The 138,668-nt window shown below is 57.6% G+C and overlaps 2 protein-coding genes across 6 annotated transcripts; both read left to right on the top strand.

Moving 5' to 3' along the window:
* Positions 1-20,969: 20,969 nt before the first annotated feature.
* H6PD (hexose-6-phosphate dehydrogenase/glucose 1-dehydrogenase) lies at positions 20,970-45,632 on the top strand. 2 transcript variants are annotated; one of them, XM_037165651.2, is made up of 5 exons: positions 20,970-21,052; positions 28,537-29,182; positions 30,211-30,328; positions 41,804-42,073; positions 42,823-45,632. In XM_037165651.2, the coding sequence occupies exons 2-5, from the start codon at positions 28,565-28,567 to the stop codon at positions 44,184-44,186; spliced, it is 2,370 nt and encodes a 789-aa protein (XP_037021546.2). In that variant the 5' UTR covers positions 20,970-21,052; positions 28,537-28,564; the 3' UTR covers positions 44,187-45,632. The 2 variants fall into 2 exon arrangements, with proteins under 2 accessions (XP_037021546.2, XP_037021545.2); XM_037165650.2 differs by lacking the exon at positions 20,970-21,052 and adding an exon at positions 24,589-25,559.
* Positions 45,633-61,294: 15,662 nt separating this feature from the next.
* SPSB1 (splA/ryanodine receptor domain and SOCS box containing 1) lies at positions 61,295-118,647 on the top strand. Of its 4 annotated transcripts, none has more exons than XM_037165710.2 (3): positions 61,295-61,492; positions 108,687-109,492; positions 116,709-118,647. In XM_037165710.2, the coding sequence occupies exons 2-3, from the start codon at positions 108,799-108,801 to the stop codon at positions 116,834-116,836; spliced, it is 822 nt and encodes a 273-aa protein (XP_037021605.1). In that variant the 5' UTR covers positions 61,295-61,492; positions 108,687-108,798; the 3' UTR covers positions 116,837-118,647. The 4 variants fall into 4 exon arrangements, with proteins under 4 accessions (XP_037021605.1, XP_053516588.1, XP_053516589.1 ...); XM_053660613.1 differs by lacking the exon at positions 61,295-61,492 and adding an exon at positions 96,604-96,664; XM_053660614.1 differs by lacking the exon at positions 61,295-61,492 and adding an exon at positions 96,764-96,783.
* Positions 118,648-138,668: the final 20,021 nt, after the last annotated feature.

The following is a 138,668-nucleotide window of genomic DNA, read 5'->3' as shown; positions in this document are numbered from 1 at the left end:
CAGTTAACCGGGTTGCCGGACTGCAGCAGGGCTGCAATGGAGAATTATTATTTTTTTTAATCCTAACCAACCCCCACCTCCAATTTCCGCCACAAATTTAGATTCCTTAGTAGCTTAATTCAAATGCAAAGTGCAAACCCACACGACAAAGACACCCATCTGAAAACAAGAATTCGAGCAGCATTTTAGAATTATTTTGAGACATTGGCTCCTGTGAACTGACTCAGCTCTCCGCACCTCGCCGGCTGGAAAGCCAGGCAGGGACGGACCCGGAGGAAGTTCCCCGAGCCCAGAGTTTCTGCAAAGTGCAGGGAGAGGTTTGCAGCCTCTTAGTGGAGAAAGCGGCTTAAAACCCCAAGAAAAACTCGTCCTCCTGTCTGCCTAAGGGGGAGGGGGGACAAGCAGAGGCAGCCTCGGGGAACCCTCGTGCCCCTCCCCGAAAGTTACCTCTCTCCTCCGCTCGGCGGCTGCCGTCCTGCCCCGCTGCCGGCAAGTTGCAGAATGCTGCCGGGAGGCAGCCCCCGAAATCAGAAGTGTCAGCTGGGTGCCTGCACTGAAATGATGCCGGAGTCGACGCGGCAGGCCGGGCGGCGGGATGGTCTCCCCCCTCCCCCCACCCCCGCCGTTTAATGTAAACCCCTGACACTGCAAGATGCCTGCCCCTACTGAGGCACATCTCCGAAGGACCTCCTCCCTCCCCACACTTCCTCACAACCCGGTGCAGGGCTTTGCTCCACCTCCCACACTGGCTCACCTAAGATGCTTTTCTGACACAGAGACCGGGAGAGAGAGGGAGAGAGAGCCAGTGCGCGCGGGACTGCAGAAATTCTCAACTCCTTCCTTTCCGACACCACATTTCAGAGAAGGTGAGACTTCTTCAGAAGTTTGAGGATTGCCGCCCGCCACCCGGGGGACAGGACAGAGGCAATGACCCACTGATTCGCTTCAGACAAATCCATACCATCCATCCCTTTACTAAAAATAAGGGGCAGAGGTACTCCCAGGGTAAAGAGAAGAGGAAAATTCCTCTCTGCCGCTGGCAAATTTTCGACAGTTTGGGAAATCTGTCTTTTGGCTCTCTTTCAAGAAAACCCCACGTCAAAAATGCGGATGCACGTGAAACATACAAGATGGCCACAAAGTGTGGGTTTCGTCCCTGCGTGTCTGCGATTCTCAAAGTTTTTGCACCCGCCTCCATGCCGCTTAATGTCATTTTCGGTGGAGACAGGGGTGCGTAACTGGCAAAATCCCAGGGGAGAGAGAGAGAAGCACTTTAAATGCAGACACGAACGTGAAGTCAGTCAGTCAGCTCAAGCTCAGAGCTGTATGATCTCACTCCCAGGTGGGACATGAAACCGAAATGCACAGACAGAGGCAACAGAGAGGTGGCGACCAGAGGGACGGGACGGGGGAGCCGCACAGGGTAAAAGGGGGCAAATGCACGGCAAGGGGACATGATGTGACGGGGGTGGTGGGCATGACGTGACCCAAAGTACAGGTGAAGCATCGTGTACATGCGCCCTTGAAACCTACATGATCCTATTAACCAATGCCGCCCCAACAGATTTCATGAAAAGTAAGTAAATAAAAATAAATGCAGAGGTGGTTAAAAATAGCGCATCCTAAAACAACACACCAGAGGTAACGCAGAAGAGAGAAACCAAGATGCGGCAGAGGCTGCAGGGAAGAGAAAGAATTCCCAGATTTTTGAATCTAATGCAAACTCCGTGTCTGAGAAAGGACAATAAAGGAGAAAGTGGGGTGGGGGGGGCACAGGGAGAGACAACTGAGACCCCTAAATAAATTATTGAGAAGGACCGATTGCATCAACTGTATGCACATTTCATTACCGAAGTCAGACCTGGTGTGTGACTTGCTTCTAAAGAGACCGGGAGGGAAGGCTCTGGGCCTGCCTGGTTCACACAGCCACGGTGCTGCAGTGCACCAGGGCCAGGCGCCCAACGCCTCACCCCTTCCCCCCTCCTGCGCCCTGGCAGCCAGCCTGTGGGCACCCTCCTCCTCCACGCCGTGCCCCTCGTTGTGGTGGGGGGGAGGGGGTGGCAGCCACGGCCCCGGAGCATGACAGTGAAAGGGACCTCAGACAGCACGCAGCTCAAACCCTCCATTTCACAGACAGAGAAACCAAGACCTAAGAGATGGTGCGGCCCCCACCAAGGTCGCCTGGCCAGGAAGAGGCACAGCTGAGATCAGACTCCAGGTCCCCAGAGTTGTTGTCCTGCCATCCCTTGGGACCTGTCATTGCCCCCTGTGAGACGAGCCACCTGCCTCTGCCACTTTCTCACGTGACCTTGAGGATGACCTCGAGGATGACCTCTCTGCCCTGCGACTCAGTTTCCCCTCCATAGAGGATACGCAGACTGAGGCCAAGGAATTTCAACTCTCTGAAAGCAAGAAAAAGAAACCAAGTGGTCTTCCCATCGGCAAAGATGAGAGCCTGCACGGGCTCAGGGACCCCCCCTCCGATTCGCAGACACAGGTTGTCATTGGCGTGAGTCTCCTGGGGCTGCTGGGATGCACATCCACGGACTTGGTGGCTAAACCCGCAGACACTCATTGTCCCACAGTTCTGGAGGCCAGGAGTCTGCAGTCCCGGCCCTGAGGGAGACTTGTGCCCTGCTGCCTCCTGACTTCAGACGGCTGTCAGCATTCCTGGTGGGGTCTCTTTGGGGTTTGTAGACACATCAGTCTCTGTCTTTGTCATCTTCACAGGGCATTCTCCTTGTTGCATCATCTTCCCTTTTCTTTTTTCTTCTTTTTTTGAGGACACCGGTCATCAGATTTAGGACCCACCCCAATCCAACCTGATCTCATCTGAAGATCCTTAATGACCTCCACGAAGACTTTCTTCTTCCAAATAAGGTTACTTTTCCAGGTTTCGGCTGGACACACCTGTTTTGGGAAGGGCTTCATTCAGCCACCTGCCTACCTTGTCCAGTGAAAGTTTACCTGTGAGAACCAACAGCAATGAGAGGGAATGGCCCCCAGTCCCATCCAAACCTTCAAAGATGCTGCCCCACGGGACCCTCTGGGTAGAAGTTCACAGCGACGTCTATGGACCACTCGGCCTCGTTCTAGGTGCGTTGGTTGCGTTGGCTTATTTGATTCCTGCAACCGCCCTTGGAGGCAGGCGCTGTGTTAGCACCTCCTTTTTACAACCAAGGAAACGAAGAAACACGGAGGGTCAAGTCACACGGGTACCGAGTGCCTGGATTTAGGCCTCCAGCTCCAGAACTGGTGCTCCCAGCCACCCCTCTGCCTCCTTCACTTCTTCTCTCTCTCAACTTGACCCCATTGATTTCCTATCCAACCCACATCTCCGGTCTGTTTTATTCGCAGGTATTTGTTGGACACTTTCGATGTGCGCTCTGTGCTGATCTAACTTCAAGTGTTGCCCTTCAAACACCCAGGAGGGACTCGATGCGGTTAATTGTTTAGGTCGGCGCACAAGGTTGCCCGAAGAATGGGGGGGAGATGTCACTTCGTCACCCATGAGTAACAAAACACCTGCCAGGCCAACAATGGACATGCAACAGGCCTTTATTTTTAAATCAATAAAAAAAAGAAGACACTGCCTGGGCTGGTGTGGCTCAGTGGATTGAGCGCTGGCCTGCAAACTACAAACACTGCTGGTTCAGTTCCCACACAGGGCACATGCCGGGGTTGTGGACGTGTGAGAGGCAGCTCAAAAACGTCAGTGTTTCTCTCCTTCTCTTTCTACTCCCTTCCCCTCCTCTCGAAGAATAGATAAAATCTTTTTTGAAGGAGAAGGAGGAGAAACTAAGGAACAGCGATGGCCTCTGGAACTTCCCATAGGCCTTTGAGTGTTCCCTCCTCTGCCCGTGCCGTTCCAGCAAGCCTGGTGGCTCTCACTCTTTCTTGGAGAACGAGTTCTAACGTCTGTTGGACTTCCTTTGAGCCCCGAGTCCTTGCCACCCTGGCATGCACACGGCCCTGCTGACGGAGACCTCGACAGAAAACACACGCCGTTTAGTTCCCTTCTGGGTCTCCTCCACAGGCAGCGGGCAGTGTACACGCCAGGGTGGAAGGCAGGCACGGCCCGTTCGCGTTTTTGATTTTTTTTTTCCATTGGCGGCCTTATGTGGGGCCAACTTGCAACAATCGGCCAGTTGCATTTATGTTTAGTAACAGCTGTAGAGAACTAGGTTAGACCTCGGGACGGCGTTCTAGCTGGAAGTTGTTCTGAAACATGACTCTAGAGCAGATTTCAAGGTTTTCCGTGTCTAGGATGAGGCCACGGGCTGCACTGCCCGGAGACAAGCAGTGGGTGGCTGTCTGACTCGGGACATTCCCGCCTCCGAAATCAGGTGAGTCCCCGACCTTTCGGTAGCAACACTCAGCTGGGACCAGAGAGTGTGGATGGCACCCCAGGGGCTCTCCTTTCTGGGGGAGGAAAGCCTGCTGGGACGACTTTCACGTGGTTGGTCGGCCTTTGCTCTCCCAACGCAGGGCCACCACCCCCAGGGACGGTCCGAGAGGGCGGCTTTCATCTTCGACGGAAGGTACAGGCTTTTCCCAGCCTGAGTCTCCGAGGCCATCTGCGTTGATTCTCGTGTGGTGCCGAGTCACCCAGCCCAGAGCACAGCCAGCCATGTGAGGCACCGGGAGGGCAAAGCCAAATGCGTTGCATAAGGAGTAAGAACCCTTCCACCCAAAACAGTCATGATGCGTCTCCATCGTCTGCCGAGGGACAGCAACCTCCTGCCCTCACAATCTGCCTCCCGTGTATTTACACAGCACCCTGCACCCTCAAGTGTCCGGCCTGCCGGCTTGCACATGTGCTCTGCGGGTTTTCTCCCCTGCTCGTTTAAAAAGTGTGTATCGAGCCCTGTCTAGTGTGGGGTCAGCGAGCTGAGCGCCGGCCTATGAACTGAAAGGTCGCCAGTTCAATTCCCAGTCAGGGCACATGCCTGGGTTGCGGGCCAGGTCCCCAGTATGGGGGTGGGGGGTACCATGGGCAACCCATTGATGTTTTTCTCCCTCCCTTCTCCTCTCTGCAAACAAATAAATATTTTAAAGAAAAGTGTGTGTTGAGCACCTACTATGTGCAGAGCTGTGGACAGACACAAATTCCGCCCACTCAGGACTAAAGGTGGGCTTCCCCTCCATGGATGGTTCATGTGTCTCTGTAAGATGCTGGAGGTTCGCTGGCTTAAGCTGCAGCTCTTCCTGAGGGTGCCTGTGTTTACAGGCGGATGAAGACCCTAATGCAAGGGACTGATGGAGGCATCGTCCAGCCCTGGCTGCCCGATGAAAAATACTCAGGGCAAGGCAGCCTCCTGTTCGGGGTCCTTGGAATGACCGCATTGGCTGTGGAAGCCACGCCTCTCAGTCTGTGCCCAGGTGTCCCCGATCAGAGTCCTCTCCTTCTTCAGAGCAGCATGCCAGGACCGCCTCGCCCCTCTGCTCCTTCTCCAGCCGCACTGTATGTTAGCACCTGACACTTATTGATGATTTGCCGTTATGTGGCTCCCTGCAGCGAGGTGCCACATCCCCAAAGCAGAGAAGTTGGCCGTTTCATTCACTGCTGGGTCCCCAGCGCCAGAGTGGTGCCCAGCACACAGTAGGGCTCCAGAAGTATTGTGAATGAATGAGCAAATACATTCCCTTTCTTTTCTACCTGTGCCTGTGGAGTTCTCTCTCAGCTCCGGGCACACCTATGACCTCCATTCTAAGGGACTTCTCATTTTCCCCATAAGTGACAGTTGGCTTCCGACAAGCTCATGGTACAACCCTGCAGATCCTGGTCATGGGGGTCACGCCTGCCAGGCCTGGGCGCACAGGCTGGGAGGAGGGGCTGGCCGAGCAGATTGTCCTTCTGCAACTGTGCTCCCTTCAGAGCCGGCCCTTAACTCGGAATAAAATGCCAATGCCAGGCTCCGGAGGTGACAGGGCCCCACCTTCCTTGCCCATCCCCGCCCCTGCCACCTCCCCTCTGTCCTCTCCCTGCTTGGGCCCAGCAGCTCCAGCCTCCTTGGGGGGTCTCTGAAGCACCACTTCCAGTCCCCCCCCCCCGGAAATGCCACCAGGTGGCCCGCTCCCTGGCAGGTGTCAGCCTGGTGCCTCCTCTGACAACTCTTAAAAAATATTTATTTTTAGAGAGAGGAAAGGAGAGAGAGAAAGAGAGAGAAACACCTGGCCTACAACCCAGGCAGGTGCTCCAACTGGGAATCGAACTGATGACCTCTCAGTCTGCAGGCCAGCGTTCAAGCCCCTGAGCCACACCAGCGGGGGGCTGACGGCCTCCTCCGGCAGCTCCCTGTCTGCTTGCCCCACCCCCGTTCCCCGACGGTCCCCCAGCCCGGCCTGTGCACCTCCTCCCATTCTCTGGTTCTTCCATCCTTTCGAGCACATTTCTGTCTCTTCTCAAGACAATGGCGTCCATCACTGAATTCCCTGCGCCCAGAAGAGCCGCTCACATCAGTGACGGCGAGATGACGACCATGTCTGCTGGACAAGGGGATGAACGATGGCTTCCAGACTGTCTTTCCACAGCCTTCTGTTCCGACACCTGCACTAATCTGCCCGGGCTGCGGGACGGAGGACGGCAGACCGACCGCTCCAGCGGCCGGGGTCGGTGGCCTCCCAGTCCCGCTGCCCCAAGTCTGAGGTTGGGGAGTCAGTGGGGCTGTTTCTCCCGAGGCCGCTCCCCCTTCTTGTCTTTTCACAGTGTCCTCACACGGTCACCCCCCGGTGTGTCCTGTCCCCTCTTCTCATCGGGACACCAGTCATGTCGGAATGGGGCCCATCCTAACGACTTTAATCACACTTTCAAAGACCCTGTCTCTGAAAACGGGCTCCTTCTGAGGGGCTGGCATACAGGACTTTGGCATATGAATTTGGGGGACACCCAACAATACCCACGCTGGCCACCAAACCTCCCTACCCACCATCAGCTGGCTGCATGAGCGCCCCCATTCTCCTCTGGCCTCAGCACCCCCTCCCAGGGCCCTCAGCGCCCCTGTGGCGCACGTTTGACTCCTGGAAGCTTTCTTCTCAGGTCCTTGTTTCTCCCGCTTGGTTTTCCGATTGTTAAGCCCTCTGAGTCCCAGCCAGGCCCTGCCCCAGCCTTTCCCACAGTCCAGCTCACAGAACCTTCGGGGTGGCTCAGACCACCCCCCACATCATTATAGGGGGCGAACCAGGCTCTGACAGGTCAAAGGAGTTGCCCGAGGTCCTAGAGCTGATAGTGGGAGGACCTGGAGTGGAACCCAGACTTCCAGCTGCGAAGCAGGCACTCTGAACACTGTGTTTGCCCACAGATGCTGAGGGCACAGCCCCAGCAGGGCGGGGCTGGGGCAGACAGACAGACAGACAAGCATGCTTAGAAAGCAATGGACAGGCTGCTTGTTAGACTGACAACCAAAGGCGACACAGAAACCTTCTTAAATGCAGGAGAAGAAGTGAAAAGCATGGCCGTAGGACTCCAGTCCACAGGTGGGCTAAGCCTTGCCCTCCACCTCGGGGCACCTCATTACGGTTAGCAGCGGGGGCACAGTGTTCGGTCTGGGCTGGCGCAGTCAGCAAATGAAAATGCAGGGCTCCCTGTTCAATCTGAATTTCAGATACACAACAAATTGGTTTTTAATATCAGGATGTCCCTTGCAATATTTGGTACATGCTTTTGCTAAAAATGTATTTGTTGCTTATCTGAAATTCAAATTGACTGGGTGTCATGTTGTATCTAGCAACCCCAGGTTCATTACATGCTTGGTTTGAAAAGGCAACACAGTAAGCGATGTGTTCCCCAGAGGTTCCCTCCCCAAATGAGTAACATAAAAAGATCGGTGCTTAAGTGGTTCTTCATAACAAATGTAACAGGTAAGAATGGGGTAAATGACCTAAGCGATAAATAAAAAGACTTAAGACAGATGTTTATTCTCCATAAAAGAATATTCAGAAGTTAGTTGGGATGTATGAAGTATCAGGGGCCCTGTCTTTCTCCTGTCATTCTTAGTGTATCATTTCCCGTCTCACAGTAGCCTCATGAGCCAATAGAGTTGCTGGAGCCCCACTGTCACGTCAGCATTCCAGGTGAGAAATAAGGAGCAGTTAGGGAAAGAATACGACAGAAGCTCATGCCGGCTGTCTATCCCCCTTTTCATGAATTTTAGCTGACGACTTTTCCTTTCATCTCATTGGCCAGAACTTAGTCATGGGACCACATTTAGCTGCAAGAGAAGCTCAGAAAGGTAGTGTTGTAACAGTGCATTGCCATGTTGAATATACCCAGGGTCCGTTACCAGAAGTCTGCATAAGACGCAGTAGATGTAATTCTTCTTTCCTTGTACAGGAGAACACGGGGCCTTTCCACGGGAGGGTGTGAAGGGCCCAGTTTATAAAAATATAAGCAATTTCAATGTGCCTGCTATTTTGTTTCATAGACTTCACTTGTTACAATTCTAAGCCACCAAGGACCCACTTTAATATAATAAAAGAGTAATAAAATAAAGCAGCAGACTGATTTTTTAAAAATTCCTAAGATCTCATTTAAAAGATTGTTTTGAAGAAGAATAAACTGCTTGAGGGATAAATTCCTGGTCTCTGTGGGTCTCTGCAGAGATTGTAATTCAAGACTGTCATTCAGTCCAGCTTTGTCCCCACCCTGCTCCACGCAGCAGGCACGACGAAGGCCAGGGTTTCAATGATGGGTGGAGGGGGTGCCCAGTGCGGTGCTTGCTCCTGGAGGTGAGCAATGTGCGTAAACGGCCCGAGGAGGCGCCTGGGTTCCCTCATTACGCAGGCGAGAAGCAGGGGAAGTACCGAGGAAGGAGATCGCTGCGGGGAGCTGTCCTGTTCCCCACGAAGCTCACCCAGCGCGAGAGAAACCCGCCGGCGGACGCCCCCTCCCGTGGGCGGTGAAGACCGTCACTCCCGTTAGAGCGCTCACCAGTGACTCGTGTTGGGGGGCACTTTTCTGCTGAAGTCACTCAATGATTCACTCGTGGGTCCCTTGAGTTCTGCCGGGAACATTTTACCTTTTAGATTTAGCAAAAGCAAAGCTCGTCAACGGCGAAAACCAGCAATCCTCGCGTGGCGCTCCATCGCGTCGTCACTAAACGGGACGTTAAACGGGGCTCAGGTCCGTGGTGGGCCCAGCCAGGCGCCAGAGGCCCCGGTCCCAGTTCCGAGGCAAGGTGTGGGCGGCCGAACAGACAGGCAAAGGAAGGGTTAAGTGACTGTTTTTGCATAATTAGCTCAATTACTACTTGGAGGACGAAAGAGAGGCAGCGTGTTTGGGATGGAGGAATGTTGGGGGGGGCCTTGCAGTGTCGCCCCCACGTGGAGAAGCCAGGCCTTGCGTCCCCCTCCCTCCCCCGGCGTGACAGGATCTTTACGCAGAGGATTCAGAGGTCAGGTCCAGATCTGGGGCACGGCTGCCCCAGGCGCAACTCCCACCTGAGAAATCTGAAGGTGGGGAGGGACGCCGGCCTGAAGCAGCCCCTGGCAGTGACTTTCGTTTCCTGACAGCCAAGGTGGGAGACCAGCTGCGGGTCTGGCAGAGTCCTGGAGGGGAAAGGACACCTGAGGGAAGGGCCTGATCTCCAGGGGCTGAGGATGGAATTAAAAATAACAAAAGACCCGCCAGGGCAGGCGTCTTCCCGGGAGTCAAGAGAACCGCAGGGGCGAGCTCTTCCCTACACAAGGCGTCCCCAAAGACCCTTGTAAGCGGCTCTTCTGTGACGAGTGTTAAACACCTGCAGAACACAGGGAGCAGAGAGGTCGGCCCACGGCCTCCCAGCCCTGGGAGACCTCCCCTTTCCCCTTTCGTTGTCTCCTTCCCATCACCCCTCCCCCTGGCCTGCCGCAATCCAGCAGGGGCAACTAACAAGGGATAAACTCAACGTCAGAAAAACAGGATCCCAGCCCCTCCCCAAGCCCTGAGCCCCACCCCAGCTGCAGCTGGGGGTGGGGGCTTTAACTATTAGAGACGAGACTTTTACAATCCTAGCTGGAGGGCAGGGCCAGGCAGGTCCGATTTCATCCTTCCACTTCTTGAAAGGGGGAGGGAAAGCATTCCAGCAGATTTGCAGTGAGCCGTGGAGGGAATTTGAAGTTCTCTTCTGCACCGAATGAGTCCCACCCACTGCACTTAGAAGCTTTAAAAATATGTCAGGGTTAATCTCCCAGTGGCTGGGAAGCGCTATTGGCACCTGCGTTAATTAGGCTCCATTTACACTCCCTGCCTCACCTCTCAACACCCGCTTCTGTGCGGCTCCGTCTGAGGGCTGCGCTCACCAGTGTTGCGTTTGTAACGAGTATTTGTTCTGGTGCCTACATGGGAGCCTCGCGCTATCACTCCTCAGTGTCTGGGAACTTAACACAGATAGACTCATTTGGGGCCTCGTCCCCGTGGCGCTTAATTCTACACAGTTAGGGAAACGCCACTGCCGCATTACCCAGCTGCGTGGGTGCCGGGAAGGAGAGGTACGGAGACTTCGGCGTGCTCCACGTCCTCCCTCACTGGGCCTGTGCTCAAGGCAACTGTCCGACTTAAGCTAACACATAACTGTCCTTCATGATGAAAGTGGGGCTGGACGGGTGTGGCATCGAGAGGGACATGGAGGGAGTGCACATGAGGTCCGGTCCTCGAGGAGGTTTTTGCTGTGTGCACAGCGGCTGCTGTCCCAGATCGGACAAGGGGAAGTGCTGGGGGTAAGTGACTCGCCCTCTCCACACGAACGTAAAAGGATTGGCTTGCCCTGGCTGGTGTAGCTCAGTGGACTGAGCGCCAGCCTGCAAACCAAAGGGTCGCAGGATCAACTCCCAGTCAGGGCACATGCCTGGGTTGTGAGCCAGGTCCCCAGTGGGGGGCGCTCAAGAGGCAACCCCCCCCCACATTGATGTTTCTCTCTCTTTCTCTCTCCCTTCCCTTCTCTCTAAAACATAAATAGATAAAATCTTTTAAAAAGGGGGTGACTGGCTTGTCCTAACCCCAGGATACAGGGGGCACAGGGCGTCCTGGGTTAAATGACCCCAAACGAGTGAAATGTCTCTTAGCTCCTCACCCATGAGACGCTGCCCCAGTGTGACACATTGTTCCTCTTCGGTGACCTTTAAAAATTGCGATGACATAGACACAACACAAGATTTATAATCATTCGTTGCTGTTTGATGCAATGGCATGGAGTGTTCACGACACTGAGCAACCATCTCCACCATCCGTCCCCGGAACTCTGTTCCCCTTTGCAAACAAAAACTCTGTCCCCAGTAAACACCAGCTCTGCCCGCCTCCCCCAGCCCCCAGCCCCCACCGTTCTGCTCTCAGTGTCTCTGGAGGTGCCGGCATCAGGTGGCCGTATTGAGGGACTGTAGGACATCTGTCCTTTCGTGTCTGGCCTCCTTCCCTCAGTGTGACATCTTCAAGGTCCATCCGTGTCGTGCCAAGGATCCGAACTTCCTTCCTTCTGGTGGCGGAATAATATTTCGTTGCGAGGATCTCCCTCTGGTTGCACATCTGTTTACCTGTTGGCGGATAGGTGGGTTGTTTCCACCTTCTGATGGTTGTGAGTAGTGATGCTATGATTCCCGGTGTGCACGTGTCTCAGCCCAGCTTCCGGTTCTGCGTGCATCACCCTGGACGTGCAGCTGCTGGATCCCACTGGAACTGCACATTCGTTTTTCAGGACCCTCTAAGCTGCTTCTTCACAGCAGCTGCTGGTGAAATTCCACATACCCAACGCAAGGCAGGAGGTGACCCCAATGCCTCCACCTCCTCACGCTTTTCCCTTTTTTGGGTAGTTTGTTTGGTCCCCGCCAGCCCAGTGGGCTTGAAGTGATGCCTCACTGTGGTTCTGGTTGGCTTTTCCCTAACGACCAATGATGTTGAGTATCATCATCTCGTGGGCTTGTTGGCCATTGTGTAGCTTCCTTGGGAAAAGCATCTATTCAAGTCCTTGACCATTTTTAATTTGGTTTTCTTGTTGTCAAGTTACAGGATATTAGGTTTTAGTTGTAAGATATTTTAGACATGAAACCCTTATCAGACGTATGATTTTCAAATATTTTCTCCTATGCCGTGGGCTGCTTTTCATGCTCTTGATAGTGTCCCTTGATGCACAACCAAATGTGACTTTTTGCATATGTAAGGAAAAACAGTTGACAAAGATCTGCCAGCTGCCAGCTGCGCTGTAGTAACCAATTGGCCCAGATCCAGCAGGTATGGATTACGGGGAACCTCGTGCTGGGTGTGGGGGCAGAGGGTTCACGTTTATAAGATACAGTGGCTGCCAGACTGCTCACCCTCCAAGCGTCTGCAGTCTAGTTGACAAGACACATAAATCAGAGAGACTGAAAAGAATAACCAAGAATGTCTGCAGGCACCATATGACCATTTCAAACACGTGAACTCCAGTCGATGTGACCACAGAGACCCAGCGTTGGGGGAGGTGGGTCCGGGAAAGCCGCACAGTCCCTTGTCACCTGCCCCAAACCACACGATCGAATTTCTCACCAGCAATCAATACTCCCGTCCTCATAGCACGTGCCGTGTGGCATCTACGTCGGCAAGAACCGGGGAACGTTAACTCGAGGGGCCACAGGGTCGGCAGCTTGGCCAAGGCCGGGTTCTAGGGAGAGAGCTTCTGTGTCATCTTTGTGACAGACGTGACAGTCCACCTTTCGTGGAGGCAATGCCACCAAATCAAGTCCCCGGAACTTGCTCACTGAGCACCTGTGTTACGTCACAGGTGTTCTGTTTTCTCAATCATGACTTTAACAAGAAAAAAGGTTTTTACTGTCATACACCATTGAATTTAATGAAATGAGATCTTACAAAAGCATTAAAAGACAGTTATTAACATGAGCAAAAGAGCATTTTTAGAAAGGCTTCATTGTAAATGCCTACCAGGAAATTTCTGCACCTACAGAAGACAGGTTGGTCAAAGCATGAAATTCCTGGACCCCAGCGGCAGGGACCCTCCACGTGGGGGGTCCTGAGCCCTGGACAGGGCTCAGAAATCAGAAATCACGGTTGCTGAAGTGCATGTAAGTTCATGGGGGGGCATGTGATTTCTTTTTTAAATCCTCATCCAAGGATATGTTTATTAATTTTAGAGAGAGAGGAAGGGAACAAGAGAGAGAAACATTGATGTAAGAGAAACATTGATCGGTTGCCTCCTGCACGTGTCCCCACCGGGGATCAAACCTGCAGCCTTTTGGTGCATGAGACCATGCTCCAACCGACTGAGCCATGGGGCCAGGGAGACATATGGCTTCTAAGTGGTTATTACAATTTTTTGCCTATCTATTGCTAAACCTTTCTGTTGTTTAAGGCAAGGTGCATTCACACTTCAAGGAGCTCCACTGAGCAGCTTTGCCAGCTTCCCCCACTTGATGCTGGGCTCCCCTGTGAGAGTCTAAGCCCCCTGAAAGGAGCTATGTTTCCTGAACCCCGAAGACTTGCTTTGAGAGCGAGGGGACCCCCTTGCTGAAGCTGAAAGCCCAGGCAGCATCCTCGATTCTTCCCCCTGCCTCCTTGTCTAGCCCATCAGCAAACGCTGTCCGTTTCCTTCCCCAGCCTCTCTGCACGGAACGCAGGTGCCTCCTGTGAATTAACCACGTGTTTCTGAGGCTTCGCCATCTGGAGCCTGCCTGACGGTAGAGGAAGCGCCCCTCTCAGGGACGGCCAGGCCCTAGAGATGGTAAATGGTTCACCCTGGAGTGCGCATTTCACACACAAACCCACCCATCCAGGGCCCACCCCTCCAACCTCCTCCTCTAGGGGGTCTCACACTCAGGCCACAAGCCCCTGATCACCCAGTGTAGGTACCAGACAACCTGGGGCAGCCCTTTCGCCCCAGAACCACTGAAAGTATTCAAACCGGCCAGTCCTGAGCCTGCTCACCCAGTCTTCCCTTTCCTCCCCGCCCCCCGGAAACCACAATAAAGGGGCTTGCCCATGCCCCCCAGCTCCCTCTGCCTTCTGACCAACGCTGGTGCTTCCCCACATGGCCAGGTGGATGGCGTGGCCTGCCCCTTTCTCTTGGGGACTGTCACAAACTATCTTTCCCATGGAGGCCATCTCCTGACCTGTTGGCCTTGCTGTGCCTGAAAAACGACACATTTTCAAACACTCTGGAGTTGTGCCTCTTGCTGGCCGGGGCCCTCCAGTAACCCCGACCCACGCAGGGTGCTTGTCCTTGAGGCCTTCCGCCCGGGGGCTTTTCCAAAATGAAAACTGATTATTTACTCTCCCCCAGATCCTTCCACTACATGTTAGAATAAAACCCACATTCCTCGCAGGATCTCCGAGGCCTGCATGTCCAGCTCCTACCTCTTGCTCAATATTCCAGCCACACCAGCTCCCCTTCAGTTCCTCAGAGGTGCCGAGCTCTTTTCTGCCTCAGGGCCTTTGCATGCGCTGTCCTCTCTGCCCGGAGCACTCTTCCCCCAGCTTTGCAGGACTAGCCTATCGCCCTCTAGTCTCAGTCAAATGTCACCTCTTGGAAAGGGCTTCCTTAACTGGACAGTCATTTTTATATCCCACTTTATTTTCCTATTTCCTTCATCACACTTGTCACTCTGTCACCTTCTCTCCTTGTTTGTCCGTCTCCCCACCCCCACCCCCACTGGGAGTCAAACATGAGTTCCTTGAGCACAGGGGCCTAGTTCACAGCTGTGTCCCCCAGGTCTACACAGCCTGGCACGTGGCACTGGAGGAATGAATGAAAGGGACCTTACCTGTATGTCCAGGACTGCAGAGGAGGGAAGTGGCAGGGGCTGCTGAGTGCAGAGCCGTCCCCCTGCTGTGGCCCTGCAGCCACCTGGGAGTGGCTGGCTCACTGGAGGCTCCCGAACTCCTGGCCCCAGACCGGGCTACTGCAGTGCGGGGCTGGAAAAGGCAGACGGTGCCTGCTCGCTGGACAAGCCAACGGGAAGCAGCGTCTGTCTCGTGAGGTCCTGCTGACCATCGCGTTTCCCCTACAAGGGTGCCCTGTCCTTCCCCAGACCCCAGGCTCGTCCGTCGCCTGCTCCACAAGCTGGGCTGTCCCCAGGCTGCATCTCCCCTTGGCCTGAAGGATGCGATGCGGCTTTTGCTGGTGCAGAGATGTCTGGGGAGGCTGCCAGCACTTTTATCTTCACATTTCATCTGCCAGCCAAGAGCTTCTTCCTGCTTTTGCCTCTTAAAGCTTAAAGCAAGAAACGTTGACCTTGAGTCCAGGTGCTTCTTGTTTTGTTGCTCTGGGTCCCCTGTCCTGGTTCACAGCCAGGCCAGCTGCTCCCCAACCTTCTCTCTCTTTTTTTCCCTTGACCCCTTTATCCTACACTTCTCCCCTCCCCGCTGCCCCCAGGCAGCCTTGGAACAATATTTGGGATTTTCCTCCTGAGATCTGGCTCAGGCAGTAGTAGCCTTGCTGGTTTCTCCCCCTTTCGCCAAGGGCACGGTGCACCTTCTCAGGCTGTGGTCACATGACCACCTGCAGAAAACATTCCCAGAGTCCCAGCCACGCGCAGGGCAAAGGGGACTCCAGCACCTGAACTTGGTGGCTCTGGCTCCCCACCTTGAACCACATCCATGTGACAGGCCAGACATCGGTCAGCCAGGGTCTGTCGCATTGCGCCAGGTAGGGACGGTGCGCACGTCCACACCACACTGCTGTCCAAGCAGCTGTGGCAGCCCAACGAAGTGTTCTGGGGCCACCAAATGTCCACACTCAAGAGAGTGAACCCTCTACTTTTCACTTCCTACACAAAAATTAACTAAAAATACAGTGGAAGTCCAGCCTGAGCTTGTGTGGCTCAGTTGTTTGGGTGTTAGCCCGCAAAGTGAAAGGTCGCCAGTTCGATTCCCGGTCAGGGCACATGGCCAAGTTGTGGGTTCGAACCCTGGTCAGGGCGCATAAAAGAGGAAACTGATTGATGTTTCTCTCTCACATCGATGTTTCTCTTCCTCTCTTTCTCCCTTCCTTCCCCTCTCTCTAAAAAAATATTTAAAAAATCAATTCTAAATATAAGAACTAAAACTATTGAACTCTCAGAAGAAAATGCAAGCATAAATTTTCATGGCAATGATTTGTCAAAGCCTCCTTGGATACAACACCAAAAGCTCAAGCAACAAAAGAAAAAAGAGACAAGTTGCACATCAACAGAATTAAAACTCTTGTGTTTCAAAGGACATCATCAGGACAGTAAAAAGACAACCCACAGAGTGGGGGAAATCTTTGCAAGTCACATACCTGAGAAGGGACTAGGTGCAGAACACACAGGAATTCTAATAACTCAGTAATGAAAAGACGCTCCAACTGAGAAACAGACAAAGAATCTGACTCAGTTTCCCCAGAGAATGGCTGATGAGCACATAAAAAGATGCTCAACATCACAAAACATCAGGAAAATGCAAATCAACACCACAATTAGTCGCCACCTCCCACCCACGAGCATGGTTTGAATCACACAGTCAGATCATAACAAGTGTTGGCGAGGGTGTGGAGAAGCAGAGCCCCTCGTGGGTTGTTGGTGGGGACACAGAATGGCGTGGCCACGGTGGAAAAGTCCGGCGATTTCTCAAAAAATTAGACACAGAGTAATCATATGACCCAGCCATTCCAGTCCTCGTAACGAAGACAAATGCCCACACGTGTCCATAGCAGCATTCTCTAAGACGGCTGGGAAGTGGAGAAGTCCGGGAATTAACGAATGGATAAATGGAATGTGGTGTAGCCATACAACCAAAGATTACTTAGCAACAACAAGGAGTGATGAGCTAGTACATGCTATGACATGGATGGCCCTTGAAGACATTATGTAGATACACAGATGTATGTGATTATAGAACATATATGTAGACAAACGGCCACGTATTGTATGATTCCATTTACATGGAAAACCCTGAATAGGCAAATCCACAGGGAGCAAGCAGACCAGTGGCCTCAGGGGGGGGGGTGACTACCCCTAAGGTGGAAGGTCGTATCATTGGGGCGACAAAAGCATAGTGACTTGATCGTGCCAACTGCCACACAACTCTGTGACTGTTCCAGAAACCAGGGACTTGTACACTTTAAATGGATGAATGGCGTAGCCTGCGAATTATATCTCAGTAAAACTGTTATACAAAAAAAAAATCACATGGCCGGGGGATTCTCAAGCCCCCGACTACCCAGAGGGCTTGAGAATCTGCACACTTACAATCTGTGGTGGGCAGAGGACGACTCTGTAAGGTTGGCCGGTCTTCAATGGCCGGACCCCATGTGTCCCCTCACCTGGCAGGCGGGACTTGGCAGATGTGACTAAAGGTGGAGACCCCGACCCGGGGAGACTACCCTGGATTATATGAGTGTGCCCATCCGGTCACACGAGTCCTCAGAAAGAGAGGCCCTTTCCCGGCTGGGCCTGAGAGATGAACCTGACAAGGAAGGACAGCTTCAAAGCACTTGACCTTCTGTTGCTGGCTTTGAAGATGCAGGCTGGAGGGCCACAAGCGGGGGAAATGTGGAAACTTCTGGAAGCTGGGAATGGCCCTCTGCTGACAGCCAGCAAGGAAACAGGGATCTCAGTCCCAAACCACGAGGAACTGAATTCTGCCAACATCCAACTGAGCAGGAGCAGGGCTCTCCTAGGAAGGAACGCGGCCCCGTGATCCCCTGGTTTGAGCCCCAGACCCAGGTGGGACTTTTGACCTACAGGACTGTGAGATAATATGCCGCGGTCCAGCCGCAGCGGGTCTAAGGGTCCCCTCGAGGTGAAGGTAGGAGTCGGCACGGAAATCAGGCAACTACGCAGCTCAAGGCTGGTGATGCTCTGAAGACCTTTATTGAAAGTAAGGCTGAAGCTTTTATACTATTCTAGCTGACAAGTGATTTCAGCTGGCAAGCGATTTCGGATTCGTTGGCTTTTGCAGTTACTGTTACTATGCTCCTTGGTCTGAACAGGAACTTGACTGTCTGCCTTGGTTAGGCTGTCGCAGGGGGCCAATTCTTATTCTGCGTTTTAGATATGTCTAAAATTGACTCGGGGGGGTAAACCTGCCCTCCATGCCACGTCCACCAGGTTGGAAAATGCTTCTTTGAAGTCTTGGACCTTCCCTCCTGACTTTGTCAAGGAAGGGATCCAACTGTGGACGTGGCAATAATAGATTTGTGTTGTTTAAATCACTAAGTGCTGGCCCGTTGTTATGGCAGCAAGAGAAAGCTAGTATACAGCTACTATGTGGAGACCATATGAAGCTGATCTTTAAAAAAAAAAAAGAGCACTGAGCTTTCTCACGTCTGGGGAGGGAAAGAGCCACGCAGTTGGAAACCCACGATGCCTGTTCTCCCCTCCCCACCCTCTGGGAAAAGCAAAGCGTGACCATGCAGAGCGGACTCGGGGAAGGCTGCCTGAAAGGGAAGCCCCACAGACACCTCATCTCCCCGTGAGTCGTTCATTGCTCAGGACTCGCTTTCCATGTCTGTGAAGCAGGCGCTTACCCGGACTGCCGCCTACCCTGCCATTTGGGAAGGCACAGCAAATCTGCTCCCAGATGGCCCCAGGGCGCTCCTGGACAGGCCCAGCTCAGGCCACAGGCCCCTGCGGGAGCTCACTCCTCCCTCTGGCCTCCTTCAAAGCGTTTGGGGCACACCTGGTCCCTGGCAATGTGGCCTGGGGTGTCTGCTGTTGGTTCAGAACTGAGAAAAGCTTTGGGTCAGCTGCGGGGATGGAGCCAATGACCAGGCCCAGATGGATGAGGAGTCCAGACCTTTGGTTTTGGAGGCAGTACTCTCACACTGGAGTGCAGCCGGCTGTCTGCATGACGGAGAGAAAGCAAAGCAATGGTCCAGGTCGGGGGAGAAGGCACCGGGTGGGGAGGGAACAGAGACATACACTCAAGGGAGGGAAGAGACCAGAGAAATAGAGACACCTCAGTGCCACAGGACTGGCAGGAGTTTGGGGGGATGGTGTGACACCCTAGGCTCATTTCCGCCCCTCCTCAGACCCCCACCCACTAACAGGTACATGAGCACACACGTTTTCTTAATGAGTTGGCTACAACGGACTGGCTTGGGGATATTCTTAAAGACGCCTTCGGGGTGCCTGAGCACCACCCTCATGAGGGCTGTACGGGGATCTGGGGAAGGGCCCCTCTGCTCGCCTCGGTCTCTAGGCACCTGCCTTCTCCCTCTGTGCCTCCCTTGGCCTGTGTGGGTTGCATGATGCACCCAGGGTTACAGAGCATGGGAAGGACTCTGGACTGAGAGTCCTGGTGTTGCCCAGGCTGGTCTGGCGGGTCCCCACCCAGGCCCTCCTGCCCACTTCCAGGTGTGGAGGCAGCCGGTGGGTAGCAGGTTCCTCCATCCTCTGAACAGGTCCCACTCAGGATGGCTGAAACCCGTCCTGGGCTGCACTGCCCACTGCAGGCCCTCAGAAGGCCCTGGCCTTGGCGACAGGGGGACCCAGCCCCCCTTGGCTCCCCAGCCTTCCCGGAACCCTCTTGCCCAACATCCTGTGTGGTAATCAAGCCTGTTGCCCCTGTTTAGTCCTGCTGGCCACTGCCAAGTTCCCTCTCCTGGTCCCCGACACTCTACCTCTACAGGAACCTTCCCGAAATGAAAAGCTGCTATGCATTTCCGGGCTCTGGTCAGAATCACTGTCTTGTGGACCCTGCGTCCTTCAGCAGAGATGGGCATGCATCTTCCTGTGTCTGGGGTGGGGAGAGGGTGGGTCTGGGGAAGGGACGAAGTGGGAGCGGGGGATCTATGTCCAGGAGGTGGTCCCAGGTGGTCTGGCTGGCCAGTGTGGTGCTGCCCCTGCCTTAATTAACCCAGGGTCACTGAGGGTCTGCTGAGAAAGAGGAAGGAGCAGCTGCCTCAGTAACTGCTGGGGCCCCGCTAGGCGCACTCAACGCAGTAGGGTGGGGAGAAAAGTGGGCACAGGGCTGCTGCAGCCACAGGGGTGGGGGCGAGGCAGGGCAGGGAGGCAGGTGCTGCAGGAGACTGGTGAGGGGTGGGATGGAGGACAGGCACACCACCCACTGGGTGCACTCACACACCTCACTGACACCCTACAGGGAGGGCTTCTTCCCCATTGCTGCTCTGCACACGAGTGCAGGCTACCATTTACTGAGCACTTGTCCCAGGCCTGACAACGCCCAGGGCAGGCACCCTCTCATTGCCCTCTGGTGCGGATGAAGAATCGGAGCTTCGGGTCTTTCTTTTACCCCCTCGGGAGTAAAAGCAGGGACTTGGAGCCGTCTGGTGAAGCTGTGGCAGTGGCATGCCCTCTGACCCCTGGATCATTACTCTGGGTGTTGCAAATGGGGTGAACTGAACTGCTCCATCAGACCACCCACCCAGATGGAAGAAAGCAAGGACTGGGGAGGGCAGGTAACCTGTTCCCACAGCTCGTGCCAGATTCTGGGGAGGAGCCCGCAACCAGGCTCCCTGACCTCCTCCTCGACACGACCACTTCCCTCGGCCACCCGTGTGTCTCACAAGGTAGCCACTGCGATGCACAGCAGAGCCCAGGGTGGGAGAGACCGGCTACCGTTGGGAGGGAGGACCGGCCACTGGCCCGCCCACTTTGCTCCAGAATCCAGCGGATCTGAAGGAACCAGGAAATCGCTCCGGAGGCCCCGCCTGCTCCTCCCGCTGCTGCCCGGAGCCAGGGGGCGTGGTCTCGTCTCCGTCTCCGCCTCCGCCCGGAGCTCCTGGCTCCGTCCCACTGAGCGCGCGCGCCCCGCTCCCGGGGCCTCCCGGCGCGCGCGCGCCCCGGACCCGGAGACCACTGCACGCGCGCGCGCGGAAGGCGCCTTGGTCTGAGGCCCCGGGCGCCGCGCTTCCGGGGAGGGAGAGGGCGGCCGGGCTGAACCGGGCCTCACGAGCCCCCGCCCCGCCCCCCGCGCGCGGTCCACTGTTCGGCTGGTGAAACCCGAGCGCGCACGAGGCGCGGGGCCGCGTGACGCGCACCTGTCGGGTCAGCCCAGGCCCGCGGAAGACGATGCGCGGGGCCCCGGCCTGAGCCCGGGCAGCAGCGCACCTCTCAGTGCGCCGCCCCGACGTTCCCCGGAGCAGCGGCCGGTTCTGACGGCTAAGACGAAGTAAGCTGCCTCTCCCGCTTTCTCTCTGGCTCCTTTGGCCGCAGGCGTTCTGGCCGGATGGCCGCAGGCGTTCCTTCTGGCCGGATGGCGGCAGCGCGCGCGCGCGGGGCCGAACCAGAGGTCGGTGGGTCGGGCCGCGGGCCCGGGAGGCCGGCCACGCGCGGCTGTTAAACCCTTGGGCATTTTGTCGGGAAGAGTCACCTTCGCTACTACCCGCCAGCCTGCAGCCTCTGGGAGCCAGGCTGGGCCAGAGCCTGCCCGAAATCTCCTCCCACCCTCCTTCTGCAAAATAAATTAATTGTTCACGTCCACCTCGGTCGGATCCCTGGGTACAGCTTCTGTTTGTTGGTGGTTCGGCGGCAGGCAGGCAGGCCCCTGTGAGGCTAGTCCAGAGGGGCCAGTGGGGTCCCTTCCTAGGCTTTCTGGAATTCAGTTAAACGAGAGTAGGGACTCGTTGCTTTTTCATGAGATCTGATTAATCTTTGGTATTAACTCTCAGGTTTCAGTCGGCGTTTCCAACGCACCCAACGAATGGTTTTCCAGAAGCAAACTCGCCCAGAGCTCTGAAAATCAGCTCACTCAAATTTGAAAGTTTTGCCAGAAATGAGAACTGGAAAAATCATAAGCCTGAATGAATTCCTTGCCACGCACAACCCGGTGCGGCTCCCACCCCACCCCCACTAGGCCAATGGCTCACGAAACTTAGTAGATGAGGGGAAACTGGAGGAGAGTGGGCACATTTTACATTGTTTTCTTCATTCTTTGCAGCGATGGGTGACTGATAGAATTTCTGAGCTATATATAAGGTTAATTATTTGGTAAGTTTTAGGAGCACCTGAGGAAAAAAAAATGCTCAGTGTTTGGCGTGAACAGAGCTCGTTTTTCCGAGAGCTTTTTGTGCAACTGTTTCTTCGAGGTACATGACTGCTCAACAAATAACCACCGTAGGCAAACATTCAAGTCAGTTGTATCCCACGTCTGGAGGTTACTAAGTTACTCTTCTGGTCAGGTGGGTTTGAGCCCGTTAGAAGGGAGATAGTTAAATCTGTGGGCAAGAAAAAGGAAACCAAGAGGCACTTCGGTCATCTGTGGCCCGGCCACTTCTCACTTTATTGATGGCATTTGAACAAGACAAATGTCAGCGCAGGTTGGCAGACGTCCCCGGGAGTCTGTCGGGCCCTCACCGGGGCAGAGCAAGAAGTCTGGTTTTGCTTTGCCTGCTGTCCAGCGTTGGGAACCAGGTGGCTTTTTGTCTGTGAGAGCTCTTACCACCATTTCCTCCCAGAGTATTTTCACAGCCATGATCTGGGTTGTCTTTTTTTCAGCCAAGGGTTAACATGAGGCGATGATCCCCACTTTACAGCTGGAGAAAAGGCCCTCAGCAGTGAAGCGAGAGCCTAGGGCTGCAGAGTGAGAGGTTTGCCCTCCTGCTGTGTTCTTTGGGCCAGATTATCAGCCCCTCAAAGGCTGGGTGGGGACCTAACAATCTCAGCATCACAGCCCTTGTGTTTTTCATCGGTGTGGTTGGAAGGTCAGGAAGCTATTCCCGAGCTAGCTGTTCCTTGGCACTTTCTCTGTTGGGAGGTGGTTAATCGGCCTTGCAGCTGTTCCAAGAAGCTAGCAAGAAACGTCCCTTCACTCATGATGCTATTGGTTTCATAATAATTGGAGCTAACATTTCTTGGGTGCTTGCTCTGTGCCAAGCATCGTGCCAAGTCCTTTATATGGAGTGTCTCGTTTTGTTTTTATCGACTTGTTGTCCCACTCTGTGGCCCAGGTACAGAGAGGTTAAATAGCCGGTGTAAGGTCACACAGCTCGGTTCTCCCACTTCACCTGATCGCCAGAAACTGAGTGGCCCTTCCGGGGTTTAACAAAGCAACTCAGGCTTGAACACAATGTTTTTATGACGTCAAAAGGGAGAAGGAGAGTGAGTCACTGTTAGCCGTTTACAGCAGTTAGTGTTCAGGACACCTTGACCTCAGGGTGCAGAGCTGCCTCCCAGCTCCCGGAGCTTATGCAAGAGAAAGAGCCTATTTGTTTATAAACCACGGATGTTCCCATTTGTTAGAGGAGCAGAAGGGGTGGCCGCACTGATACAATGTTATGCATGTCGCTATAGGGGGTCATAGTCAGGCATGTACAGATAGGGGGGAGGTAAGCACAGGAGCCAGTCGGCCTGTCCTCATCCTATCCGCCTACCAACTGCAGTAAGTTAATTCACCTTCTGCGCCTTAGTTTCCCCTCTACTCCTCCTAAAAATAGGGACAATAAAAATACCTACCTCGCAGGCTGTCACACGATGCATGGCGAGCTCTTAGACTAGCATTTCGTGTGCAATGTAGTACTCTGTGAGTATCTCTTTTATTATTAATAATATTGTTACAGGTAGCAAGCGGCTGCTAATAGGTACCGTGTCACGTATTAGTCTCCACTCGAGGTCTGTTCCTCTGTGCTGTCGTCATCCAGGTGCAGAGAGCTCAGACGCAGGTGACAGAGGGCTTGTGCAAATTGGTTTGTTTGTTCACTCAGCAGATGTTTGCGGTACACCCTCTGTGTGCCAGGCTCCTCTTTTGCGTACTGGAGCTACGCAGTGAACAAAACACAAAAACTTCTGTCCTTGTTGGCACCTACATTCTTGAGGGGCGGGATGGCAGACAATAAACAAAATCAGCATCCTTTTCTCACCCAGTTATGTTAGAAAGCGATAGACACTAGGGGAACAAATAAAGCAGGGGAAGACAGGGGGGTGGGAGGGTTACAGTTTTACATAGTCGGCCGAGAAAGCCTCCCTGAGAAGGTGACATTACAGCCAGGACTTGAAGCAGTGAGGGGGTGGCCCTTGTGGACGTCTGTGAGGAAAAGTAGGTCAGGCAGAGAGGACAGCAAGTACAAAGGCCCTGAGGCAGGAGGATGGGCGGCTGCAGCCTAGAGAAGGCCAGAGAGGCAGGGAAAGAAAGAGGTAACAGGTGGGAGGCCAGCACTTGTGGGACCCTGCAGGCCACTGGACAGACCAGTGATGTGATCTGACCCAGGGACTGCTGGGTTCAGGCAGGGACGGAAATGGGAGGCCAGTGGCGGAGGGGTGGTGGTCTGTGCAGCAGTGCATGCAGAGGCCGTGGTGGTGGCCAGGACCAGAGTGCGGGGGCAGAAGGCGGAGAGAAGTGGGTGTTTTCTACAAAAAGGTGGAAGATAGAAACTGTAGGGTTTGTGACGGGCTGGCGATCCCAGGGTTTCTGGCCTGAGTGCTGGGAAGGAGAGATCTGCCTTTTACTGAGAATGGGGGAGTCTGCGCTGGGAGCAGGTTGGGAGATAAGTCAGTTTGATTTTAAACGTGGGAAGCTGTACACATGCAACTGATGGCGTCACAGTAGCAGTTGGTGGTCTGAGTGTGGAGTTCAGGGGGAGAAAGTCCAGACGGGAAACATGGACTTGGCAGATAGGCCGGTTGTGCTGGTAAATGTGTAACAACCAGCTCTGCAGGGGGTAGGAGGTGGAGGTGCTGCATTGTAGCATTTGCCAATAACTGCTGTGTGAACACCACTAGCTGGCCAATTTCAAGCACATGTTACAGAGTATCTTCTTCTTACAGACACAATAGATGAAAATAATGTCAAGAGATTGGATCATAGTAAAATGTAGCAAAATAATTAGTAAGTCATGAGTTTTGAGCCTTTATGACCTGTGCTGTGACTACAATGGGTTTAGTTATAAGTGTGTATAATTCGGTTGTTAATAATGGCTATGCTTAACAACTGGCTGGAAAAAATCCTGAAAATTTAGCGGTTGAATCTTGTGGGCAGGTACAAGGCGGCTTCAGTACACCCTCTGAGTCTTGGGGACCCAAGACTGGAACCTGAACAGGCAGGCGATGGGAATAAGGACTCTCTCAGATTAGGAAGAAGGGCCCTAGCGCTCATCTCACACTGGTCCTCAGTTCAGCCCCGGGCGGTCGTTGATGAGGGTCTGGCCTGCATGTGTGGGGGGCAGGGGGTGGCACAGAGGGGCCCCAGCAGACAGGAGAGAGAGCAGGAGAAAGGAGAGAGCGAGAGAGTAGGTGCGTATAGCGGAGACCCGGCCCAGTCCCTGGTACTTTAGTTGAAGAGGATCTTCAGTTTCCTTTGTTTTAGTCCTACACATTCTTTTAAAAATTCCACAATCCTGGGCTGTGGTTTAAAGAAAACCTCCCTCCTCCCCTCCTGGCAAACCGAAAGCAGAAATGGAGGGAGCGGGGTGGCTGCAGCCACTGACCTTTACCTCCCAGCCCCTCTCCCGCCCCTTGGTTTCTGGGAACAGAGGCCCAGAGCCGATTCCCCGTGGGGCGCGCCAGGAACTGCTGGCGCCCTGGGTCTGCACCCGGCCTGGGCAGGCACGGCTCTGCGGGTGCCCCCCCATAGCTGCCCCTTTCGCTTGGGCGGAGACAGAGACGGGGAACCTGATTCTGACCCACATCCTCTGGCCAGGCAGTGTCCACGGCTTTGTGGATGTGAACAGACCTGAGCCTCAAAGGTGAGTCCCCAGGATGCTGGGCAGGAAGCCCTTGGTCTGCAGTGGGAGCAGGGGTGGGTGCCTGGACCGTGGTCATGTGCCCTGTCAGTCCTGAAGCCAAGAGGAGCCCCGTCAGGGGAACGACTGCCACACCTCCGAGGACGCCCCCGAGGCCCTCACTTGGCAGTGTGGTGCATTTCTGGAAGTGTCTTGAATCATCACTGTTGTGTGTGAATGAAGTGACATCTTCCAAGCACTGACGGTACAGCTTCAGAAAGCTTTGTCTTAACTTCCGAAGGACGCGGTTATCAGCTCCTTGCCTCATTTTTCAGCCCTGCATTTCCCTGGCCCATACTACCTTGGCCTGGGGCTGAAAGCACTGAACTGCCCTTCCGGAAAGGTGGTGGGTGTCTCTCCGATAACAGTTATCTCCTTTCCTGGAAATGTGGGCTGCGGTCCTGCAAGTCCGTCTCTCCCAGGTGGCAGAGAAGGCTGCAAGGTGCAGCCTGGGGAAAAGACACCACGTTCCAGGTGACGAGGTGGTTCAGCGGCAGGACCAGCGAGGACCACCTCGCATTCCAACTCACAGCCCGGTGCGCTGCCCGCCCCGTCCTGTGGCTTCTCGGACTTTCCCCCTGAGGGCCTCCTGTCTATTTGTGAAAAAGAGAAGAGGCTGGTAGCAAGGTCAGCAGTGAGAGCGCCGCTGCCATGCTTTTGGCCAACTGCAAGTTCGTTATTTTAGAAGATTCCTCTCACAGCCCCCTCTTCTCAGAACAGGCCAGGAGGAGGGAGGAAGGGATTCAGGAAAACCCTCCACAGCCGAGCCTTGCCTCGCAGGGGATGTGCTGGAGCCACCTGGTGTCCCCTTTTTTAGATGAGGGAACGTGGACCCAAACCGACTAGGTGACTGAATTAGGTCATAGAGCCCGGAGGTGGCTTTGAGCCCAGGTCCTCTGATCCAAATGCCACGCTGCGGGTACACGGGGACGCGGGCTCTGCGACTCAACAGTTGACCTCACCTGCGGTTTTCTCGTCTGCACGACGAGCGTCACCGCAGCGCCTCCTTCCCGGGGTGGGTCTGAGGAGCGAGGGGGACAGTGCATCTAAGTCCCCTGCACATGCTGCCTGCTAACTGACCACCAGGAATGGCCGTCGAGCTCTCTGTAGTTAGTGGCCAGTTTGCAGGGCGCTGGGCCAGTCGAAACCACTGCAGGGCAGTTTTGAAAGATCCCCTGTTTGCACCCGCCAGAGCCCGAGGCCCTTGGCCTTGGCCTTGGCGAAGGCAGCAGCAGGCAGATGCAGTTGCTGTAGACTCAGTGCGCAGCTCTCCTGCGTCTCGCTGTCCAAAGTGCGCTCTTCGGGCGAGCCTCAGCCTCTCGGGCCCCTCCCTGAACTCTCTGAGTCAGAATCTGCTTTTCAAAAAGACCCTCCAGAGAATCAGATGCACATTAAAGTTTGAGAAACACTGTTTTAAGGTTTTTTAAAAAATGGTAATAAACCAAACACACACACACCACCCACACAGGTTCAGGAAAGACCTGGTCCCTGGAGTTGAGCAACCACGGAGTAAGCAACCTTGTTGCCATCACCAGCGGCTCTGATGTGCTTGTTTGAAGGAGTTCTGGGGACATACACAGGAGACAAGGGGGGCTGACCTGGGAGAGACCGCAGCAAGACCCTCCACGTCAGAGGGGCATTACATAGAGGGCTTTCCGTGGTCCTCTGGTGCGGGGCTAGAGGTCCTGGCCCTCTGGGCTCCCTCAGCTGCCCACCCAGGCCCCCTGAAGCTCTCGAGCTCCTTCTGCTGCCTGTACTAGCCCGTCCAGAGCCCCGCCTGCCACTCTCCGGTCGGGAGCTCTGAGAGGCGCCTGCCAGCTGGCGGCGGCTCCCTCCCCAGGCTCTGCCCTGGGCCGCGCCGTTCTTCCGCACTGACCTTGCAGCGTTGCCTTCCCTCCAACCGGGGTGGTTGCCAGTGGAGAAAGAAATGCTTGAAGGGACAGGGACAGGACTTGGAAGGCAGGAGAAGAAAGTAGAAGGGTCCTGTGGTCGCTCTGGATATGGGGGTGAGCGCCGATAAGGGCAGAGTGGAGGAGGGTCACGGGGTCCACCAGTGAGAAGCTCCATAAGGAGTGTGTCCCGTGTCTGGTAGAGCCGGGCGCCAACGCTGTTGTGGGACCCTCTTCTTGGTTTGGCTACCAACTGGTGCCGTCTCGGGGAGGGGTCTCCAGGGAGATGAGGAGGAAGCAAAGGGCAAAGTGGGGGAGGGGTCAGAGGCAGGAGGCCCGCCTGGGGCCTCCATGCAGGGGGTGATGGAGAACTGCAGGGCCCTCGTCAGTTCCTGGGATTTCTTTTTTTATGAAATATTTTATTTATTTCTTCTTAGAGAGAGGAGAAAGAGGGAGAGAAACGTGCCTGTGTGGCTGCCTCTCCCACACCTCCTCCATGGGGCTATTCCAGGGCCCGTGCATTTCTAATTCCCACACTGTAGCCATGGTCAGCCAGCATGTCGTCTTAGAACCCCGTGGGCGTGGGAGAAGCAAAGAGGTGTGAGAGGAGGTGACCGGCGTCATCTAAGGGCCTGCCACATCCCTGAGCTGCCCTGGTGGCCCAGGCAGCCTGTGTTCAGGGGGAGAGCCTGCCCTTGATCGTGAGGTGCGCAGCTCCCATCCCACAGCAGCCCCGTGGGCTTCCCCCCCGTGGCTTGTGCTGTCTTCCCATGCTCCCGTGGACAAATGTCCCACCTCTTGCAGTGGCCTGCCACCTTCCGGGGCATAGTCCCTGTTTACAGAGCAGGCTCTCTACCCACTGGCTTCCTGGCACAGAAGCAAGCTGCGGGGCAGGGAGGGGGAAGCCATGAGCCTCTTAACATTTTTCCGAGAGACACGTGGCTGTTTCTTGCCAGGCAGGAAGTGTTTGGTAGACTAGACGTATGTTCACCCCACATCGCAGCCACCGGGGCCGTGTCTGACCCTTCCTTGTTCCTTGTGGCTCTTTCCAGGCACCCCAGGCGCCCAGGCTTTCGGAAGATGCTCACGGTGGCCGTGTGGGTGGCCCTGCTGGGCTGCCTGCAGGCCCAGGAGCTCCAGGGACATGTCTCCGTAATCCTGCTGGGAGCTACTGGGGACCTGGCCAAGAAGTACTTGTGGCAGGGACTGTTCCAGCTGTACCTGGATGAGGCGGGGAAGGGCCACCGTTTTAGCTTCCATGGGGCTGCTCTGACGACCCCCGAGCAGGGCCAGGAGATCCTGGCCAAGATCCTGGAGTCCCTCTCCTGCCCCAAGGATGTGGCCCCTGATCGCTGTGCCGAACTCAAGGACCAGTTCCAGCGGCTGAGCCAGTACCGCCAGCTGAAGACAACTGAGGACTATCTGGCCCTGAGCAAGGACATTGAGGCGCTGGTCCAGCGGGAGGGCCTCCGGGAGGCTGGCCGGATTTTCTACTTCTCGGTGCCCCCCTTCGCCTATGCAGACATCGCCCGAAGCATCAACAGCAGCTGCCGGCCAGGCCCCGACGCCTGGCTGCGGGTCGTCCTGGAGAAACCCTTCGGCCACGACTACCTCTCAGCCCAGCAGCTGGCCACGGAACTCGGGAGCTTCTTCCAGGAGGAGGAGATGTACCGGGTGGACCATTACCTGGGCAAGCAGGTGAGCTTCAGCTCAGAGCCCGCCAGGGTTGGAGCAAGCTGGGCTAACCCGTGGGCAGGGCCTCATCACTAATTGTGGAATGAGGCCCAAAGGCATGTGAAATCTGAGCTCCACAGTCATTGTGAAGGTCAGAGGACTAAGGAAAAGCGGTGAGCAGGCCCTCGCACACGTGTCCTGCCCACTGCTGCCCAGCAGGGGCCGGGCTCTGCTCTCTGAGCTCGCCCTGCGTCCCCTCTGGGGGTGGCCCCCCGCCCCCGGGAGCTGGACCCGGCTCCCAGCTGGGGGTGCTGTGGGAATTACAGCAAACCACCTGTTCCAAGCCTCTCTGCCTGCTTTTCAATATCGTTTTCTCCCCGAGTTCTGTTTCGAACCAGAAGGCTGGTGACAAGATTTTAACACCGAATAGGGACCTGCGGTCCGGGCTTCTCGGGCAGGCCCCTGTGGCAGAGCATGGGGCCAACCTGGGTGATACCTGTCAGCTGGCCAGGTCACTCTGAACGTGCCCTCAGAGCCCCTTTAGGACATCTGTCCCCAGATAGGCCGGCAGAGAGCTTTCCCACGCTGAGCAGGTTGAGGGCCCAGCGCCCGGGGGCAGCCCCGCCTCCGGCCCTCTTTGGCGCTGCAGCTGCCCAGAGCGGCCGCACACCCGTGCCTGTCCCAGAGGGACTTTCACTTGTTTATGGGAAAGTGAAAAAAATGATAGATGGCGTGTTTTCAATTTGAAGCTTTTCTTACTCTATTTTTGGTGTTACAACAGCTTTCTGGTATTAAAGGTCCATGGTGACAGATGCTAAATAACCTTAAATATTTTTTTTCCTGGCAAACTAGAAATCTGGTCACCCCGAGGAGGTCCCTTAAAAGTGCTTGAGCCCTTGCGGGGCCGGGAAGCCCTGAAGTCCAGGGACCGACCGTTGCTCCGAGGGCCTTCTCGGAGCGGGGCGAGAGGGCGCGGGGCCCCGCCGGGGCGTCAGGACTCCGACTTGGTGCCGGGAGGAGCGTGCAGCACAACCAGTCTCCTTCCCCGCCAGGCCGTGGCTCAGATCCTGCCTTTCCGGGACCAGAACCGCGAGGCCCTGGACGGCCTCTGGAACCGACACCACGTGGAGCGGGTGGAGATCGTCCTGAAAGAGACGGTGGATGCTGAAGGTGCGTGGGTGGGCCTCCTGCCCTGCGTCAGGTGAGGCCCCGGCTGGCCCTTGCCTCTGCCGCGTTGCTCGCCGGTGTGCGGGCCACGCTGAGCCCCGGGGCGCCAGCAGGCAGACCGGAGGGGTCACGGCTGCCCTCAGGGAGCGGGGTCTGGTTAAGCTCGCTTGGCTCCCGCAGCTGGCCCGCAGTAAATTCGGGCGGCTCACCTCAGTTCTCTGCGGTGGAGGCCCACTGGTGGCAGGCTTCCCACAACTTTTCTACTTGTCCAGGTGACCGGTACATCCCCTCACCTTCTGGGCCCTCCCGTCCTTAACCCTCGGCGTAGCTGTTACTTCCTCCCGGGGCCTCTGCTGAGCGTCCTGGCAGGGTCCACCCTTGAATGGTGCTCAGCGCACCAGGAGTCTCCCTCCACTGCCCCTCCCAGTGTTCTCCTCGTTGTCCCCGTCTGGGGCATCTGTCCCAGCAGGTCGCAGGGCCCTGGCTATCCCCGCTCGGGCACCCGGCTCACGCCCGGGAACGTGCATACTGAGTGTTGACCTGGGCGTCGGAAGACCCGAGTGCCGGGCCGGCTCTGCCTTCGCCCAGGAGACCTTGGCATGTCACCCCTCATCCGTGAGATGAGCCAGGGAAGTTGTGTAGGTGGCAACGGCTAAGGCCCCTGTGAGCTCTGGCATTCGGGGGTTTCATCAGATGTTTTGAGCATGGACTGTCCCTGTTCAAAGCAATAATAAACATGGATTCTTATTGTGTCCTAATCCCCCCAGTAGCCAAATGAGGTGGGTACTATTATTAGCCTCCACCGACAGATGAGGTTTGGTGACGTGCCCAAGGTCAGCCGATAGGAAGTGGTGGGGCCAGGTCCTGGGCAGGCGGCCTGGCTCCAGCGCCAGGCTCTGCACCCGGCGTACAGCTCCCTGCAGGCCGCTCTGCAGCCTGGGAAGGAGGGTCCCGGCCCGTCCGCACCCTGAAGTGTGTGCCTGGGTGGGGTGGGGCCCCAGACCCCGAGGGCCTGGGTGGCGGACTAGGAGGTCTGCCTCCTTCTCTGTGCCTTTTCCTCTTTTTTACTTTTTAAATTAAATAATTTAATTTAAATTCCTTCTTTCTCTTGGTTTCTCTCCAGCTTTCTCTCCCTTCCTCTTTGGGTGTATATTTATTTAGAGCTAGACGCTCTCCAGAGATACGGAGAGCAGGGCAACCCTACCTCTGTGCCCTGATACCGCACCAATTCACTGCGGAGCAGGGGGGGGATGTGTGGGGGCAGGGAGGGGGGCAGGGTGGGCTGGGGCGGTCAGGCAGGACTGGGGGAGCCGGCCGGGAGGGCACCGCTGCCCTGGAGCAGACCTGGGTTTCTCCAGTCTGGAGCCCTTATCAGAAAAGGGGTCCCCACTGCAGTGAGCCTTTGGAGGGGTCTCAGGATGCCCCCAGCCCTTCCAGCTTTCCGCTGCTGTCCTCAGCAGGGGCTCAGGCCGTGGGTCCCCTCCTTGTGCCTGTGTATGTGTGATGTCCTGGCAGCAGTGAGTGCTGGGCCTTGACCTTGCGTTATCTGCAGAGAGATGAGCTGCAGACCCAGGGCTGAGAGCGGGAGGCGGAATGGGAGGAGCCCCGCCACACCTGCTGTGGGCGCCAGCACCTGGCTCTGCTTGGACTTGAACTTGGCCTGGTTACTGGCAGGGCTAGGCCACCAGGATTCCCCCCACCCCCTGTTTCTGCCAGTTCCTTCCCGTGCCCACTATGGGTTAGAGAAGACCCACGATGTCTGGAAACACCAGTGGGCACCATTGCCTCTTATTTCCCCTTGGATCCGCTGCCATTTCTGGGTTTCTCGGCAGGATCCCTGTGGATCCAGGGGCCAGGGAAAGTGTGGCAAAGGTGCTTTCGGATTTTGGAGGAAGGAGAACAGAAGGCAAGACAGGAAGACAGGCAGAGGCCTGGGCATGTCTGGCTGTCAGGGGCCAGCCCGGGGCAGGGAGAATCTCCCCGTGAATGGCAACACCGTGGGGGAGGGCGCCCGGTCCTGCTGCCTGCAGGGGTGCGTTCTGAGGGGAGGCTCCCAGAGCTGCCAAGCCCTAGGGCACAGGGCTGCTTCACTGCAGTGGCACCGTGCCTTCAGCCCAGCAGCCAAAAGACCTGGGGCGGGGCAGGCGCAGGGGGGCCACCAGCCCCCAGGGACTCGTAGCCGGTGAGGGGGCAGGTACAGCCCACTGTCCCCGTCAGAGGTGGCCAGGAGGACTGCAGCCATCCTGGGGACTGGGGCTCCCTAGCTGGCCTGTTTACCTGCCACTTGCATATTCAGGCCCGGAACAGTGTGTAACCAAGGTGACTTCCCACTACTGTGCTCCCTGGGGCCTGGGATACCAGTCCTTTGGCAACAGAGGGAGTTCTCTGTCTGTCTGTCTTTCTGTCTCCTGCTCCTTTTCTCCCTCCACCCCCCACTCTCCCACTGGGACCCAGAGGGACAGGCATTCTTCACATCCCAAGGAGGTGGCCTGGTGCAGCTCTGGTGCCCCAAGCGTTGACCCTTGCTGTCCCCTCTGGGTCTTGCTTTGGAGCCTGGACCGTGGCCAGAAGGCCCCGTGCACAGCACACCAGGGCCTCAGCTGGCCTTCTCCCAGGGTTGGGGACCGGAAGCAGGCAGGAGGAAGGACTGTCCCGCTGGAGGTCCTGGCACCCTCTGCAGTGGGGCTGGGTGTGGCCAGCAGGCAGGTTCGGGGCCCGCATTCTGACCGATAAGCCAAAGGGCAAAGTGTGGCTGCTCTTCTCTCTGCAGCTGTGCCCCCCCTACCCCCAGCCCGGCAGCCAGCTCCGGCTTTCCCTTCCCTCCCGGTGGCAGTTGTGCAGCCCCCACTGGGTCCTGTGCGGGGAGGCAATGCCCGGGTCCTGCTGGCAGCCTGGTCTGCCGCTGGAACGCTGGGAGCAGATGGAGCTGTGAACCAGGCCCGGAAAGGCAGCTCTTCTGCTCCGAGCTGCTGCCCAGCCCTGGGAAGGGGGCCTGGAGCCGCAGGGGCCTTTGGCTGTCCCCATACACTCACGTCCACGGGGCGGAGGCGGCCTCCCTCACAGCTGGCTGAGTGGCTTTTTCCTCCTTTCTGCCACAGCCTCTGGCCCAGGGGATTCGCTGCAGCAGCAAGTTTGCTGCACAGACAGCAGGGAGAGAGGGGAGAGAGACAAACAGACAGACTCAGGAGGGTGGGGAGGAAAGGAAAAAGTAGTCTTCCCTCCAGTCCCCCAGTACGCAGCTCCCCCTGTGTCATCTGGGGCGCCCTCCTGGGCAGTGTCCACCCCATGAGCCTCAGAGAGTCACAGAGACCCCGGGCACCCGGGTCTCCTGAAGCAGCGCCATGGGTCATGCAGGGAGTGACCTTGGCGGGCCACTTGGCTTCTGTGTGCAGTTGGCCCCTGCTGGTCCCTGTCATAGCCCCTGGGAAAGGCTCTGCCGAAAGCAGCCTGGGTCCCTAATTGACAGGTTGGCTTGGGAGGGTCCCTGTTCTGACACTGCAGAAGGAGCGTGACATACGTTCACTTCTGAGGGCTGGAGTGACCGTTCCGTGCCCCCCGCTGAGGGACGAGGCTGCCAGGACCCTCCCAGGTGCACGCCAGCTGCCCTGCCTTCCAGCCCGGCGTCTGAAGGGCCAGGGCTCGCTCAGCAGGGCAGCCCCCCTGCCGGGCTGCGGGCTCTTGCGGGCGGAGCTCCAGGCTTCCCTGCCAGCCGCCAGCTCTCTCCTTAGCCCAGCCCCCTTTTTATTTTTAGTGATCCCAGAAGGTATTGGTGGGGATTGCGGCTAGTTTTCAGTTTTTTGTGTTTTTAAAGCCCCATTTTTGCTGGGGACTTCTGGGTCTCTCATAATGTGGAGGCAATAGCTCAGGGTTTCTGGCCCCAGGTCCAGAGGCCGTGGTCCCCGGCACAGTCTCCATCATACCAGGTCCGTCCAGAAGGGATCCAGCCATGTATCACGAAAAAGACAGACATTTATTGAAGAAGACACAGGATGCAGGAAACACTGTACACAGGACAATGATGCTTCAGCCCCCTTCAAAGCAGGCCCCTTGGGACCTCACTCAGTCCTCCCAGTCACCCTCAGCTGCCCTGTCATATGTTCTTGAAGCTCATCAACGTTCTGAAATCTCTTCCCTTACAAAGCTGATTTTAGTTTTGGGAAAAGCCAGAAGTCGCAGGGCGCCAAATCTGGGCTGTAGAGGGGCTGAGTCACCTGGGTGATTTGATGTTTTGCAAAAAACCGCACGAGACATGATGGGTGAGCAGACACGTTGTTGAGATGAAGCTGCCCATCACCAGCTGCCCGTAGCTGCGGCCTTCTGAATCATCCAAATAGTGTCCGCAGAGGAAAGTTCAAGCTTAACACAAAATTTTTGATGCAGATTTGTAGCTCCACACGCTCAGTCACTTTGAATGTGACGGCTACACAGCGCACGTGCTCACTGAATGGCGGCTGCCACCCCTACCGCCTAGTACGGTGAAGTCGTCATTGTTCACGCATGCACATTCCAGTCCACTCTCCTTGGCTGCCAGGTCACATCGATGTCACAAAAACCGGTCTCGTTACATTAACAGCGGCTGGACTCTTTTCAGGCAGGCCACCTAGAGCGACGATGACCCGTTGCGTCTCTCTTGGGTTGTGGGGGAGGTTAAGTCAGACGACGTACATGGGACGTACGTGGACATCCGTAAATGCTTTACAGATGGACATGCGGTTCTTTCTGCCCGTGGGCAGGGCAGGAGGCAGCCGAGGGCCACCTCCGGGCTCCACGTGACTTATGCGTGACTTGTGAGGGGCTATATAAAGTCCCGCAGCCGGTCTGTGACAGCTTTCGTGACCACTCTTCACTGAGCTTTCTCTCTCTCTCTCTCCCACTTATATACCTATTGACAATCTGCATAATCTCTACCTTTTAGTAGCTTCATATTTCTGTTCAATTCTGTTTACGCCACAGAGTATGAGTTGTTCTGTGCGTCTAGGAGTTTCTAGGTCTTTGCTATTTTAAACGGTACTCTGTGAGCTTTCAAGAAAATTAAGATATAATTCGCATGCCATAAAGTTGACCCTTTTAAAACATACAATTCAGGAGTTTTAAATATATTCACAAACTTGTGCAACCGCGATCTACTTCTAGAACATTTGTGAGTATTACCTTTTTTCCCTTTAAGTCAGGGTGTCAAACTCATTTTCACCGGAGGCCACACCGGCCTCGCAGTTGCCTTCCAAGGGCCAACATGATTTCAGGACTGTATACATGTAATTACTCCTTAACTGTTAAGGAGTTGAAATTACACTCGGCCCTTTGAAGGCAACCTTGAGGCCGATGCGGCCCCTGGTGAAAATGAGCTGGACACTCCTGCTTCTGAAGTGGAATCAGTAGGCCACAGGCTCAGGTCTGCTCTGCAACCGTTAGTGCCTCTCGCCGGACCTCCCTTGCCGTCCGTGGGGTGCCACCCATGAGGGTCCGAGGGACAGCATCGCTGGGGGCCGAAGCCTTGGGTCTCCCCTGCTTGTGGTCTTGGACAAGTTCTGGACGGAAACAGGGGGGCCCAGTGTCCGGGGGCCTTTCTTTCCGACGTCCACCCTGCCTGTGCTTTGTCCCATCCTTGTTCAGACATCGGTGGGTTTTAACCCTCACCTGTCAACCCAGAAAAGGACGTTAGGGGTCAACAGAGATCATTTTTGGGAAAAACAGTCACTCCCCAGTAACTGGTGGTAACCAGAAAAAAAGAGCTTGTTGGGCGTCTTTAAGAGGCCAAGTTGCCTACCCGCCCCCTCACAGGCCTGTGGTGTGGTCCTGCACTTGAACTCTGAAGATACAGAGCCAGGAAAGGATCAAAATCTACCAGTCTGTGGGCTGTGCTGAACACAGTGCACCCCCTGAAGCTTGAAATTAGGGGGAAAGGAAGCTGCCTTTTCCACAGCGGGCAGCAAACCTATGAAACGCTCTCTCCCTGAGGATTGAGGGAGGATAAAAATAGGAAAAGGGCCACTTCGGGATTCGCCAAACTAATGAATAGTAAGCAGATAACAGGGCTTTTAAGGACTCTGCTGTGCTCTCTCCATCAAGAATTCATCTGTTCTCAAAGCTTTATTCTCTATACTCTCGACTCCACTGTGATTCATTGGTTCTGAGACCCACTCCCCCCCATAACTGAACATCCCTGAAACTGGGTTTCCCACTGATGGGGCGACATAGTTGAATGGGCAGCCCAATTCTTCATGGTTATGCAGTAAGGATTCTTCCACCGGCGAAGGCATTTTTGATCTGATGAAACCGGTGTCTCTCCGGCATCCGTTGCCTTTGCCGGTCCCAGCTGACACCTCCAGCCACGTTTTAGACATTTTCACAGAACCACTTCAGACTCAGCACATTCAGGACGAAAACCATCATTGCATTTCCTCATGAAAGACCAGCTGCTCTTTCTAACTTCTCATTGCCAAGCAGTGACCACTCTCCGAATTGCCTAGCTGCTGGCCCCTCTCTTGTAGCCCCTATAGCAATAAAAATGCTGTACACAGGACAGTGACAAGCCAGTGCTGGTTGGTGCTTCCCGTGTGCCAGGCGCTGTTCCATGTATGCATACGTGTTCACTCATAACCCGCAGCAGCCCCGCTGGGAGGTACGCTGACGGTTCCTCTCTTGTGTGGGGGACAGAGTCACTCGCCAGGGGTCACAGGGCTAAGATGTGGCCAAGTAGGCAGCCTGGCTGGAGCCCCCCACTCCAGGTCACAGCTCTGAACCGCCTTTTCCCGAGCCAGCCTGTCTCTACCCAGCCATTGAGTCCTGGCAGCCTGTCATTCCACGTGACTGCGCCCTGCTGGATGTCATCACCACCAGCCCCAGCCCCTCTCTGACGTTCACCTTGCAGATCCTAGACGTCCTGGTCTTCCCCAGCGCCTGCTCTAATATTTTAAAAAGAAACAAGTTTCACTGAGATGTGATTCATCTACCACACAATTCACCCATTCAAAGTACGCAGTTTCGGGGGTAGCTCCCAGAGCTGTGCAGCCGTCACCACCGTCCATTTTATTTTATTATTATTATTATTTTTAAATATTTTATTTATTTATTTTTCGAAAGAAGGGAAGGGAAGGAGAAAGAGTGGGAGAGGAATATCAATGTGTGGTTGCCTCTCATGCGTCCCCTGCTGGGAACTGGCCTGCAACCCAGGCATGTGCCCTGACTGGGAATCGAACCGCAAAACTCTGGTTCGCAGGCCCGCACTCAATCCACTGAGCTACGCCAGCCAGGGCTCCACCGTCCATTTTAGAACATTCCCATCACCCCCAAGGAGACCTGGGCCCCTTAGCTGCCATCCTTGAACTTCCCCGTTCTCCCCAGCCCCTCGCAACCACCAGTCTACTTCCTGTCTCTGTGGATTTGCCTGTCCTGGGCATTTCATGTAGATGGAATCCTGTGGCGTGTGGCCTTTGTGTTTGGCTTCTTTCACTTGGCATGACGTTTCCAAGGTCCATCCGTGTTGTTGCTGGTGCCAGAACATCGTCATTTTTCATTGCTGACTAATATTTCGTTCCACGGACAAACCACATCTTACTGATGCACCGGTTCGTTGCTGGGCGTTTAGGATGCGACTCTTGGCTGTTGTAATGTGGCCGTGAACACAAGTCTTTGCGTGGACACCTGCGTTCTCTTCTCTCCTGTATATGTGGCAGTGGTGTTGCCGAATCACATGGGAACTCCGTAACTGGCCGAGGCCAAGAACTTTGAGTAGCTCCTCCGACTCCTCGTCTCGTTTTCAGGGCCAGGCTTCTCATCTGAACCGAGGGCCCCGGCCCTGCCCTCCAGCTCGTGCCATTCACCCCGAGTAGGACGCGGCCTCTGGCCAGAGTCAGCCCACACACACGTGTCTTTGGGACACACAGGCTTTTTAACAATGTGAACTGTTTGTGCACATTTAAAAATCACGTGACCAGCCCTGGCTGGTGCAACTCGGTTGGTTGGAGCATCATCCTGTAACCGAATGGTTGCAGGTTCAATTCCTGGTCAGGTTCAGTACAGGAGGCAGCTGATCAATGCTTCTCTCTCCCGTCTGTGCCTCTTTCTCTTCCTTCCTCTCTCCCTTTTTCTCTCTCTAAAAAGCAATGAAAAAAAATCCCCAGTGAGGATAATACACACACACATACGTGAAAACTCATGGGATTACACTCAGTGATGCAAGTGTCTATGCCCTTCACCTCCTGGGGGGCACCGCCCAATGGCAGCTGAGGGACATAAGCCCCGCCCCCTCCTCCTCACACTTTTACTGGCCACTGAGGCATGGGGGTCCTGACCTTTGACCTAGTCCCATCCTTCCAAAGCCCAGCCCAGCTTGCGTCTTTGACCCTGTATTCCACTCTGCAAGCCCTGGTGCTCGTGCCACTCGGCGCCACACTGAGCGTGACGCTGTTGCCTGGTTGTTCGGAGGGAGTGGCAGGAAGTTAAAAGAGAGCCGTTCTGGTGGTGGGGATTGCGGGTGCTGAGGCCGACGGTCTGGGTTCGAACCTCAACCAGCTACGTGACCTTGGGCAAGTTACCTAAGCTCTTGGAACCCCAGTTTCCTTATATGTCAGATGGGGGTTACGGCAGGACCGCCCTAGGTGCCACTGCTGTGAGGAGGGGCAAGCAGACGGATGGCACCGCCGTTGGTGCCATTCCCTTCTTTCTGATGCCTCCCCAGCGGTACTGCAGGGGCTCTGAAGACCAGAACCCTGTGGGGCTGGGGAGCTCAGCCGCTATTCTCCCAGTCGGGGGGCGGGGGAGGCACCTCGAGCATCTGGGCGGGATGTTTGGGCTGGGTCGTCCTGTACTCTCAGGGGTGCGCTCTGGTTGGGGGGGTGCGGAGCTCTGGTCGGGAATAGAGGAGTCAGAATTCTACCCTCGAGACGTGGGCGCCTTCCTGCAGGAGGGCTCCTGGCCTCCTTTCTTGCCCCGACAGCAGCACCACCATCGGGCGTGGCATACTAGGCTGACCTCAGGGCAGGTTGTCTGTGGTCCAGGCTCAGTCCTGCCCGCCCTCCGGCCAGCTGGGTTGCTCGGGGGCCTGGCCGGGGCAGGTGGCTCAGGACCGGCGGCCAGGACCCAGGGAGGCCGCTATAAAGCGGTGTGCTGGACCCGGCAGGTCGGAACAAGGGGCCACTTCTTTTTGTTTGAATTAGTGACTAGATGAAAAAAGAATGCTTCCAAAATATGTGTAAGCTCTACAGAACTGAGGTATAACAAATATCATGTACCTACAAACCCATCTTGTAAAAAAAAGACCTTTAGCCCTGGCTGGTGTGGCTCGGTGGATTGAGCACCGGCCTGTGAACCAGAGGGTCGCCAGTTCGATTTCCAGTCAGGGCACATGCCTGGCTTGCAGGGGGGGTCCCTGGTTGGGGGCGTGTGAGAGGCAACTGATGGATGTACCTCTCACACATCGATGTTTCTCTCCCTGTCTTTCTCCCTCCCTTCCTCTCTAAAAATAAATAAAAATCTTTTAAAAAGAACTTTACTGTCTCCTCTGTCCCTCCCCAAATTCTATCCCGTACCCTCACTCACTGTTCCAAATTTCGTGCGGATTATTCTCTTCTCTCTGTCGTTCCCCGTGTGTCTGGCTCACTAACACTGTACCGTGGCCTTCTGAAGAGGCCTCACACTGGGTTGCCTGAGGGGGCTGCGTGGACCCCTTTATCCTGCCTTCAGGATAATCTCTTTGGATCTGGCGTCCGGTAACTGGCTCTTTTCAACTGTTTCTAACACATAAAACCCATCCATTGCATTAACAACGTCCAGTGATATTTTTTCATTTGTCGAAGTCCTGTTTTTTCTGGTCATTTCCCATCCTACTTCCAGAATTTGTTTTATGAAAGAATTCCTGTGTCTTCCTGTCGACTTGGTTTTGCGCCTGGTCCATGGCGTCGTGCACACATCCGTTTGCTGCACGGCGTCGTCACAGGGTTGACTGGCCCTCTGTCAGGGGCCTGGGGTGCAGCGGCCATCAGAGACGCAGACCCTGCTCCAATGGAGCTTGGGGCGTGGTGGGGCAGAGACGAACGGGCACTGAGTCCTTTGGGGGGACTGGTAGGAGGCGGGGGCCCCCAGGAGGGTGGGCCCAAGGTCGTTGGTGTCTCCTGGGAGTGGAAACCTGCAGGATGGCGGGTTGCTGGGTGCAGGGCTGTGGGAGGGGCCAATGCCAGGCTCTGGCCGAGGGGTGTGTCCAACAACCAGCTCCTGGCTCTGCGGGCACCAGCCCCGGGCATCCGACTCTTCCTTCTCACACAGAGCAGGGACCTGCGTGGACCTCGTACCACACAGGATCTGTGAGTGTGACCAGGAGGGGTGTGTGGAATGTCGCAGCCCCGTGCCAGGCCACAGCAGGCATCCGGTTGGCATCGCCGGGCTCTGTGCTCACTCAGTGTCCTGTGGTATGCCCTTTGACCCTCAAGGCGACCTGTCCCCCGGCCAGCTTGACATCTCCACCTGCACGTCCTAAGCTGAAATACACCCGAAACGGAACTCGTGGCTTCCCCTCCATCAAAGTGCCCTGCAGGTGTCCCCACTGCCTGTCCCTCGTTTATGCCCCATTCTAGGAGTTACCTTGGGTTCCTCTGTTTTGCTTGGCCAGCCCGGTCAGCGCCGACTCCAGAGTGAGTCAATCGTCCACCCTCTGCAGCCCCTGCTCTGCCCCTGAAAGCCTCCTCCTTGGTCTCCTCGCTTCAACAGCTGTTCCCCCTCAGCAGGCCGGGAGGGTCTACCCCAAATGCACGTCAGAACTTGTCCTTTCTTGTGTGACACCCTCCAGTGGCTTCCCCTGAACCAAGAAGCAAAAGAAGCTCCTGTCTCCTCCCTCTGGCCTCCCCTGCAGACCCCCGGCCGCAGAGCTCTCCCGGCTTCTGCTTTCCACGTGCTCCCTCCCCGGCTCTTTGCAGGGCCGACTTTCCAGGTCTCGAAGGGACCTTCCCTCTGTTCTGGCACCATCTCAGTTTCTCTACTGACTTGATGTTCTCCTTCTTCCCCACCTCCCTCCCTGTAAGCTCAGGGCAAAGACCTGTCTGTGTCCTTGGTGCCTGCAGGCTTCTTGGCACATTTGTGTACTTGGTAAGGGGTGGCACTTGTCAGCAGGAGGCAGAAACGGAGACTCAGAAGTCACACTAGTAAGGGGCCTTCAGACCCCAGAACCCAGGCCAGTGCCCCAGGCCGGGCCAGAGGCCAGCCACATGCTGTGAGTGCAGGCTGGCCCTTGCTGGGACCAGAGCCCTCCCCACGCTCTTCCTGGAGAAGCCCAGAGGGTTCGGCGTGTCTTAAGTGGCTCCCACGGACGGAGGTGGCCCAGAGACACCGCTGCGTGCTCTGGTGGAGGTTTTCTGCCCGAACGTTTTCCGTAGGCTCTCTGGGCTGGGGAATGCGGGTGCAGGGCAGGGTCCTGCTGCCCCTCGGGAAGTCCAACCCGCTGCCCACACTTCATGGCCCCCTCCTCCCTCTCCTCCTCCCGCTCAGGCCGCACCAGCTTCTATGAGGAGTACGGGGTCATTCGCGACGTCCTGCAGAACCACCTGACCGAGATCCTGACCCTGGTGGCCATGGAGCTGCCCCACAACGCCAGCAGCTCGGCGGCCCTGCTGCAGCACAAGCTGCAGGCCTTCCGGGCGCTGCGGGGCCTCCGGAGGGGCAGCGCCGTCCTGGGCCAGTACCAGGCGTACGGCGAGCAGGTGCGCCGGGAGCTGCACAAGCCAGACGGCTTCCAGAGCCTGACGCCGACCTTCGCAGGTGGGCTCGGGGGCCGGCACGGGCTGTGGCCGCGTCCCCGGGACCATCCCCACTTTGTGGAGCTTTCTGGGAGGGGGTGCTCCCTCAGACTGCAGACAGTGACCCCAGAACACGAGCAGCAGCCACGGGCTGGGCCCCCGCTCTGTGCCAGGCACTTCACATACATCATCTCGTCTAGTTCTTGCAGGCACACACCTACCAGGCAGGTAGGTTGATTATCCTCATTTAAAGGGAAGGAAAGCGAGGCCTGGTACAGTGAAAAACTGCCCGAGGTCCTGCAGAGACAGTACATGGGGAAATGGGCTTGGAACTTGAGTGGGGAGTCTACTTGGTTTCTGGCCATTAGCGCCCCGGGCAGGTGTCCTTGCCTATGCACCACCCCTTCCTTTCTCCTGCACCTGACCTTGCTTTAAGTGTGTCCACAGTCCCCCCCACCCCCAGCGTGAGACTTTTCTTAGAGGCCCCAGGTCGGAGACTCAGCCAGTTCTCCCTTCTTGGAGGCCTGTGGGTCTATAAGAGAGGCTGTGTATGCCATGGTCCTCGAGTGTTTGTCCGGCTCCGCTGGGGAGAGGGTGACGGGAGGGGTGGAGGGTGGGGGTCAGTCTAGCAAGGCCAGGGGGGTCCTGGTGCAGCGGGTGCCCGGAAGAGGGTCTCAGGGAGAGGAAGGTCAGAAGGGAAAGTCGAAGGGGCCGGGAAGTCCCGGTTTCCCTGTGCCGGAGCTTCACCTGGGCTGTCCCCTGTTACTGCAGGCATCCTCGTTCACGTGGACAACCTGCGCTGGGAGGGCGTCCCCTTCATCCTGATGTCGGGCAAAGCCTTGGACGAGAGAGTGGGCTACGTCCGGGTCTTGTTCAAGAACCGGGCGTTTTGCGTCCAGAACGAGCAGCAGTGGGCGGGGGACCGGAGCCGGTGCCTGCCGCGGCAGGTCATCTTCCACATCGGCCACGGTGAGCTGGGCAGCCCTGCCGTGCTGGTCAGCCGGACCCTGTTCAGGCCCGCCCTGCCCTCCGGCAGCTGGAAGGAGCTGGAGGGCCGGCCGGGGCTCCGCCTTTTTGGCTGCCCTCTGTCCGATTTCTATGCCTACAGCCCTGTGCAGGAGCAGGACGCCTACTCCATCCTCATATCGCACATCTTCCATGGCCGCAAGGACTCCTTCATCACCACGGAGAACCTGCTGGCCTCCTGGGTCTTCTGGACGCCCCTGCTGGAGGGCCTGGCCCACGAGGCCCCGCGCCTCTACCCGGGGGGAGCGGAGAACAGGCACCTGCTGGACTTCGAGTTCAGCGGCAGCCAGTTGGCCTTTTCCGTGCAGCAGGCTGAGCAGCTGGTGCCAGGGCCAGGTTCCGCTCCGCTGCCCAGTGACTTCCAGGTCCTCAGGGCCACGTACCGAGACAGCCCCCTGGTCACAGCCTGGCCCGAGGAGCTGATCGCGAAGCTGGCCGACGACATCGAGGCCGTGGCGGCGAAGGCGGTGCAGCGCTTCGGCCAGTTCCACCTGGCGCTCTCGGGCGGCTCCAGCCCCATCGCCCTGTTCCAGCAGCTGGCCTCGGGGCACTACAGCTTCCCCTGGGTCCACACGCACCTGTGGCTGGTGGACGAGCGCTGCGTCCCGCTCTGGGATCCCGAGTCCAACTTCCAGGCCCTGCAGACGCACCTGCTGCGGCACGTCCGGGTGCCCCACTACAACGTCCACCCCATGCCCGTGCACCTGCGCCGGCGCCTGTGTGCCGAGGAGGACCGGGGCGCCCAGGCCTATGCCGAGGACATCTTGGCCCTGGTCACCAACGGCAGCTTTGACCTGGTGCTGCTGGGCATGGGCACCGACGGGCACACGGCCTCCCTCTTCCCACAGTCTCCCACCGGCCTGGACGGCGAGCAGCTGGTCGTGCTGACCGAGAGCCCCTTCAAGCCGCACCACCGCATGAGCCTCAGCCTGCCCCTCATCAACCGCGCCAGGAAGGTGGCGGTCCTGGTCATGGGCAAGCTGAAGCGTGAGATCACCATGCTGGTGAGCCGCGTGGGCCGCCAGCCCAGGAAGTGGCCCATCTCGGGTGTCCTGCCCGATTCCGGCCAGCTCATTTGGTACATGGACTACGAGGCGTTCCTGGGATGACGGTGCCTCCGCCCTCTGCTCCCTCCCGTGCTGTCTTTCACCTGTCCTGTCCCCTCCCCTCCGAGTCCTGCCACCCGCCCGCGTGCTCCGGCTCTCTGGAATCCGATGCCTCGGGGTCAGGCCCTGGGAGAGGCCCTACCCCAACCAGTCCCTCTGACGGCCCCCGTCTAGTTGTGATGGGCAGATACAGAAAGAAGGAAGACACAGAGGCTCGAGCGGCGCTTCAAATCCAAGGCAGGAGAGAAACACCCACCCAAAGACGAGACCTGCGGCGGCTGCACGTGAATGTCACCAGCAGAAAACAGGACAGTGTGAAAGCCCCGGTTCCAGGAGCAGGCATGTGGCCGGCCACCGGGAGCTGTTGGGGAGGGGGGGCCTGCGAACTGGCCACTGTGAAGAGTGGACAGCAGAGAGAAGGGAGCGCCAGCCGAGTAGGCGCTGGGCGCTGTCCGGAGCGCTCGGGCTGCTGCGGCCCTCGCTTCCTTCTGAGCGTCCGACCTTCAGCCTCCTGCCCTGTCCACCTGCTCAGAGCATCCTGTCCCTTTCTCCTCAGTCCCGACGGTGGTGCCACCCCCGTGTCGGCTCTGTGCCTTGGCTGTCCCCCAGACCCTCCACTCACAGACAGGTGGAGGACAATGACAGTAACACAGCCACAAATACCAGGTTGTTACCACAGTGCCAAAAACCTCGTGACTTGTCGGGAGCCCTCCCTCAGCAGTGCACTCTGCGTGGGGGGCCGCCGGTGCCCCAGCTCTTCAGGGAGGACCCCGTCCCCGCTGTCAAACGCGCTGGGCGCAGGTGCTCGGGCCACTCCAGGGAGCCCTTCTTTAAGGGGGGGCCTTTGCATCTCAGGGGACTTACTGGCAGGTGTTCCCACTCTCAGTGCCCTCTCTCGTTTAACCGGGAGACCCAGTCACATCTGTCTTGGGGGCAAAGATGCGTCATCAAGCCCCAGACCGTCCAGACACTGATCCGACCCGACGGGCCAGGCCTTTAGGGGGCAGCCAGGGAGCACAGTAGCGTTGGCTACCGCCCACCTTTCTCGTACTACCTCTCGGTGGCTTCCAGCCTGCTGACCTCCCACCTGCTGACCCCCCCCCCCCCCCCGCCACCTCTCGCTTCACCACTGACGCGTTGCCGGGAGACTTGGGGCACAGACCGGCAGCTTCTCCTTAAGAATAAGTTGGGTGCTCTGCCCTTGAGAAGTACGAGCCAGCACTACCTGTTTTCCTGGAAGCCCCAGGGGGTATCTGAAGTGCTTTTAAAAAATCAAAATGATCAGTTTTTCCTTCAGCTTCCCACAGAGTCATGTCCCCAGGCTGGGACCGTGCCCCGTCCCCTGCCCACACTGTGCACCAGGTAGATGGGATGTGCCCATGTCAGGCTGAGGGCTCTCCTCGGGAGGCAGAGAGTCTCGGAATCTGTGTCTTCACTTCGGACTGTTCGGACTGTTCGGACTGTCTTCAGGGCTGGGGAAGTACGGGAAGTACTGCTCTTGTTTGACGTGTGAGCCTGTGAAACGGGTGCCTGAACTGGGGCACTCTTTGTTAAAATTCTGCCTCCTCTGGCCTCCAGCGGCCAGGCCCAGACAGGGCATCTCTCTGTACACCAGGAGAGCTGACCTTGGCGGAACAGGGTCACAGTACCAGGGTCGGGAAGTCTCCTCCCTTGCTGGAAGTCAGCCGCCCAGCTTTGCCGCTGTCGAGATGCTGCTGGTGGACTCAGGTGGTTGCAGTTCTGGTGCTACATGTGGTCACCTGGGGGCGCTCATGCACCATCCGTGCTGGTGTAGCATCTGACTTCTGAGGAATTCCCCCCGCCCCCTGCTATGTTGTACTTGCATTTTCATAATCTGCCTCCCTGCGCCCTTGGCCCTGAGCACTCCCCCAGCTGTTCTCAGGGAATTTCTTCCTCTGTGGTTGCAACACCAGAGAGAAAGCAGCCTCCACAGGCCTGAGTCTCAGTCCAGGATAAAGGGTGAGCTGCCACCATTTCTGAATAATAGTGAGTCACTGCAGGCCGGAGCCTGGCACGTCCTGCTCTTAGAGTGTTGCCCTGCCTCAGAACGCACCCTCTGTCTGCGGAGAGCTTGCGTCTGGGGGTAGGGATGGGGGAGTAGTGCCAAAGGTTTCCTTCCCAGAATCAACTGCTGTCTGAAAGTCACGTCTGAAAAGACCACGAGAAGACATTGTCAGCCTTTGCTCCCACCCGCTCCCTTGCCCCCTTCCCTCCCGCCCTGCGCCAGGAACCAGAGAGTCTCAGAACCGGAACTGGCCAGCCACGCTGCCGCTTCCCACCCTCTCCGGACCACAATGCACAGCCTGAAACCCTCAGCATCCTGAGTCCCACAGAGATCTGTCCCAAGCACAAGGGTCGAGACATGGGGTACGCTCTCTTTTCTATTTTTCATTAAAAAATGCTGCTTGTAATCTGCTAACTTGAGTTCATACTCAGCTTGAAAAATGCTGCTGGAACCCAGCCCTGCCCTGTTCCACAAGCCGAGGAGGACCCAGGTTTGGAGGGGGCACGGGCCTGGCTCCCACGGGGACACCGCTGACCACTGTGGCACTGGGACCCAGGCCTTGCAGTCCGCCAACCCCATGCCTTGGGCTCACCCAGTCCAGTGAGGCTGCCCAGGCCCCATGGCGAGGGAGGGTGGTGAAGAAGCTCTAATCAGAAGCCTGCGAGTGATTGTGACATAGGGGTTAAGTACCAGGCTGGATACTAAGCATTCTGTCTAGCGTGGCCTTGTCTGAATCTTTCCCACTACCCTGTGAGGTTGGTGGAGGAGGCCTCATTTACTGATGATTTTGAAACTGAAACTGGTCTAAAGACAATAGGCTAGTCTCTCTAAGCCAGGCATGGAAGCTGGGTCTTGAGGATTCTAGACATGCCCTCCTGGCTGCCCTGCGGTGCCACCTCCTTCCCAGGGAGCCCTGGGGTGCTCGCTGCAAATGACCGATACCCAGAGTCTTGTAGAGGCAGAAGGCCCCCCCCCCCCCCCCCCGCAGGAGGCCTTGTCAAACTGGCATCTGTAGAGCAAGCATCATTGCCCCGTGTTTTCGGGAAAGAGGCAAGGGACTTTCCGGGCTGCTGTGAGCTAGAATCTGATTTCGATCTGGGAACGCAGTCTTCTGCTAACCGCAGGCTAACACAGGCTCGTCCTGTCGTTCTTCCCCGCTCCCCTTTCTCTCAGACAATGCTTTATTCCCACTCCCTTGGTTCAGCAGCGTAATGGGCTCTCTGCCTGTGGGCGAAGATTCCCGAATAGCCCTTCGGGGACTGTCATTCCAGAATGACAGGCTGGTCTCCCTGGCCCCTCTGGGAGCTTTGCCTTTCCCCGTGGTCCAGCCAGCCCAGGCAGAGAGAGAGCTGGGGACAGTGTAGCAGAAAGAAGGGAGAAGCTTCCATCCTCAGACCTTTCCTACTATTTCGTTTTCAGAAAGAAGCCCCTCCCCCAGCAGAAATGCACGCACCTCCCACGAGCAGTGTCTGCCTCGTCCTTGCACAGATGCGTTTCTACCTTAAGCAGACAGGGCCCTGCGGCCCTGGGTCCCCTAGGGGAGGAGTTGGCCTGGCAGCGTGTGGGAGAATGAACGAGTCACAGGAAGGGCCAGCGGCGACGTGGCCAGGTGGCTGTGGTGTCCAGCCCACTCCATCTGCACCCGCCCACCCCACAAAAGATGGGGGGCCTTGAGAGGGTGGTCCCCTGGCTGAAGTGAAGGATGTGGGCTGCGGTGCACCCCCCACACACACACACCCCCACAGCCACTCTGCTAGGCACCCCCCTCCCACTGCAGCACCCCCCCCCCCCAGCAGCTCATTTGAGAAGCTACTGGCTTTTTTCAGGTGACATTTCCATGAGAAAGGGTGCTTCCTCCATTCCCCTGGTTTTCATTCTGAAGACCAGGGTGAGGGCAGATACCAGCAGGGCCTCCCCTGGGCCCTGGGGCTGTTGCCGCCCACCTGTGCCTTGTTCCCAGCCAGGAAAGCCACGTTGGCACAGTGCTCAGGGCCAGTTGCCAGCAAGACACCTGGGTGGGTGGGTGGGTGGGTGGGTGGGGGGTCTTGAAGGCAGAATGCCAGGGACCTGCCTCAGGTCCCTGCCTTCTCTGTCCCTTGCTGGGAAACTCCACACTGGGCTTCGGTCAGGCAAGGAGAACGGAGTGGGGGAAACTCCCTGTGCGGTGGGGAGACATTGGGCCGGAGAACCCCCCTCTTCCCAGCAGGCAGTGAGACCATGCCTTTTGGCAGAGAGAGAGAGAGAAACTGCCCCTGGTTTTTTATGGAAATACTGGGCATGTAAAGATGCCTCACACAATGAGACATATTCAGAGTTTTTAAAACGACTTTTTCTATGTCCAACGTCACATTTATTTTTTGAACAATAAACTTGTTTTGCCAAAATCCATGTTTTCCTTCTCTGTCTGGGAGACGGAGGGTAGTGGGTTGCAGGCCTTGGCACGGGGCTGTGTGTGCCCGGAGGAGGGGGGGCCGAGTGAGTCCCGGAGCCAGGCCCTCCGTCTGGGTTCAGTGCAGATCCCGGCTGGGCCGAGCAGCCACATTGCCCGAGGCCCCCGGGGCCTCCTGGGAGGCAGCGGGTCCACAGGGCCGGGAAGGACAGCGCCCGAGGGCGTGTACTGCAGCATCTCGAAGCAGCAGGACCAGGTGTCACAGCCGGTCCCCTCGTGTCCTCTGCCCGTGTCACGCTCCCGGGATGGGAGGGGTGTGGGGCAGCCGAGTGAAACTGCAGGACCACGGGGTGCCGGTGCCACAGCAGCGTCGGGAGGGGCCACAGAGCACTCCCCCTGCCCTTCCTCGCCTCCCTGTCCCCCAGTTCTCGGCCGTGAACAGTTGAGACTTTCTCAGTCTTTGTCAAGTGCCGCTTCAAGGCAAGGAGTATCCAGCTGCCTTTTCTAATCAGATTCCTGCCCCCAAAGCCCTTCCTCCTGGGAACAGGGAGAGGGCCTGTCTCTGGGTGGGGGGAGGGGTGCTTGTCCATCCCTGAGGTGTGCGCCCACCCAGAGGGTCCCTCCTGAAAGGAGAAGGTGCTGCCCCAGAAGGTCAGAGCTTCCAATGGCTCGCTCGGTGCCGGCGGCCCTCAGAAGCTGGGACGTTCTCCTTCACAGAAATGGCAGTTTTGGCAGTTGGCACTTCATGTTCCAGAGAAGGGAACATCCGCCCCAAAGGTCTTCTAATCATCAGATTATCCCAGAAGCCCAGGTTTGGCCGGCAGTCGGCTCTGACACTCACTAGGGTTTGAGAGCGAGGTCAGAAGGGGACGAGCGGGGAGGTGCCCGCGCAGGGTGACCAGGCTCAGGAACCAACACGGACCGAGTGCTTTCCTTGGCTCCCCCACAGCCAGCTGCCATGCTCACTCCCAGCGCCTCCGACACTCCCGGCCCCGCCCCCCCCATCCTCAGCTTCTGCATCCTTAGCCCCAGTTTGATTCCCTGCAAATACTACAACTTAAGGTTGCCGCTCCAAACAAGACCCCTGGAGTGTCTCCATGGCGAGTGTGGTTTAAGGACCAGGGATGGTGGAGGTTGCAGTAGCCCGGGTCTTTTTTGGAGCGGCGTTCCAAGCCAGCTTAACTGCCGATAGGCCGGCGGGGAGCCGTGCAGGCGCTGTGCAGTGGTCACGGAGGCGCAAAGCCCCCTGGGCTTGACCTCCAGTGACCCAGGGCAGCAGTGGGCCCGGGTCTGGCTGCAGTCTCGGCTCCGAGGCTGCGTCTGCCCCCCGTCACACCATTGCCCTCTGCTCCCCAGCCTGGACGGCCCCTCGGTGGAGAGCTTCCCGAGAAGGAATGCTCTGGTGCCTCACAGGCTCCATGTTTCCTAAAACGGGACTGCTTAGTTGCCCTTCCCCAGGCCTCCCCTTCCTCCCCACGGACACCCCAGGACTCACTCTGTGTCTCCCTTTAGGGGTGTCCCCATCTAAGTGCAGTGGCTTTGGGGGCCTCGTCTCGGGGCCGGGTCTCTCCAGCACCATGCCCTGGAGAACAGCGTTTGGGGGACGTGCGGGAGCGCAGTGCTCCCTGACAGGAGGGGCCCCAGGGCGTGTCCCCCAGCTGTCCCCAACATCTAGAGTGGCTCAGCATCGGCGTCTATGCCTAAGACTGGAACCCAACACCCACTCACTGCCCAGGAGGCAACTGAACACAGCTGTGCCAGGTGTGCCCTGCACGCCAGGCCCTGCAGCACCTCGTGCGTCCATCCACCTCCACGCTGACTCATCCGGGTCCAAGCCTGGAGGAGGGGCCACCCCAGGCTCTGACCCTGGGGGCCCAGCATGTGCCTGGTGAGTGTGGGGACTGTGGCGTAGACTCTCCCAGCACCCCATTCCTCCCTCTCGGGTTACTGTTCCCGCCCCTCTCCAGAAGGACAGATGCCATCCGGTCCTCCTCCCTGGCCACAGAGAGGTCCAGGGAGAGAGGGTGACACAGGAAAGTGTCTTCTGTTTGCCCACCCTCCATCTCCTTGCTCCCCTCTCTGTCCTGCCCCCCGAATCTGGGCTGCATCTCCAGCTCCCTTGGCCCCTGGCTCCTGTCGGATCCATCAGTGGGACCAGAATTTGGGGGACAATTTATCACCGCAGCTGGGAAGGGTCGCCCAGACTGGCCTCGTCCCGAAGGAAGGGCCCGATGTTTGTGCACCGCAGCCTCCCTGTGTGTCTCTGTCCCCTGGGGCTCTGGTCCTGTTTCCTCCCATCAGCCCTTCCGCCAGCTCCGCCCACACTGCCCGCTCCTCCGCACTCACAGAGGGGCCCTGCCAGGAGTGATTTCCTTTCAAACCTCAGGCCTGTCCAAACAGCCAGCGGAGCTCCACTCAGCCTGGGGCACATTCTCTGCCCCTCAGTAGGATGTGGGGAGCAAGGACTCGGGGTCCCTGCTGTCGTGGTCCTTGCAAGACAGTGTGTCGTGAGGTTAAGCACTGGGTGCGGGTTGGCTGCGGAGTCTCAGGCCTGACTTGACTGAGCTCCGTTACCGGGTCATGAACCCTGCTGTCTGGCAAGGGACTCAGCGTGGCCCTTGCTGTGGCACCCTCGGTGGCGGGAGACACGGGCCGCCGCAAAAGCAGGGACGTGGGTACATACACTCACCAGGTCTGTTCATCTGACAGTTGCATGTCTCTCATGTCCCAGGGGCTCTGTCTTATGCAAAGGTGACAGGCACTCAGCCCTGCACCCAGGAAGTGATGGTCTAGCAAGAGAACTGAGCACCTGACAAGGTGGGTTCCCAGGTGCCCAACTCGGGTAGGGACAGCGGGGTTCCAGGTGAAGCTGGCCAGGGGCCACAGATCATGTGTTCAGTAACTGCTGCCAACTGATTTCACATCACCCCACAGGATTTATTGAGCACCTACTGTGTGCCAGGCACTGCACTAGGTTTGGGGATAAACGGGGCCCAGGACACAGGGGCACCCCGCCTGGGGCAGCCAGTCTGGTGGGGAAGGGGACAAGGACCCAGGGGACTGTAGGCTGCCTGAGAGTTGTGGGGGCTCCTGCCCACCCTGGGGGGCGCATCACAGACGCTTCCCCATGAAGGGTGCTCCAGCTGGGAGCCACTGAGAGGAAGTGCAGGTTTGGGACATAGGCCAGCCTCAGCCCATCTCTGGGCCCTCAGCGCCCCGACCCAGGAGCTGGAGCTACATGGGATGCAGTCCCCAAGGCGTCCCCGGGCCCAGGGGATCCGCTCCTACTTAGTGACCTGGAAGCCCTTTGGAGGCTCCGCCTTCTCCGAGTGCCCTCTGAGCTGTCAGGTGCTGGCCGCACAGGCAGTTCACCCACAAAGCTGTCCCTCCAGCGTCCCCAGAGGGTGAGGGCCCCCTCCCCTGCACCTGCTTGGCCACGTGCCCTGGTCTCGGCCCAAGTGCCCACTCTACCTCCACCAGCCGAGCCCAGAGCTCGGGGTCCCTAAGGGAGGCAGAGCTTCTTTCTGGATCTTTGCCGCCACCCCTGTGTCCTCCCTGGGAGACAAGGTGACCCCCACACAGGCTGGCGGCAGGATGACCTGGGGCGCCTCCTTGCCACGGGCCCTGCCGAGCACGGAGAAACACGGGTTGACAGATGGCACTGGATTTAGGCATCTGCTACCGTGTCTCCGAGATGCGGCTTCCGGACAGAGCTCGGCCCCCTCCTGCGGAGTGCCCGCCGCCTGGGTGGTCCGGGACCGGAGTGAAATCAGAGGCCAGAAGGAGCCCGGGTTCAAATTGCCACCAATTTCCTGCAAGCTCCTTCTGGAGCTCCAGGCAAACCCACTGGTTGGATGCGGAAAGAGACACAGACCCCTCACTTAAAACCAGGCATCAGCGTCCGCCCTGAGCCGGCCCAGGGACAGCCGCCACCCACCCCACCGCAGGCCAAGACCCTGTGCAGAGGAAGCCACTTCTTAGCTGGCACCTAAAAATATTGACTTGTTTTTTTTCTTTAAATAGAAAGGAAATTCAACTCACTCCACCCCAGACCTCCTCCTCCTGGGTTCACAGTGGGCACTGTGGGGACCTCACCCAGACTCCGCTTCCCCCCCCCACCCCCGACACTGAGCAGCAGAGGTTCCAGGGGGTTTGGAGCAAGGACGACCTGGAGGACAAGGAGGGAGGGGGCCAGACCACCTCTCAGGGGCATTCCCAGGGGAAGGGCTGACCAGCACTGGGCTGGCCCACTGTCCCAGAGCACCATTCATCCAGAGCGGCACTGGGCATCTCTGTGGCACATAGAAATCAGAGGAAAGGGGCAACCTGACGACCCATAATCTGAGAAGGGGCAGGGAGGCTCTGATACCCAGGGCCACCTGGCTTATGACCTTGCCTTCCCCGCGATCCTCCATGGGCCTGTGCCAACAGTGGGCAGTGGCTGGGGCAGGACCTGTCCCTCTGGGGAAGGTGCCAGAGCTCTAAGCTCTTCCTGGGACAAGAGGCCACTGGGCCTGATGGCTCTGCTCCCACGTCTTGGTGACTGGCTCCGCGGGGTCCTCAGACATAGGGGGAAGACCTCTCCTAGAACCCTGCAGCCCGGAGACCTGAGTTGCCCTGAGCCACAGCCATGCGTGGAACACCAGAGAGAGACCACTGTGCCCCGGCAAAAGCCATCGCCAGGACAGACGGTTAAGTGGAGAGAAGCAGAGGGAGGTGGCGTGTGGTGTGTAGCCCCGTGGTAGTGAGCAGAGCAGGTCTGAACCGGAAGCTGGCCAGAGGCTCGCCTCGGGGAGGAGCGATGCCTTCTGAAGTTCTACTCTTTCTTTTCTTTTAATCCTCGCCCGAGGACATGCTTATTAATTTTAGAAAGAGGGAAAGTGAGAGAGAGAGAGAAGCATTGATCAGCTGCCTCCCGCATAACCCCCCCCACTGGAAATCGAACCCACAACACTTTGGGGTTCAGGGGGTGATGCTTCAGCCAACTGAGCCACACTGGCCAGGGCTGAAATTCCTTTTCTTGACCTGATTTGTATTTTAATAAAAGTAATGCATGCAAATAGTTTTTAAAAATAGAGTAAAACACCCCCCCCCCCCGCAACTTCCTGGCCCAGGCGTCCCCACGCCTGGGAGCCGCACCCCAAGGGGTGGCTGCTTCCGGTGCCTGACAGTCGTTCCCCAGATGCCTCCCACCGCACTCCTCCAGGGCCTCCTCCCACTGCCGTCCCATAGCCTTTTCCACTTTTGACCTCTAAACTCCAAGAAGTGGCATAGAACACTGGTTAAGCTGCTGGCTTCTGAGCCAGAAACCCTGGGTTCGGATCCAGACTCTATCTCTTACCAGTGCTGCAACCCGAACAAGTTACTTGTAACTCTTCCTTGGTGTAGAAACCTTAACCCTTCAGGTCTCCTCCCCCTGTCACTGCTTAATGCGGACAGAGCACCTCTCAACACCCCAGGATGATTGACAGGATGTTCCTCCAATCAATGCAGGTTTTCCATGGGTTAGTGATGGTTCTTACTTAAGGGGTGAAAAGTGGCAAATATCGTGTTGGGTATGTGCTGTTGCAACTCCTTCTGAGTCAGCGAGGCAGTGCCTTTACCTTCGGCCACTTCAGCCCCCAACAGGCTGAATTTGATACACTTGTTAAAAAAATCGATTCCCAGTCAGGGCACATGCCTGGGTTGTAGGCCGGTTCCCTGAAGGTCAGTTTCCAGCAGGGGACGCACAAAAGGCAACCATACATTGATGTTTCCCTCCCTTTCTCCTTCCCTTCCCCTCTAAAGATAAATAAATAAAATCTTAAAAAATATATATCTTTAAGTTCTCACCCGAGGATATGTTTATTGATTTGAGAGAGTGAGGAAGTGGGGAGAAAGTGAGAAACGCGATGTGAGAGGAACGCAGACCCTCTGCCTCCCGCGTGCCCCCCACCAGGGCCCGAACCCTCAGTGGTCTGGTGTATGGACGGTGCTCCAACCGTTGGCTGGGCTGCCGGGCCACGGCTGAATTCCACACTCTCACCTGGGCTGGTACTTTAGCCACAGGAGAAACTCCAAACATTTACACCGAAAGCTGGCTTGCCGCTGGGGTAGCCCGTGACTTTGGGATGTGATGGAAACAGTGAGGTTCCTTACCGCTAAAGGGGAAACGGTTTTCCATGGCTCTGACACGCCAAATCCATTAGACTCCAGGGTCCTGCCAGACACCTTGGCTGTTATTGAGACCCCCAGGCACACCACACTCGACTCCCCAGAGGCTAAAGGAAACCACCTCACTGACAGCTCCACACAAACGCCACCCGCAAAGGACCCGATGGCCAGACAGCTGCCGTGGTCCAAAGGAGTGCTCCCCAAGATGACAGCCGAGAAAAACCGACTAGAAATGCCCAACAATTGATCTCAGAAAGGGAAAAACAATATTGGAAATCTAGTAACTGTTGGTTTGATGAAAGAGAGAGAGAGAGGGAGAGAGAGAGAACTCTGATTTGGCCAAGTAACAAATGGGTCCCACCAGAGATTCTAAGATTCCCACTCCTCCTCACCGTACCTGCCTTAAAACGCCGGTCTGCTGGCACAAGGACAGCATTCATGAGCCAGTACCAGTGGGAAAATATTAATAACCCGGCAGAAAGTGCCCACCCCGCTTGTCCTGCGGGTCTGAAACACAGTCCAGGGAAGTCCACGTGCTCTCGGAAGTGTCGAGTGGCCTTATGGGCCTTTGAGATTCTGAAGACGGATTTCCTACACCTTCCCCATCACACGGGTGTAAATGTTTTAGTTGCAGTGTGTACGTTTCCTCCCCGGGCTGAAGCCTTCCCTTGCAGACAGGCCGCTGCCTCTTCTGTGGCTAAAATTCTGTTAGCAATGATTGTCCCCGCGTGGGGAACCCCTCCCCAGCTCCACAGAGATCGGGGAGCCCACCTTACTGGTCGGGTGTTTCAACCACTGTGTACTGGGTGGCAGGTCTTACGTTTTCATTCTGCTCCCTGCCCTCAGCCCTTGGGCTCAAGGGCACACCCTGTGGGCCTCGTTAAAACCCGGGTGGACAAAAGCACTGTGGCTAGGTCCTCTGAATCTACGGTTGGCGCCGCCCGTCACTGGTTGGGCCACGAAGGAAGAGATGCCCCTGGCATCACCCCTCAGGGCTCGTTAACCGACCTGTCGAGATCATTACAGATGTCCATGCCCTTTCGATCCACAGTGGATCGAGGAGGACACACGTCAAGGCTGTAGAAGCCCTACTGCTTCTGTTGGAAATGACCGTGAGCTGGCCGTGTGCTCGGGGACACAACAGCCCCACAGCTTCTGTGTCCTGCACGTTGTTTTACTGGGAGAGACACCCCCAAAAGGACTCCCATCAGCTTCGTACTGTGACGAGGTTGACATCCTTCAGGCTCTGTTGACAAACCCTTGTGCCACCAAACTCTGGGAGTGGCCCCTTGGATCCCAGTGGCACACCTGACGCAGGCACCAAACCCTGAATGGACCTGTGTGACGTCCCAGAAACTAAAGATGTCCAAGAGCTGGAGTAGGCAGCACAGGGAACAAGCTTTCCCCCAAGGGCCGGCCCCGGCCCACGCACCCTGCTCTTACCGTTGCTCCTCACTTTATCTTCCCGCTCTCTGTCTGGGAGGGACAATGCACTTGACCACAGGCTCTGTCATCGGAAGCCTCGATCTGTCCAAGACAGTAATGACCCCTCAGCTCATCCTGCAAGTAATCTTTCTGGAATTCCAAATGCCACCAGACATTTCAGTGGCCCCCAGGTGCCCATCTTGTAAAATGAGGGTATTAAGCCCACCTAACCTCGTTACTTGGCTCAATCTAACCCAACCCTGGCACGGGGAAACGTGGTGTCTTGAAAATCTAGAGTGTAGATGAGACGCCGTGGGACAGCCAAGGGGAATCAGACCGCTCGTCAGCTTGCTGACACTGCCGTGTATTCAGGCAGCCTTCCCACACAGAAAATGCGCGTTGGCTGAATAATGTTAGCACCTGCGTACCAGGGGATGGGTCCGCAGCCGCTGTCCCTTAGTCTGGTGCCGTCTACACGCCTCCTGGCTACACCGGTACACCCGGAGGTTTCGGTGATGGCCTTACTGCCTGGGTGACTTACTACCTCGACAGCGGGGGAATCAGAGGACCACGTGCCCTCGCTACCCTCACTCCCCTATTCCTTCTTCTCAACACAACAGCTGCCTCCCATTGGCTCGTCCCAGGAGATCTCCGACCCCGCCCGAACCGAGGACTCCCAGGAGGCGTGTGTGATTCTGGGTCCGCCTCCGCAGGGAGCATTTTCATTCCCGCCAGAGTGAGTGCCCGTGAGCAGACAACCAGAAATCTCTCCCTAATGTCAGGAGAGTTGGCCGACTCCGCAGCCAAGCAGTTTCAGCTCAGCAAGATGGCTTGACGCGTTGGAGGTGTCCTGCCAGTGCGGCCGCAAACGTCTCCCACTGCACGTGGGTAAATGCCTCTGGGGAAGCAGAAACCCTGTCGCAGAAAATCAGGGAGCAAGCACATTAGCTGGTGCCTTCAGGTCTAAGCTCCCGGTTTAGAGCATCGAACATGTGGACTGAGTTGGTTAAGTTGCTTTTCATTTCACTCAGTGCGCTTCTCGTTGGGCTTCGGACCTGTTGCTTGTTGAACTTGGCCTCAAGTGATTATTCTAGTCTGGGCGCTTCCCCTCTGCTGGGGGACACGACACCCAGCAAAAATCTTTCCTGGCACCAAGGGACAAATGCTACCAAATGTGGAAGACCCTTCGGTCATAAAATAGGAATCGTCCTGGTACCCACCTCACAGGAGGGCCGTGTGAGAGGGTGACTGTGAACAAGGACAGCGCGCAGTGCCTGGCACGGAGCCAGCCTTCGATGAAGGTCATGGCCCCAGCCCTCTCTCTGCCTAAAGGAAAGGCAGGCCACAGAGCACATCTGTGCAAAACGATTCCTCAGCATCACTCGGTGCTGCCTGACCCGACCCGGCTACTGGTGTGGTCTGTCTCTCCAACGTCAGCGGAGGCTCTGCTGCAGCCGGGAGCCCGGTCTGTTCCCATTACCACTTGCTCTCCAGCACGCAGACCAATGCTGTGCCATGTTCACCCTCTCAGTGTTTAGTGAAAATAAATAAATACTGGAGGACCGAAAGGCTGAATACTTGTGTGTGGGGGGTATTGCATTATTTTAATGGAGCTTTACCGTAATGTTGCAGGCACCCTGGGGTGGATGAAGGCCCGGAGGGGCTGCTGGAAATGTCCGGTGAAGAGTTAAAATGGGCATCAAGCTCACCAAAAGTGTTGCTTTCATTGAAAGTGTTTTTGGAGAACTCCGTGATTATTACTGCCACAAGTCCAGATTCACTCATTTATTCATTTCTTTTCAGAGTTGTAGGGACTTTCCTTGAGCCTCGTTATCACCCCGTGTCTCGTTTAGTTAGAGCCGTGGACACTTTGCCTGGTCACTTCATTCTGACGACTGAGGAGAGACAATGTCTGATAGAGCTACACTGCAATATCCCACTTGGCCAGCAGGTGTCACTGTCTAATATGGGATCTTGCATGAAACTCACACAAGTTTTAAGGCCAAATTGCCTATGAAACAAAGCCGCGTCCGAATTCCTTTCTGTAACATAAGGGCTACTCTGCTTCAGTTTCACTCCATGAGATAAGAAAACCTTACGTGAGAGATGCAGGCTGGGCCTAAATTTTATTGATACTCTTCAGTGTTTTTTTCTGTCCTGGTGGATCTTGCCACACTTCTGGGTTAACAGATCCCATGCTTCTCTAGGAAACCTCTTTTTATTATTATCTATAATAACAAATAAAATGTGTCTATGATCTTGAAATTCCTCAAAACCCTCTGATTTCATTCTCACACAATCCCCTGCATGTGGCGTACTCAATACTTGTTGAATGATTGCCCCCTTATCACGACCACCCCCCCCCCCCCCAAAATTCTGGGAAATAAGTAGAGCTACTCTCCAGAGGAGGAAGCGGAGTCTCAGAGAGGTTAAGCAACTTGCTCAAGGTCACACAGCTGGTGAATGGCAGAGCTGGGGTTTGGGTTAGGCTTGTCTAGTTCCAAATCCCTTGCTCATTCACTCCAATCGACAAAGGGACTTGGGGAAGATGGAGTCCCTGACACTGAGGAAGGAAGCAGGCTTCTGCTCCACGGGCCCGGAGGGTGCCCAGGACATCTCTGGACAGACTTTTCAACACCAGGAAAAGCAGCTCATGTTCATGGGCTCTCTTCTCATTTCTCCCTGTCATTTTCCTGAGGCAGATTAGAGACCCGAGCAAACTGTACTGATGTAAGTAATGAAATGTGTGTGGGGGCGGGGGGTGGGGGTGAGGGGGGGTTGCACCACCAGGATCCAAGAGTCACCCTGCTTCGCCCTCACCCCTGTGGAACAGAGACACTGTACTTAGTTGAAGACTTGAGTCAGCTTGCACATTCCTGGATGGTGTTTATCAGCTGATGTCACCATATTGTAAGATTATATATCTTTTAAACAAACAATAGTATCAGCACTGATAGGATGAGGGCTCAGGGACACAGTCTGGTCCTCGCTATTGCTCAATGCTGCTCCAGGCCACCGGGGTCTCTACTGCAGGACTGGCTTCCTGCATTATCCGGCCCACCTGCCCGGTGTCCTGAAGGAGGAAAGGAAGGCCCACTCCCCAGGGCTTCCTCTGGGAAATTTAGGTCAGCGGGACCTAATTACCCGAGTGGAGCAGAGCTGGGATTTCAAGATTAATGCTGCAGGGGGGTGAGGTGGGAGCACTAAGGACCTCAAACTGGGAGCCGTCTGTCATGGTTCCCATCAAAGGTGGGACCTCTGGACCCAAAGGAACAGACTCTGCCCCTTGAATCACGTCTGTGCAGCCTGCTCCCATCTGTCCTGTGATGTGTCCCCAGGATAAGAAGAGAAGCCACCCCACGCGAGGACAGCACCCAGTGAGGGGCACGCACTCCATGCATAGCAACACAGGGAGCATGGTTACCCCTTCCAGGGTGAGAAATGAAGCACAGAGGGCCTGGTGCTTCCTCAAGACTAGACTCTGGGATGTAGCAAGCAACCTGGGAAGAATGGCCCCCAACCGCTGTCCTGGGCTTCCACAGCGCTCCACCGCTCCACCGTGCCAGAAGGCCCTGGGATGAGGCACCCTTCTCAAATTACACAGTGACTGCAGGGAGGCACCCCTGGGTTGCTGACAGTGGCTGCCCACCTGACTAGCCCAGAACACCTGAACCAGGTGTGTCAGCTGAGCAGCCAGAATGACTGCTCAGGCCCCTCTCCCCATGGCAGCCAGTTGAGCCACAGTCTTTTAAAAATATTTTTTATTTATTTTAAGAGAGGGAACGGGATGGAGAAAGAGAGGGAGAGAAACATCAATGTGTGGTTGCCTCTCAAGCGCCCCCTACTGGGGGCCTGGGCCCACAACCCAGGTATGTGCCCTGACTGGGAATAGAACTAGCCACCCCTTGGTTCCAAGTCCAGTGCTCCATCCATTGAGACACACCAGCCAGGGCATTTTTTTTAAAAATTCAATTAAAGCAAGACTGATTTACAGCACAGTGAGGTGAGAAAACTTTGAACTTGGGAAACTGACAGAGTCCAGTTGGGTTCCAAGCTCTGCTAGGGAAGGGCCTCTGGCCATTTACTGCTTCCTCCTCTTTACAATGAGTTAAACAGTCCTGCCCTTACAGGTGCTGTTGAAGATGAAGTAACTAGAAGCCACATTGTTTATAGCAACTTCTCCAATAATGCTAATGCCCCATTCCTTTCAATGGGCCCTACACACAGCGAGGGGCGGAGGAATGTTCGATTTTGTTCTTAAAACAGTAATTTCTTCAAAACCTTCCCCGTTCTAGGGTATGAAGTGGCTGCTATGCAGGGGGTTTGGGGAGGGAAGTTCCTTTCATGAGCCAGAGCCACAGCACGCTGTATGAAAGAAGTCCTCAGGGAGGGGACATCCACTCAGGCATTCATTCATCCGCGGCCGACTTGCCGTACGCCTACAGCCATCAGGCGCTGGGCCCTGGGGTCTGAGACTCCGGAGACCCTCGCCCCTTGTGGGTACCGACGCGGAAATGTGTGGGGAAGTGGGGGTGGGGGCGCCGAAGCAGGGCTCGAGAGTCCCTGGCTTATCGGCCGGCCCGCAGGCTCCTCTCCTGTGCCCGAGAATTACGGAACTTTAAACTGCTGGGAATTTCAGACGAGGCAAGGAAGGCCTTGCTCCGGGATTTCTGAAACAACCCTCTCCCAAGAGATTTTAAAAATTATTATTAGTAAGCCCCTCACCCCCTTCTCCCGGGGCCTGGCACTGCCGCGGCGGCCCTGCGGGTGTCGCAACCCGGGTCTCTGGCCCAGCGGAGGCCGCCGCGCGTTTCCCAAAGACGCTCCCGGAGGACCGACGCCTCGGCGCCGCCCCGCGCGCCCGCTCAGCCATGGCCTCCAGCGGCCCGGAGGGAGGCCTTCGGGGGGGGCGAACTGGGGACCGCGGCGGGGGGCGGCCGGGCGGGCGCGGGATGCACGGGGCGCTGTCGGGTCGGGGCTGGGGCCGCCCCGCGTCCGGAGACCCCCCGAGCGCCCCAACCGTGCGCAGCTGCCCGCGCGCTCGAGCCCCGGGGCGGGGCGGGGCGGGGCTAGGGCGGGATCTCGTCCGTCCGGCCCGGCCCCCGGCGCTTTTCTCGTTTTTCACTTTAAATCCTTGGGTTGCTTTTCTTCTTTGCACAGAAGTCGCGCTCGGGCAGCCCGCGCGCTTGCAGCAGGAACCAGGCTCCAGGCGCTGGCGCCGGGGCCGCGAGGAGGAGGCGACTTCGCTCCCTGCGGCGGGCGCCCCGAGCCTCTCGGCCCCGGAGAGCGGGCGGCGGCAGCGGCCTCCCTGGCGCGGTAGGCAGGGCCGGGCGCGGGAACCGGGTGGCTGCGGGGCCGGGCGGGGTGGGCGCGAGGGTCGCGGCACCCGGGGACCGAGCGGTTGGGAGCGGGGCTGGCGCTGGGGACCGGTGGGGTCCCGACTGGGGACCGTAGGGGGCGCGAGGCGCTTTCTCTCGCCGCGGGTCCCGGGAGATGGGGTCGGGCGCCGCCCAGCGCCGCCGCCGCTTCTGCGGTTGCAAGTGCGGGCTGCTCGCGGCGTCCATCGGCCCCACCTGCGGGGGCGGACGGGGCAGGGGTCCCAGCGCCGCGACAGCCTTTGCGCCCGAGGTTGAGGCTCCGCAGCTGCAGATCAAGCGAAGGCGCCTGGGGCGCGCGGCGGCCCGCGCCGACTTCTAACTGTCGGGGTGCCCCAGGGCCTCCGGTCCCGGGACGCGACAGTCCCCGCGGCAGAGGCGGGAGCCCCGACCAGCCCCTCCCGCTCCGCGAAGTTAGTTTCGCTTTTCCCGCCAGTCGGGGCCCGCAGTTGCAACACGGCCGGTCTGGCCCCCTCGGTGTTGCCCCGCCCGGCCGGTAGCGCCTCCCCCGGGGAGCCCGCCGGGCGACACCCGAGCGGCGCCACCCTTCCCTCCTCCCCGGAGCCACTGCGGCTTCTCCCGGCAACCAAGGGAGAGCCGAGTGTTATGTCAGGAAATCAATCAAAACGGAAAAACCTGAGCAGCCTGGTCGGTCGGTGGAACCGTGGGATCCCTCTGCCCCCGAGTGTGTGCAGGGACTTGGTAATGGTGCTGTTCAAGTTCACGGCAAAGTCTCCTCGGAATGTTAACGCCGTCACTCTACGAGTGGTGTATATGAGTGAGGGTGGTGTGTGCCTGAGTGTGTGATGTCTGTGTGAATGTGTCTCTTGCACCTGTCTGTGTGGGTGTGTGAATAGGTGTGTAAATGTGCGTGAGAGTGCATATGTGTGTCTGAGGCATGAGTGTTTCTGTGTGCCTGAATGCATCCGTGTCTGTGTGAGTGTGTCTGTGCATTTGTGTGCATGTGTCTGTGGGTGTCCGAGTGCATCTGTGTGGGGTGACAGTGTGCCGTCTACGGTCACCTTGCAGTGGCACCTCTGGTTCCTGACTTCGGGCTGTGCCAGGTCCCACGCTCTGGGCCGGGGGAGCCCCGCTGGTGCCGGCCGGGGAGGGTGCAGGCAGTTCTCCCTCCCTCTCTCTCTTTCTCTGAAAATGAACTAAACTGTGTGGTGTAGGGGTGAGTTGGCAGGGGCTGCTTCCTGAGTGAGTAATATTTAATTAAACACTCCAGCCGGTAGCATCAGAAACTGATCATGAGTGTGCTTTAACAGGTGTTGCTGGTGAAAGTGCCATCCCAGTGACTAGAGCTTGGTGTCCTGGGAAGAGCACACTCTCCTGGGGTGGGGGAGGGGAACAGCAATCGAGGAAGGGGGCGGCTGCCCCTCCCTTCCCTGCCCCTTCCCTTCCTGGCACTCCTACTCTGGATGGTCGGAGAGCTGGATTCAGCTTCAGGGGCACAGGCTGGTTTCTTCCCTGGGAAAAGTCAAGCAGCCGAGGGAGCCCCACCTCACTTCCAGGGTGTCTTTCCCAACAAAGGCCCAGAGAGGGGCGCTGACCTACCCGAAGTGCACAGCCAGGGCTCCAGAACGCCAGCTGTTGTCAGTGGCTCCTGCCCCTGGTGTCGAGGTCACGGGCCAGGCACTCGGGCGGCCACAGCTGTAGAGCGATGGGCTGGATTGGATCATGTTAAGCACGTCTCTCGTTTCCTCCCTGCTTTTTCTTCCGCAGGGAGTGCTTTACCCAGTAGACGGAGGGAGAGAGGGGGAGAGAGGACCTGAGTGTGCACGGATCTGTCTCTAACTTGAGACAGATCTTCCTTTTCTTTCCCAGGGAAGCAGAGGCAAAAAGACAGTGACACATCAACTGCAGTGGCTCTGACAGCCATGAGCAGGGACACACGTGGCTTCAGGGAGGTTGGGGGTCGGGGTCCCAACGCTCTTAGGAAAGAGAGGTCCTGCCAGGGGCTCCCAGGGATGTCACTGTGGAGCTGGGTGAGGCTGCGGTCCTCAGGCCGCTGGAGCAAGGCTGAAGCCACCCTGCCCTGGGCTCTCCAGGGCCACTGCTAATGCTCGAACGCCCCTTGGGGGGTCAGCACCAATGCCAATTTCTCCTGTGATCAGCGGTAGGAGGATCGCAGTCCACTGGGTGGAGGCCAGCGCTGGCCGCTGCTCACCAAGGATGATGGACGCTCTCCTTCCTTTGCACTGCCGGGTCCCTGGCCTCTACCCTGGCTTCTGGGTGTGCAAAGGTGTGCCTGCTGATCCATTTTCACAGTGAGCCAAACCTCTGATCCCTGTGGTGTTCACAAGTTTAGTTTGGGAATTTCACACCAGTTCTTCTCAAGAAATAGGTTGTGGTATGTGTGACTCAATTTATCTTTTGTTCCTGAAAAGTTGGAGAATGAGCATCTTTATCGTGCCAAAGTACAGGGTAGGGCAGGTGTGTCTGTGTCTGCCTTGGGCACTTAACCCTGTCCTTCCCCACGAGCCCAGCCAACAAAATACGGCCTTAAAGGTAGGCACTTCTAGCTTGGACTTTCAACCGCCCCAGTTACCTGATAGTGTCCCTCCCACCTCTGGGTGAAAGTCCACTCCTAGCCAGGTGCCAGACACTGTGTGGCCAAGAGCTTCCTGGCCGTGACCTCGTTTGAGGATGAAGATGGTGATGGTGGTGGTGGTGGTGGTGATAATGATGGCAGGACTAGTTACAGCTTGTACTACTAGTACCGGGCTGTGAAATGAGTCCTCGACCCATTCAGCCTTGTTTTCTACAAAGAGCCCCGAGCACCAGTGGCCTCTCCCGCCGTCCACCTGCCTCTGAGGCTGGAACAGCCCATGACTCGGCCACAGTCCCGCCTCCACTCCCCAGGGGTGGAGCGGAACTCTCCGATCCTGGCGCCCAAGTGCTTGACTGGCACAGTGAGTGTGCCACTGCCGTTGGCTTCGCCTTTTTTTGAAAGAAGCACATAATTTTTTAAATGAAAAATATTATTATGGACAGTTTTAAGTTGAGAGAAGAATATATAAGGTTCTCTTGTCAACTTCAAGTGTCTGTGCACACATGGGTGCACACTCAGGCACACACATGCACCCAGACACGTGTGTGCACACAGGCATACACACATGTGCACCAAGGCACATGTGCATGCACACTCAGGCACACATGTGTACACACTCAGACTGTGTTGTTAGGAAGCCGATCGCCCACTGGTGTCCAGCCATCTGTAACAACCCCCTGAGAAGCATTTAAGGGGAGCGTCGAGTCTCAGAGAGGGGCCTGTGACCCCCTGGGTGGCATATCAGGATAAGCGCACTCTTCCCGACACGGAGTTGAGGGACCTGGCTTTGAGGAGGGAAGGCCCGTTGGGCATCTGTCTTGTTGCCCCTCTGCATCCCCCTTGCCTGATAGCCTTTGAAAAGCTTCTCACTTGTTTCATATTTTAAAAGTCCCGTCGGTTACTTGACAAATGGTGGCGTCTGCTGGTCACAGCACACACCGGGTCAGCCACAGGCCCCCACGTTCGTCGGGGCACAACCTGGCTTTGCCCCCGCTCTGCTGATGTGGGTCAGGGCTGGGTGGCAAGGGACGTGGAAATGGCTTGTCACAGGCTCTGGGCCCGACTGACCTAAACTCCAGCTTCACTGGCTTGAATTCGCCGTCGGGGCAATGGGTGGAGGAGCATGGGAGCGTCCACAGCTTGGGGGCACTCTGGGAAAGCGAGGGAGGCAGGGTCAAGGGCGCATGGGATGGAAACAGCACTCTGAGTGGTCATCTAGGGTCTGCCTGGGTCTGGACGGCTGCTGGGCCTGTGTTTGGGCCTCTGATCATTGACACATTTCCTCGTGTTACTTCGAGTGTCTCCTGCCGGCTGGGACAGACTGGTGCTGCTTGCAAGGTGGGTTCAGCAGGTGTGGCTGGTAATCAGTTGGATGTGGGTGTGAAGAAGGGTGACCAAGTGAGGATGTCCTTACGTTCCCTGCTAGGGTGGGGGGTCACAGTGGATGGTGACCCCCTAGAGAGGGGTGGGACAAGGGGCACGGCGGTGCCCTGAACCTGTCCAGGTGGAAATGGTTTATGTGATGCGTCCGGACCACAGTGAGGCCTGGGCCTCGGGGAGAGAGGCCTGGGCTGGAGACAGGGACCTGCTTTCACAGCGGGCTATCGCCATCAGCCGCAGAGCCTTTGGCACGAGGTGTGCTGTGCCCAGGGGAGGGCCCCTCATTCCCACCACTGTCACCGGGAGACTTCTGCTCCAGTGTCCTCAGGCCGAGTGCTGCGGCCCGGCCTGCCTGTTTGGGGACAGTAGACCTCTGATGAGAGGGGTGTGTGCAGGGGGTCTCCATGGCGGGCACCAAGGTGTCCGAGAGCCACCTGGGAAGGTTCTCTGGTTTAGGGGTCTTGTACTCCCCTCTCTCTAAGATTGCAGTACCACAGTTACCATTGTAACCATTTGTAAGCATGTAGTTCGGGGGCCTGAAGTACATTCGCAGGGCAGAGCATCGCCACCGTCCGTCTCCAGGATGCCTCATCTTGAGAAACAGAGTCTCTGACCCCCACTCTGCACCCCCAGCCCCTGGCATCCACCTCTGTGTCCTTTCTGTGTCTGTGCATGGGACGACTTGAGGTCCCCGGGAGAAGCGGCATCACACAGGTTTGCTTCCGTGACTGGCGTGGTTCCCTCCGCACGGCACCGCCATCGGGTTGTCGAGGGCACCAGGACGTCCTTCCTTGTTAAGCCTGGGTGACATTCCACGGTGTGGGTGGACCGCGTGGAGGTCCTCCGTTCCTCCACCCGTGGGCACTTGGTCTCTGGTTTTTTATCACGGTCCCTCAGTTACGGGCCCCCGGGACAGGCCTCAGCTTGTGCTTTGGGGTGTTTGTGGGGCTGAAGGGGCTCTGATGGTGGACTTTGTGGGCCCCTGCACTGCCCTGCGGTGACCGGCCCAGCCTCACAGGCTGCTGCTCCTCCAGCTGCTCAGAGATGTGCTGAGGCTGCTGGGGGAAGCTGGGGGACAGGGGGACTGGGAACCAGGGCTCAGGTGAGGGGACCCAGGGGTCTGGCTTCAAGGGGCTCCTGAGCCCCTGGTGCTGCTGTCGGAGTGGGAGGAGCGGCCCCTGGAGCCAAAGCCCAGTCTCATTCCCAGGGCAGGACACCTGGTGTCCACTCCCTCACTTCCTGGCGCCTCCAGGCCTTTGCAGCAGCCTCTGGAGGCCACCATCCTGGCCGCCAGCACACACAGCACTTTTCAGCTGGCGTCTGCCCCCCAGCCCCCCACCCCACCCTCCAGCTTTCTGCTTAGAGAGCGCTCCCAGCCCCCCCCCTCCTCTGCTGAGCCTCCTGGCCCTACCTGCTCTGTCTCCCGTCCCCTCCTTACCGCCCTCTTGGCTTGGCAGCCTCCTCTCCCCATGGCCCCCTGCTAGCTGTGGTCCCCGAGGTCTAGATCCCGAGACCCTCAACTCTATCCCCTGCAGATTCCCTGCCCCACACAGCTCATGCCGAGCAGACCCGCACATGCCTGTCTCCACAGCCTGCAAGCCCCTCTCAATCGACTTTTAAAAGCCAAGTTCCTGTCCTGGCCGGTGGGGCTCAGTGGATTGAGTGCCGGCCTGCAGACTAAAGGGTTGCCGGTTCGATTCTCAGTCAGGGCACACGCCTGGGTTTTGGGCCAGGTCCCCAATGAGGGGTGCACGAGAGGCAACCACACACTGATGTTTTCCTCTCTCTCTCCCTCCCTTCCCCTCTGTCTAAAAATAAATAAAATCTTTAAAAAACAAACCAACAAAAAACCCTAAGCTCCTCATGCCTCCCCTCTTCCCAGACCCGCCTGCTCCCGTGATTCTGTCTCACGCCGACAGTCTCCCAAGCCAGGCACACACTGACCCCCGAGAGGCCCCATGGGCAGCTGGCCGTTGTCCCATGGACTGTGGGCTCCAGGAGAGCAGGACCAGGACACGTGGACCTTGCTCATCACTGCATCCCCAGTGCTCGGTGCACACAGTAGGCTCCTGCTGGACACTCACTGGATGGAGGAGTGCAGCCACGGCCGGTGTGTGCTGGCTCTGAGCAGGGCGTGGAGAGGCCTGGGCCTGGGATTGGAGGACACGCCAGTGCTCTCCGGTCGGGCCACCCAGTCAGGAGCCTCCCTTGGTAGCCTCGGCCTGCTTGACCGTGCAGGGTGGGTGCCACCTCACGGGGTGACGGTGAGGTCACGTGCCCGGCCCACGGCGTGCTGGGGGGTGGGGTGGGGCAGGGTGGGAGGCGGCACCTCCCTCACAGAACCTGACTGCCAGGTTTTCCTTCCCCAGACCAGAGTCCCCCGTGGCCCCGCGGGAGGTCAGGAACTGCAAGGTGAGGTTCCTCTTGTGTGCTAGTGTTAGGCCGCTTGTTATTCATTCTTCCACTCGCACATGTATTAAGCACTTACTGTGTGCGGCCAGTCTGCTGGGGCTGAGGATGCAAAGGATGGAGGGGGACCCTTCCTTCTCTGTGTGTCTGGGGAGACACAGTCCTCAAGGCATTCTGGCGACGGTGGCAGGGGGAAGGTGAGGACAGAGGCCGGTGGGCGTTCCTGGGGGGAGGACGGTGATGTGGAAAGTGAGCAGGGGCTGGGGTGGGCCCGAGTGAGGGCAGAGGAGCAGGAGGGCGGGCCGGGACCCAGGGGCTGCTCCTGGCGGGGTCCTCTGACCGGGACTTCTCAGGCACCGGCTGAGGGCCACTGGGGCGGCTCCTCTTTCCCGTGGACTGTCTCACCTCCTCGGCCGTGGGTGCCCTGGGCTCCCCCGTGGCGATGCTGCTCCCTGCAGTGTTGGCTATAAATAGCCAGGTGTCGACCTGGGGGAGCACTCTGGGCAGAGCAGAGTGGGGTTGGGGTGTGGGGAGAACCCGTCCTCCTGCAGGATTAATGGGGACACATGGGACCAAGGACACCGAGGACAGTGAGACGTGGCCCCAGGTTTGTGAGGAAATGGTGGCGCCCCGGCCGAAATGGCATCCATGGCTCCAAGGAGACTCTGAGCTCCGGGAGGTCTCAGCATTCTTCATGTGCCGGGTGCCCGGTGACATTGGCTAATGGTGGTGTGTGTTTTTGTTTTTTTATTGAGGCGAATGCCGCATCACAGCAGAAGAGTTGTTTTAAAGTGAACAATTCAGTGACCTCCAGTACAGTCGGCCCTCTGTGTCCCTGGGTTCTGTGCCCGCGGAATCAACCAACCACAGAGGGGACGGGTCTGGAAGACAGTCACGTGACACAGTGTATCAACTACTTACAGAGCTCTTACGTTGTGTTGGGCATGACAGTCACCTGGAGGAGATTTACATACGTAGGCGGGAGAATGTGCTGAGGTGACATGCGAGCACTGCGTCTTTTATATGAGGGACTGGAGCACCTGTGGACTTGGGTTTCCACAGGGGAACTGAACCAGTCCTCCACGGGTGCAGAGGGACGGCTGGACATTCACCGTGTCCTGCAGCCACTCCTGTCTTGTTCCAAAACATTTGTGTCACCCCAAAAGGAAACCCTGTACCCGCTCAGCAGTCATTCCCCAGGTCCCCTCCTCAGCCCCTGCGACCAGCAATCAGCTTTCAGTCGTGGGTCTGCCTGCTCTGGACATCGTCCTGTGAATGGAACCACCCGCTTTGTGACCCTTGGAGTCTGGCTTTAGGTCCCGGTGTCTCCGGGAGGGAAGCTGGGTTCCCTTCCCAGTTTGCGGCAGGGCTACCTACACAGCTGGGTCTAGAGCTATCTAAAACGGTCACCTTGAACTGCAGACACCACCTTTCTGTCACTGTTATCGCCGCCAAAGACTCAGCCCCTGTCATCTTGCAGTTAGCCATCCTTCTCATTGTTTTAAATTTTTCCCAGCGATCTTTTAAAAATGAACACTTGGCAATGTCATCTCTCCTTAGAACTCATCAGTAGCGACCACTGCTCTTCAGGTAAATTCCCGAACCCGTGACATGACCTTCCGGGCGCGACATCGTCCCAAGCTCACTTGGCAGGACATCCCCACGAATCACCCCCACCATCTCCAGCGAGGTCGCCAGCCATGAGCCCGGGGTCTGTACTTGTGGAGCTCCTCCCCCAGGCCACCCAGGGTGGGGCCGTTTCCAGGTCCGCTCTCTGACGGCTGTGCCCTGTGGCCCGTCTGGGACCGCAGCTTTGGCGCTCGCCAGTCCTGGTCTCTTTTCTCCCAGTGTTTTGAGACCGGTCAGGCCCTGAAGGGTGTGGACCATCTCTGTGTCATTTGAGGTGTGACCCAGAGCTTCCTGCCTCTCCAAGGCAGTGGTGCCATCTGCTCTCTGCCTGCCCTTGACGTCATCAGCATTCAAGCAGTGAGGGGTGCTGGCCCGGGCACCCCCAGAGCCGTGGTGCCGTGACTGTGGGTGGGGGCACAGCTCGTATAAAGGAGACTGCTGGGTAGTCCCAGGCCCGGGAGCAGACTGGAGCTGCCACCCCCTGAGAAGCATTGGCCCCTTGGTCGTTGGAGTCCCTGACATTCTTTTCCTGCCTTTCCCCTCCCACTCTCGACCGAACACTGGGTTCAGGGTGTCTCCACCCCCAACTGGTCTGAGTGTGACTCTGCCAGAAATAGTCTTAACTTTTCGAATGAATGCCCACCACACGCCAGGACCAGCGCTCACACCGTCAGTGGACTTCTCACCGTTCCGACCACCCTGTGAGTCAGGTCTGACCTTGCCATTCATGCACAAGAAACATGCCCTTCAAGGGCATTTTCTGAGCTGCCGGGAGTGACATGGCTACCGCATGATGTGTCGCTGGCCCAGTCCCACGGTCTGTGTTCTTTCTACTGTCAGTGTGCAACGTGGTGGCATTGATTACTGGGCACATGCTGCTCACCAGCGGTGACTCCGGAGGTGTGTGTGGAGGCCTAGGCCCCCGGAGTCAGTGGAAGAGCAGGTGGAAGCGGCAGGTGTGTGTGGGATTTGCAAGCTCACTGCCAGGTGTGCTGGTGGGCCGGGGAGTAGGGGGGCGGCTCGGGTAACTCTTCCGGGGGTTTGTTCTAGACTGGGGGTCTTCACTGTGGCAGTGACCCCAGGGAGGAGGGACTGGCCATGGTGAGAAGGGTCACAGGGAGGCTGCTGTATGGTAGGGGACCTTGAATGCCAGGCCCAGAAGTTGTCAGTGGGTGCAGAGTACCCTCGTACCCCTCTCCCGCTCCATTCTCTCACCCCAAAAGTTGCTCCTAAGAGGCATGGAGAAACTAGAAATCTTTGTTTCCATCTGTTGATGCCTCCTTGGTTAAACACTCTGGCTGTTTCCCTTTGCAGCTCCAGTTCAACTCCCCGGACCTTTTGCTTGGACACCCTGGGGTCCTTCCTGGCTGGTCATTAACCGTCCACTGGGCGATTCAGCTGAGTCTGACTGAGGCTGGGGTTTCTGGCTGGGGCGGGGCCGCCTTGTGGCTCTGAATCTTTCCAGGGGCAGGGGGAGCTGGAGACTTCCCCCGACGGCCCTGCACCCACTTCTGGCAGGCCATGCGGGACATGCTGGTGGGTACGCCTCTCAGGTAGATTCCAGGGAGTCTCCAGCGACCCCGAGGTTACACAGGATTCAGAGCATGGCAGCTTTTGTGCAAGGCGAGTTCTTGAGGGCACTGCCGTGGATTTCTGAGGGATGAGCCCCTGGGTAGGTCAGGAAGACCTGGGAATTGAAAAGTCACTGCTTAATTACTTTGAAAATGGATGGGGGTGCCCGGGAGGGTTCTTGCTTCTCTGATGGTCTTCTCAGTTTGACAGTTTTAACAAGCTATAATGAGGAAAGTCACCCAGCATTTGCGAAGCTTGGAAAATCATCCTAAGGAGCGACCCTAGTGTGAAATGTGTTCTAATTGTGTTCAATTACATGTAAATGTCAGTCCCTTTCACAAAACTTCCTGTCTCTGGAGAGAGGTGATATTCAAAAGGCAGGGTTTCCCCTCCTTCAAGCTGTATCCTTCCTCTTTGGCCGGTTTTTAACCATTTGTGCCAGCAGGTCCCTCTTCCCCCCGCCTGCCCCCTGGGGTCCCTGAAAGCCTGTTGCCCTGACTGTCGAGTCACACTCGGGGCGTCTAGACAGCTCAGGGTAGAGGTGTGTGTGTTTTTTTTAATTCCTTCATCATCCAGCCAGTATTCCGTGAATGCCCACTCTGTTTGGGCCGTCTCGGTGCCCGCGCCGAGACACCCAGACAGCCCCGGCCCGGGAGGCCACCATGTCTGAGCTGAGTCCTGAGCCACGACGGGGGTTCCTCCCCCCGCGCCAGAGGGTGTCTCACCACCACAGAGGTTTTGCTTTGCTGTAGTGTTTACGGGTGTTTTTTTAATGGAAAATTTTGAGCGTGTGCAGGAGCTGAGACTGGCGTGGGGAGGCCCCCTTCTTCATCGCCCTGCTTCTTAATCGCCCTGTGCCATGGGTACCAGTCCTCGGCCGTCTCGTCCAGGTGCACGGACCGTCTCCGTTGCAGAAAGATCGGGCTTAGGGAAGGCACCGAAGTCCAAGAAACGGTCAGTTGGGGCTCTTGTGCTCTGGGGGTTCAAACCACGTCTGGTTACCTAGTCAGCTCTGACCAGGGGCAGTGAGCTTTGCGGGAACCCCAGAAGTTGGGTCAGGCTCGGGGGGGAGCAGGCGTGTGGACGCCACCTCCGCAGCCCGGCCAGAGGGGCAAGACAGGCCATCTGAACCAGAGCAGTCTGACTGTGAGCTTCATATTTTTTTAGGGGGTAGAATTCTGTATAAGGCTTAATTTAATGGAGAAATCATTTGAACTGCTGAAAGCAAGCTTTGGGGGCCACTCTCCTGGAGGCAGACTGGGGGTTGTCTTCCCCTGCCTGCTCCTGCCTCAGCCTTCTCCCCAAAATGCTTCAGTAGCTGGCAGGAATAGATACAGGTCAAAAGCAGGGTAAACCAGCAGCATCCATGATGGGTCTCCCAGAGCCGCTTGGTGTCAGGCACCATGTGGCTTTAGGCGCCATGTGGCTTTAGCCACCAGATTTTGGGGTGTGGGTTGTGATCCATGTTTTCTTCCTGCGAAGGTGGGTTTGGAGCATCCATGGGGAATGTCCTGTTGCAGCTGAACCTCACTTCAATCCCTGCCAGATGAAATAGCTGTGTTTAGACCAAGCAGAACCTCCCGAGGCCAGAGAGGGCTTGTCTCGGTGTTACTGTTTCCCCCGTATTTTTTAGAACAAAGCAGGTAGTACCCGGCCTTTATGAATGAGTGGGGGAGCAGTGGTTTGCTCTCTTGGAGGTTCAGAGTAGAAACAGCAGGAATGAAGGTAGGATTTATTTCTAGCAGAATAAGTCGCCTGCCGCCCATGGCAAATGTCCACTTGGATGGGTTTTTGTCACCATGCACAGCCGGGCAGCCCACTGCGCCATCCTAGGCTACATTTCTTCTCAGCCCTGAAGCCTGCTGTCTGTGTGGGCGGGGCCCTGGGGGCGGGGCGGGGCCCTGGGGGCGGGGCAGGCAGTGGCCCTAGTCCCATCAGTGCGGGAGCCATGCAGGCAGGGGTGGTCATGGGGGTTTCTGGGGGAGCAGCTCCCAGGCTGCATTCGTGAGGACTGCACCGTCTCGCATTTTGTCTGCCTCACGGTGAAGCAGAGCACTTTGGGAAAGCACCTGCTGAAGGGCAGTGCAGGTGGAGGGTGTAAAGTTAAGGCGGCCAGTGACCATGCATGCTGGTTGTCCCAAGCTAGGCCCAAGGCCATTGTGTCCCTGGAGGACCTGTGCACATGGGCCACCTTTTCCTTCTGGGTTTAGACCTGTTCACTTAAGATTCATTGAGCCCTCTCTGTGTGCCGGGCCCTGTTCCTGGCACTTCCCACGCATGAGCTTTTTCATCCCTGCTGAGAGTTCTGCTGGGTGTGGCTCAGTATGCCCATTTTACAGATGGGAAAACCGAAGCACGAAAATCAAATAGCTGGGCTGGGATCACCCAGCCGAGAAGTCAAGCTGGACACAGACCCAGCCTGTGCTCTGAGTTACCACACTGCATGGCCTCTGAGCCCAGATCATGGCTCGTGATCTGGGGAGGATAGGGTGGGTCAGAAGGTAGCAGCCACAGGGCTACCGCACAGGTCGGCTCTGTCATACAGGTGTGATGGATCGCACCGGGTGCTCTGGGCGCGTGTGCCCCTGTCATGTCTCGGCGGCCAGCCCTGAGCAGGCCTGCAGTGGAGGCTGGACGAACCATATGTCACTGCAGAGGCAATGGGACTGGAGGCTCCGAATCCTGTGTTTCTCCCTTCAGGAGTGACCAGGACAGCTTGAACATGCTCTCCCATGTCCACTTGACATTTTCTGTATCTCTGGCGGGCTGTGAGTAGATCTGGCTGTGTCCTCTGGACCCTGCCTCCCCGGCCCCCCAGTAAACCAAACGGAGGGCCGAGCTGCGGGAGCTGGGGGCGTCTCGTGCTGTGGGCAGCTGTCCTGGACCCTCCTGAAGGGGGCATCTCGACGCCCACTGCCCATCTTCCGTGTGTCCAGAGGGAAAGACCCAGAGAAGGCGGAGGACGGAGGCTGGAGAAATGAAGGGCAGCACCCCCGACACCTGCTTGGTCTTTGTCTAGTGAACCACAGGAAGAATCAGAAAATGACTGCCTTATCACCGGGTCTCCCTCGGCCAGACCGGGGCGTAGGTCTGCTCACACTGCCTTGTTTTTCTGCAAGAAGAATCAGTCTGAAGTGTCAGACTTTAATTACCTCCCCGAGGGACACTTCCTGTGAATTATTTCGAGGGAAAAGTGGCTAATGTTATGTTCCTACATAAAATTAGGGTTTTAAACTGGGTCACAAACTCAAATGCCTCGAGGTGTCCGGAAGAAGGTGCAAAATGAGCAGCTGGTGGGGAGCTGTGGGGTGTGGGGGCCAGTGGGGGGACTGTGCCAAAGTGGAACCGTGTGTCCTGTGCGAGGCAGTGGCTTCTCCTACCTGGAGGAGTAGCGCCCAGGACACGAATAGCGTCCATTTCTTTCTCCCCCTGAGAGAAACCGGGAATCCGGAATTTTAAAAAATGGTGATGAATAACTTCGTTGGTTTTTTTCTTGTTTGTTTTAAAGTAAACAACACATTATTAAATATCTGTGCCCTCCGAGTACAGATGAGAAGGACAAGGTCAAGGACCTCAGTGGGGTCACTTAGCTTGGGGCTCAGGGCACTGCTGGGACTAGAGCTGTGCTCACTGATGCCTGGCTGGGGCTGCTCCCCACCTGACCTCGCGGTGTCCTAGGGACAGCGGGAGGGTGGAAGCCAACTCAGCAAATTCCGCTCACTGCCCCCTGGGGTCAGAGCTCTGCAGCACCGGCCCTAAGACAGCCCCACGCGCCTGGCTCCCCTGCAGACGTCGGTGTCCATGGCTGCCTGTTGGGTGCCGGGCACGCAGTGCTTCAGGTGGGTGTCTGGTGATCCCGATGAGGCACCTGGTAGGTTCTGGTGTCCCCATCTTCCAGCTGAGGAACCGAGGCTCAGAGAGGATCAACTCAGAGGATGGTGTGGATTTCTTTGAATGAGGGTCAGATTCCCGAGCTGGGCTTTTGAACCATCACCTGTGGTGACCCGGGCACCACATCTCACCCTTAACCTGATGCAGGCGAACTTGCCCATGGGACGGGCGAGGCCTCTCCTTGCGATCCGTGCCCAGGCGTCCCCTGCAGTGTGGTGGAGGCCATGCTCCCCTCCTGCACGGGAACCTCCAGTGCTGGGGCCGCTCCACCTACCGAGGGGGCCGAGGGGCCGCACCTCTGCTCACGATGTTGCTGACTAATTCTCTTTGCCAACGGTTCAGTTTCACATGCTCGAGTTTCCAGTAACTACGTGGGTGGATTTGTTTCATTTAAGGGGAAAACAAAACAAAACAAAACATGGAGGGGGTTTTCTTTCCCAAGAAGAGGACTCACCAATTATGGGTTTTAGTGCTTGCGACTCCGTGCATCCTGGTGCAGAGTTCTGCAGCCAGCGGGGCCTCTTGGCAGGCAGGCTCCGAGGTGGAAATCGCTTAGTCATTTATAAGTGGGGACCGGGTGCGGAAGGTTAGGGAGGTGCAGCGGCCACCGGGTCCTGCAGAGGGAACCGTGGCCCTGTGTTCTTCCCGACTCAGCCTCGCCCAGCAGGGCAGGGGAGGGGGATCTTGGGGGAAAGAGGAAGGTACCAGGTGAGACAGCCCCTCCCAGGGGAACTGAACTGGGAAGGAGACACTTTCCTGCTGCCCCACCAGCCGGGCTGCCTGCTTTAGGTGAGTTGAAGACAGTGGTGCCCTCAGGCACCTTCAATTCTGGGGGGGAAGTGAGAGGCAGGCAGTCGCCAGGGGACAATGGGGGGCTGAGTGTGTGTGTGTGCGTGCACATGTATGTCTCCCCTCATAGGCTCAGCCAGGTGATGTGCGCAGGCTGCTGGTTTGGGTGGGCACTGGCCCAGCAGAGCAGGGCTGGGTGTTAGCGTTGAGCAGGGTCCTGGGGTCTCCACGATGCCCATTGTGGGGGCGCAGGCGCTGGGGGGCTTGGGGCCGTCACTGGGCGTACGTGGGCATCTTAGAGCCCACGCACCATTCAGAGCACAGCAGGCGGTCTGTCCTGCGCAGCATCTGGTTCGTGGGTTTATCCTCCGGAGGAGGCTGCCCCAGAAGCCGTGTGGGGTCTGCGTGTGGCGGCTGGAGCAGCGAGGGGCCTGGCTAGGGAGGTGGCTGGAGTGTAACTCTGGTACTTCCTACCTCCGAGACCCGGGCACAGTCTCCCAACTGTGTACTGGGGGTGGGCAAGGAGTACTTCATGAATGGAAGGGGTTGATGTCGGTGAGCTATCTGGGGCAGTCCCTCCCAGAACTGGGATCGAGAGGGGCCTCACCTTCTGTTTTCCTTCCTGCTCTGGGGAGGGAACATGCCTTGGAATTTGTCATCCTTAATCCTGGCCTTGGAGAGCTTGCTTCCTGTGCTTTCTAGAAGGGAAGAGAGCACATAGACAGGAAAATCTCAAACAAGATCATTTTAGGCGGAGGGTAATAGGATGAAAGATAATTGGAGTTCTGGAGGATTTTAATGAGGATAAGGGTTTATGGCCAGCAGGTGAATCCAGGAAGGCTTCCTGGAAGAGGTGACATTGAAGCTGGACCTTCAGATATGTAAGAACTGGGGGTGGGGAGGAAGGGAAGAGCCCTGTCACTGGTGGCAGGGCACATGTATGTGCAGAACCTCCAGGTACTTAGATGGTACCTGGCGTGTAGTAAGCCCTTAATAAACATCATGGTAAAAATCAGTATGACTCCAGGATTTTCCGTTTAGGTATCTGGGAGAAGAGTGTGGGGGTGGGACGTGGGAGGGATTTTTAGGCCACTAGGTGGGAAAAGATTGTTTCGAAGTTCTGTGCAACAGATTTCCTGTGGCCAGGGAACCAGTTTATTTTCTTTTTTCTGAGCTCCGCAGGTCCTCAAGCTCCTTGGGTGGCACTTTTCCTTCTCTGACCTTCCATTTGTTCCACGTGTTTGCTAGAACCTCTGTGTGCCGGGCTGCGTCCTGCTCTGGTGGCCTTGTGGGGCACACAGACAGGAAACCAGGAGATGGGCAAAGACCCGGGGGGAGCCCCGGTCCTACCACTGCCTCAGGGGGGTTGAAAGACCAGGCTCTTCTGGAAGTGCCCAGAGCCTGGGGCCGGCCCCGGAGTGGCCAGGATCCCTGCGGGCTCTGACTCTAGTCCCCTGGGGGCCAGGGGAAGTGTCTGGACAGTCTGGGCTCCTTGGCCAGACAGGTGCGGACCACAGGAAACAGCTGTGCTCACTGTCCCTTGCCAGGCAGGTCGGGGAAGCAAGGCTTAGGTTCTGGAAGCTCCAGTCTGGGAGGGATGGCATTTCCTGTGGCCTGATGAGGGGGGCAGGGTGCGGGGTCTGGGCCGACAGTGGGTGAGGGATGAGGGGTGAGGGTGGACCTGGGCAGCCAGAGACACGGATGCACCCCTACCTCCTCGACTGGGGGTACCCTCGGACCTCAGCTGCCACCCCCACTCTGGTCCCTCCTGGGTCTGCGCTGTTTCTGCCATCTGTCCCCTCTGGCCTCTGCCCCTTTGCTTTTTCCCCCTGACCCTGTAGGCCTTGCCTGAGGCCGAGGGAGCAGGAGGGGGACCAAGGCAGCACCCTTCACCTGTGGCCCACAAGGCCTTCCTGTCGTGCTCTTCTTTGTCCCCCAAGGGCCCCCACCTCTATCAGACTCCAATGTCCTGGGAGGGCCATGAGTTTTGGTTAGAGCTTCTGACCTGGACCCCGGACAATCGCTGGGGCTCTTTGAGCCTCAGTTTCCACATCTATAAAAATGGGCACAAGACTCACATGGTAGGGCAGGAGGAGAGGCCAGGTCCTGGGGGCCTGCCGCTCTGCCCCCACCCCTTCAGGACACGGGACCGCTACTGTTCCCCTCTGAAGCCCAGTTGAGGAAACGGGGGGGATGGTGTTGGGTCAGGGGCTGCGTGAAGCACAGCCGTTGTTGAGAGAGGAGGGGCCTTACCAGGGAGCAGCCCCAGGTGTCCTCCTGGCTCGGGGAGGGGCAGCCACAGGGGCCAGGAAGGGGCCGGTGGGAGTTGGATTGGGGTGGCCAGTGTGGTGTGGGTGGGAGGTGGTATTGGTAAGGCCACGTCTTGAAGGGTAGAGTTTCAAAGTACCGTCCAGCCCGGTGGCTAGCGACAGGACAGCGCTCTGAGTGAGCTCCCGAGTCCACACCCACTGGTCCCTGGGTGGGAAGCTGCTCCCTGCCTTTCCTGTCTGCAAGCAGCCAGCCCTAAACCTTCCGGAAGGACCCTGGCTGGGCCTGGCCCTGGGCCGGCCAGCCACCTGCCTTCCTGGTCCTGGGGTCAGAGGCAGGACGCTGTCCTCAGAAGGGAGGAAGGGCTCCATACATTCGAGCCCATTGAACACAGTGACTTTGATTGTGGCAGCCAGATGTACCTGCTCAGGGGACAGGGCCAGAGTCCCCTGTTCCAGGCTGGTGTCTGCTTCCCTCTGTTTCTGGTCCCCACCCCCACCTTAGGTTTCTCTTTGCCTTCCTCTTAAATGTTCCCAGCAGAACTTCCTCCTGCAAACGCTTCCTGAGCACCTATGAGGTGCCAGCATTGTTCTGGGGAGGGAGGTTGCAGCAAGAACAAGACAGGCTGGGGTGAGAACAGGCCACTGTCATCTCTGGGCAGAACCTCCCTCTGCAGTGGCAGGTGTGTCTCTGTCTTTATTCCACCCGCAGTACCCCTCCACCCCGGCCCGATGGCTTGAATCTCCTCTGGCCTTTCCTCCCCTGGCGCTGCCTCAGGTATATGCAGATGTGGGGGGTCCCTGCTCCCTCGTTGGGTTGGGGGTCCTGGAGAGCCCGTTCACCCCGGCATTCTGGAGCGCGTAATTGCTGGGGTGATGTATACACAGTGGGCTTGCTTGGTGTTTTATCCTTGGTACTTGGGGGAAGCACGCACCCACCTGTTCTGTTTGGCAAGCATTTCAGGCAGTAGAGCAGGAGAAGTGGATGCACCCTGCGGCACTGAGGGAGGTAGAGACCCGGAGCTGGGGCTGGTCCCCGGGCTCGGTGCCTGCTGCGGGTGTGTAAGGGATCAGTGGCCCCGTGGAAGACCTGTAGCTTTTGCTGGGGTCACTGAGACACCCTCCAGGGCAGAGACCTTGGTTGTCACTGTTGGGCCCCGGTGCCTGTGTAGCAGAGTGGCCAGGACATGTGGGGGCTTGGTGGGAACTTGTTGAATGAATGAATGAATGAATGAGGTAGCCAGCCTCTTCGTGACAATGGAAAAGTTAGCATCTTTGACCCAGCTCATAGCTGGTCAAAGCTCGTAGCCCGTGGCTGTCTGTTGACTGTCTGTCTCCATGAGGCAGGGGCTCCGTCTCCCTCGTCCAGCAGCCCCTGAGCCTAGGACAGTGCCTGACCCACAGAAGGACCGGAGTAGCCGGGAGTTCCTCAGCCACCACTTTATCCCGGCTTTAGGGTCTGACCGCACTCCCGGGGGTCTGCCTCCCGTGGAGGCTGACCAGGACCTCCCTTCCGAAGGTGACTTGGAGGCTGGACTCTGTATCTCTTGTTTCCTTGTGGGGGACTTTTCATTTTCATCGCTGCTATTTTGGAGGCTAGTTTTAGTGGGACGGGATTATGGGAAAAGTTAGTGTGACCAGGAGGGGTCTCCCCCAGGCTCTAGTGGAAGGCCTCCCGCCCCCTTTTACGATGGGCATCTGGCTTCTCTGCTGCTCTGATCCTGTCTCCGAACCCCTGCGGGTCTGAGCCACTGGCCAGGCCAAGGCCATGGACTGCAACCGCAACAGGTGGCTGTGGAGGTACAGTGCTGGAGACAGCTTGTCTCCCTCTGCACCTCCTCCCCCCAGGCCTCCCCCCCCCCACCAAAATGACAAAGGCTCTGGAACCTTAGTTTAGTCTGCAGAGCATGGCGGCAGGGGCCTTCAGCATTTACATTCCTTGGGCTCCGCCGATTCTTTTGTGTCGCGTTTCTGGGCTAGTGGTGCGTGCAAGGGGAGGCTGGGACCTGTTACAAGGGAGCGTGCGTGTGAAAGCCCACACATCCTGCGTGGCTCTGGTGGCCTCCACCACGGGGCCCCTTCTTGGGAGAGGGCAGACCCCGTGCCACCTTATCCAAACTTGCCCTGACCTGCCCGTCATCACCGTGGGACCCACAGAGAGGTGTTTCAGCAGGCCACCTGCGCAGACCTTCAGCGAACACATGATGTGCAGCCAAAAAAGTGATAGAGCTGTTTGAGAAGCCGACGACCCAGGGAGGGACGCAGGCCCGGCAGCCGGTGGAGGCTGCATTTCTTCACATCTGAGACCCGTTGTGGGAAAGAAGGGTCACCGTTTTTTAGTAACTTGTCCCGATTGTCGCCGTAACCTGCCGTTGACTCCAGGAAGTAAAGATGTGACTCAAGCTGAGTCACGAGAGACAGGACGGGAGCATGAGACTGGCCCCCGGGCATCGCTGAGTTTGAGGGAGGGGCTCGTTCGGCTTCAGCGGGTGCCTGGGGGGCAGTGTTTGGGCAGAGTGGGGCTGGGGCGAGCAGCTGCAGCAGCGAGATCAGTGCCGCTGGGCACCGTTGACTGAGGGCCTGCCATGTGCAGCCCCCTCGGGGCTCTGCCGTCCATTTACTGGCTACGGCCTCTCATCCCGGAAGGTGAGGGGCGGCCACCATGTGTCTGTTGTAGGTCCCTCACACGGGGAACAGCACTGGGTGGGGGTTCAAGGCCTGCTTCCCCCAATCCCCCACACGGGAAGGGCCCGGATAGGCTCTTTATTAAGGATCCAGATCCCTGGGGCTGAGTCCCTCTTCTCTGTCTCAGGCTTGCCTCTGTAGCTTCTCTGATGCACACTCAGCGTGAACCAGACACTGAGATGCGTGTGCACCAGCATCGTCTCCCCTTAAAACCACATGTGGATTTACCTCTGTGACACAGATGTGGTCATTGTCCTCGTTTTGCAGATGGGGAAACTGAGGCCCCCCAGAAAATCTCAGGTCATAGCCAGGGACGGGTCAGAGCTGGGATTAGAGCCCAGGGCCGCCCATTCCAAAGCCCATGCCTGCCACCAATGCTCACAGGTTTTCAACGGAGTCTTGATGGCGAGTCTGCCCGGTGTGTGTCGTCAAGAAGGATTCAACAGTTCTGGCTTGCGGGCTGACCGAGAAGGGGGTCGGAGTGCAGCCCCGTGTGCCGAGGGTGCCTCAGAGCCGTATGAGAAACGGCACGTTTGCTGGGGAGATGTCGTGGGCTTGCGGGGTCCTGGGCTGGGAGGCTGGAAACACCTCTGGGTCCACCAGGCTGGAAATTGGCAGAACATTCTGGAGGGTCAGGGAAGCCAGTGCAAGGTGTAAATGGCAGAGTACGCTCGGCCCCTCCGTGGCCACCCTGATGGTCGGCGGAGGGCCCCCGTGATGGAGGGGAGCGCCCTGCCGGACATGCAGACACCTCGGCCCACCCAGCTCCCCTTCCCTTTGTTGTCTGGCTGCGTCAGACGTCTGGGCTTGCAGGGAGGTTCCTGAATGGGCCCTGGAAAGAGGTCACTCCCTTCCCGTGCCGGCGGCACTGACCGACATGTGACCTTCCCCGTGGTGACAGTGTCTGGCCGTCACTCTTTGATGCTGACTGTGGAGGGGCAGTCAGTGTCTGGCAGCAGGGCGGCCGCCCCTCCCCGGCTCTGGCCTCCAGCGACTGGTCCTGCCGGCCGCCCCTCCTTCTGCGTGCCATCTTTGAACGGGGAAATCCACACTCCTGACCCTCTGTCTGAGCATCCGACCTTTTCCTCTCTGTGGAGCACCCTGGCTGGGCTGGCAGCTTTAGCTGTCTGCAGGGGACAGACTGGCCCAGCACCGAGGGGGGCTGGCAGCTGGACTTGGCCCCTCTCCGCCCCCCACCCCAGATGTTTCTTCCACAGAATTGCTGGGGTTTTCCGTTTCTTCCCTGGCTGGTTTTGGGGACCTGTCCCCTCGGGGCCTGTTGGCAGAGAGCACAGTGGATTTCGCAAGACACTGTGTATCCTAGGCGCCGAGGTTGGCCCCAAAGGTCCACGCTGCCACCTTGCTGGTGCCCGGAATTCAGTGCTGGGCTGCGTTGCCCCTCACTTGGGCCAGGATCCCTGTCTGCAACGGGGGGCTTAATTTGGGCTTCATCTTCAGTCTTCAGGGAATGCGCAGGTGCATGAAGCAGAGAAGGGAGAACACCTGATCTGTCTTCGTCCGGGGGGGTGGTTTCGGCTGCCCCCGTGTCTCAGGTGCCGAGAGCCCAGGCTGGGCAGAATCTGGGGAAGGGGCCCTTGCAGACCTCTAAGGCCTCCTGGGCTGCAGGGAGACAGTGTCCGGTCCACACTGCTGACACCCTCTCTGCAGCCGGGCTCTCTGGGAGCCGAGGAATTGGTTTCTGCTGAGACGCTCACAGATGGCAGGGGCCAAGCCCCATGGGACCGCGGGCCTCCTCCCTCCCTCCCTCCCTCCCTCCCTCCCTCCCTCCCTCCCAGACCCTTCCCCTGGAGGCCAGTGGGAAATCAGGGGGACTTTTCTTGCAAGAAGAAGAACTAGGAGACAGACTCCACAGAGGGGGTCACATGCAGGCTTGTCACTGTCTCCCTTTGGCCGCCTGGACTCGAGCTCCGAACCTTTAATGGGGCATCCTGGTTACTCCATTTGGTCCCAATTCCTGTTTGTTTTGTTTTGTTTTTTCATTTCTTTTTTTCCTAGGTTTTTTTAGGCCATATCTGTTTTGTGTGCCAAAGTAAAGGGACCAAATTCCTGACGATCAATCACACGTTGATGCTTTTCTCAACCAGTGGACATGTCTGATGCAGCTGCAAAGGGCTCAGGGGGGCAGCACTTTGTTCTCCCCACGGCAGGCGCACAGTGGGGCTCCCAGTGACTCGTTGCATCAGTGAATTGTACCCTGAGTAGCTGTCGTCACATGGGTCACCCACCCCTACAGCAGGTTCCATGTCGATTCCATTGCTCAACACGTAGTAGGACTTGCCTCTGTGAGGTTTTGGTGGGAAACATGGGCTGCATTCAGTGTGGGGTGCATGTCCCTCGCTGTCCTCCGTGGTATCTCTTTGTGCCCAGCCTCGGAAGGGATGGTTGGAGGGGCTTAAGTCCTGGATGCTGCGTGCTCCACAGGGAGCCCAGCCCACATGGTGGGGACCGGCAAAGCGAAAACAAAGGCCCGGTTGTGCCCGAGGAGAGAACCCAAACCTGCGTTTCCCTGAGGCTGAAACTGCCTGTGCCTGGCTGCCTCCTTCCCATAAAGGGAACCTTGTGTGGCTCCCGTGGGGGGAGGGGCCCAGGCTCTCCCTGGGAACAGGCCCGACTGCCTCGGAGCCACGGCTCACAGCGATGATAACTCCTGTGACCCCTGACCTCTTAGATAGAGCTGACACCCGGCCAGACGGTCATGTTTGGGACAAGTCTGCAGTGTGTGTCTCGGGGCCAGCATTGTCTGATCCAGACCAGACACATTGTTTCTTGGAAAACTGAGTGGGCGGGGCGGCAGGGAGGGGCTGTGATGGGAGGGGCCTCCTGAACAGGTCTGTGCCAGGCGGGCAGTGGGGGGCAGTTGGGACCCCAGAGTGCAGCTTCTAGCCGCTGACTCGGGGTTTTCCAGGAACAAGCAGCCAGCTCCAATGGAGGGAAGGGGCTGGCTGTCCCCTGCTGTCTAGACACTGGCCGGCCTGACACACTAGGGACAGTTTGGGGTATGTAGGAGTGAACTGTGGCCACACTCCAGGACTGAGTTTTCAAGGAATGAGGGGCCCCGCAGACCTGGGAAAGCACCCACAGGTGTTGAAAGGACACAGCATGGAGGCATCTAAATGGTACTGTGGGGAGGTCAGGACAGCTGCCCAGAGGGAGCCCGAGCCCAGGGTCAGAGTCTCCCTGGGAAGGCGCCTAAGAAGGGAGCCAGAAGTTCCACGTGGGAGAAACAGCAGCAGCAAAAAAGCGAAGTCTTTAAAAGCTTGGCTGTGAGTCAGGTAGGACATTTCCAGTTGTCAGGGACAGAAAGCCCCATCTAGACGGCCTTACCCATGTGATGGGTATGCTGAGCTGCACGCAGCTAAAAAGGGGCTGCAGGCACAGCTGGATCCAGAGGCTCAAACCCTGGCGTTGGCAATGGCCTCTCTCTCTATTTGAGCATCTGCTTTCCTTGTTTTGGCCTCCTCAGAAGGCCAGTGAAACGGACGTCCAGGATGGGCTCTGGCCTGCATTCTCACTCTCCGGAGGGGGTGGGGGGGCACTGTGGACTGAGGTGTGTCCCCACTGCCCCCAGAGCCAGGAGAGAATAGGGCCACGGCCCAGGGCCGGGAGTGGGAAGAAGGAGGCCCCCACGTCCGAATCGAGGTACATCACCAGAACAGGAGGAGCCAGGTGCTGGCAGAGCAGCCGGATGCCGGCCCCCGCTTGTCGGGGACGGTGCATTGCCTTCCCGGCTTTTGCGTGTTGTGCCAGGGAGGGCGGTGGGGGGTGAGGCCAGAAAGGTAGTCAGAACCAGGCCACAAAACGCTTTTCTGTGAGAGATTCCATCACCGTGTTCCCGCACAGGGGCCCGGCCCTGCATGGCGCTGCCTCGAGCCGGCTGCCACCTGTGAGCGCTTGACTTCGTGTAGGGCAGATCTCACAACACGCGTCCAGGTGACTGTGACATTTATGAAAGCTGGGGACAGTGACAGAAAGGAGGGCTCAGCATCGAAGAAGCAACAGGAGAGCCCAGGCTACACTGCCTTTGCTCACCGGGAAGTGGGAAAAGGGGGCTTTGGGGGCAGGTTCAGGGGGTCAGCCAGGACAAGCTGCCAGCAGCCTTTTGCCTTAAAGTTTAGGAGACGAGTGTCTGTGAGGAAGAAGAGGGAGAAGGAGAGGGGGAAGGGGACTGTCCCGAGGTTTTCACCTCTCTCCTGCAGGCAGGAATCTTAGGGGAGGTCTCGGGGGAGGGTTCAGTGGAACACCTGTCAGTTCTTCAGGTGTGGCCTTGCAGGGTCCTGGTCTCTACTGACTGGTCAGTGCCAGCGTAGGGGGTCTTCAGTCATTGCGTCTGGTCCTGGCGTCTCCCACCTGATTTTTGCTGCTTCGCTGGGCCTGCGGCTGAACTGCAGCCGAGGCCTGGACGTTGTCTCTGGGGAGGAAAGGCCACCCTGGGGGTGACGTCCTTGTTTTCTGAGTTTACCCTATTGACCCCCGCCCCCCATGACTGTCTGCTCCTGGCTGCTCAGCCACTGTGTGCAGCCCTCTGCCTCAGTTTCCCTATTCCACTCACCAAGGAATATTTCTGGCTTCTTACTGTCCTGTCTCAGTTGTCCCTGAGGGGGCCCTCTGACACTGGCCTGTAGTGGGCACTCAGTGAGCTTCTAGGGTCACCTGTGTGTTTCATGAGCAGCCATCAGACAGTTTTAGGCAGCCACCATTTTGGGGGGGCTCTGGGTGGAGGCCAGTGGGGAGGGTGGGGACACTCAGGACCCCAGGACAGCTGGGCACAGAGCCTGGCACCTCCCCCCGCTCCCTCCTGCAAGGCCCCTTGAGCGTTTCGCGATGCCCTGCTCCTCAGAGGGCCGTCTGGACAAATTTGGGTGGCGGAGTCAAAGTCTGTCATTAGCCTTGCCCCCGGCATCCTCTCTCTTGTCTTCTCCAGAGAGTTGTTTCGTTCACTTCCTTCTTTTAGCCGCCGGCTAAGGCTTGTGGCGGCCAAGCAGGGTATGTTTCTAAAAGCAGCCTGTCTGCCGTCTCCCAGGAGGCTGCCTTTTCACTTGGGTGGCCCTGCTTCCCGGGCTGGCACCAAGTTCCCCGCGGTCAAATTTGTTTTCTCCATAAACATTCGAGGGGAGCTGTATTTGGGTCCTCCTGTCTGACCTGACTCGGCTGGGGAGCAGAGAAGATGCTAGGAGGAGTCTGGGGTCCGTGAGGTCACCGTCAGCCCCCGAGGGTGTGGCTGGGTGGCCCGGCATGGGAGGGGTCAGGTGGAGTGCTCTCCCGCTCTCCGTGGGGCCGAAGTTACCCTTCCCTGCCCTGGTTGGCTGGGACGGCTGGGACGTGGGTGAGGATGAGGTGCCTCGGGCAATGAAGCCCCTCCCCACGGTGAGTCCCGGCACTGCTCACGTCACTTTTCGGGGCCCGTCCCTCTACCCCAGGCTGTGAGGCCACCAGACTTCACCTGTGGAGCACTCAGAGCTGCCTGATGGGCCCCCAGGAAGTCAGTGGGTGGTGCCCGAGCAGTTACCCCAAACCACCCCTGGAACAGTGTGGCCACAGGCCACCGGATGGCTGGGAAGGCGAGATGGCACCTTGATCCCCCGGGGTCACTGACGGCCCATGGCCCGGGTGGGTGGGCTGCCTGGGAGGACGGGGCCAGAGGGCCCAGTGTGAGAACTGGGGGGTGGCCTGGGAACCCCTGGGCGGCACCCACTGGCCAGGGGCACCCTGCCCTCCTGTCCTCTCCCCCGCCACCAGCCGGTCCTCAGCCCTCTTCCCTCCCCCTCCCCTGGCAGAAGCCATTGCCCCGCCCACTGTTTCCAAGGGGCTTTCCTCATGACTGCCCCGTAGCCTGTGTTGGTTTAATTTGAAAGACTATTGCTCTGAGTCAAAACACAGAAATCCCCCTGCGTGGCCCTGGTATCTGCTGCTGGGGAAGCAACTGGCGCCTTCTCTGGGGGGGGGGGGGGGGGTGTCCCTAATTCTTCCCTTCCTGCTTGCTGCCAGGTGGGGGGTGGCTCCTGGCTCCTGGGTCGCCAGCCTCCCCCAGCCTCCTCCAGCCCCTGGAGCTTTCTGGGGCCTTGCTCAGGGCCGGGCACTGGGAGGGTTCCTAGCCTTTATAGCTCCCCTGCCGGTCATTGGAGAAGAGACGGGCACGGTGCCCATGTCTGGCGTGTGTTTCCAAGACGGGGGGCCGCTGCACAATGTAGGACTTTAGGGGGTACCCATTTGAAAGTTTGCTAATTGGGTACATAATCAAAAGAGACTGGAAGCTGCTGTAAACGAGGCTGTGGTTTGTGAAGGGAGGGGGCTGCACAGGGGGTCCAGGGAAGTCCGGGCGCAGGCGTGGTACAGGTGTGGCGGAAGGAAGGCAGGCTTGGGTGTGCGAGGACAGACAGCAGGATCCTGACACCCCCTGTGTCACCCAGTGGTCATGGGCATGGGGGCCTGAGCCTGGTGAACGGGTCCTGGGGAGTTTGGGAGAGGGGTTTGGCCCTGTTTCTTCAGGGGCTGACAAAACTTTCTAAGGTTTGGACCAAAGGTCAGCCAACTCTAAGGGCCAGAGAGCACGTGTTTAGGCTTTCTGGCCCATATGATCTCTGTGGAGACTACTGGACTGCTGGTAGGGCCAGTGTGTGAGAATGCCAGAGACGGTAATTGAACAACAGGGCAGGGCTGAGTGCCAATAAAACTTTATTGACAAAAACAGGCAGGGGGCCAGATTTGTGCATATGTCATTGATTGCCAACCCCTGGTCTAGATTCAGAGGATGGGCCCCACAGGGCTCAGAACCAGCAAAATTACTCGCTGAAAAGCAAGCCCCTGACCCCGGACTCATGCTTATGCCGGTCAGACCTACTCTGGGGGGTCTTGGGGACGCGATGTGGACCCCACAGAGCATCTGCACAGCTGGAGCAGGTAAACAGCCTCTCATGTCACAGTGCAGTGCACTCGACTCCACCTCCTTAAGAACCAGGTTAGCAGGGCCGTGGGAAGAGGCAGGGCCTGGCCCAGCACAGAATCGAGAGGTAGTGGAGCTGCGAGAATCGGGGGCCCTCCAGGCCTGTGTCCCCTGGGATGTGGGGCGACGTGCTGTGAGAACGGCCCCTCTCTCCCAATGTGGGAGCCTCGAGTCAAACGAAACCTGCCAAGCCCGGTTCTGCAGGACTTCTCAGGGCCTTGGGGATGCTGGTGGGTGCCGTGGCTCTCTGGGAGGGGATATATTCCCCCAAACTTGGGGGCTTTCCAGGGCATGAGAACCTGTCTGGACCACTCTGAAGAAGAGCCAATCTCCTTCGGCCCTTTGTTTCCTGGACGTGGAAACTGAGGGCCCAGGAAGGTCGAGCATCCCGCCCAGGGGCAGGTGACCATGTTGGGACAGTCACTGAGTGCTTCCCGTCTGGCGGGCAGACCCTGGCATTGAGGTGCCCCTGCCCGGTCTGTCCTGATGCAGAGTCGCAGATGTGGGTGCCCTGGACTGTGCTCCTGGCCACACGACGCCGACGTTGTCCCGGGGGGCACTGCGTCCTTAGAGGCTCCCTCTGGCTCAGGGTTTCTCGACGGAGGCGCAGCTGACATTTGGCAGGATACATCCTTGCTGTGGGGGCTGTCCTCGTACTGCTGGATACTTAGTGGCACCCTGGGCCTCCAGACGCCACCAGCACCCCCACCTTCATTTACAAACACCCAAAACGTCTCCGGACCTGGTCAAGTGCCCCCTGAGGGAGAAATTACCCCATCGAGAACCACTGGCCTGCCCTCAGCAGGTGGGGAGCCGTATTTGCTGGGGTTCCCTGATGAACAGCAGAAGGGTTTCTCTGAGCTCTGACAGGGTGGGCAACGTCCCTGGGGGAAGGGGGGCGGGGGGGTATCAGGGAAGGCATCCGGAGCAGGTCTCTGCAAGATGCCTGCAGGTATGAAACCGTACAGGGGGTGGCAGCGGCTCCGTTCTGCATTCAGGACAGGTGCCCGTGGTTGAGGGGGTCAGGGTGGGGAGCACAGTAGAGAGGGAGGCGGAGGCAAGACCCCAAATGGATAGAGGATGCATGTGCCCCAGTCAGAGGACTTCACACCAGGGCAGGAGGGGACCTTGCAGGGGGAAGTGATAGAATGTTCTGGAAAGGCGGTGTGAGGGGGTGGGTGAGACAGGTGCAGAGGGCAGTGAGGGTGGAAAGTGTTTCAGGAGCTGAGCCCAACATTTGGCCAGAAATCTGGGCTGGAGTCCAGGAAACATCTCGAATCTCAGCCTCGGACGGACGGCCGGGAGCACCGTGGGCTTGCGTGTGGCTGTGGGCAGTGGCAGGCACGTGGGGGCCATCTGTGGGTAGTGTCCCTCTGCGGACATTTCATCCTCCAGACTTGGACGCTAGGAAGCTTCTGGAGTCTTTTCCGGGGCTCACTCCCAGAGTCGCGGGAGGAACATTCCGCTGGGTGACAGGCGGCTGGTCCTGCAGCCAGGAGCAGGTGGCCGCACGTGTGTGCCAACAAAGAGGAAGCTGACGGTCTGCACGGGGCCCACACCACCGTGGTGGGGACCCAGGACGTCCGCTCTCACCAAAGGCCGTTGGGGACCGCAGGGCCTGAGGACAGCAGGCAGACACTGAGGTTTGGCGTCCCAGTCCACCATGAGGTCATGGGAAGGAGAGCTGTGGCTGCTGAGTCAGCCAGTCAGCTGTGGTTGACAGTGGTGCCGGTCTCACGGGGGTTCTGGGGGTCTGTGTGGTTCTGGGGCGACGGCTTCTAGGTGCATAGACGAGGTGAACAAGCATAAGCATGTGTGGGAGCTGAACGGGGCGGGGGGGGCAGGAATAGCTGTTAGAGCAGATGAAGGGTTCGAGAAAGTCTTTCTGGGGCAATGTGGGTTGAAGCCAGTGTGGGAGCAGAAGTTCGGACTCACCTGCCAGGCAGGAGGAAGCCGCGGACGGCGTCAGAGCAGGAGCGCCCCGAGGGAAATTGCACACGTGGAAAGCAGAATGCGTGCACGTTCTGGGGGCTTTTCCGCCCGATGCTCCCAGGAGACACACTCGGTCTGAATCAGCAATGTTAACAGTTGTCAGTTCTGCGTGGGAAAAATCTAGGGTTGGTTGCTTTCTGTAGGTAATTTTTTCCGCAATGAAAATAGCTTCACTGTTCCTGATGCTGTTGCACACCCGTTGTGAAGAAGCTGCCTGAGGCACACGCGTGAACATCAGCGAGGGCAGATCGCCTGAAATCCTCAGGTGCACGCGCTGACATCCTGATGCTGCCCTTGGCCATGCCCATGGTTCGCACACATTCGTGGCTTCACGTGTGCGCGGCTGGGGCCCTGCTTCATGTTGCCAACCACCCCTCCTGCCTCCTTCCCCTTCCGTCTCCCTCCCTCCCGGCCCAAACTGATGTTAACCTTAAGCATGTCTTTCTCTTCTTTTTTTTAAAAAAAAACTGTGGTAATACACGTAACAAAATTTACCATTGGTCTTAGTCATCTGGTGCTGCTATGACAGGATACTGTAGACAAGGCGGCTTGAACAGCAGACATTTGTTTCTCACAGTTCTGGAGGCTGGGCAAGCTAAGGTCAAGGTGCCGGCTGACCTGCTGTCTGGTGAGAGCCCCGTCTGGGTCGTGCACAGCCGTCTCAGTGTCTGTCCCCTGCCGGGAGAGCCGTGACCTCCCTGGTATTCCCTCTGGCAGTCCTGTGCCCGAGGGCCCCGGCCTCCGGGCTCCTCACACCGGCACGCCGGGGGCTCAGATTTCGGTGTAGGTAGGACTTTCGGTGGGGACACAGATGTCCAGGCTGTAACGACATCGTAGCTGTTTCCGCGGGAACCGTTCAGCAGTGTTGAGCACGGTCACAGTGTCACGCAGCCGCTGCCGCCACCACCGCCCGTCCCCCGAACTCGTTTCATCTTGTAAAACTGAAACTGTCCCCATTAAACCATAACTCTCCGTTTCCCTCTCCTCCTCAGCCCTCGGTAGCCACCTCTCCGCTTTCTGTCTCTGCACATTTGACCGCTCTTGGTGCCTCGTACAAGCGGGACCCTGCCGCGTGCGTCTTTGGGTGACTGGGCCATTGCACTCAGCATAATGTCCTCCAGGTCCCTCCACATCCTGGCGTGTGTCGGGCTGGCCTTCCTTTTTAAAGCCGAATCCTATTCTGCTGCAGGAAGGGCACATGCCGTTTATCCCTTCACCCATCACCGAGCACACGGGTTGCTTCTGGCTTTTGGCTGTTGTGTGAGCGAGCATCTGTCTGGGACCCTGCTTCCAGTTCTTTCGGAAATATGCCCAGAAGTGGAATTGCTGGGTCATAAGGTTGTTCTGTTTTTCATTTTTGAGGACCCCAGCCACTGCCCCATTTTACATTCCCACCGACGGTGCACACCGGTTCGGTTTCCCTGCATCCCTGCCAGCACCTAGAATTGTCTAGGTTTCTTTTGAACATCAGTCTTTTACTGAAGAGCGAGACATCGCCACAGTTCCGTGCCTTCCTTCTTGCCCAGGCATGCAGATCTGTGCTTCTTGGGAGACACCATTAATTTGCGAAAATGGGCTCACCCTTCATATTGTTCCCTGCTCTTCTCTGTGAATGCACGTGGAAATGCCCCGCTCCACTGTGGTTCCGCCTTTGTTTTTTTTTGCCTGCTGTGTAAGAGTTCATGGTGCCGAGAGACGTATCCGAGTTGTCCACCTGATGAGCTTCCGCCGAGGGCAATGCACTTAATTTGGAGCAGCAGAGCATGGCAGCGACTCTGTAATAAACACTCTGTCCTTAGTCCAGGTGCTTCTAGACCTGTGGGCCCAAGCCCAGGAGCGGAATTGCTGGGTCGGTTGCTGTGTGTTTCCCCAAACCTGCATCAGTTCGGAGCCTCGTGGGCACACACTACCTCCCCTCCCTGCCTGCAGCAGGTTAATACACCATCTTTGTATTAACTTTGGGTGACTGCGGGGGTGCAAGTGGCAACTTATCGTCACTGAATTCTGTGTTTGTCTCCTGGGGAGGTTGGGCATCTTTTCATTTGCCGACTGTTCTTCTGAACTGCCGTTCGAGTGCTCTGGCCATTGGACAATTGTGCAATAAAAGGACCACCAGCAAATGTAACAAACTGTTGACAGCTGTTCCATTTTAGGCGTTGAAAATATGAGTCTCTTTTGTGCCTCTTCGAATTGTAGATTTTCAAAGCGAAAAAGTGTGTCTCAGTGAGAGTGTTTTAGGAAGATTGGTTGAGGTCCGAGAGATGCTCTGGGCCGGCTGGACCAATTCGGAGACTTGCAGCATTAGCCTTGCAGGTGACAAAGACTGAACGGTGAGGATGGGGACAGGTTTGGGCAATTTTGCAGGAATTGCTACCTTTTGCTAATAATGTGAGAAGCCAAGAGGAGGAGGAATCCAGGGAGATGAGGGGGTTGAGTCTGACCAACCAGACATGGCACAGATGCAGAGGCTGGGAGGGGGCCGTGTTTGAACCTGTGGGGGAGTGCTCAGTGTGCCTGGGGGGCGGGGCTGCCATAAGCATGATGCTGGCTGCAGTGGCTGAATGGACTGAGCCCCGGCCTGCAAACTGACAGGTCGCCAGTTCGATTCCCAGTCAGGGCACATGCCCAAGTTGTGGGCCCAATCCCCAGTTGGGGCTGTGCGAGAGGTAACCGAGCAATGTTTCTCTCTCACGTCGGTGTTTCCCTCTCTCTAAAAATAAATAAATAAAATCTTTAAAAAATGAGAGTGCTGCCGTGGGGCCGCTCTGCAAAGAACATGAGTGTCCAGCCATGGCCATGCGTCTGACACTAATACAGGATAATACTGAACATAAGCTGTAGTTAGGGAAAAAGGAGATGCTGGTGGTAGATGTGTCAAGTTCAAGAGGAAATGCTCCCCAGAGCCACGAGAGCAGAGGAACTGTGGAGGGAGGGCCCCTGAAGAACATCTGTGTTTAGGGGCAGGAGGGAGAACTGGCGAAGGAGCTGGGGGAGGGGGGAGCCTTGCGGAGCAGGGAGGGCAGCGCTCCAGAGACCGAGTTTCAAGGTCAGAGACGTGGCCAGGAGTTTCAAACGCGGCTGGGAAGTCAAGAAGATGCTTCTCTCCGCCGTTCAATGTATCGATTAGGAGGCTGGGACTCGGAAGAGTACTTTCCCTGAAGTGCTGGGACGTGAAGTGAGCTCGCTGTGTTCCGCAGCCTGAGTGTGTGCAAGGTGCTGGAGGCCCCAGGAAGTGTGGGTGGCTGCAGGAGAGGGTGTTGGGTACACGGGGCGGTCTTGGCACCCGGGGCTCTGTGGCACTGCACCCCAGGTTCTCGGCCCCTCACCAGCCAGCGTGGATCGAGCTGCCCTCGTGGGCCGTGCTAGGCACCAGCCGCCCCAGGTGTCCAGAACAGGCCCGTCAGGTTCACGGGCGGCTGGGGGAATCCGCCAGACGCGGCCTTCTTCTTGAGAACCACGGTCTCCCCTGTGCAGTGTCTGTTCCCAGCGCGGCCCCGAGGGACCCGTGGAGACATGAGTCATTTCCTGGACAGCGACCTGTCCCAGCTTCTTAGCCATTTTGGGCTTGGCCTTTTATAAACGTACCTTCTTTTTCAAGGCTGCTTCTATTTCCTGCCAGTCTCCTTGTCAGGTCTGTGAAGGCAAAGAGGCCTCAGGAGCCCAGGAGCCAAGTGAAGGGTGACTTTCTGCCTCTGTGTAGGCCAGCTCGCCACTCCGGCACAGCTCTCGGGAGAGCCACTCCGGGTGTGGGCAAGCTCGGCCACCAGCGGCTTAAAGATGTGGGTGGGTCTTCTGCCTTTAATTTTTGGAGGGTCTGCCATACTGTCCCCCCCAGCAGCTGCACCATTTTACAAACAAAGCATTTTCATGAGGTGACATTTAAGGTTTCTCTGCGCTTTAAAAGAAAGTGGTAGTCCTCTGGTTCCGTGGTCAGTGGCTGGAGGTGGTCTTTGGCGTTGAGATGGAGCCCGGAGCACAGGGCACAGTGATGATGACAGCCAGCACCTAACGCACTGACACGTGTCAAGGGCAAAGCGTCTGATGTGCCCCAGTGTCGTCAGGGCCTTGTAAGCATCCAGTGTCGTTTGAGGGCCTACCGCGTGCTGGGACCTGCTCGCCTCTTTGTGTGTATTCATGATCGCCTGGGATTCTCTCGGCCCGCCTGCAGAGCCGGGACCCACTCTTCTTCTTGCTTCTGCAGGGAGAACTGACTGTGTTCTTGGGCGGTCAGTTCACAGTGGCGTTTCTTGGGTTGTTGACATGCTTCCCATTTTCTCTTTATCTAAAAGAAATTTTCTAAGTCTTTCTTCTCGGCCCTTAACCTACCTCCCCCAAGTGAAAGAACAGAGGGAGGGGGGAGGCATCCAAGGAAGTGTTTGGGGCGTGGTAACGGGAGGCCACCCCCTCTGCCACGGTCCCCTCACCTGGAGACAATAAGAGGGCACCTGTCCCGTGTTTGTGGAGCCCCTCACCTCTCTGGCACCTGCCATTAAGCCAGGCAAGTGTAACCGCTCGGTGGAAAGAGGGGACCTTAGCTCTCCTTTCAGAGTGCTTCTGGCTCTGCAGGGAGACCTGGGGGCTGGGGCCGGGGGGCGGTGCTCACGTGCCTGAGTCCCGACTCCCTGTCGTGGCCCTTGAAGGCCCTTGCCACCTGGCTCCAACTCTGTTCCCTGCCCCCTCTCTCTCCCTAATTATTGACCACCCTCCGCTACCCAAATACCCCTCCCCAGCGCTGATGGCCGGGTGTCTCCCCTTCCTCCCTTCGCGCATCTCTGCTGCTGAGATCTCAGCCCCTGGTAAGGGTCCCCGAGGGGCACGTCCTCCACCCACACCCTGCCCGGCCTGCCGCCCGCCCCCATACCCCACCCACCCAGGCTCTGCCCTGCCTGGCAGGCCGGCCGTTGCATCTGCTGAACAGGGCCCTGAGAGTTAAACACGGGCCAGGCTGTGTCGGGGGGCTTTTTTTTTTTAAACGGGAAACTCCTCTGTGTGAGTTCTTCCCAGCTGGGCTCTTGCTGGGCGAGTGGCAAGGGGTGCCTTGCCCAGGGGGTGGTCTTCAAAGGGAGGAAGGGGAAGGGGGCTCCAAGGAGGGTCGTCGTGTGGTCCAGTGCTGCTTGGCCCTTCCACTCCTCCTCCAAGATCAAGGTCCACACCTGAAAGTCTGGAAGAAACATCACCGTTGAGTCAAATTTGAGGGGTGGGGGGGGCCTTTCTGGCAGTTTCTGTCTGGTGGTTCTAAAAATACTCCATTTCATTCCCAGCACGTCAGAGTTGGGGTCTGAGACCAACTCTGTTATAACTCCCACGGCTCAGCCCCCACCTGCCTAGGAGCAGCTGTGTGAGGCGGGGCAGGGTGGGGTGCGGGACTGGCCCCCGCGTCCCTCTGAGACAAGCAGGAGACTGGGAGGTTGCCCCCTGATTCTCAGGTGAGCCAGACCTTTGCCCCCAAAGGACCTGATTTGTTTTTTAAAGAAGGAGGCCCCTTCAGGTGCCCTGGCCGTGCGCACGGGCCCTCCCGGTGGGGATGCTCCGGTCACCCGGAGTCCCAGCTGACACTTGTCAAGGGCCTCTACCCTGCTGCCCGGCCTCCACCTTGCTGCCTCCTCTCCCTTCTGCTTCCTTGCCAGGCTCACCATGTGTCTCTCTGTCTCTCTCTTTGCGTGTGTTTGTTTGTACCTCTCTCTGTCCCCTGGGAGGCCCTCAAAGCCAGGGCGGACTCTTCCAGCCTGGAAGGCCGGCCTGACTTCATCAGGACTGGGGAGAGCTGACCAGTGTGCCTCGTGGGGTGGGGTCGGGTGGGGGTAACTCAAGCAGGTGAGACAGGTGTTCTGGTGGCTCCTCTTGTTTGTTGGGAGTTTGCACCTGCTGCCACATTCCCCAGCCAAGGTCAGGAGTCTGTCCCCAGAAAAGGCGATAAGGGGGAGGGGCACGTGCCCCACTGCCACCTGGGGGGCCCAGGGCGGTGTCGCTGGTCTCTTCCTCTGCCCCATTCCACTCAGGACCTCCACTGGTTTTTGCTCATAGAGACCTGGGACCCAGCCAGGGCCCAGGCCATGGGCTTCCCCTGCGTGGGGGGCACCCTGTTCCCTGGGAGGAAGTATGTCACTGTGTTGGGGTCTCTGCCAGGAGACAGTGGAGGTCAGTGGCCAGGCTGTGCCCCAGGGGGGTGGCCATGGTCCTGGCAGTCACCCACCAGCACCATCTGGAACCTGGTGAGCAGGGCATCCTACGTTCGCTGGCGGATTTTCTGTTTGTTTTGTGACAAGTGGCTTGGGGACAGGCAAGCTGGCTGTTGCTGGAAAGGGGTCTCGAAGGAAGCTCAGGGCACAGTGCACCCCTGAGTCCACCCTGCAGACTGGGCTGGGCTCAGTGGGGACGGCCCCTGTCCACCAGTTCACCTGCCAGGGGCCCACCTGTCCTTTTGAAAATGTGACTTAGTGGTCATGCAGTTGGGTGCTGTGTTTTGCCCTGCTTCTGCGTGGGCCCGGCCTCCTCCGGAACTTCCAGCCTGGCTCCTCTCAGTGTCCCTGAGTGGAGCAGAGGGAGGGTCCCTGGGTCCTGGGACTGCAGCAGCAGGGGACAGTGCTTGGTCACGAAAGGCCTCCCGTCAGCCTGCAGCCTGCCTGCGGGAGGGCTTTGAAGAACTGGCCGATTACCTTGCCGTTGCTCCCAGCAGCGAGGAGCCAGCCCGAGAAGCAGGAGCGGCTCCAGGGTTTGTTTGGCCTTCTGTGTTGTCCGGACCGGTGGTAACCAAGGGCCGCTTCCCCTTGGTGACGGAGGAGCTCTGCAGGCCAGGGCTGATCCGGCCCCAGTGAAGGAGGTTAGGGGACCCAGCAGGGCCTGTCAGCCAGCAGAGAGGACGCCAGGTGCTGCCTTCCTCCTCTCAGACCCCCCCCACCCCCCCGTCTGAGGACTTAGGGCTTCTCTCCTGGCACTTTCCCCAGGCACTGGCCCGAAACATTCCAGAACTCCAGATCCCTGGTAGGTGTCCGGGAGACTGTGTGGCTCCTGGCCGGCGGGCCGTGTGGGGTGGGTTTCGGCAGGGCTGTGGACCTCAGCCAGGATGTGACCTGCAGCTACGAGGGCCCTTCTAGATTCTGGTGAGACCCGGGGTCCTGGAGTAATTCGGGGGAGGTCTGGGGGGAGGAGGAGCCAAGCCGGGAAGGAGCCTCTGTTGTGGAGCAGGGAAGGCACTGCGGCCGAGAGGAGCAGGACAGGTCATGGGGGCTGGTCCGGTGGGGTCGTTGACGTGAAATGACAGGTGTGGCCACGAGAAAGCTGGAGGCTCCTGGGAATGGCAAGGCTGGCTCGGCTAGGTGGCAGGTCGGGAATACTAGAGGAGCAGAGTGGAGGGGGGCTTATAAGGAGCTTGGGGGGGGCAGAGGGGAGCCCCTACCAAACTGTGAGCCCAGGAGGGGCCTGGATGTGGCGTTTGCCATAACCTTGGTCTTTCCAACCCTGAGCACCAAAGGCCTTCTAGAAAGGAGGGAGTTCATAGTGTCCCCCTCACAGGTCTGGCAGAAGGACGGGGACCTGATAGGCTCTGTTGGTCACTTGTGTTCGATTTGTCAGCTTCCAGGTTTCGTTTGTTGTGAGTCTGTTATGTTTCAGGACTGGCTTCCTGGAGAGGGATGGACACTCTTCGTGTCTTTCTTTCTGGTGCGCGTTCCTCCAGGCCTGTACCTTGGCGAGAACCCACACTACAGCCCTCCCCCCGGGCACACACGGCACCTGGGCATCTGGCTTCAGTGCCATTCTGAGGCCGTTGGTGGGGGAGGGGGCTGAGACTCCGCATCTCCGATGCCTGAGCTGGGTCTGGGGGCCACCCTGGGTGGAACCAGATTCGGGGTCCCTGGCGCTCCCGGCCCTAAAGTGACTGCTTCTCAGGGAAGCAATCAGACTGCTCCACATGCAGGATCTCAAGTCGTGTCTGGTTTTCCATTTGGGGGCCTGGGGAGGGGGTGCTGTCCATCAAGAGAGGTGGGATATCTGGGTGGGGGCCTGGGACAGGGCGCGTGGGGACCGCCCGAGCTCCGCTGTCCGACTTTCACACGGATTCCTTCCATCAGCCCAGCTGCCGAAACTATTAAACCTCAGTGATTCATTGTAGCGCGTTTCAAGGGAAGGCGTTGTGTTACGAAAACGTGGGTCCCAGCGGCTTGTTTTGTTGGCAGGTCTTGCTGCCTCAGCAGAAAAGAGGCGCTTTTGATATGGGAACGGAAACTTGGGACAGCGTTAGAAATACTCCGTGTGCTCGGCGGAGAGGGCCTGTGGTCTTCCTCCAGCTATGGAAACCCACTGCCCTGGGCCAGCCTCTGCACGGGGGGCTGGGAGGGGTCTCCACGCCTGGGTCTGTGGTCTTCGCTGCCCTTGGCTGGAATAGAGCAGGCCTTCTTTGCCGTTGAGGAGTGTGGGTCACAGCCTCTGCTCCACATTTCGCCTGTGAAGGTAGCACGGTTTTGTGTTACGGGGAAGGCCAGCTTGCAGAGGAAATACCTTTGCAGCACAGCCTGCTTGGTGTCACGGTGCAGCCCCGCAGAGGCGGACGCTGGAAGTGTGCGTTTGTAGGCCCTGTGTGTCCCTAGGACCTGGTGGGGGGACCTGGTCTGGCTCGAATGGCCGGTCCTGGGCAAGGAGGCGCCTTCACTCACGCCTCTTCTCCTCTTAACCCTGGTTACCACCCTGGACTAGTCCATTAAATAGAGACGAGTCCAGTTGTTTTATTTCCCACCTACTCTTTCTTCCTTTTGTGTTCTTCCAAGTGACAAGTGGGACGGAACCACCCCAGATCAAAGTTGCTTTCCTGAGAAACTTCCTGGCCATCTCGCCTCGGGGAGCACAGAGCCGTGGCAGCCCCCTCCCGCCCTGGGACCCACAGACCCCCCTGCTGCGGCTGCCACCCTTTCCTGGGGCAGGCACGAGGGCGGGGGGTGGGGCATGTGGGAGGCAAAACTGCTGCTGTGGAGGGCTTCCCATGGGGACCTCTCTGTCACCATTAATGGGCTTCAGATGAGGAGCGCCGGGGACACACCTGTTCTTTGTGGAGATCGCTGCATGTGGGCTGGGGAACTGGTGGCTGGGTGTGCAGGACCACGGTCCACCGAGGAGGAGGCAGAGACCTCCTTCGGAGGAACCGACCCCTCCCTCCCCACTCCCTGTCCCTCAGACTGCTGAATGGCAGCATGTCACTGGTGCTGGCTCTCTGTGAGGTGCTGAGCTTTCCATGGGCTTCTCATTTAACCCCAAAGCCAACCAGCAAGGCAAGCAGTCATCACCCCTACGTCCATGGGTGAGCAACCTGAGGCTCAGTGAAATTAGAGGATTTGCCCAAGGCCGCTCAGCTTGGGAAGTTTAAGCCCAGGAGGCCTGACTCCAGACTGCACGAGTCCTCCCCAGCTTTGTAGGCCCGTAACGAGTCGCCCTTGATTGACCCTGTTCCAGTTTCAAAAAGTCTTGGGTAGAGGCAGCAAAGGTACTCAGATGAGGGTCCCAAGGGGTGGGCTGGGCCCTTGGGGTCAGTATAGCTCAGCCACATTTTGCAGGCTCAGCAACTGGATTTCCTCCCAGGGCACTCAGCATTGATATCGTTGGGAGACTTCTGCCAGGCTCACTGGAGACAGATGTGCAAACCTGGTGGCCCCAGTTCACACTCAGTAAGGGCTGGACAGTCGGGTGTGCTAAAGACTTGAGTTTGCCTCTTAAAGCAGCAAATAGGAGCTACCAGTCCTGAGTCAGGGGACCAACAAGTGGCCCTCATGACTTGTGCCTCTAACTTTGTAGCCCGATATCTCTGTTGTCACCACAGGGGTAGACCTAACAAGAGCCGGGGTCCATGGATTAGGCCCCCATATTTCTGGATCCTGGCTGCCACCCCCAGCCCACCCCTAGGTGCACCCCAGCACTGACTCCCTAGCTGGTCACACCTCTTCTCAACGCAACGGCCTGGAGGGATTCTGTTGTCACAGAAGTCAAACTGCGTCTCCACCTGCCAAAGCCCTCAGCCGGTTTCTCATCACACTGAAGACAAAGTCCAACCCTTTCTGGCCCCCAGCACCTGGTGTGCCTGCCCTCCACATCTCTCATCCTGTCTCCCCCCTACAGCCTCTCCATCCTCTGTTCCAGCCACTTGGCCTCCATGCGCCCGCCTCAGGGCATTTGCACGTTCTGGTTTTTCTGCCCAGGATGCTCCTCTCCTTGAACAGTCCGGTGCTTTTCTTCCTGCCTTCATCCGGGTCTCTGTTCGCATATCACAGAATTAGAGAAGCCTTCCCTTGCCCTCTACCCTCATCACTTGCTTTGCCCTTACTACTTGGCATCATTTTTCTTTGACACTTAACTACCTGACCCTATATTAGCCATTCATTCATTTGTTCATTCATTGCTTGTTTATTGAGCACCTACTCTGTTCCAGGTACTGTTCTAGGCTCTGGGGCCACCACAGTGAACACAACAGATAAAAACCTCTGCCCTGGAAGCTTGCATTAATTATTCCAGTGGTTGTTATCTGTGTCCCAGTAGCCTGCAAGCCCCAGGAGGGCAACGCATTGTCCCTGGGTGTGCATGATAGGCACCTGGCAAATGTCTGTGGACCAGTTTCCATCCCTAAGTCACCACATTCAGACCCAGGTGTTTCTCAAGCGCTTATCAGACCACCTCAGGTGGGATCACTTCTGCAGGTGACCACCTTATCGATTTTGTCAGTTCCTACCAGTTTCCAGTGCAGGCAGGATGTGTGGGGCCACAGTTCGGAGCCTTCGCTCTGTTGAGATATTCAGGGACTAAGGAACACAGAAGGGGTCTTGGGAACCCGTGCTAGCCCACTGGGGCTCAGCAGGTGCTTGTGGGATGGGTGAGCAGGCACCTGAGATTTGTTTGGTGCCTATTATAGACACCTAGGCCCTCAGCACAGATAACTCTGTGTGTTTCGCGTGAGGGGGTCTGCCAGAAGGGGACTGTGGGAGTTGGTGGCGCCTGGCGTGAGAAGCATGGTTAGCTCTGGGTCTGTGAGGAGCAGGCGTGGTGAAAACGCAGAAACTCAACCCCGTTAAACAGGGTTCCGTGCGGCAACAGGTGTAGGCAAAACATGCATTAGCCTGGCCAAAGCCCCACGCCGTGGTATCACCGGTGACAGGGGCAGAGGGACCAGTGGGATCCGAGGGCTGTGATGGCTTCCTGACAGCAGCAGGTAGGGCCTCTGCACTTGGAGGTGGCCTCAGGGTGTTGACCTGCTCTACGGACAGGCAGGGCCTGGGAAGCCGAGCCCGTCCCTCTCCTCGTCCCGCCTCGTTCCTGGAGTGGGGAGTGCGAGTACACATGACACGCCGTGGCAGCGGTTCTTCCATGTCCTCATACCCCGGCCGGCGGCTCTGGTGCGTGTCAACCAGCCCCTCCTAGACCACATTTCGGGTGCAAGCGCGGGGATACAGGCACGCATTCCAGATTCCTCCAGAGAAATGCGATCTACAGGTGCCGTCTCAAGGCCGTGGGGCTGCCAAACCGCAGCTCTGCACTTTTCTCCTGGAGGAAGGGAAAGGGGGCGGGGAGCGGGGAACTGGGTTGCAGCGATGCGGCTCTGGAAGGCTTTCTCCCCACATACGAATCTCGTTAGCCGGTCCCTGCGTGTAACCCTGGTGACAGGCCTGCCACCGCCGCCCACCGGGTCCTGGTAACCTGGGTGCGTCTCTCTGCACTGTGGCCCCTTCCCACCTCACCTCCTGCCAGGCGGGGTTTGTGGAGCTGGACATTTTTCACTTCTTTGTGATTTTTTTACTGGTTGGGGTGAAGTTCACACAAGGCAGCGTTAACCTTTTTAAAGAGTTCCATTCTGTGGCATTTAGTAGTCACCAAGTTGTGTGGCCACCGCCTCTATTGAGTTCCAGAACGTTTTTGTTCCCCCCAAAAGAGGCCCTGACCCCATCAGCCCTCGCTCACCGGTTTGTAGCCCCTCCCCTCCCCCTTGATTCCTGGCAACCACTCATCTGCTTCCCATCTCTATGGATTTACCTCTTCTGGTTACTTCGTATAAATAATACAATAGGTGACCTTTTCCATCGGGCCTTTGTCACTCAGCATCAAGTTTTGGAGATTCGCCTGCACTGTAGCAGGTATCAGCACTCCGTTCCTCTTTGTGGCTGAATCGTATTCCACCCTAATGTGTTCTGCAGTTCGTTTACCTGTTTATGCATGCATGGATGGACATTTGAGTTCATCCATTTATGCTTTTTGCAATGATAGTAAAGTGATGCTAAGGAAAGTTGAAAGAAGGGGAAACTCAAACGTATCACCCTAAATGCAGACATTTTCATTTTTCTGGTTCCTCTTCATCTTCTAGATTTTACCCTGGGGGCAGATACAGTTGTGTCCTTCTTTTCTTTTGACGTAGCCAACCTGTTCGGCCCGGGTACAGGGGTCCTTCTGGCCAGCACCTTTAGGGGCTGCGTTCTAGTTCACAGACATGTCAGCTGGGGAGGCCTCTTCCCGTGTCCTTGCTGTGTGCCCCTGTGGGACCAGCCGGTGCCACAGGAGCCTGGCACCGAGACCCTTCTGCTCGCTTAGAAGTTGGGGATCATTTATCTGCCACCTTTAGACTCACTGAGGTCACCCCTTGCCGAGCTGGCGGCCCAGGTGTGCAGGACGGTCAAGGTGGACTGGGTCAAAGGGGGAGGGCAGCCACACGGCAGAGGGAGCTCCTGCAGGTCAGGTGGCGTCCGGATCTGAGTCCTCTCTGCGTCGACTGGCCTCTAGGCCCGGGGTTTGCCTCGCCCTTGGCATCCCGTCCAGTTCTGAAAACCCCGCAGGGAGTGGTGATCAGGTTGCACTAGGAGACACAGTGCCCAAGTCCTCTTAGAACCCTTTCCAAGTTCATTGGCTGCGGTCCCTTCCAGGCCCAGTGGACAAACCTGCAGTCCAGCTAGCTGTGCAGAGGCTCCCCAGCGCCGTCAGCCCGCCACGGTGGGTTCAAAGACCAGGCCTGGACACTTGATGTCTTCTGTTAAAAATGGACAGTGGGGTACAGGAGAGGGGGGTTGCTGAGGTCCAAGATTTTAAGGGGGATGAGAGGAGAGGTGGCCGTGAACTACATGAAAGAAACTGTTCTAGGGCCTTCTCGTTATGGAGAAATTCTCAACTCTGCATCATTACCGTCAAACAACCTAGGTGTCCATCTGTAGGGGAAAGGCACAAAAACTCTGATGGTGGAATGCTGTGCATGCAATCAACCTAGGTGCTGATGTATCACCCCTGGGGAAAGCAGACCGGGGAGTATGTTGGGTGGTGGACCCTTTGCTGTACGTGGGCTGCCTTGTACACACACCAGAGTGGAACGCAGACACTTCAACTTACACTTTGTCCACTTCTGGATCGAGCTTTTATAGGAGCATATGTAACATGTGAAATATTTCAAATCAAGAGAGAACAAGAAGTTGTAAAAATTGTGGTTATCCACCCAAGCCTGACTGTTCTTACTTAACATGGATTCACAATTCCCAATGTCGAGCTGGCATCCTTTCCTCCTTTCAACCAGCCGCAGCCGCGCCCCAAGCCTCCCAGAGGGCTCATCGGGATGCGGCCTGCAGGGCCCCCTGGAGTCTGCGATGCATAGGTCGGGGCGGGGCCAGAGCAATTGCAGCTCTAGCAGGTGTTGCTGCTTGGCTGGTCCTGGGGACCTCACTTTGAGAACCACTCCTGTGAACCTGACTGCAGAATATCCCTACAGCCTCTCCCCTCCCTCCCCCCATAGAAAGTGTATGGGATTTCGGCCCCTGCTGTGGATCTAGGGGCTTATCTAATATGGGGGCTCTGAAGTTGTGTACCCTCAGGCAGCTTTGTTGTAGCTGTGGCCTCACAGGGGACTTCCTGCCTCCCCACCCTCTTCCCTGCCAGGTGCAAGGATATGCATAGGTCCCTCTCCTCCCAAAATGCCCCTCCAAGGTGGGGCTGGGCTCCCCAGGCCGCTGTGTGAGGCCTTAACCTGTGCCTTCTTGGCCCTCCCCCCAGCTGAGCACTTTTCTGCCCTTGACATTCAAGATTGCATCCTTTCAGGTATCCTCCAGGGTTAGGGAGAGGCAGGAGGGGGCGGGAGCTTCCGGTAACAGGCACCTGGAGTGAGCTCGCTGAGGCTGCCCAGTCCACCTGGGGGACTGAGGCCTTCTGTCCCCAGCCAGAAAGGGGCGAGGAGGGACCATTGTCCCTCAGCCTTCCCCCTTGGGCTCCCGTGGAGGTGGCCATGGCACTGCTCCCTGCCCTGTCTTCCTGCCCCCTTTCTGTAGGGTGGACCACAAAGGCCCAATGAGGTAGACACCCAACCCCAGGCTGGGTGATGTCAGGGGCCTGCAGCCGAGCTCCCTTCCCCCTGCCACCCACAGGTGTGTCTGCCACTGCCCGGGTAACCCCTCTGGAAGGTCTCTGTGGGTCACTGTGTACCGCCAAAGGCCTCCAAGGACAGGGTAGCTGGTTTGGAGGAGGCACAGGCCATGGCCATCACAAGCCTGGCCCGGCCGCAGCCGTGGCTTTTTGTTTTAATTTTCAGTCTCTGTATGAATGTCAGGCTGGTTTCCCAGGGGCGCCGCTCAACCGACTGGAGCCCTTTCTGAAAGTGCCGTATGAGTAATCTGGGTCCTTTCGTAGGTGTTTACGGCAGGTGCGTTTTTGGTCTTTTGAGGTCAGAGGCTAGAGCTCTGGACCGGCCGTGTGGGATTTTTCTCTCCAGAATCAGTTGTCAGAACTTTCCGGAAGGGTCCAAGACTTTTTGTCGATTCTAGGGGCAGACACTTTTGTGTCCCTGCCTGGGCAAGCACACAGCTCAGTGGACAGGTGGGCCAGGGCAGGGAACTGTAAGTGCAGGGCACTCACCACACCGTGGGCACCTTCGCTGGGGCCCCACGGCCTGGCCCGGCTGGCAGGGAACATACCCTGGGCCCTCCCACTCCGAAGCCTGCTGATGAGCCATGGTTCCCAGGAGGCCGGAACCCTAACCAGCAGGCAGAGCCAGCGGCACCGGGCTGCAGAGGTCGGTTCTGCTATAATCACAGATCACTCGGGGCAGCTTCTCTTGCAAAATCCTGGGCTGCCACCACCCGTGAGGGAGGCGGGGCAGCAGAGGGAGGGAACGTGTTTGATCTTCAGGTGAAAGGCGGCTTTATAAATAGGTCACCTTGTTCCACATCCTGAATTTCATTCTTTCCCCATCTTGAGTCAAAACAATGGTTTTACTGTTCTGGGGTCAGTCGCCCTGAGGGGGAACTGAGCCCGAAAGGAGGTGATTGGGTGTCTGCCTCCTCCCTGTGTCTCCTGCCCCCACCCCTACTCCGTCCATCTGTCACCTGTCACCTAGGCTGCATGGTCGCCAATACCCACGCAGAGCACTGCTGGTTTAGTGAACTTTCTCTTCAACGACAGAACAAAGGGACCAGTTCTAATAGGGGTGGGGCTCCGGGCGAATTGATCTGAAGAGGTGTTTTTTTGGAAGGCGAACTGCAGAGCTGGGGTTTCATCGAAGGGACAGCACAGAGTTTCGGGCAGGCGCTGAGCCTGCCGTCCTACCTGAGCCCAGGGTGGGGATTCTTGCTCCTCTTCTGTCACTGCCGTCCCTCCTGTTCCGGGCTCCCCTGCGTGCCCTGTTCTCGTGTGGGGCTGGGAGGGACAGACAGCTTCCCATTTCTATTGGGCAAATTAAAACTTGTCACTTAGAAAGCAGTGTAATTGGGATGTCCTGGGAGAAATCGCTGTAGAAAGAATGTCTCTCTTTCGGACGGTCTCAGAGCTCCAGCTGGGAATTCCGACCTTTCAGTTTAAATGTCCTCCTCAACTCTGGATTCAGTGTGTATCTTGGTGGGCAAATGAAACCTGTATCGAGTGTCTGACGAAAAGAAGGGAACGTACAGGGCAGCCTGTAGGAATTGCTCTGGGGACAACTTGTTTTTGTGGATGTAGTGTGTTAACTTGGTATTTCTCAGCCTTGCATTCTTTTTTGTGTACTTAAAAATCATTATCATTACAATGAGCTTAACGTATGCATTTTTGGAAAGTTTTGGTTCAAAAAGTATTCGAAGTGAATTGCCTCCCTCCCACCCCCACCGCCCCGGGCTCTGCAGGATTAACCACTGTGCGAGTTCAGGGATTATGCTTCTAGCCCTCAACCTGAGCCTACGAGAAGAAAAAGGCTCACAGAGAGAAGCCTTGTAAACCCCGTTCTTACAGAAATGGGGTCACGCTCTGCGTATTGTTCTCCGAGTTGCTTTTTAACACATAACAGCATCACATTCCATTTTGTGTTAATTCATTACATCCAAAGGGCTGCCCCCTCCTCTCCGAGTCTGCTGGAGTGCACATTTCTGTGCCTGTCTTTGTCCACATGTCCCTGGGCGAGGCTATGAGGTTTCATAGACCCTGGAAAAGCGGGTGGTGGGCGATTGTTGGATGTTTTATACCCGAATGGCACCTGCAAGCTGAGAAGCATGCCCCAGTCTGGGGGTCTGTCTGTGTGTCTTGGACACGCACCCTGCATCCTCTCGTGTCCCTCAACCTTTTTTAACCCTGTGGACCCCACATGGCTCGTCCCCTCTCACTGATAGCTCTCAGCCAGCACCCCACTTCTGCATGGCTTGTGTGTGAAAACAGTGGGTGTATCCAATAGGTGTCTCCACCCCCATGTGCCAGGGAACATGGCGGTGGGTGTGCCCATCCCCTACCCCTTTAGGCCATTAAAGGCTCCACCCGGGTCTCAGCCCCCCACACAATGCACTCAGGGATGCCTTTGACTCCTCCCCACCTAGGGATTGGCATCCAGTTCTGGGCCTCCTTCATGCCTCCACTAATTCCACCCGAGGGCGCAGAGGGCCCCCCTGGAGGAGCACAAGAAACAAGAGGGAGGATGGTTTTGGGGGCTCTGCCAATGCCTGGCTTAGAAGTGACCTTAAACTTGATCTGTTCTAGCTCAGCATTCGAAGCACTTGGGTCTTGGCCCAAAGGCGGAATCCATCTGTAGAACCAGGTGCAGTGACCCAGAGAGGGATAACAGTGAGCTTTGTTCAGTGTGTGGAGCACATGTTAGAGGAAAGTGACCTTGCCAGTTGTCCCGGTCTCGCTGGAACACTGTCTCTGTGATGCCTGGGCCAAGCGTGGGACACCCATCTCACAGAGGAGCAAGCAGAAGCTGGGGCAAGCTACGGGGCGTCCTGGGCTATGTCCCCAGCCTCTGTCTCCCCCAGGATTAGGAGCCTGGGGGAGGAGCCTGGGGGGGAGGCATCCTGCTAGAGAGCAGTCCCCTAGAAGGGGCAATGGGAGCTCCTGGGGGACATGCAGAAGAACAGGTCACATTTAAAAAGCGATGGAAAGAGGAAGGCGGCCGGATGGCTTCAGGGGCCTTGTGGGGCTGTGGCCGGGTGTGGACAACAGGAAGGCGGTGAGAACGGAGCGGTGGCTCTAACCAGGGTTGGACACTGGGTGGAGACTGGCAGGTGACAGGTGAGTCATGAGTGGCCCCAGGGTTGCCACAGTGATTGATCGCCTAGGAGATGACTCAGATGGCAAGATGACCCAGAAGTGGCAGATCCCACATCTCTCCCAGCTAGGCCCTGAGCTGCCCTTGTGCGGAGCCACCGGGTGATGCTGTATGTGCCCTCCCGCCTCTACCTCCCAGAGGCTCCCTTCGCTCAAGGTTGTGTGGTCCAGGGGCAGGAAGGGGCCCTCCCCACTGGAAGGTTCCTAACACGGGGATCCGGGAGGGTAGGAGCTTAGCACAAGGACCGGTTACATAGACTTGCCTGGCAACCGGCCTTGAAGGCGGCGGATTCTCAGAACGGGAAGAGCTTGTGGAGCCGACCTGGACAGACAGAGGGCCCGCCCCTGTGAGGTGACGCTGCCTTTCTCTGTCACTTGTTCTAAGGTTGGACTGACTTGGCTGCTTCAAGATTCCTCCTCGTACGCGTCTTGTGCTTTCCTACTGCCGCCATCGCGCAGCCGTCGTGTGCGGGGGCTGGGTCAGGGGAACCTTCATCTAGCTCGGGGCTTGGCTGGTGCACCGCCTGTTCTTGTCCGTAAAGTTTTATTGGAACTCAGCCGTGCTCATTTACTGACACACTACAGTGGCTGTTTTCTTGCTACAAGCAGAGTTGGGTAGTTGCATGGAGACTGTCCAGTCCACGAAGCCTAAAACATCTGGTGCTATACAGACGAAGCAGATCCCTGCTCCAGCCCAAGCAGGAGTTACAGGTGTGACCAGGCCCAGGCTTAATGGCCTGAGAGCTCCCTCCCTCTCGCCCTTTCTCACCCTGCACCCTGTCATCTCTTCCCTCTCTCCACCCATCATGCTCCCTGTTACGATCCTTCTCTACTCCCACCCATTTCTGTACACGTGTTTTAATTAATGTGTTAGAAGGACTCTCCCCCGACCTGCACACAGAAGAGTGTCACTGGCGCCACTGTCCAGGCCAACGCAGTGGGACGTGGGACCTTCTGGGGAGGTTGCTGCAGTCTCGGGGCCTTCCAGCCGAGCCCACTTGCCGCCCTCAAGTTAAACTTGCTGCCTACTCCAGGGTTCTCCTCCCTGGTGAGAGCCAAGGGGCCTGTGGGAGGTGGCATCTCAAAGAGTTTCTGCTGCCTCCTGAAGCAGCAGGACGTCGGCTCCCCTGCTAGGACCAGGGGAGATGCCCACGGCACGGGCTGACTCCAGCATCTGTGCCAACGCAGCCTTCTGCCCTGAAGAGCCGCGATCAGGTACACGGTGCACTCTACACAGTGGAGCACAACGCCAGCCCCCACGCCTCCCTCCCTCCTCTCGGACTGCCAGGGGGCAGCCCCTCTCCCTTAGGACGACACAGCTGCAGGGACAGAGCAGGGTTTCCAAATGTGCCAAGGCTCAGGCCTGCCCCGTGTCGGGTGTGCCGAGAGCCCAGACTGCTGGGACGTGACAGCAGTCGGCCTGTTTGTACGTACTAGTTAACTCCCTCTCCACGTCCCCGCACCCCTGCTCACCCCGCCTCCTGTTTTTCTTTCCACCCATTAGGCCATACTGACCGCTCCGCAACTCGCAGAGGTGCCTAGTGGCCTTCAGGAGAAGAGGCTCCGCGATTGATGAGTTGGCCTTGGGAGTCGGTGACTAGGTGAAGCAGGCCAACATGGGTCAGAAGGTCACCGGAGGGATCAAGACTGTGGACATGAGGGACCCCACATACCGGCCCTTGAAGCAGGCTCTCCAGGGCCTGGACTATTGCAAGCCCACCCGCCTGGACCTGCTGCTGGACATGCCCCCTGTGTCCTACGATGTCCAGCTGCTCCACTCGTGGAACAACAATGACCGCTCACTCAATGTCTTCGTGAAGGAGGATGACAAGCTGATCTTTCACCGGCATCCGGTGGCTCAGAGCACGGACGCCATCAGGGGCAAAGTCGGGTACACGCGGGGGCTGCACGTGTGGCAGATCACGTGGGCCATGAGGCAGCGGGGCACGCATGCCGTGGTGGGGGTGGCGACAGCCGACGCCCCCCTGCACTCTGTCGGGTACACGACCCTCGTGGGGAACAACCACGAGTCCTGGGGCTGGGACTTGGGGCGCAACCGGCTCTACCATGACGGCAAAAACCAACCGAGCAAAACATACCCGGCCTTTCTGGAGCCGGACGAGACGTTCATTGTCCCCGACTCTTTCCTTGTGGCCCTGGACATGGACGACGGGACCCTGAGCTTCATTGTGGACGGACAGTACATGGGAGTGGCTTTTCGGGGACTCAAGGGCAAAAAACTGTATCCTGTTGTGAGTGCCGTCTGGGGCCACTGTGAGATCCGCATGCGCTACTTGAATGGACTCGACCGTAAGTGTCTTCCGCAGTGTCCCCAGGTTGCCTGTGTCCCTGGGGTCCCAAGGGCCTGGCCAGAAATTTGTGTGGTCATTGTAATGAAAACGTCTTTGAGTAGCTATCCCAGCATATTCAGATCCTTAGAGGTGATTCTTGCCAGCTGCTGGTTAAATGAAAAATTCTAGCTGGAGCCTGCCAGCACCTGGCAGCACCTCATGGGTGGCCGGACAGAGATGGGTAGAAGGTTTGGTGGGTAGACGGTTGGTTGGGTGGGCGGGTAGATGAATGAGTAGATGGGTGGGTGGGTAGGTGGATGGGAGGGTATATGAATGAATTAATAGATGAAAGACAGATCAGTGGGTGGGCGGGTAGGTGGATAGACGGACAGATGGTGAATAAAGCAATAAATAAATGATAGACGGTCTTTAATAGATGTGGTTTGTTTCCAGTTGACCTATTGCTTCTTAGCCTTTTGGCTAAGATCAGGTGTTTCTGGTTGACCAGTCTTTAGCTTTGATCTGCAGTTGGCCAAGTTCCAGCACAGTAGCCAGTGTCATGGAGCAGGGGTTGCAGCCTTGGCAGTTCTCGGTCCTCCCATGAAACTGAGCCCGTGGCTTCTCCCTCTCATTGGACAGGTGGAGGGCCTTTCTCCCCTGGCGTGGAGGCTTCTGCCTAGGCTCCCTTGGGGCACAGCTCCCTGGGAGGGGCTTGTTCGGTCGTGGCGTCAGGAGGCTTTCTGAGAGGAGAACGTGGGTTACAAACAGGCTGAGTCAGCAGCCCTTCCCGCCTGTCCCTTTGCAGAGACGAGTGGCCTTTGTTAGGCCATGTGCGAAAAGAACTCTCACGTGACAGTACTGTCCTTGTTCGGGAGGCGGAGGGCTTTGTGGCCACCTGGCTGGGAGCCCGTGGCGGCAGGTGGTCCTGGGACTCTGGAGCTGTCCTCCACTACGCTTGACCCTCCCTCTTGGGTCCCTCCTGGCACCTGCAGACCTCGCCTTGCAAAGGGGGTGGCTAGAAAGCTTCGCCCACCCGTGTACTGACTGTCGTTGAACATCAGGCTTGGCCCGGTGCCCCCAGATCTAACCCCCGCTGCAGGACAGGTGGGGGGGGGAGGCCCCCTGGTGTCAGGAGCACAGATGCTTAGCCTGGTCTTGCAGTCTCCAGGCCTTCGGGTTTGAGGGGAGGGCTTGCGTTGGGAGGGGGCTGTCGAAAACTTCTCCATTATGAGCTGGCCCCTGGGGGGATGCTGGGAATGCCCGTGGCCTGGACCCACCTCCGGTTTTCATGGGCAATGCTGAGGACTCCCCTCCTCAGCACCAGAATCCTAACGCCAGACGTGGCTTCTCCCCTTCCCCAGTCTGGGCCCCACTCTGCACCATGTTAACTTTGGAGGATCCAGATGGGAAAACCCATGAGGCGTGGCAGTGTCCTCGACCCACTGCACATGTGGGGAGTAGGGTGAGGGGCCGCTTCCTGACACACCTCGGCTCTCTGCTGAGAGGGCACTCCGTATCCTAGAAGGGTCAGGCTGCTGCTATTCAGAAATGGACATTAGGGGAAGACTGGCCACTGGGAGGCCGGGGAGGAGCTATGGCAGCTGCCCAGGGGAGAGGTGACAGGGGCTAGTTCTCACTTGACATGTCCAGATGGCTCTGTAAGTCTGGAGACAGGGTCTGGGACAGTGTCAGTAGGGAGGCATCTATGGCCAGATGGTGTTTAGAAGTGTGCCCCCTGGATGAGATCACCTAGGGGTGACGGGAGAGGGCTCAGGCCACGCCCTGGGGTGCGTCAGTGCTTTGAGGTCAGATGGACGAGGAGGAGGGGAGGCAGAGTGGCCGTGGGGCTGGAGGGGAGATTGGTGTCCTGGACACCAAGCAAAGAAGGACTTCAAGAAGGACAAGGTGATGCCAGGTGGAGTGTGTTGATGGCTGAGAACTGTCCATGGACTCTGGGGACGAGGCGGTCACTAGAAACCTCGATGAGAGTCACGTGGGCGGGTAGGGCGGGGTCAAACGCCTGACTCAGTGGCGGTTTAGAGGAGCGGGAAGGGTGGAGTGCTATTTCAGGGGCCGTGGGAACAAATGACCACCCGCTGGGCGGCTGAGAACAGCAGCATTCTCTCACCGTTCTGCAGGCCGGAGTCTGACACCAGGGTGTCAGTCTGAGACCAGGGTGTCGGCAGGGTCAGCTCCTTCTGAGGGCTCCCAGGAGACTCCCTCCTGCGCCTCCTCCTGCCTTCTGGTTGCCAGCAGTCCTTGGCTTGCAGGCGCATCGCACTCATCTCCACCTCCTCCGTCGTGCGGTCTTCCCCTCTGTGCTTCCCCACCTCTTCTAAGGACACCAGCCATTGGGTTCAGGGCCACCCTACTCCAGTGAGACCTCATCTTACCCAATGACACCTGCCAAGAACCTATTTTAATGGCGTCACATTCAGAGGTTCCAGATGGTCCTGAATTTGGGTGAGGGGCAGATAGTAGTCCACCCTCTACAGATGTGCAGACAGCAAATAGAGCCCATGCCCATGAGACCTGCCCCTCCTCTTGCCACTGCTGTGGGGGGAGACCAGACAGCCCAGCACTAGGATGGTGGGGTCCCGTCAGATGGTGGGGTCTCGTCAGATGAGGTCAAACCCTTCTGCCCAGAAGGGTTTGCTTTACCTTCCAAGGCAGGTGAGGACGGAGGAATGTCGCAGCTAGACTGGGTCTGGGGTCCAGCCAGGGAGTGAGGCGTGGCAGGTGGAAGCTCTGGCCAGGTTTTCTGGGAGGCCTGGAGTGGGCTTTGTTGTCAAAGCCTTGGAGGTCATTCTGATCCATTATTGCTCCCTGGGACACCCAGGGGAACTCATCTGCACCCTCCTTCCTCACCCCCCCCAACCCCGGCCACCAGGTCCTCACCTCAGCAGGAAGCAGCTGTCTGCGGAGCAGGCCAGCTAAAGCCGCCCCTGAGTGCACCCTGCCTGGGACTGCAGTGGGCATGTGGTTCCCCCAGCCCACCTTCCCCTGCACACCAGGCAGACGTTCCCCCCAACAGAGCCGCTGCCCCATGCTGGGGACCCTCTCCCGCCCCTTCCCCCCCTGACCACAGGCCACTTGTTCTGACTCCTCCTTGGGGGCTTGAGGCCTCTGGGGCTGAGGCTGCCACCAGACAGGTTGCTATGTCATTTTGCTCTTTCCTGGGGGGAAAGGCAGGGGATGGCTCTGGGGTGGGGACACAGAGCCCAGCTGGGGCCCCAGGACCGCCTGCCACCCTCCCTAGAGATGCAGAGGGGAAAGGCCTATTTGCAAGCAGCAGACCACTGTCACCCAAGGGAGAGTCCCTGACCCGGGAGTCCCCCCGTCTGCCCCTGCGGGGAGCAGGCGTCCTCTCCACGGAGGCATTTTCGCTGAGTTGGACACTCTCAAGTTCTCCCTTTCAGGCGCCCAGATAAGTCTGGTGCAGTCTGTCGTGATTGTGGGCTCCGTCAAGGCTCGGCTCACTTCCTCAGGAGCCTTTCAACTTGGTGACCTCCTCCCAGTGTCCGCCTGGGGCGCCTCGCTCCATGTCAGCCCCTCCCTGCACCCCTAGTCCCGCCGGGTCTAGGGAGGGTCCTGTCTGGGGAGACTGACCGCTTCACCCTGCAGTGGCTTCTCTCTGGGGGCAAAGGCCGTGGAGGGGGACAAGGTTGTTCTAGACCCCACGCCTCCCAAAAGGATGGTCATACAGGGACAGTGGGCTCTCAGAGTTGAAGGCCAGGGACCAAGGGTACCCACATTACCCAGCTGGGTGTCAGGCAGTCTTTCCTAGTTGGCAAAAGCAAGGTTAATGTTTCATTTCACTGCTTTCCACTGCAGTTCACTGTAAGAACTGCTTATTTCTAAAGGGAAGTGCACACATATCCTGGGGTGGCTGCCCCATAGCAACTTTCTAGACTCCATCTCCAGGAGCATTTTCACTGCTGCTGCTCACAGGAGTAAGCACAATGCCAGTGACCAGAGTGGAGAAGGTGAGGGTGGGGCCGTCGCTGAATTCGAGGCACTTCCTGACGTGAGACATTGGTCTTTGACTCTACCCATCCCCCCAAAGCTCATTCATCTAGCCAAGAACTAGACAGGTGGTTGGGCTCTGGAGTTCAAGCTGTGTCATGGTCTCAGGCAACTTCAAGAGCCATGAGTTGCGGTCCTGGGGCCTCCAGGTCACCATTTCTGCCAGACACATAGAAGCTGGCACATGGACTGGCCGGTTCCCCAACCTCCTGCTCCCAGAAGTAGCCCCTGACTCACTTCCTGATTTCTGCGCTGCACGCTGGGCACCTCCCCCTCTCGCTCACTTGAACTACGTATATGAGCTTCGGGAGACGGCCGAGCAGCCAGGAGTCATCAGATCAGCTCCGCCCTCTGTTTGGAAACCCTCAGTGGAATCTCAGTGAGCACCCAGCTTTGAGGATGGAGCTGGATACAGAGGCTGCAGCCCCCAGTTAGAAGTATTGAGGGGGCAGGGGGGACTTCTTGGGTCCTGTTAGTGACCGACCAAAACCCATGGGACAGGCATGCTCCGTGGCACGGTGCCCACATCTGCTTCTGTGGCCGAGTGTTCTCGGCCTGACTGGCCTTTGAAAAGCAGTCAGGCCATGGCCTGGACATCACCGATTGGCTCCTACAAGGTTGGTGGAGGAGGGGGGTGACCTCTTTGTCCTTGAGGCCCCTGAGCATAGACCCACACTGGGCATGCTTGTGTGACTGGTCACATTTCTGGCTCGTAACATCAGTGTGGCTGTCAGCTGCCACCCCTGTAGCCCATTGTGCAAGACCTGGCGTGTCTGAAGGACATGTCCCTTCCAGTTGCACAGACCCCCCCCCCCAGAACTGGCTATTTAGGGTGGTCTAAAGGTGCTCAGGCTGTGGAAGCCCCCCTCACACAGCTGCTTTCAGAGGGGCAGGAGTGGTGGGTGGCTGTAGGTCCTTGCCCCTTTGGGTAAACTGCAAAGGGCTGCTGGGAGCTTCGTCATGCTGGCGTGGAAATAGCGGCACTTGAGAATTTCATGGACTAATGTCCATCTTCTAGCTCTTGGCTCTCGGGCCTTGGACCCTGACTCTCCCATCCCCGAGCCTGCTTCCCCATCTGCAGGTTGGGGACCACAGTCCCCAGCAGGCACACAGTAGGTGCTCCACAAGCCACAGCTGTCACCGATGCTTCGATGCAAACCAGCTAAGGGTAAGGGCGGGATGCTGGCTGCGGAGGCCTCTGCTGTTGGAGGTGTTTCTCCGTAAGGCTGTGCGTGAGTTGACCAGAAACCCCGCAAGCCAGGAGGGCATGATGGGAACTACCTCTTAGCCCTCACTCCACAGCCTGGCAGGGTTCTCAGGCATGTTCAATGGGCTCTTGATGCTTTCTCAAGTACCTGTGGCCACCAGGGAAAGCCCTTCTGCCTCCCAGTGGGGGCTGAGCTGTATCCTTGGGGAGGGAGGGGCTGGGGGAAGATGGGAAAGAGCCCCTGAGTGGAGGAGAGGAAGCACCTCCCAACTTCCCCACGTGGTCCAGTGCGGGGGCTGCTCCTCAACTGTAGGTCCAGGCCAAGAGCTGCTGTTTCTGGCCTCCAGGATCGCAGCTGGATGGGACTTGGGAGACCAGCTACACATCTTAACAGATGGGAAAACTGAGACCCAGGGAGAGGAGTCATCCTCTGTGTGGAGCAGAAGCGAGGATCCAGATCCAGGGTCACCCAGGAAAGGATGCTCTATGGTGAGGAAGGCCCAGGGCTCTGCAAGCAGGCAGGGGGAGAAACCCAGCTCCACTCATCTGGAGCCTGTGGGACCCTTGTCTTGAAGGACGCAGGGTCATTTCATTCATCCTCCTGCCTCCAGCAACGGCCCCAGTTCAAAGCTCTCCATGAAAAAAAAAACTTACTACTTCAGTTCCTTCCCACGATGACCCTTGAGAGATGAAAAGCAGTTGTCTTCTTCTAAAGCCTAGAATTCAGCAACTGTGTGATCAATTCTAAGATTTTTTTAAACATCTCAAGTTAGTGCATTTTAAATGACATCTCAAGATTTGTCGAGATGTAATTGGCACACCACACCTTCGCCCATTTAAAATGCATGGCTCAGGGGCCCCCAGTATGTTCCCAGCTGCACAGCCGTCGCTACAGTCAACTCGAGAACACGCTCACCACCCCGAAGAAACCCAGACTCGTTCATGGCCACTCCCGGTTTCCCCACCACCCCAGCCATAGGATTCGGTCTTCAGTACTTCGGTCTTTAACAATATTAAATGTTACTTTTAATATTCTGAGACGTGGTGTTGATATTAAAGAACTTTTATCCACTTTTTGTTGGTGGAATGGGCTCTCTAGGGAAACGCTGGTGTTTTTCTCTTTTTTTTTTTTTTTAAATTTTGGGTGGGGTGGTGGGGTTTGGTCTGATCTTTGTGTTGTTCACAAAGGAGACTCAGAGTCAGGGGAGACCACGGGTGAAGACACAGGTCCGTCCATGTCCAGAACACGGTGGGTTGGCCCCAAGCAGCTCCCGATGCGCTCACCTGTACCAGGCTTTAGAGAAGAGGTCAAGGAAAAGTCAGCGGTGGGAGGAAGGGGGAGCAGAGCCTCCGGGCCTTGGAGGGCATGACTTCCACATTCTTTCTGAGGAGGAAAGTTGACCTGAGACTCGGGCTGCACAGCACTTCAGGGACACAGGACACTGGTGCCTTGGCAGGCTGCAGTTAGAAGCTTCCTTCAAACCCAGGTGCCTGGCACGTCAGGTCCCCTTTGTGCCTACGTGACGTCCACTGTAAAATGAAGATGACAACAGTACCCACACACGCAGCTGGGTTGACACAAGAGGAGTCCCCACCTGAGAGCTGGCGTGGGGTCTGATGGCGTGGGGTGCTGGGCGTCCTGAGTGGAAAAGCAGGGACGGCCTGGGTTGGGTCCTGGCTTCATCTCCTCCTTGCAGTGGGGCCCTGGGCCTCGTTTGGACCCTCCGGCCCTCTGTTTCCTCCTCTGCTGCGATTCTGCCATCATCATAAACCACTGGGAGGATTAAATGAGTTAAATTAGTGCTTGCTGAGAGCTTACCGAGGTGCCTGGCCCAGAACGGGATCTGTGTTGGCTATTAATAATTCATCTAAAATGAAAAGTATCAAATGACCAACTGTGCCCTAAAGCTACCATTAGTGATGCTCCCCTGCCGGTAGTATTCCTTGCAGACCCGTCCAGAGATGCGCTAACCGACACCCTCTCTCTCCTCCACTTCCGCAGCCGAGCCCATGCCGCTCATGGACCTCTGCCGCCGCGCCGTGCGCCTGGCCCTGGGGAAGGAGCGGCTGGGGGACATCCATGCGCTGCCGCTGCCCGCCTCCCTCAAGGCCTACCTCCTCTACCAGTGACCCTCCGCCAGGACCGCAGCACGACAGCCACCTGGTGCCAACTCACCGAGCCGCCTCTGCCGCACCCCGCGCCTTGGACGGGCATCCGCAGCCATGTGAGGAAGGCCCTGCTCCTCCTCTTCATCTTCCTGGCTGCCCTCCAGGACACAGACACTGACAGCTCTGGACACAGGCTCCTCCACTTCCCTGTCCCACCTTGGCAGAAGGCCCCTGCTTGCCGCACCACTGCCCCTCCTTGGGGAAGGACACAGTGGACTCCGAGGGAGCTGGCGCTGAATGTCCATCTGCTCCTGGGGGTGCACGGGCAGCCTCCACCTGCCGGGTCCCAGGGCAGAGCCAACAGGAGGGGCCCGGCATGGAGAGTAGACCCCAGGGGTGCTAAGTGGTGCTTCGACGAGGGGTCGTGTCCCGGCAACCAAGCTCAGGGCGTCAGAAACTAACAGAACACCAGGCGCAACCCGAAGTGGACCTTCCCGCGGGCCGCGCACTCAGCGTCAGCCCCCGCTGCCGGCGCCCCTGGACCCCGTATTTATTCTTTTAACAATAAGAAAAGCCATTTATTTATTCCATTTAGAAAGGGACCTTGTCGTGGTCACCTCTCTGGAGTGTTCTCTTGCTTTTTTTCCACCTGCTACTCCCCCCACATGCGTGTGCCTCACCTGCCCTCGCTGGGCTGTGCATCTATGGCGTGTCCGCAGGTGGGCACGGGTGTCTTCGTTTGGGTCCCTTGACCTACAGTTTCCAGGGGGCTCCGCTCCGAGTCCCCAAGTTGGCCGCTCAGGGAGCGTCAGCCTCAAGTGCAGTGGGAGTGCCTTTGGGGTCAGCTCCACAGCTGGGCAGCCCCCATGTCTCTGCCCACTCACTCACACGTCGGGTCATCCATCGTGGCACGTGGTTTTATTTCCATGGTCTTGTGTGGCTGCAGGGGGGGGTGAGGTTTTGCTTCCCTGCTGAGATTTCCCACTTGCCCCATAGAACTGCCGAACCAAGAAGGGAAGTGTGGGTGTCTGCCTCCTGAGTAGCCAAGAGCAGGGCAAGGTGGGGGAGGCCCTGGTGGAGGTGCGCCTCACGGGGAGCCCACGCAGTCCCTGCTTAGTGCCCCCCTTTCATCACATGCCGGAAAGGTGGGCTGTCCGCAGGAGAGGGACACCCCCTCCGGGCCGCAGCCCCCCTACTAGCAGGCCCCTGCCACTGCATTTCTGTATCTCAAGGTCAACTCCATCTGAGAGTCTGACTTCAGCTCACTTCTGTACAGGTACAATAGATAACTTTATTTGTTTAAAATGTTTAATATATATGCATATATATTTGTCCGTAAGAATTATGTTTTAAACAGCTGCTGTAGGGTACCTTTAAAAAAAAAGTCTTCCAGTGGAATATATTTTTTAAAGCACAAAATTGGTGCCAGGACTGGGTGAGGAATGTAAATTACCCCCTTATTATTGTGAGGGTTTCGGCTTTTTTTTTTTTTCCAGGCATGGAGACCTTACCTGTAAGACTTGTAAAGGTTTTCCTCGCTCCCGTTCCCGGGTGGGTCCTGTTCTGCTGAATGTTGCACGCGAGAGAGTTTCACTCAGCAGATCCGGCCTTGTTGCCCCGACCCAGCACCTCCCGCAGCCGCCGGCCGCATCGCAGGGCGCTCGGCCATCTCTCTGCACTCCCACCCCCCAGCGCCCCACCCTCAAGCCCACCCTTCTCCCTTCTCAGCCCAGAGCCCTGTGGTCTGTACAGTTTTGAAACTCCCATTCTATTTTATGATGGTTGATCATAGTCAGTACCATAATAAAGGAACGTTTACTAAAATACAAAGCCACCTTTGAGTCCTCCTTTGTGCCTTGGGGGAAGGGAAAGAGGCAGAGCCCACCCCTCCTGGGTCCAGCCAGCTCCGCTGCCCATGGTTTTCAACAGATGATGAGGTGATCACCTGTCCCCAGCCCCACCCCTTGGCAGAAGGTGTGATGCCAGCCAGAGTCCCAGAGGATCAGGAAGAACCTGGAGAGGTGGGTCCTGGAATGTCCCCATCCCTTTTCAGAACTCTGTGAGCCAGCCCCCCAGACCATGAGACTTGTGACCTGATAGAAAGGATGACCCATATCCACAGGGGCCTCAGGCTTGTCCAGGTGTTAGAAACTTGGGTGGGCGTGTAGAAACCGGCATGGGGGTCCGTGGTGGAGCCCAGGCTGTGGTCAGTGGGTGAGAGGAGCTGGTCATGCACCTTGGTGTCTGTCCCCTGTGCCAAGCACAGCGATGCTGAGGAGGTGCCGGGTCCCCACACCCACCCCTCAGCAGTGAAAACAGAAACTTCTGGCTTATTTAGAGAACTGGTAAGTGATAAAGAGAAGGGTGACCAGAAATGCACTGGGTAGGATCACATGACATGACTTGTTTCCAAAGAATTAACAAGAGTGCATCCAGCTCCCTCTGGGCATTTTTAATTCTAAAGGCCTATCAGGGTCTAGTGGTGCTGGGGAGAGTGTCCTGGCTCCAGAGGCCAAGACCCCCGGGACCAAAGTCCTGTGTCCCTTTCTCTGAGGGCCTCCTGGCCAGCTTCTCTCCTACCACCTGCACCGGCACCACCTGGGAAGCGTCTGTTTAAATGCAGGTTTCCAGGCCCTGCCTCAGACAGGGCTCATCGGTGTTGCTGGGGCCAGGCCCAAGAATGTGCTGTTTTCTCAAACTCCCCGAGCGGCCTTGCCTGAGACGGTCTGAAGACCACTGGGTCTGCATCAGCGCTCTCTCTCCAAAAGTTGCTGGGTGAAGGGAAATTCCTTCTGTGTGGTGGTGGGTTGGCCCAGCGACTAGCACATGGCCTCCTGAGTCAGACCTGGGTTCAAATGCTGGCTCCGACCCTCACTAGCTGTTTGATCTTGGACGAGCCTCCCTGAACGGCTGTCAGAATGGGCCCATCTCCCGGGTGGGTGGCAAGGGTGAAATGAGGTTTTAGAACTGGCCAGGCATACTAGCGAGTGTGCAAACAAACGCTTTAAAAGCACTGCTTTCTGTTCTGGAAAATGGCAGTCTCTAGGCTGGAACTGATCTGTGAGAATGGACCAAACAATCCTAAAACGAACTTTCTGGTGAATGTTCTTTCCTCCTGGGTACCGTCTCCAAAGATCAAGGTGGGTGTTGGGAGATGGACCCCCAGATGCCTTCCCGAGACATGCTTGGAGGAAAAGGGTGGTCTGAAATTATTTTTAGATTGGAGTTCGTCTCTGGGTTGTAGTTGGAACTCCAACTTGCTTTGAAGGCGGCTGCCAAGAGAGGGATGGGGGTCAGGTGGTGGGGGTAGGGAGGGCGTAGGAAGCACATGGAAAATGAGGGCCTTTGTGCGGCCTGGAGACTTTTGGGGGAGCAGGGTTTCGTGGTGAAGGGAGCAGTCTTCATAAAACCATCTTGCAGACTGGCCCATGTGGATGCAATTAATGCCCTGCCTTCAAGCAGGTAGCAGCTCTCAGGCTTGGCCATAGATGGGAAGAGCCCCCTACACCCCGCCGTCCATCTCCTGCACACGGCTGCCCTCCTGCCCTTCCTCCCACTCCCTCGGTGAGATGAGGAGTGTGGACTTTACTGAACCATAAAGTATGCCGGGGGAGCTGGGGAGAGGGCTGAAGACAGAGCAATTAGTTCATGCTCTAGTCCAGACACCCAGGCATGGTTGGAGTCCAGCTGCAAGGAATATTTGAAATAAATGAGCTGCCCGGGGCCAGGCGTTTGCTGTGTTTTCTGTACGGGGCCATGGCAACCGGGGAGGAAATCATGAGCTAGGGACTGGGCTCTAGAATCAACAAATGATGTCCTGGCCCTGCGAGCTCAGAGGAAGCCACTCACGGCCCTCCCGGGGCTTTGCAGGGCCCAGCGGCTGGCGGGCAGCCCTGGTCTGACTGTCCTCCTGATGTCCTAGCAAAATCCTGTTCCAGCTTCGACCTCCTGTGTCCTCAGCAGGGCTCTGATTTTTACTTTTCTTTTTCTTTCTTTTTTTCTTTTGTTTTTGTAAGAGAGCTAACACTTCTCTGAACCCTTCTTCCCAGGCTGGAGAGGCAGCTGCTGCCAGCCTGCCTGATAATGAGTTTCCTGGGCAGAGGTTGTTCCCGGTGGAAAAGCCCAGACCGAGGGCACCTGGCTGAATAAAGGCGGCACTGCCTTGCCCCGGGTCTGTCTTTCCCCCCTCGCCCAGCTGCTCCCTCTTCCTGGTCGACTTTATAGGCAGGAAAAGCAGAGGCCTCGTTTGGCCCTTCCCTGACTCTCCTGAGGATAGACCTTACAGCTGTCCCTTACAGCCTTCTAAGGAAGGTGTCTTAGAGAAGCACATGAGTACCAGGACTTAGGTTGGGGCCTTAACTTGAACTTCAAAAGTACCTCCCGCATCTGAGTCACCAAGAGACCTTGGGGGAAAAGCCAAATCCCAGAAACTTTGATGCAGCGGTGGGGTGGGAACTGATTCTGACACTTTACCCTGGGGGTCCCTGGGGCCCCAGAATTGTATGCAGAGCTGTGCCCACACAGACCCCCTGCAGGTTCCCACTTCCTTCAGAGGCCTGCAGGGGTTCGGGGCCCAGAGAAGCCTGGAGCCCACCGGGGTGGCAGTCAGCTCTGTCTGCACTGGGTTTCAGACAGGTGAGGGCCCAGAGAACGGGGGCTGTGCCACCGGCGTCTCCCCAGGCACTGAAGGGCTTGTCAGAGGAATGAGCAAGGTGAATTTAAGGGGGGCTACTGGAGGGGGAGTAGGGAACCTCTGCTCTGAGCTCTTCCCCCGGTCCTTGGTTTCCCCGAGGAAATGAGTCCTGGAAAGCGGACCCGGGAGCCCGGAGACCCCATGCCGGCCTCAGAGCCACTGCCCAGGTGCCGTCCAGCAGGGCTGTCCACCCAGAAACTGCTCAGCACCCACCCAGGACCGTGTCTCCCTGCAACTGTGTCCTCACAGACATTCCATCCTCCCTCCCACCTGCACCCCTGAGCCCCACCTTCTGAAAGACTTTTCGACCAAAGTGCATTCGTGAAGGTCCTTCCCAATGGCCTGTTAAGCAAAGCTGCTGTCAGGGTTGCCGATGACCACAGGTGGAATGAATTTCTGCCAAAAAGCAAAGAACTTCACCTTCTAGCTGGTCCCTGCGTGGGGGCTGCATTCGGGGGGAAGGGCCTGGGCTTCACTCACAGACCCTCCCCACTGCCCTGTGCATGGAGACTGGGGGGTCGTTGTGGCCCTGCCCGGTCCAGGCTCTCTGACTCCCGCTTTCCACCTGGCGTTAGCTTCCGCTGGCTGCCCCAATTACGTGCCAACACTGGGTGGCTTCGTAAGCCACAAGTCCTACAGTTCTGGAGGCCAGATGTCCAAACTCCAGGTGTGGGCAGAGCCGTGCTCCCTTGGGAGGCTCCAGGGAAAATCCTTCCTGCCCCTTCCAGCTGCTGGTGGCTCCCCCTCGGCTTGTGGCCGCGTCACTCCAACCTTGGCTGAGTGGTCTTCTCCCCTCAGGGTCTCCCTATCACAGAAGGACCATTGCCACTGATTAGGGCCCCCCTGGATTATCCAGGATGAAGTCATCTCGAGATCCCTAACTCAGTGTCATCGGCTAACACCCTCTTCCAAAAGAGGTCATGGTCACGGGTACTGGGGTTAGCCCTTAGACATGCCTCCGCACACCTTTAGAACCAAGATCCAAACAGTCCCCACCATGGGGTGACCGAGAGGATTTATGAAACTGAGAGGGTGGGAAGCAGCCTGTGGCCAGGCCTCTCAGGGGCGCTGCCCAAAAGGCCAGTCTCCCCATCGTTACCACCTTCCTCCTGCCCCCGCCTCAGACCACTGGGCCCAGGAGAGCAGGTCTGCTGTAGAAGTGATGGATGGACGCTCCTCTTCGGGGCGGGCGCCAGGGCTGTACATGGGATCCACAGGGTCAGTGTCCAGCCAGGTGTGGAGTGAACGTGACACTTGTGCGAGGACAGAGGACGTGGCACCTCTCTCTCTCTCTCTAGGTGACCCTCTGACCAGCTCCAGTAACTGGGAAGACTCGGGCATTGCTCAGGAGTCATCAGAAGGAGCCTGAGCCAGGGACATGATGTCCCGCATGCCAAGTTCCCGGTGGAGACTCAGTGCCCGTCTCCCCCCACCTTGCTTTGGGACAGAGGGAGGCAGCCCGCAACCCTGCAGCTGCCCCAGCTGGGCCCACTCGGAATTGATCCTACAAGGAAATGGAATGTGAACCCCAGGCTATTTAAAGAGCAAGGGAGACTGGAGGCAGGGCTGGGCCCGGGCCGAGCAGGGTGCCTGGGGTCGGCCCAGGGCTCCTCTCTGCACATGGTTTGATTTACTGGAGGGCCGCGAGCAGCTCCAACTTCAGACAGAGAAGTATTTGAAGCAGCTGCCAGATGTTGTGTCTGAGTTGGGTTTTTACAACTTGCTTACTGGTTAGCAGCCTGCCTCCCGCCGGAGTTCAGCTTGCCCCAGCGGGTTCAGGGCCCTGGCACTGGCCCATGGGCCTTTGCTCAGCGCCCTTACCGCTCCCTCCCCCACCACCCAAGTCTGTTCTGCCCGAGAGGAGCCAAGGGTGGGAGCTCAATTTCCAAAGCCTCCAACCTTCATGGGGAGGCAGCTGGCCTGACTTCAGGGCGTCTTGCAGGCACCCTGAGTCTGTGGAATGTTCTGACTGCTGGACCTTCCGGGACAGGCAGGGTCTAAAACAAGCCGTGAGACCCCACAGACAGCGTTGCAATGAGGCACCTGTCAGAGCCGTCCCTACTCGCCAGTGCTGTCCGTGGGGAGGCAGTCCCACCCATTTCTTCCACTTTGGTCACCTGGTATGGCCTCTTTAAATGGGGCACAGGAGGCCACAGCGGACCAGGGCTGAGACCAGTTCATCCAGTGGGTTCTGGAAGGTTCCCAAACCTCTGGAAATCCCTGCGAACCAGGGAATTTCCAGGGAGGCACCAGTAGGTCCAATCTTTGGATCGAGGCCATTGTGTCAGACCAGAGATATCCCCAGTGTGAGGCTGCTGGGGTTCCCAGGATTCGGCGTTGGGGGTGTGTCTCAGCCCTTCCCCCCACCGAGGAGGCCTGCGACAAGAGGCATATGACTCAAGTGTCCACTTCCTGAGGCCACTTGGAATGGCCTTCTCAGATGTTTGCTCTGGAGCCAGTGGGTGACCAGGGAAAAGGGGTAGGGACGAGGGTGGGGTGGGCGGGGCGCCTGTGTAATTAGCCCCATTGCATGTGAAAGCACACTTGTATCCGTCCAGGAATCCTGAACACCGCCCAAGTGGACACAGTGTTCAGTCCCCTCCTGAAAGCACCAGAGCTGTTTTGTCCACTGGACAGGAAAACATCCTCTGCTAAGGAACGTGCTGGCGTTTGGCTCTGCCTCGGAAGGGACAAGCTCTAGGGCTGAGCTCGGAGGCGCAGGGCCTGGAGGCTGCAGGGCTGGGGGCTCCACACAGGTCCCCGGAGACCTGCCCCCCCCACGCCCCGCCCCCTCTTCCACTTCGGAATCCGTTGGAGAATCAGAAAGAGAAAGCACAGCAGGGCACCCTCTCCCAGGAGCCCGGGTTCTCGGCAATGGTGGCGGGATTTAGGAAGCTCCCAGGTCGGCCCACTGCAGGGTGAAGCCCACAGCACCCTGAGGATGTACAAAGAGACCCAGGCGAGGGGACAGGGGGGTGCTAGGGTTTGGACTCAGACTGTGAGTCACTGATCCCGTGACTCAGGACACGGCCTTTGGGAGCCTCAGTTTCCGCTTCCATAAAATGGGAATAACGACAGCTTCTGGCCCAGCTGGTGGTGTCGCCGAGATCAAACGGGGCCTGGGTGTGGGGCAATGCCTTCGAAAGCTGCAAGGCCCGCACATGCCCAAGGTTTTATTATTATAATATCTGTTTATGGGAAGGGGAGAAGATAAGCACTGAGATGCACCTGCCCCTCCCAGAGAGCACCTCCCTCGGGGCCTGTGGCTGGTCCTCGTGCACCCCACAGCCACCCCTGGAGGCTGGGGCTCCCTCTGAGTATCCCCCACCCCTAGCCTCCTGGAAGGGTGCGCTGGGGAGGAGCTGAGGCAACAGCCCAGGCCAGATTCCCCTCGGAGGGCCTCGGCCATCCTGGAGTCACCCTGGCCACTGGTGAGGGAAACAGGCCACCTTCTCCTGCAAAAGGCCCTGTGGGAGCAGGGAGAAAAGTTGCCACAGCCTCCGTTGCACCATTTGGCAAACACTTCTCAACCCCTTGTCTCTGCCAGACACATGGGGATACCAGGGATTTCGACTCAGGAAAAGCAAGCTTTCGGGCAAAGGCCTCGGGGGTGGGCACAGGTTAACAGACATGGGAGGTGGGACTCGAGGGACGTAGGAGATGCGATGGCCCTACTGGGTGGTGAGGATGGAATGCCCTCGAGGAGTTTTGAAGGGTGGATAGGAGTTTTCCAGGCAGCGGGAGCTGAGCCCACTGGTGCAGGCTCCTCTATAAAACGAAGCCGGTTACAGCCCTGCCTCACTGAGCAGCTCTCTGCCAGGTGCTGGGAACTGTGTCTGGCACACAGTGGGAGCTTGTGTAATGGGGGTGCATACAGTGACTCTACTTCTGATAACAAGAACAATGCTGTCTATGCATGCAGCCTCCCTGCCTCCCACGGGCAGCCGCTCGAAGGAGCCTTATACTCAGAACGTCTGGGTCATTTATTCTACTTCCACACAGTTCTTCCATCTGCAGGCCCAGGAATTCCTCTTGGTGCTCCGGTCTCCACTCCAGAGACCAGCCTGGGCCTATCTGTGCAGCTTCATGAGCCCCACTTTTTTGGGGGGGAGCAGTCACAGTGGCCACTCAGAGCCCACTCAGCACAGTGCAGTGTCCTGGGAAGGGGATCTGTGCTCCCGGACCTCTTCTGTACATGGAGACCAGCCCCCCAGGTGCTCTGGGGGTGTGGGTGGGTCAGCCCAGCGATGCTGCCATGGTGCCATGGGGAGCAGGGCAGGGACAAGGCCCAACACCCCTGGGTAAATTGAAGCTATACACAGGCAGGCCAGAGGCTGGGACTGGCAAGAGATGAGGCTGCCAGCAAGGAAGTCTGGGCTGGGGTGCCAGCCTGTTCCTCACAGGCCCAGGTACCCCTTTAAGTAAGGGAGAGATAAGGTCAGATCATCTGCCAGTCCCCAGCATGTCACTCCAGGACCTGAGTCTGTTTTTTCACATCTGTCTCCCCCCATGACCCTCTGAAAGTGTGTTGAAGACAAGACCTGAGTCATGAGTCACTACCTGGATGTTGTAAATGCTCAATACATATTTGTGGGTAAACTGAGGGGATGAACAAAGGAACTGATGAATGAATGAGTGAATGGATGAATGAATGAATGAATGAATGAACAAATGAATGAGTGAATGACGTGCTGGATGTGTGCCCAGAACACATGGCCTTGACCCATTCCCAGAGCCTGGCTCTCCCTCGAAGCCTAGATACCGAGGCTGACCAGCAATGGCCGCTGTGCTGGTTTCTGCAGACGGTCTCAGCTGCTCCCCACGGCCTGTCCCAGGCGAGGCAGCACCCCCTTCACCTCTTCCTGCCACCTCACCAGCGAGGGAGGGACCCCGGAGCTCCCACACTCATCTCTGCTGAGGAATACCAGCAGGACGTGCTGGCTTCCCCGGGGCCACGTCACCCCTTGTTTTCTCTGAAAACACCCCCCTGTCCAAGACAGCTGACCTAGCCGGGTTACCTTGGGCTCCCCAGCCCAGCGTTGTCCCCAGCTTATTTTTATGAGCTGCTTAATCTGCACACTGTCTTCTGTTCTCAATAAACGGGGCTGTGCATTCCAGGATGGCCTCGAATGATAACACCAGCTGTCTAGACAGAGGCCAGCCCACTGACACTATCATAAATAAAAATAGCTTTGTGTTCCAGTCTCCCGCCAGAGCCTGGGGAGGGGCGAGCAGACTCCCTGCAGGCACTCCGGGGCAAGGCTGCTCATCTCCCTGTCGGCCTCTGCCCCTGCCCCCAAGGCCCCAGCCCCAAACCTGGGGGGCCCCGACAAGCCCACACAGCCTGTGGGAGGAAGGAGGTCAGGCATTTCTGGAGGCGTTAACTGGGACCCCAGTAAAGCACCCACCGCCCCCTCCTTGGCACTTCCCCCTCCATGTAGCCAGTGGTGGCCACTGGGGCAGCGGACACCCAGGTGGCCAATGGGGCTTTAACTTTGAACCCCCAAATCAGCACTCCACCCACGGGTCCCTGGACTAGGAAGCCTGCAGACGCTGGACCAGAACCACGTGGGTGAAAGGGAGAAACAAGGGAGCTCCCTCCACCCAGCACAGGCCCAAAGCTGGCCAGAGCCCTGGGCTCTGCTCAACCCAGGAAGTCAAGGCAGACTTGTCAGCCTCTCGTCCACTCCTTCTGTCGCCCATTTGCCCCCTGTGTGCCTTGCCTCACCTTCATTCGTTCACTTATATGGCTTCCACTTGTTCCTTAAGCCCTGCCCAGTGACGGTGGAGATTGGTGCTGAGAGCAGCAGGCTGACGGAGGGACCTCGGGGTGTCCCCGAGCACAGCTGTGCCCGCGTGAGCCAGGAGTGTGCAGGGGCCTCCCCGAATGTGTCCAGGCCGTGCAGAGCAGGCTCGCCGCAGCGCCCAGCGCTCAGGCCCGACTTCTCACGTCCACCCGCATGTCCACACCGAGGGCAGGGCCTTCACAGAAGAGCTTCCGTGTGCCGTGCAGAACCTGAACACCGTACACAGCAGCCACCCCTCCCCCTCCTCCAGGCCCGGCTAGATCGGGTCTCTAGAACAGAAAACTGGCTCTTTCTTGGCCAGGGGTCTTCATTTCACCCTCCGATGTGGGATCGGGGAGGCCCAGGGGCCGCTGGGTGAGCAGGAGAAGGAGATTTGCGCAGAACCAAGAGGTGGACGCTTTGAGATAGACCCTGGCTATGGGGAAGCCGTGGGCTGGATTCACCAGGGACACCTGAGTGAGTGGGGACTCCTAGTCCAGTGCCCCAGGTCCCCAGTGAGGCCAGGGCTTCCCAGGAGGAACCACTTGCTCCTCTGTCCACAGAGGGCAGAGCCCCTGGGAGCCAAGACAGAGGCAATAGGCTGGACGGGTGTGCCCGGGCCCTCCCCTGGCTCCCCAGAGACAGCCAGGGGTGTGCCTGCATCTTTCTAGGGGTCCCTGCTGGCCTATGGCATCTTGAAGCCAGAGGTACAGTGAGGAATTCCCCAATGAGCAGCCCGTGTGGGGGGCAGGGGAACTATCCCACCGGTGCCTGTGCCTCAGACCAGCCTCGGCCCGGACCACCTCAGACCCGGCCAGGCCTTCGGGGAAGGGACTGCGAGCTTCTGGGATTTTTTCTTTCTCTTTTCCCCTTCCCTCCCCGCTCCCATCAACAGCAGCAAAAAGAGAGGGTTTGTCCCAAGCACTCAATAGTAATGACCATGTTACAAGGGAAGAGTGAGCGAGACGCTTCCTGCACCCCAGATTATTCCCATCTCAGTGACACAGAGACATTCTGGGGGCCACTGTCTCTCTCCTTACCAGGCGGCCGGCCACCCCCAGGCATCTCCCTCCCCTGACCTCAAGGAAAGCGGTCGGGGAAGTGCCGAAAAGGAGCAAGAAGTCGCCTGTCTTCTGGGATGATTCCCACACCTCCCAATTGTCCATGCCTGTGGCCGAAGCAGAAGGGACATCAGAGAGATGGCGAGCAGGGGGACAAACAAAAGCTGCAGGGAGCAACAGGCCGTCAGCCTTATTATGCGCCCAGGGAGGAGCCAGGGTGAGGGTGGACATTGGCAGGGACAGCAGCTGAGGGGAAAGGGAGACCACTGCCCTCCCGCTGGCTCCAGAGAGGACAGACAGCAAGGACTAGGGCAGATGAGGCCACACACGTCATGCCTTGTCCCCCTCCCCCTCCCCCAGTCCAGCTCACAGGAGGAGCTACACAGAAGCAGAGGGGAAAAGCGTAACAGGAGCCTCCACTTTTTAAAATAAAAGTGATTGAAGACCTGTGAGTCCAGAGCCAGCAAGGATAGTCGACTGAGCACAGCAGGGGGCAGCGACCCACAGTTAGGCCCTCGGAGCTGCTCCACAAACCACCCACGAAGCCCACAACTTGGCGAGGCCCCGGGCAGGGCGCCGGAAGGTCAGCCTCGGTTAGCCCTCCAGCACGTCCGTGAGGTCGGCTGTCCCTTTTTGTTTTACAGAGAAGGAAACTGAGACACAGTCGGGGGGCAGATCTGTCCACAAGGCAAGTCACTGGGAGGAGGCAGCGTCTGAGTCCACAGAGCGCCCGCCCTCTCTGATTCCGAGCTGGTCTGGCCCCTCCGCCTCTCCGTGTCCCAGGCCGCCTGGCACCGCATGGGCACAAAGTATGTTTATTCAACACATGACCGGGAGAGAACAGAGCCCTCCCTGCTTTGCTCCCGAGTCTCTAGCATTTACTGAGGATGCTGAGGGAGGCAATGACATCATAGGACCAGTGGCCCGGACTTCATGGTGACTACAGAGGACACAAAGGAGACAGAGAGACACGGGACCCACTTCAATGTGGCTGGGTACCAGGCCTGGCGCCAGGACTCAGAGGCTGGGACCTTAGATTTGGGCAGGGTGCTGTTCAGTGTCTGCTGGGGCCCGGGCCACCTGCTCACACCCAAACTCCCATGCGGTCCTTTCCACAAAGAACAGCAAAGGACCCTGATGTCCAAAGGGTGGAGAGGCTGGTTCAAGGTCACACAGGAGGATGCAGCAGACAGGTCTCCAGCCTGCCCATTCACTGCTCTGGAGCCTTTGTGGGGAGCAGCTGGGCCGACTGAAGGGCAGCCCCAGACCTTGGGAGGTTTATGGTGCCACAGTCCTGGGGCCAGGTCGCTGTCCATCTGCACCCAGCACCCGAGCGCCGGATCCCCTCCCAGACAGGCTGCCCGCCGCCTTCTCCCCAGCCCTCTGCACAGAGGACCTCGTGCTGAGGAGGACGAAGCCCCAGCTCCATATCCGCCTGTCCCCTCTCACGCTCATGGCTGCAGCCGACTATCAAACCCTCTGCCCACTCTTGCCCACCACCCCGGACCCTGCCCTACCTGCTTTTTCCAGAAGTCTCCTTTATGCCCTGATTCCTTTGTGGGGGCCACCGACCTGGCCCAGGACCCCACCCAGTGTCTTCCCTGGGATTTCGCAGCCCCGGTTGGGAATGATACTTCTTTCTGCCGGGAGCACAGAGCTGAGGTCGAGAGCCCGCCTGGCGGCCACCAGAGCAAAAAACCAGCCTAGGCCCCGCAGAGCCGACAGACCAGAGGGCACACGGCTGCTTTGGGCCATCTTTTACACACCGGAATCCAGAGATACCTCAGGCCAGGTGCTCCCAGGACTCTTAAGGCACTTGAGCCAATAACTTTTGTCTTTTTCTGAAGCCAGTGGAGCTGGGTTTCTGTCCCCTGCAGGGACTAGAATCTGGCATGGTCCGTGTGGTCAGTCTCCCCGAGTCCCCACACCCTAGAGGACTCCTCTAAGAGGTAACTCCTCTGGGGACTCTGCCTCAGAGGACACAGAGGTCCCAGGGGGTCTAGTGGTTCTCATGTCAGAAAGTTCAGGATGGGGTGGCTCAGGACTTGACTGGTGGTCAGGAGGCACCTGGGACCCCTCCCAGTTCTGGGTTCCTGATTTCCTGCTGGGCTCCATCTCCAGACAGGTCCTCACTCCGCAGTGGCCAGATGGCTACCAGCCGCTCCAGGCTTACGTTCATCCTCAGCCACCTCAGTCGGGAGAGTGATTCTCTCTTCCCCGGCTTCAGACCACGTCCCAGAAGGAAGCCTTGCGGATCCAGGCCACCGGCAGGTGGCCGGGAAGATGCACTCTTCTGACGTTTTTACTTTCTGGTCACCTACTCTACCCCGGGCCGGGGTATGGGGACGGGAGGTTCCCGGAGGAAGGTCCAGGAGCTGCTGCCAGGGACAGGGGAAGGCAGGCCAGACAGGGCAGGCAGACCTCGCGTGGCTGCTGCAACAAACTACCAAAAAAATGGCTTAAAACAACACACACTTATTATCTTACAGTTTGGAGCCCAGAAGTCCTAAAATCGAGGTGCCAGGGCTCTGTTCCTTCTGGAGGCTCCAGGGAAGAAGCCCTTTCCCTGCCTTTTCCAGCTCCCGAGACAGCCTGCATCCCCTGGCTCCTGGCCCCCTCCTCCAGCCCTCCATCCTCACGCTCTCTCCCCCTCCCTCTCTCCATCTCTGCTCCGGTTGCCATGCAAAATCCCATTGGCTGGAAGACTTACACCATAGATTTATTTTTCACAGTACTGGAAGCTGGGACGTCCAAGATCAAGTTGCTGGTGGATTCAATTTCTGGTAAAACCCTCTTTCTGGCTTGCAGATGGCCGCCTTCTTACATGTCCTCACGTGGCCTGTCCTCTGGGCATGAACACAGAGCGGGGGAGAGAGAGAAAGAGAGGCTTCACGCACACATGTGACCTCTGTAATGTCTCTTCTTGTAATGGCGCCAATCCTATCGGATCAGGGCCCCTCGCTGATAACCTCTAAACCAGGTTCCTGTACCCAATTCCCCCGCAGGGTGGGGCTGGGGGATGTCCTCCCCCACCAACAGGCAATGCTCAGAGAGCAGCAGGGTGTCTGAGAATTCAGCCCCGTTTTAATACTACCTGCCCGGAACATGCATCAGATCCCACAGGTTAGGACTCAGTCTACAAGGCTACTCCCTCCCCCTACAAACACACATCCACACTCTTCAGATGCCAGACACAAGCCCAGCTTACCACTGGCTGAAGGTTGGAGGATCCAATGACCAACTCCCAACTCAGAATGCCAATCACAAGTCCAGGTTGTCACCTGGACTTCTGACCTGCTGGCTGTGAATCAGAGGTTCCCATGACCCCTTCCTTGGGTTCAATGAATTTCCTAGAGTGGCTCACAGAACTCAGAGGAACCTGCTCCTTTCTGGATCACTGGTCTGTCCCCTCTCCAGACCGCTGCTCTCCCTGCATTGCCCCACGTCCACCAGCCTGGAAGTTCCTGGAACTTCCTCCTCTTAGGGTTTTATGGAGACTTCATGACACAGGTATTGTTGATTAAATCAATGGCCATTGGTAACCAGTCCCTTCCCCAGAAGTCAAGGGCGGGACTGAGACTTCTAATCCTCTAACTGCCTGGCTGGCCCACTGGCAGCCAGCGCCACCGTCCTCAAGCACTTTCCAAAAGTCACCTCCTTAAACAACAAGACACCTTTTTTTCCACTGTCATTGCTTAGGAAATTCCAAGAGTGACCAAAGCTGTGAGCCAGGGACTGTGAAGGAAAACCAAATATACCAAATGACAAATGCATATTTGGTCATCTGAATGACCACATATACATCTCGTATAAATCACAGCACCGCACCTCATTTAACCTTATTTACTTCCTCAGAGGCTCCATCTCCAAACTTAGCCAGACTAGGTGGGGGCGGAGGGGTTACACAGGCTTCAGCATATGGATCTGGGGACTGAAAACATCAGTCCAGGAGTCTCTCTCTCTCTCTCTGACCCTCCTGCCTTCCTCTCGTAAAGACCCCTCTGATGATGCTGGGCCCCCTGGGTAATCCGGCATGATCTCCCATCTCAAGGACCTTGACTTAGTTCCACCTGTAAACCCCCTTTTGCCTGCCATCCATGCAAAGTAGCAGAGGCACAGGCTCTGGCTAACAGGACATAGCCATCTCTAGCCAGTTGTTACTCTGCCTAGCACGGCCCCTACGTGGATTTGCCTCAGATCCACCCTAATGCACTTACGATTAAGACCTGACTCTTCCCGGTGGCCACGTACTGGACCCTGCCTCAAAGAACCATCCAGCCTGTCAGATCCTGCCCCGCAGAATGCTGCTCCTGACCTCTGACCTATGCAAACGGAGCCCACACTCAGTCCAGTGGCGGACAGAGAGTCTTCTCTAAAAAGCACCCAGGGAAGAAGAACAGAGGCCGGGTGGCTGGTGAAAGCCAAGGGGACTCTGCCCTCATGTGGAACTGTCCCCGCTCTCCAGGAAGTCACAGGAAGGCAGCGCCAGGGAGAAGGCAGCACTGAAAAGGCAGAAAGAGCCCGGCCGCTTCGACACCCTCTCAGGTCCACCTGCGTGGACTCTCGGGGAAGCGTTCCAGACACAATGAAGAGCTTGAAGATTTTTTTTTAGAAAAAGGGAAGTGATTTATGGGAGGAGAGGAGGGCTGGGTTCCGACAGTCACCCTTCCCTGAGTTGGCACCTCCGGGATTGTTCACACATTCAGCAGATTCCTGGCAGCCTCCCCTGGCCTGGGGGGTGGGTGGCCGCAGGGCTGTTTGTGGACCAGGGACTGAGCCCTGCTGAGCATGTCCTGGGATGGTCTCTGTGGTCCCCAGGAAGAAGGACAGGACAGCGCTGCCCAAGGAGGGTCCGGCAGAGGTGGGTACTGGGCCCGCTGTCATGCTACCTGCTGCCATCGAAGGGCCACTCCATGAAAGCCCAGGGCCTCCCTGAGTCCCACCAACCTGGCCCCCAGGGGCCTGAGGCCCCACAAGCTTAGTCACCAGGCTCAGATGGGACCCCTGCTGTTTCTTTCCTGGAAAAGCAGTAAGTCCTGTGAGACTGGGAGTGGAGGCCACCACCTGGTCCCTGTGGACGGGTCCCCGGAGATGGATTCCAGAGCCTGGAATCCTCTGTCCAGGCCTCAGTGACCCAGCAACTGGAGAGATTTAAAAGGATTCTTCGGGGAAGTCAGTGAGGCTGCGAGGTGGCCCTCGCACGGGGCCTGCAAGCCCGGGCACGGCGGTGGCTGCTCAGTTGGCACGGGGCCCCTGGCCAAGGCCAACTGGCCACACCCTTGGGCAGACCAGGTTTTTCCTGAGTGGGATGTACCAGGTTTTTCCTGAGTGGAAGCAGGGTTCAAATCCCATGTGCCCTACAGGACCGAGCAAGCTGGCAGGCCGTTCGGGCCCCATAGGAAAGGTGGGGAACCCTGGCCCGTGGCCAGGGAGGTCATGGGAGAGGAGGCCGAGACACATCCAGGCGGCTTCTCCACCCTCCTGAGTCACATGGGAACCGCAGGCAGGTGGCTGGGGGAGGGCTGGGACCTTTTCAAAGCCTCTGCTGGAATCACAGTGGGGACAGAGGCAAGGGGGCCTGGAGCCAGCGAGGGGAAGCTGGAAAGAGGCTGGGAGGAGGGGACAGCTGCAGGCTCAGCCCAGACTGCGCCTCCTCGCCCCACCCCGCTCCTTTCCAGGGATGTGGCCCCCCAAAGACCTCATCCTCTGGACACACTGTTGGGCCCCACCCACAGGGACAGGGCGGTGGGGGGGGGGGTGAGGGGAGTAGCCCTCTCACTCTCTCCCACCCTCCGGAGCTGCTCTCCTTCATTGGTCCCCAATACCCAGCGCCAAGCCAGGCAGGCATACAGTTGGTGCTTGAAAAGAGCGAATTTCCCCACCTCCTTAGCATCTTGACACAGAGGACATCTAATCCCCACTTTATCCCTGGAGGATCACTCACAAATTAGTAACTAAACAATCAGCAAGAGCCGGGTTGCATGTCCCTGGAACAGGTGGCTGTGAATGAGCCAGGGCCATCTATACCGAGGGTCTCAGGGAGTCCCCGTCCCACCCTGCCCACAGGAGATGTTGACACGGACCTGCCTCTGCCAGCAACCTGCCGCCACCCTCAAAGCCCAGTCCCTGGGAGCACCCCGCCCTCCCGCTGATGTGCAAGCTGCCTTGGGCACCATCCTTGTTTGTTGTTCAGAGCTTCAAGCAGGCAGAGCCATGTTTTGCCAGCTGCCAGGCTGGCGGCTCAGCCCCTCCTGCAGCTGGAGGCCCGAGTGGGGAGCCCAGAGGAGCCCTCTGAAGTCTGGTCTCGCTGACAACCCTCCCCTCCAGCCTCCCTCCAGGGACTCTCACTGCCTCTTGAGTGGACAAGCACCCCCAGAGCTCGGGAACAAGTAGCACTCTTCCTGAGAAACACGCAGCCAGGCTCTGCTCTGCTGGAAGCCACTGCACAGCCAACAGCAGTTTCTGGGAGCTGGGGCCCTGGCTCTCTGCACAATGACATGGGCTTTGGGTTGCAAAGGGGGACCAGGAGAGCTCGGGGTGCCAGGCCAAACCAGGTCCCGGCCACCCAGCCTCCTCTCACCCAGGCTGAGCTGAGGAAGACCTGGGGAAGGGCACTGAGTGCCAGCTGCTCCTTTGCACAGGGGAGAGGAGGTCGGACAGCTGGGATCGGTCAGAGATTCCGAGCTGGGTCCTCAGCCAGTCCAACCATGGGGACCTTCTCCAAGTGGAAACCTCGGCCTGGGCTTGAACAGAGGTTGGCTTAGGAGCTGGAATCAGTCCGGTCCACCTGGCTGGAGACACCACTGGCCAGGCCACACCAGCCTCTGGGATATGCAAGGAGAAGGATTTTGCCTTTGATATCTCCAGCCCCTGGGGGAGAGGGAGGAGGGGGTGAGCTTCTCCTGCCTAAGCCGGGGGACCCAAGAGAGGTTTCGACACCATCACCTGAGCCTCTAATTCAGCCAACCAACAAACATCCCTGAAGCCCACCCTGTGCCAAACCCCGGGGTGGGTGCTGGGGTGCAGAGAGAGACCTTGGTCCCTGCCCTAGAAGAATTCCAGGCCAGACGAGTGTGCACAGATGCCCGGAAGCCCTGAGAAGCAGGGGACACCGGGCATGTGCCCCCAGGCTCGGCCTTGCAGGATGGGGAGTCAGCTGGGGCAGACTGGGTCAGCAGGAAGGGGTGCAGATGCAGGAGAGAGGCACGGGGGGGGGGCTTTGGTTCAGCAGTCCCTTCCCAGCGCCCAGAGCGTGCCAGGCCCTGGGAGGCATGAGCAAGAGCGCCAGCCCCGCAGCAGGGGAAGTGACTCGCCTCCGAGGCTCCTGCAGGCTGCATCCCTGGAGAGCACACAAGAAAGACTTTGCAAGTTTTATGGCCACTGAAGTCAGCTCAGGCCTGAGGAGGGCCCGAGCCAAGCCGGCCGGTTCTAATTAGGGGATTGGGCTCCTTGCAGTGGCCCTCGGGGCCAGGGGCGACGCCAGGTTTGCAGAACAACCAGCACTGTTTTGCACGGTGTCTCCCAGCAACGGGGCCACTCTGATGGGGGCGTACCCTGGAGTAGGTGAGAGCCACAGCCAGCCTGGCTGAACGGCTTGTGAGTAGCCAGGCCTGGACACCCAGCCGGGGCTGGAACTGGATCGCCCAGTTTTGCCCCCTCGAGGGGCTGCCCCTCTACCGGGCTGACCTCAAAACCCCAGGGGAGTAGGGGCAGGGCCTGGCTCTGGGATTCACTGTACTGCCCTGGGTTGCCCTGGCTGAGCATTCTACCGCCCTGCCTGGCACACACACACACAGTACATGCTAAAAAAAAATGAAGGACAGATAACTGGAACCCAGTATCTAGACAAAGCCTAGCGCACAGTAGGCATTCAAAAAATGTAGACCCAACAACCACATTCAGTGCTTAGAACTCTGCCTGGCACACAGTAGGCACTCGATACACTCATATGTGTTGGACACATGGAGGAATGGAGTTTGTCTTCAGCGGGGTGTATTCAGCCATAGGAGCAGGTGCCCTGGGGGGCAGAGGTGATGGAGGGACACCAGCAGGCGGCTGGTCAGACAGTGTGAGTCTGGCCTTTAAGTTCTATTCCCGGCAGTTCCTCTGATTCACAGCTGTCCCAGGAACAGTCATGGCTGTGTCAGTAAATATCGGTGACTCGGAATGACCTCTCCCTCTCCCTCTCCCTCTCCCAAGGCCGTTTGGGCCTTCCTGCCCTCCAGAGACCCTTCCTGGGCCATTGTTACTCCAGCCAGTGCTTGAAGGAGTGTTAATCCTTGCCAGCCCGGGGGACCTCGGAGAAAGAAGGGCCCCCATGAGTGGATGACCCAGGAAGTGCCTGCCAGCTGCGTCCTGGCTTTGTATCATCCTCACCTCGAACTGCTCAGGCCTCCCAGGAACCTACCCGAGAGCCTGGGTACAGAGGGACGGGCAACAGTGGGAGCTGAGACTCGGGAAGAGCCAGAAAGATGCTCCACTGGGACCCTGCCCCTCCTCCCACGCCCCTGCCTGGGCGGCCCTTTGCCTCTGTTCATGTTATAAAAGGACAGTCTCAAGCCTCAGATGGATGGGACAGGTGGGGACAAGCTGCTCTTGCTCTTGCTGTGACTGTCACTTTCTAGGTTCAGACCGAGTGAGAGTTTAAAGTACGTCCTCAGCTTTGTCCCATTCACAGGGTGACAGGTTTTATTGAGGAAGGAAAATGTAGTTGTGAGCACACGGAACTGTGTTGTCTCCTCAATTCAAGTTCAGAAAACACGCCAGGAACTCTGGGGAGTTAGGGGATACCACAAGCCCAAGACAGGCTTGGCCCTGGCTCTGCAGAGCAGGATCAGGGCTGCGGTGGGCAAGTTCAAGTGCTGCAGAGGGATTGTGAAGACAAAGGGGACGTGCAACCAGACACCATGTGTCGTTCTTGGTTGGATTCTGAATTAAAGCAAAATAAGGACAGTACCCAACTTTGGGGACTATTAGAGAATTAAATGATGCATTGCCTATTATATAATCCTTCTGCATCACAGTTAAATTCCTGGGTATAAACATGGAATTGTTCACACAGGAGGCTGCCCTTGATCTTAGAAGATACTGTGTCAACACTCAGGAGTGAAATGTTGTTGTGTGTGCAAGCGACACAGATATTCGGGTGTTCACGAGGAGCAGGCGCCTGCAGGCTGCTGTGCAGGAAGGAGCAGGGAGAAGGCGCAGCGGGCGGAGGGCCACCTGGCCGAGGCCTGCACACAGGGAAGGCTGCGCAGCGTGCGGGTGGGGGCTGGGAGGCCTTCGGGGGCTCTGACAGTCAGTACTGGGCAGGACCAGGAAGGTGGCAGGCGGAGAGACTTGGGACCAACTTGGGCGATAGAATTCATAAGCCTTGGTGCTGGCTTGTGTGTGGGGAGAGAGTGTGCCGAAGGGTGGAGAGAACTGCTGGGTTGTGACACGACCCTCAGGTGCATGGAAATGCCACTGTCAGGCAGAGACCTGGGGAGAAGCAGGTCCCCAGTTGGGAATGATCAGGGCCTCAGTGCAGATGCCCACGTTCAGGGCTTGTGGGCCATCTCAGTTCAAGTCCCAGTGATTGGAAAGTGCCTTGCTCAAATGACCACGACACCAGTGCTCTGACCTCAGTGATGCCAGACAGGCCTGCTGGACACTGCAGAGGTGCGGCCTGGGCAGGACAGACGGGGACGTCTGGAGCAGACGCTGGGGCTGCCCATCCTGCATTGTCTCCTGGGTCCTCTCCGTCTGCCCGGAGAGACAGGCAGGGCTGGGGTCCCCGCCTCCTCACTCCCACTGGGCCCTCAACCGGAGCCAGGGTTCCGAGATGCCGCCCGCCTCCCGTCACTGGTCAGAAAGTGTCTGATTTTCCAGAACTCGGTGAAAACACACTCCAGCCTGGGTTGTCTGCGACCCCGTGTGTCACATTTACCTCCCACTACGGCCATACAGGGTGGCCAGCTCAGGTGGGAGTGGCTGGGCCAACCTCAGGGACGCTGGGTGCCTGGTCCCTTCCCAGTTCCTGGCAGGCAAAGCCTTTTCCCCATCATTTAGTCACTCAGCACACAACTGCTGAGCCCCTACCATGCTCCATGCTCCAGGCTCCAGTCAAGACGCTAGTAAGCAAAACCAAAGTCCAATCTGTCGTGATCATTTATCATTGTGCTGTCATTCTTGTGTAATGAGACAGTAAAATATCACACATATATATAATAATGGTACATGAGTGGCCATGGCTACCTTTGCTGGGCACTCCGGACATGCCAGGCGCTGCGCCGGGTGCTTTCTGTCTGCTGTAACCTTCACGGCCAGCTCCG

Source organism: Artibeus jamaicensis, unplaced genomic scaffold (assembly GCF_021234435.1).
Source record: "Artibeus jamaicensis isolate MK-2021 breed Jamaican fruit bat unplaced genomic scaffold, CSHL_Jam_final scaffold_847, whole genome shotgun sequence".
In the NCBI taxonomy this organism is placed as follows: domain Eukaryota; kingdom Metazoa; phylum Chordata; class Mammalia; order Chiroptera; family Phyllostomidae; genus Artibeus; species Artibeus jamaicensis.
The sequence above is the reverse complement of the archived record's forward strand: the minus strand, read 5'-3'. Positions and strand labels throughout refer to the sequence as shown.

Excerpts from the sequence above, each read along its gene's own strand:
- H6PD (XM_037165650.2), top strand. The coding sequence starts at position 25,270 with ATGGAGGGAGCGGGGTGGCTGCAGCCACTGACCTTTACCTCCCAGCCC. Across the intron at positions 29,183-30,210 it reads ACCATTACCTGGGCAAGCAG|GCCGTGGCTCAGATCCTGCC; the intron begins GTGAGCTTCAGC and ends CTTCCCCGCCAG. Across the intron at positions 42,074-42,822 it reads CCTGACGCCGACCTTCGCAG|GCATCCTCGTTCACGTGGAC; the intron begins GTGGGCTCGGGG and ends CTGTTACTGCAG.
- SPSB1 (XM_037165710.2), top strand. The coding sequence starts at position 108,799 with ATGGGTCAGAAGGTCACCGGAGGGATCAAGACTGTGGACATGAGGGAC. Across the intron at positions 109,493-116,708 it reads CTACTTGAATGGACTCGACC|CCGAGCCCATGCCGCTCATG; the intron begins GTAAGTGTCTTC and ends CCACTTCCGCAG.